Source organism: Homo sapiens, chromosome 18 (assembly GCF_000001405.40).
Source record: "Homo sapiens chromosome 18, GRCh38.p14 Primary Assembly".
Lineage (NCBI taxonomy): Eukaryota > Metazoa > Chordata > Mammalia > Primates > Hominidae > Homo > Homo sapiens.
The window spans coordinates 35,947,067-36,068,962 of record NC_000018.10 but is presented as its reverse complement, the minus strand read 5'-3'; the positions used below and the strand labels follow the sequence as shown (position 1 = coordinate 36,068,962).

General features: G+C 39.5%; 2 protein-coding genes and 1 long non-coding RNA gene across 11 annotated transcripts, besides 10 other annotated features; 2 read left to right on the top strand and 1 right to left on the bottom strand.

The window, feature by feature from the left end:
• Nucleotides 1,166-1,681: an enhancer, noted in NCBI's record as "H3K27ac hESC enhancer chr18:33647245-33647760 (GRCh37/hg19 assembly coordinates)". NCBI's record gives its function as "activates a minimal SCP1, AML or CMV promoter by ChIP-STARR-seq in naive H9 embryonic stem cells {active_cell/tissue: H9 hESC(naive)}" and the evidence as "EXISTENCE:reporter gene assay evidence [ECO:0000049][PMID:30033119]".
• Nucleotides 1,166-1,704: a biological region, named in NCBI's record as "H3K27ac hESC enhancer GRCh37_chr18:33647245-33647760".
• Nucleotides 1,225-1,454: an enhancer, noted in NCBI's record as "active region_13233". NCBI's record gives its function as "activates an Ori minimal core promoter by ATAC-STARR-seq in GM12878 lymphoblastoid cells {active_cell/tissue: GM12878}" and the evidence as "EXISTENCE:reporter gene assay evidence [ECO:0000049][PMID:35858748]".
• Nucleotides 1,404-79,139, top strand: RPRD1A (regulation of nuclear pre-mRNA domain containing 1A). Of its 4 annotated transcripts, NM_001303412.2 has the most exons (9): nt 1,404-1,709; nt 28,098-28,156; nt 35,126-35,255; nt 37,866-37,972; nt 38,058-38,155; nt 41,653-41,779; nt 41,888-42,063; nt 75,663-75,861; nt 78,368-79,139. In NM_001303412.2, exons 2-8 carry the CDS (start codon nt 28,114-28,116, stop codon nt 75,810-75,812), a joined length of 831 nt encoding a protein of 276 aa, NP_001290341.1. In that variant the 5' UTR covers nt 1,404-1,709; nt 28,098-28,113; the 3' UTR covers nt 75,813-75,861; nt 78,368-79,139. The 4 variants fall into 4 exon arrangements, with proteins under 4 accessions (NP_001290341.1, NP_001290340.1, NP_060640.2 ...); NM_001303411.2 differs by having other exon boundaries at nt 75,663-79,139; NM_018170.5 differs by lacking the exon at nt 28,098-28,156 and having other exon boundaries at nt 75,663-79,139.
• Nucleotides 1,565-1,704: an enhancer, noted in NCBI's record as "active region_13232". NCBI's record gives its function as "activates an Ori minimal core promoter by ATAC-STARR-seq in GM12878 lymphoblastoid cells {active_cell/tissue: GM12878}" and the evidence as "EXISTENCE:reporter gene assay evidence [ECO:0000049][PMID:35858748]".
• Nucleotides 43,623-43,917: a silencer, noted in NCBI's record as "tiled region #15530; HepG2 Repressive non-DNase unmatched - State 15:Elon". NCBI's record gives its function as "represses a minimal TATA promoter and a strong SV40 promoter by Sharpr-MPRA in HepG2 cells {active_cell/tissue: HepG2}" and the evidence as "EXISTENCE:reporter gene assay evidence [ECO:0000049][PMID:27701403]".
• Nucleotides 83,709-84,908: an enhancer, noted in NCBI's record as "CDK7 strongly-dependent group 2 enhancer chr18:33564018-33565217 (GRCh37/hg19 assembly coordinates)". NCBI's record gives its function as "activates an origin of replication core promoter dependent on BRD2, BRD4, P300/CBP, MED14 and CDK7 cofactors, with strong dependence on CDK7, by STARR-seq in HCT116 cells {active_cell/tissue: HCT116}" and the evidence as "EXISTENCE:reporter gene assay evidence [ECO:0000049][PMID:35650434]".
• Nucleotides 89,685-96,284, bottom strand: RMP24 (ribonuclease MRP subunit p24). Of its 5 annotated transcripts, none has more exons than XM_005258364.6 (5): nt 96,158-96,284; nt 96,056-96,096; nt 93,868-94,067; nt 91,363-91,553; nt 89,685-90,128 (listed from the first exon to the last, which is right to left on the bottom strand). In XM_005258364.6, exons 1-5 carry the CDS (start codon nt 96,232-96,234, stop codon nt 89,957-89,959), a joined length of 681 nt encoding a protein of 226 aa, XP_005258421.1. In that variant the 5' UTR covers nt 96,235-96,284; the 3' UTR covers nt 89,685-89,956. The 5 variants fall into 5 exon arrangements, with proteins under 5 accessions (XP_005258421.1, NP_113634.3, NP_001188404.1 ...); NM_031446.5 differs by having other exon boundaries at nt 96,056-96,078; NM_001201475.2 differs by having other exon boundaries at nt 96,056-96,284.
• Nucleotides 95,602-96,494: an enhancer, noted in NCBI's record as "H3K27ac-H3K4me1 hESC enhancer chr18:33552432-33553324 (GRCh37/hg19 assembly coordinates)". NCBI's record gives its function as "activates a minimal SCP1, AML or CMV promoter by ChIP-STARR-seq in naive H9 embryonic stem cells {active_cell/tissue: H9 hESC(naive)}" and the evidence as "EXISTENCE:reporter gene assay evidence [ECO:0000049][PMID:30033119]".
• Nucleotides 95,602-96,563: a biological region, named in NCBI's record as "H3K27ac-H3K4me1 hESC enhancer GRCh37_chr18:33552432-33553324".
• Nucleotides 96,414-96,563: a silencer, noted in NCBI's record as "silent region_9401". NCBI's record gives its function as "represses an Ori minimal core promoter by ATAC-STARR-seq in GM12878 lymphoblastoid cells {active_cell/tissue: GM12878}" and the evidence as "EXISTENCE:reporter gene assay evidence [ECO:0000049][PMID:35858748]".
• Nucleotides 96,503-96,797: a silencer, noted in NCBI's record as "tiled region #2053; K562 Repressive non-DNase unmatched - State 1:Tss". NCBI's record gives its function as "represses a minimal TATA promoter and a strong SV40 promoter by Sharpr-MPRA in K562 cells {active_cell/tissue: K562}" and the evidence as "EXISTENCE:reporter gene assay evidence [ECO:0000049][PMID:27701403]".
• LOC105372066 (uncharacterized) lies at nt 96,512-117,160 on the top strand. 2 transcript variants are annotated; one of them, NR_188032.1, is made up of 4 exons: nt 96,512-96,565; nt 102,852-103,218; nt 116,164-116,285; nt 116,926-117,160. It is a non-coding gene; the product is annotated as an uncharacterized LOC105372066 (long non-coding RNA). The 2 variants fall into 2 exon arrangements; NR_188031.1 differs by lacking the exon at nt 116,164-116,285.
• The last annotated feature ends 4,736 nt before the right edge of the window (nt 117,161-121,896 follow it).

Genomic DNA, 121,896 nt, shown 5'->3' with positions numbered 1-121,896 from the left:
ACCACATACTCCAGCCTGGGCAACAGAGTAAGACCCGGTCTCAAAAAAAATTTTAGAATATGATGGTGTATGCATTAGATTAACAATGAGATTTCTGTAATTAATTTTTAACTATATAAGTAATATATTCACGTATTCTTTTTGTAAAAATGAAAACAATATGGACACAATTTAAGGGCTCCAATTCTGATCCTCTCCCTGAGACCAGTATTCATGTGGTGTGTATTCCTCCAAACCTTTGCCATGAGTTTACGTACTTGTGAACCCATATGAACTACATACCTTTAAACAAGAAGTGGTATACTATACTTTTGCTTCTGTAATTAAAAAAAAATCCAGCTGGGCATGGTGGCTCACACCTGTAATCCCAGCATTTTGGGAGGCCAAGGTGGGAGGAATGCTTGAGCCCAGGAATTCGAGGTTGCAGTAAGCTGTGATCATGGCACTGAACTCCAGTCTGGGTGAGAGTGAGGCCCTCTCTCAAAAAGAACCTCATAAAAACCCACTCAAACCCTTCCAAATCCACCATATCTTGGATTAATCCATATTTTAAACTGCTGCATGTATTATGGAATATAGACGTATCTGTGTAGACTGCAACAGTGAATGTTCCAATTTTTCACTGTTACTGTGTTGGACTGAACACCTAGAATAAGCTTCCTGGTGCAAACATGCTGGTGTTTTTTCCAGCACTGACAGCAATTAGTGAAATTGCTAGGAAAGAGTATTCTTATAATTTTTAAATTTTTATTCATTTTTCATTTTTGTGGGTACATAGTAGGTGTATATATTTATGGAGTACATAAGATATTTTGGTACAGGCATGGCAATGCCTAATAATCGCATTATGCAAAGTTGGGTATCCATCCCTTTAAGCATTTATCCTTTGTGTTACAAACAATCCAATTATCCTTTTAGTTATTTTAAAATGTACAATTAAATTATTACTGACTCTAGTCCCCTGTCATGCTATCAAATACTAGGTCCTATTTATATTTAGTCCTTCTATTAGTCCTTCTATTTAGCCCTCCCCCACTACCCTTCCCAGCCTCTGGTCACCATCCTATACTCTATTTAGGAAGGTGTATTTTTAACCGTAATTGGTCATGCAAATAGTCTTTAAAGTGCCTGCCCCAATTTATACCAGTTTACATGCCTATGTAGAGATCTGTAATCACTGCTTCTTTGACAGAGTTTCCATTAAGGAGGGTTCAGGCCTGGCAAACTCCCACCATGCCTCTGAGAGTAACCCAGGCATCACGCCCCTGTCCGCCTCCCCTGCACTTGTTTCGACTCCGCCCCTTCCGCCTGGCGGTTCCACTTCTCGGCCGCGCGTTTTCCCAGGGCTTGCAGCGGGAGGGGCGGGGCGTGGGTCCCTGTGACGTCACTGCCGGCCGGACGCCATCTTGCTGGTTTGCGGCCGGTCTTGGATGAAGCGGCGGCCGTGGTGAGAGCGTGGGGAAGGGTGGGGTGAGGGGGCGAGGCCGCAGCTAGGGCGGCGAAACTCTCCTCCCCTCGGCCCCACCGCGTGGGACGGCGTGAACGTGGTGTCGGAGGGATGTCAGCCTTCTCTGAGGCGGCGCTGGAGAAGAAGCTGTCGGAGTTGAGCAACTCGCAGCAGAGCGTGCAGACCTTGTCCCTGTGGCTCATTCACCACCGTAAACACTCGCGTCCCATCGTCACCGTGTGGGAGCGGGAGCTGCGGAAAGGTGAGTCAACCGCTTATGTCGGCCGCTTCCCACCACCCGGCCGGCCTCCAGGCGCCCCCGGGAACCCCGTTTCTCCAGCGCCCCCGGCTTCCCGGCGTCGGGATGCCAGCGCGCGGTGGTCTGCGGGCTTGGAGGAGCTGCGTGCACCACGCTTCTGCAAAGTCTGGGCTTAGATATTTATTGAATAAAGGAATGAATAATTAAAAAAGAAAACTCCGGTTAGCTTAACACGGAAACAGTAGCAGGGGGTTGGGACTCCACACCCAATTAGGGCCAGAAATTCAGGTGGTCAGGTATTTTTTTCATTCTGTGAATGATAATGGAGGATAAGGGAGGGAGAAGGTAGGGGAGTGGAAAGAAAAAGATTGGTGTGGGTTTGGGAGTTACTTCCGTCATTTCTGTAACGCAGCAACTTATTCTTGTGAAATTAATAGAGGAATAGTTTTAGAAGTCTAATATAAGAAGATGGGTAATGCAGTGGAAAAGACTCTGAATTTGTAGATTTTAGAGGGTCTCAATTGGGCAAGTTTCTTATAACTTCTGCGTTGCAGATGCCTTACCTGAAAAGGAGAGATTTAGAGTAAGTCACCTAAAGTCCTTTCCTATTCTATGATTATATGCCCTAATGCAGTGTCTTTGTTTTGCAAAACATTTGATAGTGTTCCTGTAAATGAAGTAAACTTTTTTGAGATGTCTGTCACTAAAATATTCAGAATCAGTTCATGTATGCAGAGCAACTTTGTAAAAAATTATCCTAGTGCGACTGAAAATAAAAAATTTCATTTGCTTAGTCTGAGCTTGTACTTTAATTCTTAATTCATTGGGTAGAGTGGACACTCTTCATTATTGTTGCAAACATCCTGATGGATATGATGGTTTTTTATCAAGTGTTAAAGGTTTTAACCGTTATTAATCAAAATAGACGCTTGCTTACTGAACCTTGTGAAAGCTATATGATGTATGTACGTAACAGCCAAAATGTGAGCCAAAATGTTGGCTGTATATAATGGAGACAATCTGTCCTTGTATATTGTTTGTGGTTATGAAAACGTCACCCATCCTTGAGAAGAAATTGATTTACAGCCTTGTTTTTCAGTTTATGTGTAAGTATGTGTGTATTGGCCCTGAATGAGGAATTCATCTTCTGTGAGTGGACGGAAAGGTTTCAGAAACACTGATATAAAGGTCTGGAAAGTAGCTGTGAACTTTGAAAAGTCAGGAATTAGCTTTGCTTTTACATTTTACTAGATTTCAGAATCGGTAACAGGTTTATCTTGTTTTTTGTTTTTGCAGAGAGCATTTAGAAACACATGTAATCAGTATAGGGTTGATACCCAGACTCTCTTAATAACTATTACAAATCAGTAAAAAAAAAAAATGGCAGTACTGTTTATAGGCATTTCACGTGAGGAAACCTGAAAGGTCAATAAATGATACTTAATCTTACAAATCAGGAAAAAGTAAGCCAGTGAGGTACCACTTTATGTTCATCAATTTGGCAAAATAATATGACAATATGGATAATTGTTGCAGAGAAACAGGAACTCTTATACCACTTGGTGGGAATGTAAAAATATGTAACTATTTTGTAGATCAACTTAGTTGATGAAGTTGGAGGTATATATTAAATATATCCTTTGACCTAGCAGTTTTCTTTCTAGGAATATATTCTAGAAATAAGTATTGTTCTCAAGAATTGTTTATTGCAGCTTCATAATAACAAAATTGAAAACAAGTGAGACCCTGCCTGTGCAACATAGTGAAACCTTTTCTTTACAAAAAATAAGAAAACAAAAAAACCATTCCATTAGTTTGAGAATGGACAAATAAATTGTGATATTAATAAAATGTAATACTATCGAAAAGTTCTCACGAATGGACTAGAGCTGCATGAAACAACGTGACTGAATTGAAAAACAAACAAAATCTTGAGCTAAGAAAACAAGGTACAGACGAATAATGCTATGGGGGTAAAGTCTAAAAACATGCAAAACAGTACTTCTTTTGTTTATAGATACCTATATTAAAATATGCATAGTAGTGATTAACACCATATTCCAAGATAGTGGTTGTCATAGTGTGTCCAGAATTGGTGGGTTCTTGGTCTCGCTGACTTCAAGAATGAAGCTGTGGACCCTCGCGGTGTTATAGTTCTTAAAGATGGTGTGTCCGGAGTTTGTTCATTCTGATGTTCAGACATGTCTGGAGTTTCTTTCTTCTGATGGGTTTGTGGTCTCGCTGGCTTCAGGAGTGAAGCTGCAGACCTTCACTGTGAGTGTTACAGCTCTTAAAGGCAGTGCGTCTGGAGTTGTTCCTTCCATCCGGAGTTGTTGGTCCCTCTCGGTGGATTCGTGGTCTCGCTGGCTTCAGGAGTGAAGCTGCAGACCTTCGCGGTGAGTGTTACAGCTCATAAAGGCGGCAGGGACCCAAAGAGTGAGCAGCAGCAAGATTTATTGTGAAGAGTGAAAGAACAAATCTTCAACAGCAGGGAAGTGGACGCAAGCGGGTTGTTGCTGCTGGTTTGGGTGGCCTGCTTTTATTCTCTTATCTGGCCCCAGCCACGTCCTGCTGATTGGTCCATTTTACAGAGAGCTGATTGGTCCGTTTTGACAGAGTGCTGATTGGTGCGTTTTATGATCCTTTAGCGAGACACACAGCACTGATTGTTGCATTTACAAACTTTTAGCTAGACACAGAGTGCTGATTGGTGTGTTTACAAACCTCTAGCTAGGCACAGAGCACTGATTGGTGCGTTTACAAACCTTGAGCTAGACACAGAGTGGTGATTGGTGCGTTTACAATCCTTTAGCTAGACAGAAAAGTTTTCCAAGTCCCCACCTGACCCAGAAGCCCAGCTGGCTTCACCTCTCAATGGCACTCGCCGCGGGACTTTGCGGCACCTAGCTTGGGCACTCTAGCAGCCCAGAGGGAGCTCGTCCCCCATCAAGCCCAGCAGGCACCCACCCGGAACCGCGCGTAGCCCAGGCTCCTGCCGGCGCCTCTCTCTCTACACCTCCCTGAGAGCAGATGGAGCCGGCTCCGGCCTCTGCCAGCCGCAGAGAGGGGCTCCCACAGTGCAGCAGCGGGCTGAAGGGCTCCTTGAGCACGGCCAGAGCAGACGCCGAGGCCGAGGAGGCGCCGAGAGCGAGCAAGGGCTGCTAGGACGTTGTCACCTCTCAATAGGAGAAAGCTATCTAATATTTAATGTATTTAAGAAAATGGTGCAAATGTGGTAAAATTGTAAGATGTGCTTTTAGCAAGGTTTGTGATGTTTCCATATGTTTAAGTGTTTCATAAGTGGAAAACGTTAAAGCATATAAAAAGATGCTTTAGGAGGAGGGTGGTAGTGATGATAGTGTTGATAGTAACGGTGATGCTGATGAACATACCGCTGCCGCTTTAATCCTCATATTAGCCTGGGCTACTCTGCCAAGGGTTTCCTTTTCTTGACAGATGACTGCTTTTGCAGGGTGTAGCCTTTGTGTCCTTCCCCTTTCCTGCAGTTTTGCTCATCAACTTCAGGATTCTCATCTCCTGTAGTTTAATGATAATGGCAATCAGTTACTGAGTACCAGACATTCTTTTAGTTATTTTACCATATCTTGAATCACATTATTTCTGCAGAATAATTATGAAAGGAATCGATCAATCTTGAAAGTATATTACAACAAACTAAAGAAAATTAGTTGAACATTTTGTGTTAAGCTAGGCATTCTTTAGTTTCTCAAAGTGTGTAAAGACAAAAATGTGAGAGTGGGAGAAGCTACTGTTTAAAATAAAAGAATGAGCTGGGTACTGTGGCTCATGCCTGTAATCCCAGCACTTTAGGAGGCTGAGGGAAGTGGATTGCCAGAGCTCAGGTGTTCGAGACCAGCGTGGTCAACATGGCAAAACCCTGTCTCTACAGAAAATACCAAAATTAGCTGGGCATGATGGCGCAGGCCTAAGGAGGCTGAGGTTGGGGGGTCACTTGAGCCCAAGAGGTTTAGGCTGCAGTGAGCCAAGTGCGCCACTGCACTCCAACCTGGGCGACAGAGCAAGGCCCTGTCTCAGAAAACAAACAAACAAAAAAATATAAGAATGAATAAGTAAAATTATATATGTTAGATAATGGTAGCCATTCAGTTATGAAGGTTTCCCTTCTTTTCCTACCTTCCTTATCTTTGTCTCCTTTAAAGAAAGAGTTTCTGTTTGGAGGGATAAACTTCAAGGCCTTTGTGAAGACCAAAATGGCATACAATTTTCCTGATAAATGCAGTAAAGTGTAACCAAAAATGTAAGTGACCATTTTGTTACTTCTTTATTAAGATGTAATTCACATACCACACCTTTTATCCATTCAAAGTATACTATTCAGTGGTTTTTGATATGTTTATAGAATTGTAAAGCTACCACCAGTTTTAGAACATTTTTATTACCCAGAAAGAAACTCCATGCCATTTAGCTGTTGTCCCCAGTCCCCCATCTCTCCCAACCCTAGGCAACTGCTAATTTACTTTGCCTCTATAGATTGGACTATTTTTACCATTTCATATGAATAGAATTATATAGTATGTGGTCTTTTGTGTGTTTTCCATCCATGCTATAACATGGATGAGCCTGGAAAACATGTTAATTAAAAGAAGCCAGTTGCAAAAGACCACTTACTGTCCTTCAGTCTTTTCTATGGCCGAATAGAATATTGTATGAATTTAGCCATTCATCAGTTGATAGACGTTCGAGTTGTTTCCGCTTTTTGGCTATTATAAATAATGCTGCTGTGAGCACTCCTGTACAAGCTTTTTTTTTTTGTGGATATGTTTTCATCTTGGATACTTACTGAGGAGTGGAATTTCTGGGTCATATGGGAATCCTATGTTCAACCTTTTGAGGATCCACCAGGCTATTTTCCACAGTGGGTACATGTTTTTTTTTTTTTTTTTTTTTTTTTGAGACGGAGTCTCGCTCTGTCGCCCAGGCCGGACTGCGGACTGCAGTGGCGCAATCTCGGCTCACTGCAAGCTCCGCTTCCCGGGTTCACGCCATTCTCCTGCCTCAGCCTCCGGAGTAGCTGGGACTACAGGCGCCCGCCACCGCGCCCGGCTAATTTTTTGTATTTTTAGTAGAGACGGGGTTTCACCTTGTTAGCCAGGATGGTCTCGATCTCCTGACCTCATGATCCACCCGCCTCGGCCTCCCAAAGTGCTGGGATTACAGGCGTGAGCCACCGCGCCCGGCCATGTTTTTAAAATACATTCCTACAAGCAGTGTATGAGGGTCCAGTTTTTCTACATCCTTGCTAATATTTGTTATCTTTTTGATTACAGCTGTCCTAGTGGGTATGAAGTGGTATCTCATGATTTTGATATGCATTTCCCAGATGACTAATGACACTGAGCCTATTTTCATGTACTTATTGGCCATTTGGATGTTGTCTGGAGAAATGTCTATTCTGCCTATTTTAAAATTTGTCTTTTTATGATTGAGTTGTAAGTGTTCCCAATGTATTCTAGGTACAAGTATTGTATTAGATTCATACCACAAATATTTTCTTCCATTCAGTGGGTTGTCTTTTTACTTTCTTAATAGTGTCCTTTGAAGGTGACTGTTTTAAACTGTAAATGTCTCAGTCAATACTAGGCTAAATTTTAAAACTTAATATACATCATTAATTTATATTCATTTCTGTAGAAATATTGACCATGAACATACCTGAACTTAGAAACCAACACTAACATTTGGGCTCTTTTCTACACACACTCGCTGAAAGATCTCTATAAGAGCTGTACAAAACAAGATAGATAGGAGGAAATTCTTTGTAGTTGGTGAAGGTCACTGCCTTCCCTAGTCTAGTGATTGTATCCTTTGTACCAGCCTCTTTTATGTTATATTGGTGTCTTAACAAAACTGTAAGTGCCTCAACCCCTTAAAGTATGTTTACTCACCCTGTATTTATTGATTGTGTATTACAATGGTAAAGAAAACAAAGGGAAAACAGTTTATCCCTGCCCTCAGAATTTATAGTCTTGTGGTAAGGGCAACCAATAAACAAAAAATTTTAAATATAAATTTCGTGTTTAGTTCTTTGAAGGAGGAAATCTTTAGTTAGAGGGAAATCATCTCTGCAAGGTGACGTTTAATAAAAGACCTCTTTGAACAAGTTGCGGGGGTAGGGGGGCTTGGGCCTGCAGCCACTGGGAATATGTGAAAGTGCTGAGGTGATACATAGCTTTGGATGCAAAGAGCCAAACCTGGAAATGGTCAGCCTTTGAATGCCTGTTAACTTTGTTTCCTAAATTTTTTTTTTTTTATGAGACAGTGTCTCACTATGTTGCCGAGGCTGCTCTTGAACTCTTGGGCTCAGGTGATCTTCCTGCCTCAGCCTCCCGAGTAGCTGGGACTACAGGTGCACACTACCATGCTGGGCTTATTTTTTCTAGGGTTGGCAACAATTAAAATAATACATTATTTAAGGTTTAGATTTTCCTCCTATTTGTAATCATTTGTTGAAATCATCACTTTTTCAATAAGCTATGTTAGATATCTTTCAGGGAACTAATTACCATTTTATATTGTATTATAGGTTGGGGGGTTACATATTGGTTGTGAAGTAGATAGTGGGCTCCTTCAGGTTGTTTACCTATTTCAATTTTTAGCTCCCCAGCATACTGCGTTTGATGAAAGTTTTTAAATATTCGTTGAATTAACATTCGTATTCACTAATACGGCTTAAACTTGTAAGATGTGCTAAAATAAGTACTGTATATTCTTGGCTGTTCTTATTAATTTGGTTTTAGAAAAATGGAGAAGTGAAAGAACATTTTTCTTTTTTATTTTTTTTGAGACAGAGTCTCGCTTTGTTGCCCAGGCTGGAGTGCAGTGGCGCGATCTCGGTTCACTGCAACCTCCACCTTCCCGGGTTCATGCCATTCTCCTGTCTCAGCCTCCCAAGTAGCTGGGACTATAGGCGCCCGCCACCATGCCTGGCTAATTTTTTTGTATTTTTAGTAGAGATGGGGGTTTTACCGTGTTAGTCAGGATGGTCTCGATCTCCTGACCTCGTGATCCGCCCACCTTGGCCTCCCAAAGTGCTGGGATTACAAGCGCGAGCCACCACACCCGGCCAAAAGAACATTTTTCATTTGCTTTAAAAATATATAGCAATATAAATCCTAAAAATGAAGAGAGTCTGTTTTAAATTGACAGTTCAGTGGCTTTTATATTGTCTGATACTGTTACTTGTTTCTCTTTCAGAGTTAGAATTGAAAAAGTAAGTAGACAATGCTAGCACCTTCTAAGTTCTTATATTTAAAAGGATTAATGTTGTCAAACTGACATGGTGACTCCCATGTAGTCATCTTGCAGCTTCAATAGTTATAGTCTTTCTTAACACTTAAAAAAACTTAATTTCTTAAGATATCAAATATTGAGCCAGTATTTATTTCCGTGATCATTTCACTTTTTTAGAAGCCATTTGTTTGAATCAGGATCCAAGTAAAGTTCATTTATTGCAATTGATTACTATGTAAATAAAGTTCCTTTACATCTATGGGTGCCATCTGTCTTTTATTTTAAATGTATTCTTTGAAAAAATCAAATTGGTTGTTCCAAAGAAATTCTTATTCTAGACCAGGAATTTCTCCTACTTTCTGGTTTGAGGATCTCTTTACTCTTAAAAATTGAAGATTCTAAATCTTTTGTTTATGTGGGTTATATCTACCGCTAGTTACTACATTGGAAATTAAAACACTTAAAAATTTATTTAATAATTATTTGTTTTAAAACTATAATACTAAATCGATTCATGTTAAATAATATTTTAAAAATTTTTAATTAAGGCCAGGTATGGTGGTGCATGCCTGTAATCCCAGCACTTTGGGAGACTGAGGCAGGCAGATCACATGAGGTCAGGAGTTTGAGACCAGCCTGGGCAACATGGCAAAACCATGTCAGTACTAAAAATTTAAAAATTAGCCAGACGTGGTGGTGCACATCTGTAATCCCAGCTACTTGGGAGGCTGAGGCACAAGAATCACTTGAACCCGGGAAGCGGAGGTTGCAGTGAGCTGAGATTACTCCAAGCCTGGGTGACAGACTGTATCTCAAAAAAAAAAAGATTTTTAAAATTACAAATGGACACATTGTAATTGTATGTATTTATGGGATACAGTTTGATGTTTTGATAGATGTATATGTTGGTCTAATGATCAAATAAGGGTAGTTAGTATCCATTACCTCATGCAATTATCGTAACATAACATTTTTAATGAAAACCAATTATATTTGCTAAAAAATACCAGGGAAAGGAGTGATTATTTTACATTTTTCCAGATCTTTATAAGATCTCTCTTAATAGAAGCCTGCTGAATTCTCGTGTCTTTTTCTGCATTCAGTCTTGCTGTATCACATGACCTCTGCAAAACAACACTGTACGCTTGTGAGAGAATGAGAGTGAAAAAAGGCAAATAATAGATGAGCATTCTTGTGAAAGTAGTTCTGACTTAATTGACCCCATGAAAGTGTCTTGACCCCCTGGAATCCACAGACTGTTGGCTGAGAAGTGGACCATTTTCTGAATATTGATAATTAGATCAAGAGACTAGGATACATTGCTTTGCCTTAAGCAGACATATCCCTCTAAAATATTAATTCCCCAGAAAAGCAGAAACTGAATTTATAAAATTTCCCTTTGGCCCGTAACGTAATTTTATTTAGGTTCTCTTTCCTGTGACGTTAAGGTTTTTTAAAAAAAGTTGTTGATTTGATGTTTTTACATCTGATTCAACAAATTATCTCTACATTTCTTATAAAAATAAAAGTGTGTTCCTACATTAAACAAACAATCTGTAATTTTACAGGCTTTTTTTCTTGATAAAATAAATTTTTCATTCAAAATGTACAAGTAGAAGTTTCTTCTGTTGGTTTTCTGGCCGGGCGCAGTGGCTCATGCCTGTAATCCCAGCCAGCACTTTGGGAGGCTGAGGCGGGTGGATTGTTTGAGGCCAGGAGTTTGAGACCAGCCTGGGTAACGTGGCAAAACCCTGTCTCTACTAAAAATACAAAAATTAACAGGGTGTGGTGGTGCATGACTGTAGTCCCAGCTACCCAGGAGGCTGAGGTAGGAGGATTGCTTGAGTCTGGAGGCAGAGGTTGCAATGAGCCATGATCTGACCAGTGCAGTCTGGCCTGGGCAACAGAGTGAGACCCTGTCACAAAAAATACAAGAAGTTTCTTCTATTAGGTTTCTTTATTCAAGAAATACTTGTTGACCTCCTTACTGTCTTAGTGAACAAGGATGATTGAGCAGATAAAGGGACATACAGCTGTGTTCATGGAGCTTACATATCAGCCAGGCAAATGGACTTTGCCAAACTAGTAACTGCACAGTAATACAAAGGAGAAATGTAATTGGGAACCTATCCTAGTTTATGGAATCAGGGAAGGGTCCTTTGGTTTAAGATTTGAAGTATATGTAGAATTTACTAGGAGCTGTACCAAGAATATAGACATAGGTTTTAGCTGTTGTAATCATTTGAATGTGGTGTTATGTAGAACAGCATTATTTGACTTTTCAAATTGAACATTTCTGTTCATAAGTCCTTTCTGGAGGTAGACAGGATAATACACATTTAGATAAACTTTTATTTATTTATTTATTTTTTTGAGACAGGGTCTTACTCTCTCACCCAGGCTAGAGTGCAGTGGCATGATCTCAACTCACAGCAACCTCTGCCTCCTGGGCTTAAGCGATCCTCCCACTTCAGCCCCCTGAGTACTGGGACTATAGGTGCACACCACCATGCCTGGCTAATAATTTTTTTTGTATTTTTTGTAGAGACCGTGTTTGCCATATTGCCCAGGCTGGTCTCAAACTCCTGGGCTCAAGTGATCCTCCCGTTTTGGCCTCCCAAAGTGCTGGGATTACAGGCATGAGCCATGGAGCCTGGGCTAGATAAACGTTTAGTGTTTTATGTCTGAAAATAAGTGACTTAAGGTGTGTGTATGTGTGTGTGTGTGTGATATATATATATGTTTGTTGTTGTTGTTCTTGTTTTTTGAGAGACAGGGTTTGGCTCTGTTGCCCAGGCTGGAGTGTGGTGGCCAATCAAGGCCCACTGCAGCCCCAACCTCCCAGGCTCAATCAATCCTCCTGAGTAGCTAGGACCACAGGTGCATGCTACCATGACTGGCTGATTTTTTTTTTTTTTTTTTTTTTTTTTTTTGTAGAAACAGGGTCTAGCTGTGTTGCTGAGGCTGGTCTCGAACTCCTGGGCTCAGATGATCCTCCTGTCTTGGCCTCCCAACGTGCTGGGATTATAGATGTCAGCATCATGCCTCACCTTTTTTATTTATTTTTGTTTGTTAAAATGTATTAAGAGGATTATACAGAAAAAAGAAAAATAGAAGGACTATAATGATGAATTATTTATTTAGTCACCTTGCTGTCATCTGAGCTTTTTGGTCATTTTGGTTCTCTTGCATAACTTGTGGCTGTTCTAAGGTGCCTGTTCATCTTGTTCTCCTTTTTATAGCTTTTTCTTCTTTGTATCTGTAATAACTGGTAATTTTTTTTTAACAAAATGGTTTACCATACTTACGTTGAATGCTTGGATTTTCCAGGTGTATTTCTAAAAATACTTATTTAGTAGGTAATATGCAAATAATATGAAATTTAAAAGGCAAAAAAGGCTGGGCATGGTGGCTCACACCTGTAATCCCAGCACTTTGGGAGGCCGAAGTGGGCAGATCACTTGAGGTCAGGAGTTCAAGACCAGCCTAGCCAACATGGTGAAACTCTGTCTCTACTAAAAATACAAAATTTAGCTGGGTGTGGTGGCAGGCACCTGTAATCCCAGCTACTTGGGAGGCTGAGGCAGGAGAATCGCTTGAACCTGGGAGGTGGAGGTTGCAGTGAGCCGAGATTGTGCCACTGCATTCTAGCCTGGGAGACAAAGCAAGACTCCCATCTCAAAAAAAAAACACAAAAACCCAAAAGGCTGTAAAGAATGTTATATGGGTTCTTTCCATTCCTATTCCCTCCTTAACCATTTCTCTACCCAGAATCAGTCTGTTAACAGTTTAATGGCATTGCTTCATTTTAAAAAATGATTGCATTGTATTTCATTTTATGGATGTGCCAAAATTTACATAATTGTTATTCTGTTGATGAAAGTTTAGGATGTCAGTTTTTTCTATTAAAATTTTTCTATTAAAATTTATAAATTTATGTTTGTTAGTAAATATTCTAGTATTTTCTTAATGGTTTCAGGTGATGATTTAAGAGACCTTGATAGAAGTGCTAGGCATTAGTGTATCACACAATTTTGTGAAAAGTTCATTTTTACCTCTACCCATTTGAAATGCTACCTTAAGTTTTTCTGTGTATCTGGGTGTATTTTCATTCTCATTCTGTTGCATTGATCTGTCCACTCATGTTGCACTGTTATACTCTTTATTATGTTTTCATGTCTGATAGGACATCCACCCTCTCAGACATGCTTTTTTCCCTTCAGCAATTACTCTTCCCTGTTTCAGAGTTTTCTTGTGTATTCTTATTTTGTTTCTCTATATAAATTCTAGAATCAATTTGTTATTTATAAGAACAAATTTTTTGATATTTCTGGAATTATCACTTTAATTTGTTACGGTATCTGAAAGAATGTACGTCTTTATAATGGCAAATGTCAGGCTGAGAACTGTGCAGTCTTATTTTAAATGTGTATTTGTTTAAGTGATTTTCAGATGTCACTTCATGATGCTTTGTAAAAAATCTCTAAAGAGTATCATGAAATGCACATGTAAGTTTGAAATAATTGTCTAACTTTGTGCTAAATGTATCTTACTTGATTCTCGTACAGGCTAATAGAAGGAAGTATTGAAGGATTAAGTTGCATTATGAAAAAAGACTTAAAACTGAAAACATCAATTAGTTTTTCTCTAAGTTGGGAAATGATTTGTATTGATTGATTTTTGTGATGGCACACTTTGGTCCAGTTAAAGGAACATCATTTTGCTTCAGAGTATAGTTTAAAAATACCTTAGACATTTAATCTAGCAAATCATTTTTGTCAAGGACAGTATTTTTGCCAAACTATCAAAAAATTTCACTTTTCTTAGTTGAATATCATGAGGTATTATCTTGAACAGCATTTGTGATGGTTAATTTTCTGTGTCAACTTGACTGGGCAACAGGATGTCCAGACATTCAGCCAGCCATTTCTGGATATGTGTGTGGAGGTGTTTTCTGGATGAGATGAACATTTAAATCAGACTGAGAAAAACAGATGCCCTCCCTAGTGTAAGTATGCCTTATCCAGCCAGTTGAAGACATAAATAGAACGAAAAGGTTGATTCTTCAGTGAATAAGAGAGAACTTCTGCTGACTGCCTTTGAGCTGGGACTTTTTTTTTTTCTTTCTTTTTTTCTCCTGCCTTTGGACTCAAACTGAAGTATTGGCTGCTCTTCCAGGTCTCCAGTTTGCCAGCCTTCAGACTTGAACTACACCATTGGTAGTCCTGGTTCTAAGGCCTTTGGACTTGGACTGGAACTACTCCATTGGCTCCCCTGGGTCTCTAGGCTCTCCTGCAGTCTGAACTGCAGATCGTGGGACTTGTCAGCCTCCAGATTTCCCATGGCCAATTCCTTATTATCAGTCAATATTTCTCTCTCTCCCTCTCTCTCTGTCCTATTGGTTCTATTTCTTTGGAGATCCCCAAGTAAAAGTAATCTGAGCACTTCATCTAGATTTACTAACATTTTATTTATTTACTTACTTACTTATTTTGAGATGGAGTCTCGCTCTGTTGCCCAGGCTGGAGTGCAGTGGCATCACCTCTGCTCACTGCAACCTCTGCCTCCCTGGTTCGTGATTCTCCTGCCTCAGCCTCCCGAGTAGCTGGGATTACAGGCGCCCGCCACCACATCTGGCTAATTTTTTTCTATTTTTAGTAGAGATGGGGTTTCATCACGTTGGCCAGGTTGGTCTTGAACTCGTGACCTCAAGTGATCTGCCTGTCTTGGCCTCCCAAGGTGCTGGGATTACAGGCATGAGCCACCATGCCCAGCCAATAGATTTACTAGCATTTAATCGGTAAATCAATTAGTGTGGGTGTATAATTTGATGCTTTATATGGTGTTTTTACTTTCTGTCATAAATATGCTGATGACTTGATGATCTTTTTTTGTAGCCCCAGTCTCAGTGTCACTGAATGGCATTTCCTAAACATCCCAAACTCATTGTGCACATAAACCCTTTTTTGTCATCTTCCCCCATTCCCATTCCTCTTCCCTGTTGCTCTGCCTTTCCTATTTCAGTGAAAGGCATTACTAATCTTCTAGTTGCCTATGCTCAGAACTTCAAGATTGTTTCAACCCCTTCCTTCATAGTTTTCTCACCTTCAGCTTTTTTTGTTGTTGTTTTTGGCAGCATCTCCCTTTTCCTTTTTCACCCCACTGCCTAGGTTCTCATATTTACTAACATTCTTGTAGTAGCCTCCCAGCGGATCTCCTTGTGTCTAATCTCATTTACCTACTAGCTGTCCTCCTTACTCATGTTAACATAGAATTACTATATGACCCAGTAATTTCACTCCTAGGTATATGTTTACGAGACTTGAAAACAAATATTCAAACAAATACTTTATAAGAATTCTCATAATAGGACTGTTCATAGTGACCAAACGATTGAAACAACCTGCATGTTCATCAGCAGATGAATGGATAAATAAATATGGTATATCCACACGCTGGAATATTATATTCAGCTATAAAAAGGAATGAAGTACTGATACATTCTACAGTGTGGAGCAACCTCAGAAACATGCAAAGCAGAAGGCGGCAGACACAAAAAGTCACGTATTTTCATGTAATTCCATAATATATGAAATATCTAGAATAGGTAAATCCATAATACTCCGGGGGCTACAGTGAAGAGAGGAATGGGGAATAACTACTTAATGGGTGTGGGCTTGTCTTTGGAGGTGCTGAAAATATTTTGGAACTAGATGGAGGTAATGGTTACATAACCTTACAAATGCACTAAAAACCCCTGAATTGTATGCTTTAAAGTGGTTAAATTTATGGTATGTGAGATTCATTTCAGTTTTATAAATGATGTAAGTATCTTGTACTTTAATGTGTCTGTGTGCTTTTATATACTTTTTCTTTTCTCTATTTCTCCTCTATCCCCTAGTCTCCAGACTCTCATGACAACTCCTCTCTGCAGGTTTTTATAGTCTCTCCTGGGAAGAATTAATTGTTCACCCACCAATCATCCCTAGTTCTGTTTTTTGAGATGGGTTCTTTAAAACTTTTTTTTTAATTTAAACTTTAAAAATTTAAATTTATAATTTCAGTTAACCTCTTAAATTTGAATTGAGGTTGGGTGTGGTGGCTCACATCTGTAATCCCAGCACTTTGGGAGGCCGAGGCGGGTGGATCACGAGGTCAGGAGCTCAAGACCAGCCTGGCCAACATGGTAAGACCCAGTCTCTACTAAAGATACAAAAAATTAGCGAGGTGTGGTGGCACATGCCTGTAATCCCAGCTACTCAGGAGGCTGAGGAAGGAGAATCGCTTGAGCTCGGGAGGTGGAGGTTGCAGTGAGCTGAGATCGTGTGATTGCACTCCACCCTGGGTGACAGGGCAAGATTCCATCCCCCCCGCCCCCAACAAAAATGAATTGATACCAACTTATCTTCAATAGCATACAAAAACTCTGTTCTTCTATAGCCCTGTCCTCCTTTTATGTTATCACAAAGTACATCTTTATATGTTGTGTGCCATTTGATAAACATGTTTTATGCATTTGATTTTTAAATCACATAGGAAACAAAAAGAGAAGTGACAAACTAAAAATACAACAATATTGGCTTTTATATTTACTTAGGGAGTTACCTTTATTGATGTTCGTTATTTCTTATGGCTTCTAGTTACTATCTATCTAGTATCCTTTAATTTCATCCTGAAGGACTGTCTTTAGGATTTCTTGTAGGTCAGGTTTACTAGTAACAAACTCTGTCAGCTTTTGTTTAGCTTGAAATGTCTTAATTTCTCCTTTAGTTTTGAAGGATTGTTTTGCTAAGTATAAAATCTTGGTTGACAGTTTTTTTTTTTTTCTGTTAGGATGTTAAATACATTGTCTCACTGTTTTCTGGTCTCGTGGTTTCTGATGAGAAATTGGGTTTTAATCTTACTGAGACTCCTTGCTGCTTTCAAGATTCTCGTTGTCTTTGTTTTTGACTGATTATAATGTGTCTTAGTGTGGGTTTGAGTTTATCTTGCTTGAAGTTTGTTAAGCTTTTTGGATTTGTAGATTCACGTCTTCAAGTTTTGGAGTTTTCAGTCATTAGTTAATCATGTATCATTTCTTCATCCCTCTCTCTTGCTTTTCTTTTTGTAACTTCATAATGCATTTGTTAACTGGCAGATCCCTTAGGCTGTGTTCATTTTTCTTCATTCTTTTTCTTTCTGCTCCTCAGACTCAATAATTTTAATTGTCTTCAAATTCAGTAATTTTCCCTGCTTTTGACATTATCCATGGTGTCATGTACTTTTAACTGTTGTTATTATAGCATTTATCTATAATAATGTGTTGAATTTCTTATTATTGGAGGACTGAACTTACTTCTTTATTCCCTCAGAACCTAGCATACAATAGACACAATAACTATGTGTTGAATGAGTTACTGAATGAATGTTGGAAAGTGTGTAGAATCTGAGGGTTTTAGAATTGGAAGGGGTATTAGAGAATATTTGTTTTTTTCTTTTAGAACTAGTGTATGATTTAGGAACTTCTGGTATCTTGAGCCAAATAATGAACCCCCAGTTATATTTTCTTGGTTGAGAAAGACCTGAAAAATTTCCAGCCTTTTTAGTCTATTATATTGTTCCACCCTTTTCATACTTAACCCTTTTTAGAGCAGTAGTCTTTAAAATATGGTCAACAGACCCCTGTGGATCACCAAGACCCTTTTAGGGGGTTATATGGGTCCAAAAGGTCAAATGATTTTGATACTACTACTTAGGCTTTTTTGTCCTTACTTGCTATATTGACGCACGTCTTGATGATATAAAAGCATAGGTGGGTGAAAACCAGTAGCACCTAATCATTAATTAAGGCAAACTGTACTAGTAATCATTGTACAGTTTTCCATTGAACAACATAGGTCTGACCTTTGTGGGTCCATGTATACATGAATTTTCTTCCATACACAGCAAGACCACCAACTCCCTAAGTTTTGGGAGGGTCAAAAATTATATGCAGGTTTTTGATTGTGTGATGGGTTGGTGCCTGTAACACCTGTGTTATTCAAAAGTCAACTGTATTTTTAATGCCACACACCCACAGTTAAAAAAAAAAATCAGTTTTACCTAATGTGCACATTAAAAGCAGTAAAAAAAAAAAAGAAAAGAAAAGAAAAGAAAAATTGATTCTGGTGTGGTAGCTCACACCTGTAATCCCAACACTTTTGGAAGCTGAGGTGGTTGGATTGCTTGAGCCCAGGAGTTTGAGACCAGCCTGGGCAGCATGGTGAAACCCTGTCTCTACAAAAAAAAAAAAAATACAAAAATTAGCTGGTTGTGGTAGTGTGTGCCTGTAGTTTCAGCTACTCCCTAATGACTAATAATGGTGAGCATAGTTTCATGTACTTATTGACTATCTGTATATCTTTTTTGGATAAATGTCTATTCAAGCAGTTTGCCTGTTTTGAATTGAGTTGTTTTTTGTTGAAGTGTAGTTTTTTTTTTATGTATATTCTGGCTATTAGTCTCTGAGAAGTTTAATGATTTGCAATCCATATATGACACACATCTTGATGATACAAAAGCAAAGGCGGGTGAAAACCAGTAGCACCTAATCATTAATTAAGGCAAACTGTACTTGTAATCATTGCACAGTTTTCCATTGAACAACATACTCTGAGGTTGGAGGATCCCCAACTCAGGAGGTTGAGGCTGTGGTGAGCCATGACTGTGCCACTGCACTCCCGCCTGGGTGACAGAGTGAGACCCTGTTTTTTTTTTTTTATAAATATGTATAACAGAATTTACAATTTCAACCTTTTTTCTTGTACAGTTCGGTGGCGTTAAGTACATTCAGTTGTGTAGCACTCATCATTATCTCCAGAACTTTTTTCCATTTTCCCAAACTGAAACTTTGTATCCATTAAACATTAACTCCCCATTTTCTTCTCCCCCAACAACCCTTTTATTTTCTGTCTCTATGCACATCAAAAGCACAAGCAGAGACCACTTCATATCCATTAGAATGGCTATTATCAAAAAACAGAAAATAACAAATGTTAGTGAGGATGTCAAAACAAGAACCCTGGCACATTGCTGGTCAGAATATAAAATGGTGCAGCTGCTATAGAAAACTGTATGGCAGTTTCTAAAAAATTTAAACATACTATTACCGTGATTCAGTAATTCCACCTGAGTATAAACTCCTAAAGAATAAAGCCAGGACTCAAACAGATATATGCACACCCATAATTCCAATGTTCCACAGCAGCATTATTCACAACAGCCAAAAGGTGAAAGCAACCCAAGTGTCCAACAACAGATAAATGAATAAACATAATGTAGTGTATACATACAGCAGAATCATTCAGCCTTAAAAAGAAAGGATATTCTGACACATGCTACAACACAGATGTACCTCAAAAACATTATGCTAAGTGAATTAAACTAGTCACAAAAGAACAAATTGTATGATTCTACTTATATGAGACACCTAGAGTAGTCACATTGATAGGTCTGACCTTTGTGGGTCCATGTATACATGAATTTTCTTCCTTATGCAGCAAGACCACCAACTCCCTAAGTTTTTTGGTGGGGGGGGTCAAAAATTATATGCAGGTTTTTGATTGTGTGATGGGTTGGTGCCTGTAACACCTGTGTTATTCAGAAGTCAACTGTATTTTTAATGCCACACACAGTTTAAAAAAGAAATTAGTTTCTCCTAATGTGCACATTAAAAGTAGTAAAAATGGCCAATTTTGTTAAATCTTGATCCTTGAGTACATTTTTGTGTGTGTGCATTTTTTCCTTGTAAAAATAATCCATGGGAGGGCATGGTGGCTCATGCCTGTAATCCCAGCACTTTGGGAGGCCGAGGGAGGTGGGTGGATCACCTGAGGTCAGGAGTTTGAGACCAGCCTAGCCAACATGGTGGAACCCCGTCTCTACTAAAAATACAAAAATTAGCCGGCAGTGGTGGCGCATGCCTGTAATCACAGCTACTTGGGAGGCTGAGGCAGGAGAACAACTTGAACCTGGGAGGCGGAGGTTGCAGTGAGCTGAGATCATGCCACTGCACTCCAGCCTGTGCAATTCAGCTCTTGCTGAATGCACTTATTAGCTGTAAACGTTTTTTTTCATAAATTCCTTGGGGTTTGCTATGCAGATAATCATGTCATCTGCAAATAAGGACAGTTTTATTTCTTCATTTATAATTTTTTCTATTTTATTTCCTTTTCTTGCCCTATTGTACTTGCTAGAATTTCCAGCACCATGTGTAATAAGACTGATGAGAATAAACAGTTATTGCCTTGTTCCTGATCAACATTCGATCTTTCTCCATTAGATGTAATGTTAGCTGTAGGTTTTTTTTTTCTTTTTTTTTTTTAGGTGCTTTTTATCAAGTTGAGGAAATTCTCTATTCTTGATTTCTGAGGGATTTTATCATGAATGATTGTTGAATTTTGTCAGAAGCCTCTTCTGCATTAATTGATTTGACCATGCAGTTTTTCTTTTTAGTCTGTTAATGTGGTGCATCACATTGAGGTTCTAATCTTGAACTAGCTTTGCATTCCTGGAATAAATTACACTTATCTGTGTTGTAAAATTCTTTTTATATGTTGCTGAATTTTATTCACTAATATTTTGTTAAGAATGTTTACATTTGGCCGGGTGCGGTGGCTCACGCCTGTAATCCCAGCACTTTGGGAGGCTGAGATGGGTGGATCACCTGAGGTCGGGAGTTTGAGACCCACCTGACCAACACTGAGAAACCCCGTCTCTACTAAAAATACAAAATTAGCCAGGTGTGGTGGCGCATGCCTGTAATCCTAGCTACTTGGGAAGCTGAGGCAGGAGAATTGCTTGAACCTGGGAGGTGGAGGTTGCGGTGAGCCCAGGTGGCGCCATTGCACTCCAGCTTGGGCAACAAGAGCGAAACTGTCTCAAAAAAAAAAAAAAAAAAAAAAGGAATGGGTACATCTGTATTAATGAAGGTGGTTGGTCTATAGTTTTCCTTTTTTGGATGCTGTGTCTGGTTTTGATATCAGAGTACCATAGCACTAACTTCATAAAATGAATTGAGATGTGTTCCCTCTTGTAGAAGAGAGTGTGTAGAATTTTAAAGATTCTTTAAACATTTGGTAAAAATCTCTGGTGGAAACCATCTGGACCTGGAGATTTCTTTTTGGGGAATTTTAAGATTGCAAACTCAATTTCCTTAATTGTTATAGGGCTATTCAAATTATCTGTTTCATATTGAGTGAGTTGTGGTAGCTTGTATTATTTGAGGAAGTGGTCCATTTTATCTAAGTTGTCAAATTTATATGCCTAGAGTTGTTCATAGTATTTCCTTTTTATCCTTTGGATGCCTGTAGGGTCTGTAGTGATATCCTGTTTTATTCCTGATATTGATAATTCTTGCTTCCCTCTTGTTTCTTTGTCATTCTGGCTAGAGGCTTTTCAGTTGTATTGTTCTTTTCAAATAACCAGTTCTTTGCTTCATTTAATTTTTTCTGCATTTTTATGTTTTTGTTTTCATTGGTCTCTGCTCTAACCTTTATTATTTCATTCCTTTTACTTGCTTGGGTTAGTTTTCTTCTTCTTTTTCTAGGTTCTTGAGGTGGGAATTTACTACAGATTATTGATTTGAGACTGTGTCTTTTTTCATGTGTACCTTTGGTATTCAGAATTTCTCTCAGCACTGCTTTAGCTATGCCCCACAGATTTTTGTTATGTTGTATTTTCAACATATTTTATATGCTAGTTAAAGGATTTTTATGATGGCTCTTGCTTTATTTATTTATTTATTTATTTATTTATTTCGAGACAGGGTCTTGCTCTGTTGCCCAGGCTGGAGTATGGTGATGTGATCGCAGCTCACTGTAACCTCCAACCTCTGGGCTCAAGCGAGCCTCCTGAATAGCTGGGACTACAGGTATGAGCCACCATGCCTGTCTAATTTTTTAATTTTTATTTTTGTAGAGATGGGGTCTCACTATGTTGCCCAGCCTTGGTGGCTGCTTTAAAGTCTTTGTAAGATCATTTTAACATCTCTACTTTGTGTTGGGATCTGTTGATGGTTTTTTCCCCATTCTGTTTCAGATCTTCCTGGTTCTTGATATGGGGTGATTTTTTTTTTTTTTAGTGGATGCATGGATTTTGGGAGGTTATGTTATGAGACTCTAGGTTTTTTTTTTTCAGATGGGCTCTCACTGTCACCCAGGCTGAAGTGCGGTGGCACCATCGTGGCTCACTGCAGCCTTGATCTCTTAGGCTCAGCAGTCCTCCCACCTCAGCCTCCTGAATACCTGGGATTACAGGTGTGTGTCACCACGCCTGGCTGATTTTGTTTTTTTTTTTCTGTGAAGACGGGGTTTCACCATGTTGCCCCGGGCTGGCCTTGAACTCCTGACCTCAAGCAATCCACCCACCCCGGCCTCCGTATAGTGCTGAGATTACAGGCATGTGCCACTGTGCTTAGCCAAGATGGTAGATTTTACTTAATCTTAACTGGGTTTCTCTGACACTGCCCCATCAGGAGAAGGAGGTACTCTGGTACTGTTGTGTGCAAGTAGAAGTTCTGGCTTTCCAGTAGGTCTCCACTGACACCGTGGGGAGGGGAGAAGGAGTATATGGTCCCATTATTGCTGTACCATGGTGAAAGTCCTGTTGTTCCACTAGGCCTCCTGTGATACAGCCCAGTGGGGAGTGTTTCTTTATTGCTGAGTGGGATTGGAAGTCTAGGTTCCCTACTTTGCTTTCTCTGACACTGCTCTGGTAGGGATGTTGGGCTCATTACAGTACTGTGAGGGTGGAAGTCTAGGCTTACCGTTTTCTTTGCTGGTATGGGTGTGGCAGAAGATTTTTTCGATGGTGTTTGGCTGGAGCAGAGCTGTTTTTGTGTAAAATGTTTTCTGTTTTGCTGTTTTAGTAGAAAAATCATGACCTATATTAAAATTTTAATATAATCATAAAAGCTCTATCACACCTAAAAAAGTTAACTATGACTCTTGGTTATCTGAAGCCCAGTCCATGTTCAGTAGCCCAGATTTCCTCAAAAATGTCTGTATAGTTAGTCTTCAAAATAGAATCCAACAATGTCCACACATGACTTTTGATAAACAGGTCTCTTAAGTGCCCCCCCTTTTTTCCCATGCAGTTTATTTGTTGAGAAGACTGTGTCACATGGATTTTAGAATTTGTCTAATTTCATTTGGCTAATTCAGCCCTCATGATGTGATTCCCAAGGAATGTTTTATTGATTGTTGGTTGTGCATTTCTGTTGCATCACATTAGGAGACAAATAATGTCACATTATTCACTAATAATAGTTACTTAGACCCATCATTTCATCAGGTTGCAAAGTTGCGAATGTCTAATTCTTTCAGTCTTTCTGAATTTATTAGGTGTGATAGAGCTTTCAGTCTTTCTGGAAGAATTAGAAATTCTTCATTTACTATTTAGAATTCTCTAACAGTGGTTCTCAAAAGTATTGTTCCCAGGCTGCCAGCATCAGTATCACCTGAGAACTTACTGAAAATGCAAATTCATGAGTCCTTTCCCAGACAGAAACTATGTAAGCAGTGACCAGTACTCTGTTTTAACAAGCTTTCTTGGTGATTCCGAGGCACACTGGAATTTGAATACCTGTTCTACAAGAGCTTTCCTTCATCAGCCTTTGGTTATTCTGAAATACAGTACATATTAGGAAAAGCAGGGTAATTTTTTCCCTTTGTCAATTGAGTTAGTTTTTTTTGCGACCTCTATTTTTTAATATATATTTTTATTTTTGAGACGGAGTATTGCTCTGTCACCCAGGATGGAGTGCAGTGGTGCGATCTTGGCTCACTGCAACCTCCACCTCCCAGGTTCAAGTGATTCTCATGCCTCAGCCTCCCGAGTAGCAGGGATTACAGGCATGCACCACCACGTCTGGCTAATTTCTGTATTTTTAGTAGAGACAGGGTTTCTTCACGTTGCCCAGGCTCATCTTGAACTCCTGGCCTCAAGTGATCCACCCACTTTGGCCTCCCAAAGTGCTGTGATTATAGGCATGAGCCACCATGCCTGGCCTATTTTTTTTAAAAGTTATCATTTTGAACTCATGGATTTGTATATGTTTGTATTTCAGACTATTGTTTTTATTTTTGATGCCCTTTTGTCAGTGGCAGCCTCTTGGAAGATTGCTTGTGTCCTTTGGATACAATTGCAGTTTTTAAAATCACTTTTATCCTTTGTAGCGTGCCAAGATGTCCTTGGTACATTTTGTGCATTTCCTGCTTTTATTTGCCAGAGGACATGAGACTTGATCTGCTTTTATTTATTTTATTTTTTATATTTTTTGATACTGAGTCTCGCTCTGTCGTCCAGGCTGGAGTGCGGTGGTGTCATCTTGGCTCACTGTAACCTCCACCTCCTGGGTTCAAGTGATTCTTGTGCCTCAGCCTCCTGAGTAGCTGGGATTACAGGTGTGCACCACCATGCCTGGCTAATTTTTGTATTTTTAGTAGAGATGGGGTTTCACCATGTTGGCCAGGCTGGTCTCGAACTCATGTCCTCTGGTGATCCACCCGCCTCTGCCTCCCAAAATGCTGGGATTACAGGTGTGAGCTTCTGTGCCCAGCTTTGATCTGCTTTTATTAATGAAATGTTTTTTAGGGACCACAGTGTGGGGCTTGAGAGTGCTGATTGATTTCACTGTAATTTACATTTAATTACAGTTTCCCTTTGAACAATATGGGTTTGAACTGCCCAGGTCCACTTCTATGTGAATTTTTTTCAGTAAAAGTTACATGAGTGTGTCTGCCTTCCTTTCCACCTCCTTCACCCCTTCTGCCTTTGACACTCCTGAGACAGCAAGACCAACCGCTCCTCTTCCCCCTCTTCCTCCTTAGCCTATTCAACATTAAAATGACAAAGAGAAAACCTTTTTGATGAAAACACCTCCACTTAATAATAGATGTTTTCTTTCTATGATTTTCTTAACATTTTCTTTTCTCTAGCTTACTTTAGTGTCAGAATACAGTATATAGTTTATATAACATACAAAATATGTGTTATTTATGTTATCAGTAAAGTTTCTGCTCAGTGATAGTCTGTTAGTAGTTAAGTTTTTTGGGAGTCAGAAGTTATACATGGGTTTTTTACTGCACAGGGCGTTGGACCCCTTTACCCCCAATTGTTGAAGGGTCAACTGTACTTTAATAATTGTTTCATTGGTAAAATGAGGATAACTTACCTTGTAGGGTTGTTTTGAAGGTTAAATGAGATACATAATAAACTTAGAACAGTGCTCAGGTCATAAAAATTGTAGTCAATATTATTTCTTTCAATTTATTTGTAAAACAAAAAAGTTTTAGTCTCAATTTCATTCTAGAAGTGTAATGTGAATAAATGGGTATGGTGTATATTCTTCCATAACTGTTCCAGTTGACAGTGTATTTTATGGTGGTCTAATGGTCCAGGATGAAGTTTATTCTTCTCAGGACTTTTATAATTCATTTGTTGCATATACTGAAATTGAAGGTTTAAAAATTATTTTTTTCACAAAAATTTCTCAGGAATTTGCATTTCCTTTGGCCTTTTAGAATGGAAAAGATGTTCCTTTGCCTGGACCTGGGTGTTCTTTTGTTCTCCTTAACCAAGCATTGATACAGGAGAAGCCATGGATAAATGCACCTACAGGACAAAGTCAGTTGGTGGAGTACCAGGCCAGCACTATGCTGAAGCCTTTTTCAGCATGTAGGCTCAGATTAATCATGTAATATATAATTTGTATGTTTCTCTTTTATAACTTAATTCTTTGTTGGTAACTCCCCTTCTTCCCCCCCCCCCGATTCTTCTTGATCTTTCCCAAAGATATAGTTATTGTTTACTGTGTTTGTGTGTGTGTGTAACTTAATACTATGTCTTTGATATTTTTCCATATCAATACATCAATCGCTTTCATTTTTGAACAGCTGCAGAATATTGTGTAGATTGTATGGATGTGCCATGGTTTATTCAGTTCTTTCTCGATGCTGTCATGAATATCCTTAATGATTTCTTTGTGCATTTATGAGAAATATATCCATATCCATAGGATAAATTCTTAGAAGTAAAATTTGCAAGGTGAAGAAGGTATGTGCATTTATGTTTTCTGATAGATATTGCCAAGTCGTTTTTCTGAGAGGTTGTATTAATTTATGATTTAACCACCAGTGTCTGAAGGTATCTAAATTTGGTCATCTCACCCATACTTTTGTCAATTTTAGTTGGTGTCAGACTTTAGTCTTGGTCACTCTAGTAGGTTGAAAATGGTAGTTGGTTTTAATTCTTTAACATTTGTGTTTCTTTGTACTTCCTGTGCACATGTCTTGACTGTTTTTCTATAGGTTATTGCTTTGTAAGAACTGTAGAGTGAAGGAAGGAAAATGAAAATAGTTGAACTTCAATACATTTAAAAAACGTACGAATGAGTGCTAAGGAAGTTTGTCTTTCATAATCTGAATTAAAAATTGTTGAGGTTTCTGACAGCAGTGTAATTTTACATGTGTTCCCCTCTCTGCTGTGCTGGCTGAGGTTAATGATCAGAAACTAAGTTACTGGAACAAGTAATTAAAGCCACAGGTCTAGGCCAAAATGTATTCAGTAAATGTTGATCAAATTAGGAGCTAGCTGTTGGGTTTGATTCTGGTAGATTTGACAGTCATTGCTCTCAATGGAACTTAGTTTAGTTGTGAAGCACTACATGAAATAAAAATAATTATAGTTAGGGTAGATGTGCCATAGGAATAGTATGGAGTGCTATGAAAGCATCTCAGGGCTGCCTAACCTATGTGGGCTCGTTGGTCAGGGAAAACTGGAGGAACCCATTTAACTGAGGTCTAAAATATGGTAGGAGTTGGGGAACTTGGAGGATAGTGTTGGAAAAGAGTAGTGTAAATGGTGGAGACCTCTTTGTTTAAGGCCTTTGGTTCATATTAAGGATTTTAAAATGCTGTTTGGAAAACAATAGAAAATCTTCAAAGGCTTGTAAGCAAGAATTGACAGGATCCATCCCTACTGTGTAATTTGAAATGTGAACCTGAACTCTCCCAAGGAATAGGCTGCCAAATCTGAGACCTCCTGGCAGTAGTACAGGAGTACATCACCTCTACCCACTTTTCACCCACCTCTGCTGTGGAGAAGCAGCCAGCTGTGTCTGACTGAACTCTTTGTCCTGTCTGGGACAGATAGAATCCATTGAAGAATCATCTCTTGATATGCTTTCTGTGGCAAAGATGTTGACTAACTTAAAGCAGTTTTTGGCTGACAACCACCTATCCATCCATAGGAACACGTCTTCCCCACAATGCCACAGGCGGAAGGAAAAGTCTTGAAGTTGTTAGAATCTATAGGTTTTGGAAACAGGTTCAGAAAAACACTCTCAGGATACAAGTCTGCACAGCACAGACCTTTCATTTTTGCCTCAGAAAATGCTGATTTCCACAAGTGTGTGTTTTTAATTTGTTTGTTGCACTACATTTTAAAAATGAATGCTTAGGTATAAAATTATCTTAGGGTTAAGGAACTGAATTAGATCTATCTCCATGCTTTTCTGAACTAAAAGAAACAGGATTTAGTTGAGAGAGAATCTAGTAAGTTGGAGATAGGCCTGCTGTGGGGAGAGTGATTACTGCAATAGGACTTAAGATAGCATGAGGATACCAAAGAATTCGGAGAAAAGGGTTCTATAAGATGGAAGATAAGTTTAGGGCCTTTTAAAAGCCATACTTAAGAGGAAGTGCTACATAATTAACTCCTTGGTTTCAGGAGAGATACGTGGGGATTATTAATGAAAAATTTTTATGATTTTTAAAAATGTTTATAAATGGAGCCCGTGTAGGTGATAATTGAGAAAACCTGAAGATTATCCAGAAAGTTAGGAACAGGTTCCTTTTGATTAATTGTTCTAGTATATTTGAGACTATGCAGAAAACCTTTCTTCAATTCTCATTTGAATTTCACTCAACTTCAAGAATACTTAATGTAGTAGTATTCTGCATTAAACTCTAATGGGGAATTCTTTTTTTCCACCTGAAATTGAGCAGTGTTTGTAGTTCATTCTGAAAGACAATTACTGTAAAGAACTATTTAATTCTAGAAGGTGTAGTAAATATTTTCTTGTTAATTGCTTCCTTTTAGAGTGGAGGTGCAACAAATGAGAAATTCCAATTGGAGATTTTGTCAAACAGGAATTTACTGTAAGTGAATAAAAACACTTTTCTTCTATGTAAGTACCACTTGCCTAAAAAGCTTAGAAATTTTTAGGGATGATTAGATGTGGGTAAGGAGGTACTGCATAGAAAAATGAAAGGCAAAATTCCTGTGATCACAACTCTAGTTTTGAATTCTTTCTTCTTTCCTTGCCTATTGCAGTATTCTTAGTGTTCAGTGTTACCTACTTCTAGATTTCATGACGTACCTCAGGGTATCCCATTCACCCCTGCTCCCAAATTAAAACTTCAGTACTTCTCTTTTTGTTTATAAAATGAAGCTGAAACACTTGTTAGCTTGGTGTTTAGTTTAAGTCTTCCCTTCTTTGCAACTTTACACTTCATTATTCCCTCATATATAATGTACAGTGCATTCATTAGGTCATGAGGGGAGCTTCTTTCTGCCAAGAATATTCTTTTCACTAATGTTTCATAACACATTTACACATATGGCTTAAGTAGACTTTTATCAACTTGACCGTTGAGTCGTCTTTTATTCCTAGTAGCTAATGCGGTGTCTGTGAATGGTAGATACCAAGTAATTATTTGTTGACTGTATGAGTGGCATGAGATCTTAATCATTTATAATTATCCTTTAGTTAAATGCATTTATAGTTCCACCTAACTCAAACTTTAGGAAGATAATTAAATTACACTTAAAATTTGAGGATTTAATATGTGTATACTATATAAGCAGGATATATAGAATCTTTTTCTAGTCTATAGTCATTCATTTTACCAGGGAAATAAATGAGGATGTCTAGTAATTGTTAATAAATCTTTAATAGATTTTTGTTTCAAAATGACTTTTCTCCTGATTTTCTTGTACAAGACCTGTAGTAATGCTCATTCCTCCCATTGATATGTATGTGTATGTATATGTACATGTGCATATATTTCTGTTTGTGTGTGTGTATATGTGCATGTGTGCATGCGTGTGTGTGTGTTTCCTTATTCAATTTCCTGCTGCTGCTTTCCATGTAGAAGGTTTCCCTCGGAATGATGGTTCTTATGTTTATAGATAACAGGATTTTAGCTGTTTATTGTATTTATCAGCATTGCCATCTACTGTAGTTTTAAATTCAGTCTTCATAAACCATGGATGATTAATTTAGATTATGATATTTTGCAGCATATAAAAATGAGTATACATATGGTATGTACAATGTAAGAAAATAGGTAACATTTCTCCTACCACTTTCTACCATTATGAACAACTAAAACTATGAACTGATTATGAAGTAGTGGAACTAGAGATGACATTTTAATCCTTTCACTGAGTAAGTCTGTTTCATATTGTTTAATAGTCTGGACTCTGATTTCTTTTTGAAGCTTGTTAATTGATCTTTTAGATGAATTGTTTGTGGTAGGTTATATAACTGTCTCCTGGTTATATGATGAACTGAACATTTATTACCATGCCCCTTCTGGGGGATGTGCTCAACTTTTTAGGTAATTGTATTAGTCTCCTCTCACATTGCTATAAAGAACTGAGACTGGGTAATTTTTGAAGAAAAGAAATTTAATTGACTCACAGTTCTGCATTGCTGGGGAGGCCTCAGGAAACTTACAGTCATGGCACCCACCAGGCCCCTCCCCTGACATGTGGAGATTATAATTTGACATGAGATTTGGGTGGGGACACAGCCAAACCATATCATTCCACCCCGGCCCCTCCCAAATCTCATGTCCTTCTTACATTTCAAAACCAATCATGCTTTCCCAGTAGTCCTCCAGAGTCTTAACTCATTCTAGCATTAACTCAAAAGTCCAAGCCCAAAGTCTCACCTGAGATAAGGCAAGTCCCTCCCACCTATGAGCCTGTAAAATAAAAAACAAATTAGTTACTTCCAAGATACAACGGGGGTATCATAGGTATTTGGTAAATGCTCCTGTTCCAGAAGGGAGAAATTGGCCAAAACAAGAGGGGTATAGGCCCCATGCAAGTCCGAAACCCAGCAGGGCAGCCATTAAACCTTAAAGCTCCAAAATCACCTTTGACTCCCTGTCTCACATCCAGGGCACACTGATGCAAGGGGTGGGCTCCCACTGCCTTGGGCAGCTCCTTCATGGGATGATGTTGACTGCCTGTAACTTTTCCAGGCACGAATGCAAGTTGTCTGTGGATCTACCATTCTGAGGTCTGGAGGACAGTGGCCCTCTTCTTGAACTCCACTAGGCAGTGCCTCGTGGGGACCCCATGTGAGAGCTCCAATCCCACATTTCCCCTACGCACTGCCCCAGCAGAGATTCTCCATGAGGGCTCTGCCTCTGCAACAGACTTTTGCCTGGACATCCAGGTGTTTCCATATATCCTCTGAAATCTGGGTGGAGGTTCCCAAACCTTAAGTATTGCCTTCTGTGCATCCACAGGCCCACAATCACATGGAAGCCGCCAAGGCTTGGGGCTTGCACCCTCTGAAGCAATGGCCCAAGCTGTGCCCTGGCCCCTTTTAGCCATGGCTAGAGCTGGAGCAGCTGGGAGGTAGGGCACCAAATCCTGAGATTGCACAAAGCAACAAGGCCCTGGGCCTGGCTCAGGAAACCATTTTTTCCTCCTCGGCCTCTGGGCCTGTGATGGGAGAGGCTGCCATGAAGGTCTCTGACATGCCCTGGAGACGTTTTCCCCATTGTCTTGAGGATGAACATTTGGCCCCTTGTTACTTGCAAATTTCTGCAGCCCACCTGAATTTCTCTTCAGAAAATGGGTTTTCTTTTCTGTTGTATCCTCAGGCTGCAAATTTTTCGAACTTTTATGTTCCATTTCTCTTTTAAACATAAGTTCCAATTCCAAACCGTATCTTTGTGAATGCCTGGAACTGAATGCTTTTAAGAGGGCCCAAGTCACTTTAATGCTTTGCTGGCTAGAAATTTCTTCCACCAGATACCCTAAATCATCTCTTTTAACCTCAAAGTTCCACAGATCTCTAGGGCAGGGGCAAAATGCTGCCCGTCTTGTTGCTAAAGCATAGTGAGAGTCACCTTTATTCCAGTTTCCAACAGGTTCCTCATCTCCATCTGAGACCACTTCAGCCTGGACTTCATTGTCTACTTCACTATCAGCATTTTGGTCAAAGCCATTCAACAAGTCTCTAGGGAGTTCCAAACTTTCCCACATCTTTCTGTTTTCTTCAGAGCCCTCCAAACTGTTCCAACCTCTGCCTGTTACCCAGTTCCAAAGTGGCTTCCACATTTTCAGGTATCTTTACAGCAGTGCCCCACTACTTGGTACCAATTTACTGTATTAGTCTGTTCTCATGCTGTTACGAAGAAATACCTGAAACTGGGTAATTTATAAAGGAAAGAGATTTAATTGACTCACAGTTCTTCAGGGCTGGGGAGACCTCAGGAAACTTACAATCATGACAGAAGAGGAAGCAAACACGTCCTTATTCACATGGTGGCAGGAAGAAGTACAGAGTGAAGTGGGGGAAAGCTCTTTATGAAACCATCAGATCTCATGAGAACTCACTTACTAACATGAGAAAAACATGGAGGTAGCTGCCCCCATGATCAGTTATCTCCCACCTGGTTCCTCCTATGACATGGGATTATGGGAACCACAATTCAAGATTTGGGTGGGGACACAGCCAAACTGTATCACAAGTATATGTTATTTATGATTGTTTCTGTGTTGGTGTGATATATTCATGGGGAGAAGAAATAAGGAAAAAAAAAGTAACATTTTAGTGATGTGACCTATCATCTGCCAATTTGTATGGAACTTGCAAACTCCTGATTGAACAGGAAACGTTAATTTTAGTCTGTACTTAGCGTGGTCCCTGGTACATGGCAAACATTAAAATAATAAATGCTATTTAAATTGAATGGACGGTTTGGAAAACCGGTGTTTTTGGAAAGAACCCCATGAGCAACAGAAACATAGGAATTAACTAAGTCAGACCTGTCACTTAGTCTTACATTCTTTGTTGCCAACAGTGGCATTTCTTTGTGGAATTATGACATGGTTTGTTTTCCCTTTCTGTTAACTGTTTCTCTTTTAATAACAATTTATGGCTCTGTTATTTTTAAAAATATCAAAATTCATTTGGAAATTTTTTGTGTGATTTTCTTGGATTGCTTGCTGTGATTACCGCCATTAATTATTTGCTGTATGTATAGGGACACATAATTTTAAATGGAAGTAAATTTCTTTCCCTGAAAATTTAGGGAAGGGCATAAGTTGTGATGATTGCTGGGTATTTTTCATATTTTTGCTTGGTCCTACAAAGATAAAAGTGAAAATAGTATCTTGGTATTTGGACCCCATGCTCAATCACCTCATATGGAATTTGTCCTTTGGAAAACACTGGTAAATATATTTTTAAATCTTGTAAATTTTTATTTTAGTGTATATTGTAAAAGCAATTCTGAATTCTTTGAGAGATTGATATAACCCATGAATTTAAAAAACATTCTAGGGCCAGGCACAGTGGCTCACACCAGTAATCCCAGCACTTTGGGAGGCCTAGGTGGGAGGGTCACTTGAGCTCAGGAGTTCAAGACCAGCCTGGGCAACAAAGTAAGACCTTATCTCTACAAAAAATTTAAAAAATTAGCCAGGCATGGTGGCGTGTGCCTGTGGTTCCAGCTACTTGGAAGCTGAGGCAGGAGGATTGCTAGAGCCCAGGAGGTCGAGGCTGCAGTGAGCCTTTAGTCTGGGAGACAGAACTTGTCTCAAACAAAAAAAACAAAAACATTTTTTTTGTTTTTGTGGTAATAAATATTATTTACCATCTTCATTTTTTCCGTGTACAGTCCAGTAGTGTTAAGTACATTGTTGTGTAGCCAGTTTCCAGAACTGTTCATTTTGCAAAACTGAGACTCTGTACCCATGAATAATTTCCTATTCTCCTCCCATTCCCACAGCCTTTGGCAACTATCCTTCTACTCTTTTTTTCTATGAATTTGAGTACCTCCAATAAGTAGAATCATACAGTGGTTTGTCTTTTTTCATGACTCGATTATTTCACCTGGCATGATGTCCTGGAGATTCATCCATGTTGTAACATGCGTCAACATTTCCTTCTTCTATAAGGCTGAATAATACTTTATTGAATATATAATTCACATTTTGTTTATTCATTGATCAGTGGGTTAGGTTGCTCTTAACTCTTGGCTATTGTGAATAATGCTGCTAACATTGTAAAATATTTTTATTTCAGTTGCTACTTTTTGTTTTGCATTGTTTTATCTTTTTCTTCTTTTCAGTTGCTACTTTTGAGTCTCAAAGATTAACATGCCCTTTTAATTATGACAGGAAGCATGGTCTAGTTGTTAAGAGGGATTTGCTTGGCTGTTGGACTTTTTGGATTCCAATCCTGGCTTATCTCTTCCTCATTATTTCCCTGAGGGCAAATAATGTTTTTGGCTTTGTTTGTTCAGCTGCCAAATAGAGACATATTGTTAGGATTGAGATAATGTATGTAAAGTGCTTGGAATAGTGTGTAGCACATAGTAAAAGTGCAGTGAAAGGATTGTTTGTTCAGGTACCCATTCAAAAGTGATGCAGGCAATCTCCCAATTAGATAATACAAATTTGAGTTTCTAAACTCATTTGACACTGGGAAGGCAAAAATCTGGATTGAACAATACCAATCTATTTTGTGGGTGGGATTGAGAGGGCAAGGATGGGTACAAAAGAGACAGGACTGAATGTTAGGATAGGGTCCCGATATCTTAACCAGTTGTACACTGTGGTTTATCTAACCAGACAAGGAGCCTGAAAACCAGAAGCTGGTCTCTGTTATAGCCATCTCTTCTTATTTTTATTCCATGCCAGCAACTTGCAAAATCATGAAAAGTGGTAGACAGCAATTTAAACAGACAAACCAGGTTATACAGTGGCATGGCACAGGTTTGTAAAGTTTGATCAGTTGTGACTTAGTATATGAGAAGGTTGGGCTTCTGGTTGCTCCTCGAGAATGATGTGAACTCAGAGGTGACTTTTTAATATGTCAAATGCTTAAATTTGTAAATTGAATACTTAACATCTAGAGGACCACATGTAGCCTGATCAAGATTTTTGTCTTAAATCCAATAAGATAGCCCACATCAATAGGATACTGCATAATTGGTCCTGACCATAAGTTTCCTACACCACTGTACTATGGATGCCACAAGGTATGATGCTTCTGAATATAACTGTACTACATTGAGTGATTCAAATTTAATTCTAGTAAAATATAAGAATAGTATAAAATATTATGTTCAACACTGTTTTCCTTATGTATAATCTTATTTGAGTCATATTCAGTAGTAGTATGCTATTTAACATTGTAACCAGTAAAAATGTACTGTGGCCCACAACTGTTGAAATCTTGTCTATTTCCTTAGAGAAATGACTACACCCACAGAGCATAGTGAGTAGGGGAATATTTTTGTCATAATGAATTCAGTTTAAAATTTATGGCCATGTAATCTAAAGACAGAAACATCTAAACTTTTCCCATTTACTCTCCCTAGCAGTTAATCTATTAGCTTGGCAAATATTTATTGCATAAACAAAAAATAGTAATTGATTGAAGGGACATCTCTTTCAACCTGTTTTACATTTCATGCTCTTCTGTTGTTTCACAATAGCTTAATAATGATTTCGAATTAACATGTCTATTAAAACAATCCTAAATTCAATGTAGGATTTAGGGTGCCATCTTAATAACATGAGCAATCACCATCTTATTTTAAATGACTATATTTCATATAGTTTGTAATGGTTTTACTAAAATTTAATACAGGATAGAGTCACCGAGATGCATTTTTACATAGACATTAGTTCTGGCGATTTTAGCAGCAGTGACTGGTTAGTTTGGTAGTAAAATGAGAGACTAGGGTTGAAATGATACATAAAGGTTAGTAGGGTTATTTTAGTTCTCAAAATGCTTAATTTAGGTATTGAGAAAGTTTGTCCAAGTAAAGATGTTTTAAGTAGATTTTTAACTTTTTCTTATTTTTCAGCCAAACCAAACAGGAAGCTTACTTTTCTCTACCTAGCCAATGATGTCATACAGAACAGCAAGAGGAAGGGGCCAGAGTTTACAAAAGATTTTGCACCAGTTATAGTGGAGGCTTTTAAGCATGTTTCAAGGTATGATCATAGTTTTGGGTATTAGGTAATCTGTTTTAAATGTACCATATGTCCTTTTGCTAAAATTTGCCTTAAACTATTAAAATAAAAAGTAGGGAATATAGTTTTTTGATGCTTTTATTTGAAAAGACTTCCCTCTACATGGCATTTATAAATGTATTAAATGCCTTCTCTGAAGGAAAAATATTTTTTGAACTGTTGCTAAGGTGGGCCTTTGGAGTACTTGAATTACAGCTTTCCTTTAAGAGACCAGAACCAACTGCTATATTGGAATGAACTTCATTAAAAATGAATGAAGGTATTGAAGTAAAAATTTGTGTGTTTATAAAGCTATCAGTCTTGTAACAAATATTTCCATATACACTTAGTACTGTTTCTATTCTTTTTTTTTTTTTTTTTTTTTTTTTTGAGACAGAGTCTCACTCTCACCCAGGCTGGAGTACAGTGGTGCGATCTTGGCTCACTGCAACCTCTGCCGCTTGGGTTCAAGCGATTCTCCTACTTCAGCCTCGCAAGTAGCTGGAATTACAGGTGCCTGCCACCATGCCTGGCTAATTTTTGTGTTTTTAGTAGAGACAAGGTTTCACCATCTTGGCCAGGCTGGTCTTGAACTCCTGACCTCGTGATCCACCTGCCTCGGCCTCCCAAAGTGCTGGGATTACAAACGTGAGCCACCATGTCTGGCCTGTTTCCATTCTTTACTTGCCCTCTGGGTAATTTTGTACATCGCATGTATTTGGTTATTCTCCACACCGTAATGACTTACAGTTTTATGCTCCAGTCCAGATTTTTTTTTGTTCCAAACCTGTGTGCCCAATTGCCTTTTGACATTTTTACTTGTATGCGTCTCAAACATTTCAGACTCACTGTGTCTGATACAGAACTCATTATGTCCTTGCTTCCCACCGTACTTGTCCCTCCTGTAGGTTTTATACTCTGTGAATGGCAACTCGATCTATCCAGGTGCCTATGCAAGAAATTATGTTACCTTTAAACTCTTCTTTCTCCTTCAGTCCCCATATCTCACATAGTACACATTGACTCGGTTCTTTGGATTTCTTTCCCTTTTAGTTACCATAATGTATTTTCAGTATAATTTTAATGCCCTTTAGTATTGTTTAATTTCTTTAGAAAACTCGACAGAGTTGCAGAGCTGGTCATAATACTTCCTTGCCTTTGAGTGGTTCCCATTTGTTTTAGAGATGAAGTCTAAAGTCCTGAGCAAGACTTAAGGTGTTCCTTCGTGGCACTGCCTATCTCCCCAGACCTCTGTCTCGCATTTATTCCACACAGTCTATAGTCTACAGTTTAAGCTAAATTAACCTTTTTTAGTTCTTTCCGCCTTAAGTCTTCTATATATGTTGCCCCTCCCTAGAATTCAGTAAAATATTTATTGGCTGCATAAATATTTATTATATGCAAAACCCTGAGTAGTAGTGACCAAGACAGTTTTGTTCTACTGGAGCCTACATTTCATTGGATGACAAAGTTAATAAGTAGATAGACAAGTGAATGCATAATGTCAGATGACAAATGCTAGCAAGAAATACAAAGCAGGGAAGGAACTAGATAGTATGAGGGCGCTCAGTTATGTGATGAGATAAAGAACAACTATTTGGGGAAGGTGGCATTTGAACAAAGACTAAAGGAAGGGGTGAAATGAGCCATTTGACTAGGCAGAAAGGATTCTAGGTAGAGAGAATATGTGGCCGAAAAAATGAGATAGCTTATATGCTGGACATGTTTGAGGACCTTAGCAAGGAGATTTGTATGGTACTAGGTATTAGGGAGTGTGTACTGAGGGACTGCCAGAAAGCAGAGCATGTGGGCCTTATGGCCCAGAGTAAGGATTTTGGTTTTATTCTTGATGTGATTGGTAGCTCTTGGAGGATCAAGAGCTGTATAATCTGATTTACATTATTAGGATGCTTTGTACAGAATAGAGTAAAAGAGTAGAGGCTGGGAGAGCGTGAGAAGACTTTACAAAATTCTAAGCAAGAGATAGTAGTGTTTCTGTCTACAGTGATAGCAATGAAGGAGGTAGGAAACAGTTGGGAGTAGTCTGTTTTTCATTTCCCCATATGTCTAGTCTTAAGATCTCAAATTAAATATCATTTCCTTAAATACTCTTCCGGATATCTCTTAAACAGGGCCAGGTCTGTCTTAAGCACTTTGTTCTCTTTTGTGATACTTATAAATAACAACTGCCATAAGCTGCATTTGCATCTCCATGTCAAAGATAGTAACTGGATCAATAAGTATTTGTTGAATAAATTTAAAAAAATAACCTATGAGAAATCTTCCTTAGCCCCATGTCCAGGCCCCATTAGGATAGGAAATCCCTAGCAGCCAGTACTAAAACTTTTACAGTTTAAACTTTTTTTGGTTGTGTAATAATATGTTTATAAAATGTTTACTAGAAGCAAGCAGTGTGTCTAGATCACTTCACTTTTGAGCTGCTGGCCACATAGTGATGCTAAGTAGACATTTGGACAGTTTTTTCCAGGGAATGAATGTCTGATTATATTTAAAGTTACCGTTAACCTTTTCAATAACACTATGCATTGTTACTGTTAACATTTTTCTTTTTTTCTTTTTTTTTTTTTTTAGTGAAACTGATGAAAGTTGTAAGAAGCACCTTGGAAGAGTGTTATCTATTTGGGAAGAAAGGTCTGTTTATGAAAATGATGTATTAGAACAACTTAAACAAGCTCTGTGTAAGTGTAGAATCCTGATCTCTTACCTTGATCTCTTCATTAAAATGTATTCTTTCATTAATACTTAAATGTTCTTTCATTTCAGATGGTGATAAGAAGCCTAGGAAGCGAACTTATGAACAGATAAAGGTGGATGAAAATGAAAACTGTTCCTCTCTGGGATCTCCAAGTGAACCACCACAGGTAGAAATTTTACCCTGTTAAAAGAGTTACAAACTTTTACTTCATGTTGCCACCAAGCTTTATTAATTTCGTTTCACTTCTGTAAATTGATTTCTATTATACTTTTAGGTACAAGAAAGAAGCCACATGAATATCTCTTCCTCATTAACAAATTGCTTATGTTAAATGTAGTATGTTGTATATTGTATATTTTGCATAGAAATCATGTTTTGTATAGAAAGAGGATTTTTAATTGCCAAATATGGTTAGATGTGAGATGTTAGCTATTTAAACTTTTTAAAATAAAACAAAACATGCCTATTTTGTTATGTGATTTTTTTTTTTTGAGACGGAGTTTCACTCTGTCCCCAGGGCTGGAGTTCAGTGGCACTATCTTGGCTCACTGCAACCTCTGCCTCCTGGGTTCAAGCGATTCTCCTGCCTTAGCCTTCCAAATAGCTGAGACTACAGGCACGGGCCACCAAGCCCAGCTAATTTTTGTGTTTAATAGAGATGGGGTTTCACCATGTTGGCCAGGCTGGTCTTGAACTCCTGGCCTCAAGTGATCCTCCCACCTTGGCCTCCCAAAGTGCTGGGATTATAGGCATGAGCCACTGTGCCCGGCTCATGTATGATTTAAATACACTAAAATTTTCATTCTTGGACATAATCACTGCCCCTTTAAGTATTTTTGTTTTTAAATGTAAAAAGTAGTGTTAGAGTGGCCGGGCGCAGTGGCTCACGCCTGTAATCCCAGCACTTTGGGAGGCCAAGGTGGTCGGATCATGAGGTCAGGAGATCGAGACCATCCTGGCTAATATGGTGAAACCCCGTCTCTACTAAAAAATACAAAAAATTAGCTGGGCGTGGTGGCGGGCGCCTGTAGTCCCAGCTACTCGGGAGGCTGAGGCAGGAGAATGGCGTGAACCTGGGAGGCGGAGCTTGCAGTGAACCGAGATAGCACCACTGCACTCCATCCTGGGTGACAGAGCGAGACTCCGTCTCAAAAAAAAAAAAAGTAGTGTTAGAGTGATATATATGTGTTCATACATTTCTTTGTAACTATATAGAACTATGTAATTCTGTGGAAAAATAAGTTAGAATTATTATCTTAACACTCTGTGTCCTCCTACATGTTGGTATGGTATGGTATTCCTTAACCATCAGATTAATTCCAGAAAGACTTTTTTTTTTTTTTTTTTTTAAGTGGGCATTGAGTCTTTAAGCTTCCTCCTTCTATGTTTCAAACATGTAGGCGGGACAGATAAAGTGTAAAATGAGAAAATGAAGACATAACCATACTCTTAAAACAAGGCGAATGTATTTTCATGGGTTAGAAATTGTACACCTAACTTCATAGGTGAGACAAAACCTGGCTCCTGCTGAGCCCTGGTCCCGAAGCAGACATGGGGTTGCCAGAAATTAGTATCCTTTAAGGTCACAGGAACTCACAAGGGCAACAGGAACTCACAGTGCTCCGTGGGAGTTAGAGGACTGGTTCCAAATTCACTGAATAAAATCAGAGGCTGGGAGGAGCTCTTTCCCCCATGAAGGTGAAAGAAAAATACAATCAATTACTACCTGTAACTGTGGATTTATATTAGTCTCAGTACTGGAGAAGCAGAAGGAATCAGACCAAGGCCACGACCTGAGTCAGCCTACCTGTTTGTTCAGTGATAGGAATGCTGAAGCCCATTGGCCACTATGGACAAGAGCTTGAATAGAAAAGTGATAAGAATGTTACATTTGGAACAACCAAACACTAAGATTTATGTCTCTTCCTATTTGGTAATAACTCATGACAGAAAATCATTTTTGGCTAAGAGCCTCATGATTCTATGAACAGTGTTTTACCTAAGTTCTAGATAAAGGATCTGGTCTCCTTCCGCTCTCCCTGATGAAAGGGTAACCACAGTTGCATATCTTAGGAGTATTTTTAAGTAATCATCTGCCTCTCCTCTAGTACTTGTGTAAAATGCTGTTGCTCTTTGTTTTATAATGATCGTTTTTTAGATTAGTTGTGCTGCTTAATTATCAATGGTTCAGCTTTGTGGTCTTCATTTTTGTGTGTGTGTTATTCTTTATAAGAATGGCTAAAATCTCTTTGTAGGTTCCCGTTAAACTCATTTCATTCTCCTCTGGTAGGAAGTAGTAGGCTTAGTATTGTTTCAGACAACTTTGCTTTCTTATCTGATGCTTGATCAGGCATTGGGAACTTAGAATGTACTCATGTAGGACTGTGAAGGTGTGATGAGATCAGGTTGTAATTAAAGCATCAATGCATTGCCAAGACAATAAAGCCAGATTTCTTCTTAGAACTCCAGACAATTAGAATTTTCTAAGAATGATTTTAAAAATAATATATTAGTTGTGGCAAGATGAGAAACAAGCTTTCTGGTAATTGTTGTTACTCTTAAGCACACCTTAATTGTAGAGGGGATATATCTTACAACAAAATTATTTTTTAAAATACTGAAATTTTAAACACTTCTAATGAGTGAGCACACGTAGGATAGTATATTTCTTATTAGTTTCATTCATTCCTACCACATTTGATCATTTGTCATGTGCTACCCTTTTTTTCAAGGGAATAGTTTAAAAATCTTAATATATACACAGAATTACTAATATCCTATATTTTTTAAAGCATATGTGTAATTTCCTAGTGTTTCTGAATCTAGTATTAGAAATTAAGAAAGAAAGATGAAAAAGATGGGCTGGAGAATGGAAACTAGTAAAAATAAAATTTAATTGTTTTTCTTTGGAATAACTTTATAGACATTATGAGTTGTGAAATCACCAGCAAAGAGTTGCGCTTCCCTCCTAATTATAGCTTGTATGAAAACAGTGGAAGTAAAATATTTTAATGATAAAATAATTTCAGTACTGGTTAAGCAATATATATTAGTCATCAGATTATGGAATTTTGAAATATTTTAATCTTATTAACAAGCCATAGGATACTTGAAGATATCATATTTGAACATATTCTAGAACTACATTTCTCTTGGGCTTTAATTACAGCATTTAGAAATGAAATCTGGGAGACTCTTCTGTGTTGTAGTAGATGATTTGTAACCCTCTTTCCATAATATCCAATTTAATACTAAAAAAACTTCTAGTGTACAATGATAATGTAATGAATATATCATACATAAAACTTGTATTCTCTAGGTTGATGTTATAGCCTACCTTCTCTTTCACCACTGATGTATTTGCCATATAAATCCTCATTACCTCATTTTAGTACTCAAATAATTATTATTACTCTGTCTCCACCACTGGAGTAAGCTCTCTTCAAGGTCTAGGGCCTTGTCCTGTTTATATTTTCAACACCTAACATAGTATAGCCTCCTTTTTTCTTAACATATGAAAGAAATTGATTGTCTTCAAAAGCAGTTTATATTAGGAGCTTTGTACTAGTAAATAGCCCATAGGGATGAAAGAATATGAAATTAAAGTCTTTTGCACTTGTTTAAGCTCAATTTATTTTGGTTCTGAAGTTGTGTACTTTTTAGACTCTAGATCTCGTTAGAGCATTACAAGATCTGGAAAATGCAGCCTCAGGTGATGCAGCAGTTCATCAGAGGATAGCTTCTTTACCTGTTGAAGTCCAAGAAGTATCTCTATTAGATAAAATAACAGGTAAGAAAAGAAAATGTGATCCAGAACTTTTTTGGGAGTTGGGATGAGAGAACAGCATATGTCATTGTTTTTGTTGTATAATATTTTATTATCCCGTGCTTTTCTTAGATAAAGAATCTGGAGAAAGGCTTTCCAAAATGGTAGAGGATGCGTGTATGTTGCTGGCAGATTACAATGGCAGATTGGCGGCAGAAATAGATGATAGAAAGCAACTCACTCGAATGTTAGCAGATTTTCTTCGTTGTCAAAAGGAAGCCCTTGCAGAGAAAGAGCATAAATTGGAAGTGCGTAACCTTTTTCTTCTTTAGTGCTTATTTATTTAATTCTCTTTTTGTTAGGAATTTTAAAATATTTTAATCTATGTGCACATTTTGCATTTTTTAACATAGACCTTTTTAAGCAGTAGCCCAGGTAAGCTTCTCCTTGTATTAATGGTTTTTCTTCTACTTGAACCAAATTAATCTTGCAAGTAAACTTAGAAATTTGGAATTAGCAAAATTGATTGCATTTAAAAATTATTCTTGTGAAATTCCATGCAACTATAATTTATCTTACCAGTTTAACCCTAATGTATCACAGAAATAATAGGAAAATAGCAGGTGGCAGTCACTTGTAGTAGGATTTATTTAGTTTCTGTTTTGAGAAGATGTAGTCTTTTAGGTATACCATTAAGTCTTTAAATTACTCCCTTAATTCCACCCGCCAATTCTAATGCTTACATGTTCCAGCCCCACTCCCGGCTCACACTCTTAGGCAGAAATTCATTGCTCCTGTAAATTAAGTAATAATTAATACCGCTAATGAGAAATCTGGGAGTACAGGAGGTGATTTTAAAAAATGCTCGTATTTCCTTTGATTAGAGTAGCAATTGTTAGGGATACATGAGCCAGATTTGGTTTTATGTAAAAAAAATCTTTCAGTTGATGAGTTCTTGTTTAAATTGTATTGCTGTGGCAATTTCTTATTGTAATAATATGTAGGAGAATTTCTAATTTGAATCCCTTTATTTACAGAAAGCTCACTGTAAATTTGTAGGAATGTCATGGTACTACCCCATTAAGTTATTTTTATTAGTGTTTAGTTATTGATTCAGCAGTCTCTAATTGTGCCAAAAATGGTGCTTAGATTAGATTGCCATTGCTACCCATGGGAGCTGCTACTTAATTATTCCCACCTCAAATTCCCAGCTCTCAAGTTAGCACTACTCCTTTGCAATTTACTCCTTCTCTGCTCGTATAAATACCCTCAGATGATGATAGTTGGTGGCCACTATACCTTTGAAGAGGTTGCCCACTTCTACATGGAAAGGAAAAGATGGTTTTTTTTTTTAAAAGATGAATTTGATAATTAACTTGCCACTATTTCACCTTGTGATGAAACCTCAATTTTAAACATAGTGTTAATTGTTTTATTGTCCACAGAATTAAGGGTAAGTAATGTCATACAATTTTTGTCTTTAGTCTTTTAGTATGGTTTCTTTAACTTCTATTGAGCTTCTGTTGCAGATATTGGACATGGGCGTATCTTCTAACGATGTCGTCACCATTAGTATATTCTTCCTGCTAAAAATAAATATCAAACCCTGAAGCCTGTATTGTCTCATGTTTTTGAAAATTGAAGAGAAGACTGTAACTTTATTCTGCTTTATACTTTCTCACTTATGATGATGGTCATTTGTCACTGTTTACAAAAACAGAATTTATATTTGAAGTGTAACTGTAGAAAATAGATCAGATGCCACTCCCCACAACCCCCTTTTCCCCCAGTGCCTTCCAGCCACATTTCATAGTTGACAGTCATAGATTATGAGGCTGATGATAATAATAATGTTAACATTCATGTGTCAGGTACTATTCTAGGCACTTCACATAAGCAACTCATTTAATCTTACACAGCAGGATGTATTATCCACATTTGATAGATACAGAACTGAGGCACAGGAAGATTAAGTAACTTGCCTAAGGTCACAAAGAGCTAGTGAGTTGTTTGGAACGCAGAGAATCTGCCTCCAGAGCCAGTGCACTTCATCAAAAAGACACATTGCTTCCTGTTTTTACTTAAATCTAAGATTAAAGCAAATGCTAAAGTCCTATTTTTTCCAACTTTTTCTGCTCCCTCTCTTCTCAGAGGTAATCACTGTCTTGAAATAAAGCCTTCTAGGAACTTTTTTTGTTGTTCTTCTGCATAACTGGATTTTATATTATAAAGAAGAAATCACCTCAATTATGTTCAGCTGTTTTTTAACAAGTAAATACTCTTTACAAGTACAGAAATAAACTTGAAAGTTATTCCACAGAACTCTTTGTAAATTATCACTTAGAACTATGTTATTCCTTTGTAGAAGATGTGGAAATGATTTGAGATATTTAGACTTTTTTGTACCAAGTAGGTGGCATCACTTTGAAGTTGAGACTGAGAGGTGAAGATTTATGTTTTCTGAATCAGCTGTGATACTATCAAGTAATTTTCATCTATTGTGTATCTTTGAACATTAACAGTGGTTGACCAGATACTGATGTGTCATTTGTTGCTGCATTTTTGATAATGGAACATAAATTTAAAGTATCAGTTCGGGAATTGGCCATTTCATATTTCTTAAGGAAGCCATTATTAAAGCATGTGTAATGAATGAAAACATGAAGTGGTTTAAAATTTGTGTTTTAAGACAATCATTATTTTTGAAACTTCTGACTATAGTTGGTTACTAAGCAGAAGCAGATAACTGTTGGGCCGGGTGTGGTGGTTCACGCCTGTAATCTCAGCACTTTGGGAAGCTGAGCTGGGTGAATCACTTGAGGTCAGGAGTTCAAGACCAGCCTGGCTGACATGGTGAAACCCCATCTCTACTTAAAAAAAAAAAAAAAAAAAAATTAACCAGGTGTGGTGGTGGGTGCCTGTAGTCCCAGCTACTTGGGAGGCTGAGGCAGCAGGATCACTTGAACCTGGGAGGTGGAGGTTGCAGTGAGCTGAGATCACACCACTGCCCTCCAGACTGGGCGACAGACCGAGACTCCATCACGCGCGTGCGCGTGCACACACACACACGAGATAACTGTTAAAATAGACTATTAATAACTTTAGTTTACATTTATAATATTTAGGGATTGCTATAGGAATCATTTTACCATTATGAAGTTGAAAGTATTGCATAAACTGTTTTTCAGTTAGCTTATTATCTTGGAAGGCATACATGAATAGGAGAATTAAAATGACATTTTGACTTTGACATTGTTTCCTAGTACATACAAAAGTTATGTTTACAACTTTACTGTTGTCTAAGTATTACAATTACACTTTACTGTTGTCTAAGCATTAGGATTACATATAAAATTACATATAAAAAATGTACGTATCTTAGTTAAAAATGCTTCATTGCTAAAAAAGACTAATCATCTGAGCCTTCTGTTAGTCATAGTCTTTGCTGGTGGAGGGTCTTGCCTTGATATTGATGGCTGTTGACTGATTAGGGTGGTGATTGCTGAAGGATGTGGCTATGGCAGTTTATTAACACAGTGATAAAGTTTGCTGCATCAGTTGACTTCTTTCTTGAAAGATTTCTCTGTAGGATGCAGTACATTTGATAGCATTTTGCCTACAGCAGAACTGCTTTCAAAATTAGAAGCAATTTTCTCAAGCCCTGCTACTGCTTTATCAAGTAAATCCTTTGTTGTCATTTCATCTCCACTGGGAGTAGATTCCATCTCAGGAAACCACTTTATTTGCCCATCCATAAGAAGCAACTCCTCACCAACAAGTTTTATGAGATTGGAGCAGTTCAGTCACATCTTCAGGCTCCACTTCTGTGTCTCGTTCTCTTGCTATTTGCAGCAGATCTACAGTTATTTTCACCACTGAAGTCTTGAACCCCACAAAGTCAGCCATGAGAATTGGAGTAAACTTCTTCCAAACTCCTGTTAATGTTGATATTTTATCTCCTCCCATGAATCATGAATGTTTTTAATGCCATCTAGAATTGTGAATCATTTTCTGAAAGTTTTCAGTTACTTTGCCGATATTCATCACAGGAATGACTATGGCAGCTATATAGCCTTACGAAATGTATTTCTTAAATAGTGAGACTTGAATGTCAAAATTGCTCTTTTATCTATAAGTGGCAGAACACGTGTTAGCAGGCATGAACACTAGTCACATTGTACATCTTCATCAGAGCTCTTGGGTGACCAGGTATGTTGTCAATAGTAATTTTTTATTATTGTTATTTTGGAGACAGTCTCTTGTTCTGTCACCCAGGCTGGAGTAGTCATGCAATCACAGCTCACTGTAACCTCGAACTCATGAGTACAAGTTATCTTCCTGCTTCAGCTTCCAAAGTAGCTAGGACTGCAGGTGTGTGCCACCATGCCTGGCTAATTTTTAAATGTTTTGTAAAGAAGAGTTCTTGCTGTGTTGCCCAGGCTAGTCTTGAACTCTTGGGTCAAGCAGTCCTCCCACCTGGGCCTCCCAAAGTGCTGTGACTACAGGTGGGAATCACTACATCTGGCCAATAGTAATATTTTGCAGGTCTCAACAGTTGGCTTAAAATACTCAGTAAACTATGCTGTAAATAGATGTATTGTCATCTATACTTGTTTCTTTTATAGAGCACAGGCAGAGTAAATTTAGCATAATTCTTAAGGACTCTAGAATTATTCAGAATGGTAAATGAACATTGGCCTCTACTTAAAGTCGTCAGCTACTTTAGCTCCTAATGAGGGCCAGCTTGTTTGTTGAAGCTTTGAAGGCAGGCATTTATTTCTCTCTAGCTATGAAAGTCCCAGGTGGCATCTTCTTCCAGTACCAGGCTCTTTTTTCTACATGGAAAATCTGTTGTTTAGTGTAGCCACCGTCATCAACGACCTTAGCTAGAGCCTCTGGGTAACTTGCTGCAGTTCTTAGTTCAGCCCTTGCTGCTTCACTCTGCACTTCGAAGTTACGGAGACAGCTTCTTTCCATAAACCAACCTCTGCTACTTTCAAACTTTGCTTCTGTAGCTTCTTTACCTCCCTCAGGCTTCATAGAATTGAAGAGCGTTTGGGCCTTGCTGTGGATTAATTAGGCTTTAGTTTAAGGGAATGTGGCTGGTTTGATCTTCTATCCAGACTACTGAAACTTCCTACATATCACCAGTAAGGCTGTTTAGCTTTCTTCTTTGTGTGTACACTAGAGTAGCCCCCCACCTTTTTTTGAGATATTGTGTCACTCTTGTCCAGGCTTGAGTGCAGTGGCTTGATCACGGCTCACTGCAACTTCAACCTCCTGGGCTCTAGCAATCCTTCCACTTCAGCCTCCTGAGTAGCTGGAAGTAGAGGCATGTGATACCATGCCTGGCTAATTTTAAAATTTTTTTGTAGAGACAGGGTCTCACTATGTTGCCCAAGCTGGTCTTGACCTTCTGGACTCAAAACAGTCCTCCTGCCTCAGCCTCCCAAAGTGCTAAGATTACAGGCATGAGCCACCACACCAGGCCTGGAGTGGCGATTTTAGTTTCCTTCGAGAACTTTGCCTTTGCATTCACAGCTTGGCTAATTGGTGCAAGTGGCCTAACTTTTGGCCTGTTTTGGCTTTTGACATGCCTTCCTCACTAAACTTCATCACTTCTAGCTTTTGATTTAAAGTGAGAGACCTATGATTCTTTCTTTCACTTGAACATTTAGAGGCCATGGTAGGATTCTTAATTGGCCCAATTCCAATGTTGTGTCTCAGCAAATAGGGAGGGAGAGACAGGGACAGCCAGTCAGTGGAGCAGTGAGAACACAATGTGTGTGGATTAAGTTTGCTGTCTTAAATCACTGATCACAGATTACCATAATGCATAAGAATAGTGAAGTTTGAAATAGCACAAGAAATACCAAAATTTGACAGACACTTAAGTGAGCACATGCTGTTGGGAAAATGGTACCTCTAGACTTGTTTGGTGCCGGGTTGCCACAAACTCAGCTTATAAGAAAACACAGTATCTTGAAAGTGTATTAAAATGAAGCATGATAAAACGAGGTATGGCTGTATTTGATTTAAATTTAGAATTTGGTAAGATGCAGCTCTGTGGATGTTTCAAAGAAGCATGTGACTAGTTTCTTAATTTATATTTTTGAGGTCTAAATATTGTCCTAAAATATTTTATGTTTAACTGAGTTTTTTCAGGAATCGTGTAATCTTTTAGTTGTTGATAATACAAGTAATTATTTCCATCAAAGGGAAAAAGTTACTTAAGCAAAAGACTTAGCCCTGTTTATGGGCTCTGCATTTTCTGTCCTTTCTTTTTCATGTAATACATTATATGCATCTTACATGTCATTGTTTTCCTTTTAATATATGGATGTATGATAATTTATTTAACTGCTCTGTTCTCTGTTACTTTTTTTTTTTTAAATAGACAGGATCTCACTTTGTCATCCACACTGGAGTACAGTGGCAAGATCATAGCTCACTGTAACCTCACACACCTCCTGCCTCAGCCTCCCAAGTAGCTAGGACTACAAGTGTACCTCACAATGCCTGGCCAATTTTTTATTTTTTTGCAGAGATGAGGTTTTGCTGTGTTGCTCAGACTATTTATTTTTATTGCTTTTCTATTCTTAACAGAATTTCAGAGAACATCTCTTCAGTTAACTTTTCACTCACATATTGATCCGTTAATAATTCTGATAAATTTCTAAAGATGAAATTGCTGATTCATGTTAAAGACTTGATCCTGTTAACCAGTCTTATTGCCTTCTTTGATGATTTCTGAATATTATCTATAAGCCTTCTGTCCAAGGCCATTCATTTTCTCCAGAGGAAAACACACCAGATTTGCTGGTTAGATAACATAGGACATCTGTTTTTTGAACAGTGCTTTTACCTCTTAGCACTGTGATTTGGGTCCCTAGATGCGCACACTCTTTTGCTGAGCTTCTTATCTTCCATCTTTTAGTTATATGGGATAAGGGTTTTACCAGATTCGTGTAGAGTTTTAGTTGATCCTTCTTGTCAACCTTAAGACTTATCATTACATATTAAGGAGACTGGTACTGCAAAGTCCGGAACATATCCAGAATTCCTCAGGATGAATTACATTACTTTCGGTCATTATTTCCTGTTGCAGCTGTCCTCATCTTCCAACAGGTTCGTCCTTTCCATTCCTTTCCTTCCCCTTCCATTCTTTCAGATGGAGTCTCACTCTCTCACCCAGGCTGGACTGCAGTGGCGTGATCTCAGCTCGCTGCAACCTCTGCCTCCTGGGTTCAAGCAGTTCTCCTGCCTCAGCCTCCTGAGTAGCTGGGATTACAGGTGCGCGCCATCACGGCTGTCTAATTTTTGTGTTTTTAGTAGAGACAGGGTTTTGCCATGTTGGCCAGGCTTGTCTCAAACTCCTGACCTCAGGTGACCCGCTCACCTCGGTCCCCCAGAGTGCTGAGATTACAGGCGTGAGCCACCACACCCGGCCGTCCAACAGGTTCTTGACATTGGTATGCTGTGGTCCACTTTCCTCTGTGCTTGTGGATTTCTGCCTGTGTAAATTGCTTTATTATTTTAGTGACTTATTGGGAGGGAGCAGATAAACATGAGTTTGCTCTATCATATAAATGGAAGACTTTTTATGTCTTAATTAAGTAGAACTGTAACATACATGTTTCATAACTGCTGCCAAACCACCCCTGTCTAAGTGGTTGTCATGTACTACCTGGCTTATAAGATGATCTTCTGCTCCCTCTCATATCTCCCTACATCATTGCAACCATATGGATCTTTTAAGAAATCAGATCCCATCACACTCCTCTTTAGAAACTCATCAATGGGCCAGGCGCGGTGGCTCATGCCTGTAATCCCAGCACTTTGGGAGGCTGAGGCGGGTGGATGACGAGGTCAGGAGATCGAGACCATCCCAGCTAACACGGTGAAACCCCATCTCTACTAAAAATATAAAAAATTAGCCAGGCGTGGTGGTGGGCTCCTGTAGTCCCGGCTGCTCGGGAGACTGAGGCAGGAGAATGGCGTGAACCCGGGAGGTGGAGCTTGCAGTGAGCCAAGATCACGCCACTGCACTCCAGCCTGGGCGACAGAGCGAGACTCTGTCTCCAAAAAAAAAAAAAAAAAAAAAATCAATGGTCCCCATTACACTTTTGGATCTTATTTTGAACTCAGACACCATTTAACCTCATCTTGTATCATCTTGGCTTGCATTTTGTTTTTCAGGTATATCAAGCATGTTCTAAAATCAGAGCTTTTTGCTTTGCTGATTGTTAACAGAGAGGGACTGGAATGCTCTTGCCTCCTGCTCTTTCCTTAGCTGGTTCCTTTTCCACTCAGGTTTATATTCCTATGTCAAGTCTTCAGAGAGTCCTACATCCTTTTCTTTTGGTCCCATCTACTCATTCCTCTGGCCCCCTCTTCCCAACTGTATTACATTGTCATTTTGGTTTTTGTTTTTCTTCCATATTCTTTCTATTAATACTTTATATACTTAGTTTTCATGTGCACCTGCCACTAGGATGTGAGTTTCATGAGATGAACCTTGTTTTGTTTTTCATATTTATTACCATGCCCTCAATGCTTAGAGTAGTTTCTGTCTCCTGGTAGGCACTCAGGTGTTTGTGTTAAGTAAATGAATGCCATTAGAAATGTAACTTGGGGCTGGGAGCGGTGGCTCACGCCTGTAATCCTAGCACTTTGGGAGGCCGAGGCGGGTGGATCACGAGGTCAGGACATCGAGACCATCCTGGCTATCACGGTGAAACCCCGTCTCTACTAAAAATAGAAAAAATTAGTTGGGCGTGGTGGCGGGCGCCTGTAGTCCCAGCCACTCGGGAGTGTGAGGCAGGAGAATGGCGTGAACCCAGGAGGCAGAGCTTGCAGTGAGCCGAGATTGCGCCACTGCACTCCAGCCTGGGCGACAGAGCGAGACTCCTTCTTTAAAAAAAAAAAAAAAAAGTGTAACTTGGAAGAGGTATATATTTAAAATTGGTAACTTACTTGTAGCTAAATCAGAAAAGAATGATACTTTAATAAATAAAAATGATTGAAAGACACTTGAGGATTTTGAATAAAATTATATCCAACATAATTGGTTAAATCATTTTAGCAGAGTCCAGTACTTAAAAAGTCTTAAGTGGGCTGTGTGTTCAAGGCATGCAGTTTGTAGAGCTGCAGTTGAGCATTTTGAACAAAGGAGTAAATTATCGTCTTGAAATTGTAAAATTATTTTACCAGCTTGCATTTTTTCCCCTTCTGTAGGAGAATAACACTAACAATATGTGAGAATAACGTGAATAAGAAATGAACAGTAGTAATCCTTAGCATTGTATAAGTACTGAATTTGTAAAGAGTAATAGTGCCATCTAGTGGAAGAGCGGGAGCTACAGATGAAACCAGAGTCCTTAAGCCAGTGTTCATTCTTTTACGTTAAAGTATGTAACAGAGAGGAATTTACACTCTATTGCCCTTTGTGCCTGTTCACTCATTCATGGAATGGAAATGTAATATCAATACTAATGCTAATTACTGTCAAGAGAGGCATTCATAGAACTCTGATGGTTAAAACAATGATGCATATAGGCAGTTACGCTTTCTTGAGACGAAGTCCTTAATAAACTGCTAACAAAGATTACATTTTGTTGTTACTGTATCAGTTCTTAGAAGTGAGATGAGATTGAAAAGTAGTTTGGAGCCACATTGTGGAGGGCACTTGAATGTCAGGCCCAGTAGAGGTTGATAACAGGCCAAAGGGAAGAAAGGAGTGGTGGTGTTGGCAGTGTCTGAAAATGGTTATAGTTGTTGAGTGGATTAGATTGGAGAGAGATTAGCAGTAGGGAGACCAGATGCAACTTAATTAGAAAAATGTGCTCAGCAGTAAAAGCCTGAACTACAGTGGGTGGTAGCAGTGAAGTGTGTGTGTGTGTGTTTTGAGACAAGGTCTCACTCTGTTACCCAGGTTGGAGCTCAGTGGCACAATCATGACTGACTGCACCCTCGACCTCCCAGGGCTCAGGTGATCAGCCTCCCGAGTAGCTGGGACTACAGGCGAGTGCCACGACTCCCGACTAATTTTTGTGCTTTTTGTAGAGACAGTGTTTCACCGTGTTGCCCAGGCTGGTCTCGAACTGCTGGGCTCAGGTAGGTGATCCACCTGCCCTCGCCTCCCAGAGTGTTGGGATTACAGGTGTGAGCCACTGCACCTGGCAGTTTTTTTTTTTATTGCAAAAGTAGTACATGCTTATCATAGTTGAAAAACCATTGATAAGCACATGCAGATACCATCCAAAATTTTTATCACCCATTGAATACCTTTTGGCAAGATTTAGAAGGATAGAATCAGACTGTACATGTCATTTTATATAGTGTCTTTTTGCACATTTACTATAAAAATTTTCATGTGATTATAAATCTCATTTAATAGCTAAATTACATTGTTCTATGGAAGTAGTATTTGTTTAGCCAGCTAACTGTTTAGCGTTTATATTTCTTCCAGTTCCTTGCTATTGAAGAACAGTGCTTTAAATCACCTTTTGGCATTTATGTTACTTCCAGTTTGATACTGAAAACATTGCTCTGAATCACCCTTCAACTAAGTTTTGGCTTATCTGTGATAGTCTTCTCATAAATTCCTAGAAGTAAAATAATTTAAAAAAAGCAAAAGGAGATATGGTTTTCATGCTTGAGTTAGTTACAGTTTTAACAAAACAGGCCGGGCGCGGTGGCTCATGCCTGTAATCCCAGCACTATGGGAAGCCGAGGCGGGCGGATCATCTGAGGTCAGGAGTTCAAGACCAGCCTGACCAACATGGAGAAACCCTGTTTCTACTAAAAATACAAAAATTAGCTGGGTGTAGTGGCAGGCAACTGTAATCCTAGCTGCTCGGGAGGCTAAGACAGGAGAATCGCTTGAACCCAGTAGGTGGAGGTTGCGGTGAGCCAAGATTGTGCCATTGCACTCCAGCCTGGGCAACGAGAGTGAAACTCTGCCTCAAAAAAAAGAAAAAAGAAAAGATATTCTTTGTAATGACATGGGGTTGTGGAAATGGGAACTCTTAACATATTGTTGATGTAAATTCATTTGGTCCACTCTGTGGAGGACAGTTTGGTAATAAGTATCAGAAGCATTTATTTTACATAGTTTTTTTCTCTTTGCCTTTTATCAGATTACTTAAATGTATGTAGTGATTGAAAGTAACTAGTAGACCAAATTCTGGGTGCACAGGGATGGTATAGTTTTATTTTACTGTTTTAAAAAACTTCAGGTAAAATACACATAAAATTTGCCATATTAAGCATTTTTAAATGTATATAGGTCACTAGTGTTAACTATATTCACATGATTTTGCACCTTATTTCTAGAACTCTTCATATTGCAGAACTGAAACTCTGTACCTACCCATTCAACAATTTCTCATTTCCGCCTTCACCCAGCCACCAATTTTTCTTTCAGTCTCTGAATTTGGCTATTCCGGATACCTTATATAAGGGAAAGCATACAGTATTCTCTTTTTGTGACTGGCTTATTTCTTTAGCATAATGCCCTCTAGGTTCATCCAATTTGTAGTACATGTCAGAATTTCCTTCCTTTTTAAGGCCGAATAGTAATCCATTGAATGTATACACTGCATGTTTTCATTTGTCCATGGCTGTATACTTGGGTTGCTTCCACCTCTTGGCTATTGTGAATAATGCTGCTATGGACTGTTGGTGTACAAATAATATCTTTGAGGCCGGGCATGGTGGCTCACGCCTGTAATCCCAGTACTTTGTGGGTGGATTATTTTATGTCGGGAGTTTGAGACCAGCCTGGCCAACATGGTGAAACCCTGCTTCTACTAAAAATACAAAAATTAGCCGGACGTGGTGGCTGGCACCTGTAGTCCCAGCTATTTGAGAGGCTGAGGCAGGAGAATCACTTGAACCCGGGAGGCTGAGGTTGCAGTGAGCGGAGATCACGCCACTGCACTCTAGCCTGGGCGACAGAGTGGGACTCTGTCTCAAAAAAAAAAAAAAAAAGTATGTGAATGTGTGTGTGTGTGTGTGTGTGTGTGTGTGTATATATGTGTATATATGTGTGTGTGTGTGTGTGTGTGTGTGTATGTGAGACCCTACTTTCAACTTGTTGGGGGCATTTACTGAGAGGTTGAATTGCTAGATTATACATTAATTCTATTTTCAAATTTTCTTGAGAACTGACATACTGGTTTCCATAGTGCTACAACATTTTGCATTCCCACCAACAGAGCACGAGGGTTCCATTTTCTCCACATCCTCACCAACATTTGGTGTTTTCTGTCTTTGTTGATAGTAGCTATCCTAATGTATATTAGGTAGTATCTCATTGTGGTTTTGATTTGCGTTTCCCTAATAATTAATGATATTGAACACCTTTTTCATATGCTTATGGCCATTTGTTTAGCTTTGGAGAAATGTCTATTCAAGTCCTTTGCCTATTTTATTTTTATTTATTTATTTATTTATTTTCTTGAGACGGAGTCTCGCTTTGTTGCCCAGGCTGGAGTGCCGTGGCGCGATCTCGGCTCACTGCAAGCTCTGCCTCCCAGGTTCACGCCATTCTCCTGCCTCAGCCTCCCGAGTAGCTGGGACTATAGGCGCCCGCCACCACACCCGGCTAATTGTTTTTTGTATTTTTAGTAGAGACGGGGTTTCACCGTGTGTTAGCCAGGATGGTCTCGATCTCCTGACCTCGTGATCCGCCTGCCTTGGCCTTCCAAAGTGCTGGGATTACAGGCGTGAGCCATGGCGCCCAGCCTTGCCTATTTTAAAATCAGGTTGTTTTCTGTTGTAAGTGATGGTGTCATTTTAGGTTGATGATATTTGTTATAGTCGGGAACTAGAAAGAATTTGGAGACCATCTAACTGACTTTTTACTGGAAATGATTCTGGAATATTTCCTGAAAGATGAGATAGTTTAGCCAGCTTCCGCTTGGAAGTTTCTGGTGTAAAGGGAACATACTGTTTTGAGAGTAGTCTGTTCTATCTTCTGGACAATTGCTAGAAATTTATATGCTTTTTTATTTGTTTATTTTTAATATTTATGACACATGCTGGCAGTAATAGAAATTTATAAGCTTTTTAAAGAAATTAGCAAAAAATATTTGTCCAAATACATATATTCTTTTATATATGTATGTGTATGTAGGTGTGTGTATATTTATATACTCACACTGTGGAGAAAATGTGGAGTACCAAAAATCACAGGAAGATAATAAAAACCACAAATACTGAAAATGCATGACTTGAAACAATATCCCATTATCTGAGTTTCTCTCAGACTCCTTCCTTATGGTTTTTTATGGACCTGTTTTGTTTATAGGATTCTAGATAGATCATTTTGTTGGTGTTTAAGAAATTTTATTTTTGAAACGTTTTACTGTTTCATTATCGTTATTCATGCATTATTTCTCACATAAAATTTTACTTGATTCATGTGTCAGAAATGTAAAAAAACTTTTTTTTACTTGTAAAGATATTCCAGAAAAAAGAAAAATTACATTTTAATATTTTAAAATAAAGGATAAAAATAAAGATGTCATGAAGAGCAACAAAAATGGCGCAGGTCTTTGCATGTCTGAGAGTGGCTCTCCTTCCTGTTCACCCGTGGACAACAGCTTCACTGAATATCTTTTTGTCTTTTGGCCTAGATATTGTATTTTTTTCCTTTATCCTAAACTGACTAGCACCTATCTCGGATATTGGTCTTTCATTAATTTTGCTTGATATTTGATGTGCCCTTATATTGGGAAGACCCAAGTTGTCTTTTATTTTTGCTTCTCAGTTTATAGTTTTTTTCTTAAATCTTATTATAGGTATATTGAATGTTCTGAATCTTCACGCTGCTCATCTTTTGTTTTGCCTCACTTTTCTCATTTTCCTTCACTATTTCCTATGGTTTTGTTGTTGCCATTTTTTGTTATACTAATTCTTCCTTACTGCATGAGAACTCTGCTTGTCTAATGTTGGGAACTTAGATTTTTTTGTCAGATTTTTGTGGTCTCTGTTGAAGAAAGGGATTTATCATTGTGTTTGCTTGGCTAGTTCACAGATTGTACAACTCAGGTCAAGTCAAGAAGGAATCAGGAGTTGTAGATGTTAGTGCCAGAATTTGCTGAGTCAGCCCAGATCTGACTGGGACCTTGCCTCTATTTTTGCCAGCACACCAACCCCGCCATCCAATTATTCTGGTATTGTACTCCCTGAATCCTCCCTGTACCTCTGGAAACCACAGCAGTCACAGCTGTCCTTGTTAAAATGATTTGGAGTGATGACTAAAATATTCACACCTTCAGAGTTTGGCAAAGTCTTGTAGGAATGTTCGGACCTATATAATGTAAATGCAAAATACTGTTTAATTAGCCTACTAATAAACATTAATGAATTTTTACATCTTTAATTATTCTTTTGAATAGAGACTATTTAAACAAACTTCAGTAAATGCAGTAGTCCCCTGCTTATCCTCAGGGCATGTTTTCCAAGACCCATAGTGAATGCCTGAAACTTCTGGTGGTACTGAACCTTATACACTGTATATATTCATGTGTCACTTAACGATGGGATACATTCTGAGAAGTGCATAGTTAGGCATTTTTTCATTGTGTGAACATTGTAGCATGCACTTACACAAACCTAGATGGTATACCTACTACCCACTGAGGCTTTATGGTATAGCCTATTGCTTCTAGGCTACAAACCTCTATAGCATGTTACTGTTGTGAATACTGTAGGCAGTTGTAATACACTGGTAAGTATTTGTGTATCTAATAATGCCTTCTGGTATACCTCTTGAAGGCCCTGAGGCCATTTTACAGTTAACTTTTTTTTATAGAGTATATTCTAACAATAAAAAGTGTAGTAAATACATAAACCGGTAACGAAGTCATTTATTTTCATTATCAAATATTATATACTGTACATAATTGTACTGTACTTTTATACAACTGGTAGCATGGCTGTCACCACAAACACATGAGTAATGCATTGTGCTATGATGTTAGGATGGCTACACTAGGCAATAGGAATGGTCACTAGGTGATAGGAATTTTTCAGCTTCATTATAGTCTTACAGGACCACTGTTGTATATGCAGTCCATTGTTGGCCAAAATGTAATGCAGTGTATGACTGTACTCTTGTTTCTATACAGTCACATTGTATGGGGGTGGTAACATATACAACATGCTGGATTAAGGGATGATTTTTGTCCTGGGTGGAATGGACAAAAAGATGTAATTATGTAAGATGTAATTACGCTACTCAGAACAACATGCAATTTAAAACTTAGGAACTGTTTATTTCTAGAACTTTTCATGTAATAGTTTTGGACCAAGATTGATCTTAGGTAACTGAAATCATGGAAGGTGAAATTGTAGACAAGGGTGGACTCTTACAAAATCTTTACTGTGGCATAAATAGTTTATGACATTTATTTTTGCTGCATATAAGCTATTATTTTACTTATAGGCCCTGAGCTTTTTTGTTTGTGGAAGGTGCACATTTTTGGCATTGGCATTTTTTGCTTGTGTTAATTTTGGGACTATCTCAAACCTCTCTTTTTTAACATCTGCCATTGTTAATGTTGGAGATGTTCATCAGGTTCTTATATAATTAGTTTTTAAAATATATGTATCTTTTTTATCTTGCTGAATCAATGTTTTAGCTTGTCGAGTTTTTAAAAAACTTGACTTTTGTCATTTCTTATTTTGGCTCTGTTGGCTTTGTTTCTTCTGCTGATTTCTTAAGAATATATTTTAATTATAGAAAAAAATAAAATATTTTTACATGTTGAAGATATAAGGCCAGAAAAGAGGACAGTGGTTATTAACTTTTCCTGGTTGACTTTGGTCTTAAATTAGTTAACATTTGGATGGGCAGATTAGCTTTGTAGTGAAGAGTGGGGACTCTGGAGCAGTATTACCTAAGTTTCAGTCCTGCTTCACCACTTACTAGCTCTGTGACATTGGACAACACATTTGGCCTCTGTTTCCTTGTCTGTAAAATAGGGATAATAATTGTACCGACTTTATGTGGTTATTATGGGATTTAAGTGAGTTGGGTGCTTAAAACTGCCACACATACAGTAAATACCTCAGAGGTTTTAGCCCCCAACAAAAAAAACTTGGAGATTTTCTAGCTAGCATATCTCTAGCGTTTAACCAGTGAAATTATGTAGTTTTATGGGGATATTCTTGAGTTTTCAGATGTCTGTAGTATTTTTATGTCTATAGCGCAGTGGTCCTCCCAAAGAGGAAGTGTTTGTTTTGCTAGTTAAATCTTAGTATCTCAGTGATTGCAACTGGGTTCCCAAGTTTTAAACAATATGTTGAATCAGTTTTTTGAGATTCTGGCTTATCTGAGTCAAGCCTACTTGTCTGCTGTTTATGAAATCTATCTCCTTTCAACTGGAGGTAATAAAGTATTTGCTGTTTACCCTTTTGGCACTTCTTCATGATTTCTTGGAAGTAGTTGTTTCAGAAATCAAGTTGGTGCGAAGTGTTTTCTCCTCCCCATATTCCCCCACCTGCCAGTATTCTCAAATATGATTGATGAAGTTAGGACACTTGGATACAATTAAAGTGGTGTTTGTGCCATTTCCTTGCCTGATTTAGATTTTCACTCTCTTTTGTAGAGAAAACAAAAGACATTGATGTCCTACCCTTAACTTCTATTTTAAGGTGTTAGACTGAGTTGCAGCTTTTGTTTTGTTTTGTTTTTTTTGAGACAGGGTCTCATTCTGTTTGTTGCCCAGGCTGGAGTGCAGTGGCACGATCATAGCTCACTGAAATTTTGAGCTCCTGGGCTCAAGCAATCCTCCCACCTCAGCTTCCCAAGAAGCTAGAACTACAGGCACACACTACCACACCTGACTGATCTTTTTTTTATTTTTATTTTTATTTTTTATTTTTTTTATAGAGACAAGGTCTTGCTGTGTTGCCCAGGCCTGTCTTGAATTCCTGGGCTCAAGCGATCCACCTGCCTTGGCCTCACAAAGGTGCTGGCATTACAGGTGTGTGCCACCAGGTCTGACCATCTTCAGCTTTTCCTAGAATTTATAGAAAAGAGAATATATGTTAGAATATAATAAAGAATTACATAAAACAGTATATTCTGTCCTTATATTAAATAACTAACATATCATACCATATTATATAGTATACAAAATTCATATATTACAAAGATGTATGTAAATATATCTTACATACTACATTACATGTCTGTTGATGGCAAAGATAGATATAATGAAGGGAGAGAAATGAAATGGAGACGGGAATGAAATGGGGGAGAGACAGATGAAATGCAGGGGTTGAGAGGGTGCACTGTGGAGTTACAGAGCTGCACTGTTCACTAGGCAGCCACCAGCCACATGTGCTGTTTAACTTAATCAAAATTAAATAAGAATTAAAATCCAGTTTCTCAGTAGCAGTAGGCACATTTGAAGTGCTCACTAGCCACGTGTGGCTGTTAGCTACCATGTTGGGTAATGCAGATAAAGAACATTTCCATTGTCACAGTAAGTTCTATTCATAATGGTTGATAAAGATTGCCAAAAAGATAAGTATTGATGAAGTAAATAGAGACATAGGAAATGAAGAAATTGTATATGTAATATCTCTGCCCTAATAAGAGAAGAAATGCTGTGGGTGCCCCAGAATAGGCAGTATTCACAGAAGATGGAACAGTGACAGGATTGAGTTAAAGATTTCACATCCTAGCATGTACTGTTGTAAAGGTGGAAGCATTCACACAAACGTTCCATGTCAGAAGTGAGACACCTAGAAGCAGGAGGTTGGAACAACACACAGTGACTCCATTGCAGTGGAATGGCGGGTAAACCCCTCCATATCCTCCTTTCTTGGGCCAGGTAGCAATGTGAGGAGTCTGCCTGTGTTGGAGCTTGGAACGGGGGAAAAGGGCAGTATCTTCTCCAGGCTGATGAGGGCCAGGAGTGATTGAGATAATCAATATGGAAAACCAGTTGCTGGGATAATCCATGTTGAATCTTTTCCATCCTACTGACGGCCCAAGTAGGTTATTCATACAGTCTGTACTTTAAGTAAAGGTGGTTGAACCACTAAGCATTTTTGGAAAGACAATACATAAGAAAGAAAGCTCAAAGGGAAGAACTTCCCCTAGGAAATAGTTAATACAAAAAAAAAATTATAGTAATGTGAAATAACTGCTGAAAATGCCTGAATATCTAGAGTTTCCTCTCCCTACTCCCATACCCAGTTAGTGTCCATCAGAAAACAGGGTGTCCTTACAGCCGTGTGCTGAGAGTATCTTCACTTCTTATCAGCAAAGTAATGTTTGGGAATTCTAGGCAGGTAAGCAGGGAAACAACATAAGTAACAGAGTCAAAACCATAATGGCTGTGAAATGAGAGGAGAGTGGAACAAGTGAGATATTTTGTGAGATTTTGGAAAACTGAAATTGTGCTGATGTGGTTTAAACTTGATGTAGTAAGTGGTGCTCTACCATTGCACATAATGCATTCCTAAATATATATGAAAATGTCATACAAAATTTCAGCATCAAATGGGTATAAAAACATACAGAATTTCAGTATATCAAAATTGATATACCATGAGGGGCAGTTATTTTTTTCCTAGAGAGATTTTTAAAGATATATATATATACACACACAAGGTCTTGCTGTGTCGCCCAGGCTAGAGTGCGATGGTGCAATCATGGCTCACTGCAGCCTTGACATCCTAAGTTCAAGTGATCCTCACTACTCAGCCTCCTGAATAACTGGGACTACAGATGCATGCTACCATGCCTGGCTAATTTTTGTGCTTTCTGTAGAGGAGATCTTGTTGTGTTGCCCAGGCTGGTCTTGGACTCCTGGGCACAAGTGATCCTCTCACCTTGGCCTCCCAAAGTGCTAGGGTTACAGGTATAAGCTACTGCACACAGTCTAATTACAATTTTTAAAATTACAGTTATTGATGCTTTTTAAGCACCCAAGGAATAGTTTAAAATTAGTAAGATCTTAGGTAAATTATTAAAATACAGACAATGCCTTTTAAAAATGTAGCCTCTCCCAGCTAAATAGGAATAAGTAACTTTAGTAGTTAAGAGGAACTGGTCATCAAGTTGGGAAGTTTAGGTTATTTTTTGTTTTGATTTGTATTTTTCTAGAGATAGTCTTTCTATATTTCCCAGGCTGGTCTCAAACTCTTTGGACATAAGCAGTTGTGTCTCAGCCTCCTGGCTGAGACTATAAGCATGAGTCATGGCTCCTGGCAAATTTAGTTTTTATTTTTTATTTATTTTGAGATGGAGTCTCACTCTGTCGCCCAGGCTGTAGTGCAGTGGCGCGATCTCGGCTCACTGCAACCTCCACCTCCTGGGTTCAAGCGATTCTCCTGCCTCAGCCTCCCGAGTAGCTGGGACTACAGGTGCATGCCACCACGCCCGGCTAATTTTTGTATTTTTGGTAGAGATGGGGTTTCACCGTGTTGGCCAGGCTGGTCTTGATCTCTTGACCTCGTGATCCGCCCACCTCAGCCTCCCAAAGTGCTGGGATTTCAGGCATGAGCCACCGTGCCCGGCCAGAATTTAGTTTTTAGTAGATCGATCTGGAAATTATGATGTTGATTTTGGTGGTGATCTCATTTTTATCAACTTCCCTTAAATCTGTCAAGCAAAAATGTGTAACAGTTATATTCTTTTGCTTTTTTGTGAGATGTAAAGAAGCAGTGTCCTTCTCTGAATCCCTGCATTCCGATCACTGGAATCTTGATGCTAAATTCCAATTCTGAATCAGAAAATTCTCTTCTTTTCCTTTAGTATTGAACATACCGTGAGCCACCTGAATATTTGCCACTTAGCATGTCTGATATCTATCCTTGTTTCTTGTCACAAGTATCATCCACATTACAGACCCCGTTGTACAAAACTGAAATTCTGACTGTAACGCCATCATGGGATAGTTCTGACCTGCTTGCTAGTTGATATGTGAAAGCCTGAATTTTGCTTCAAAAAAGCCATTCAGGATTAACAGTGTATTGTGTAATAAAGTGGACTTTGTGTGAAAGTTGGAGATCCCTTGTAGATAATTCAGAACTACTGGAAGTTTCACAGTACACTTGTAAATGATGAAAGTGTTAAGAGTTTCCTTTGAGAGTAAAACACAGGGTGGCAAGGGAACAAAATCTGAAAGTAAAGAAAAGAAAAAAAAGACAGAAGAAAAACTAGGAAGAGTAAAGAAGACAGGAACACATAATACAGCTTTATTCATGCCTGCCAGAATGTTGTGTCCCCATCCAGAAGCAGGTGTCATATAGGCCAGATGACTCTTTTTCCTCGACTCTCTGTCTTAGAATGTATCATCTGTGGGAAGGAGGGGAGCATCTAGTTGTCTACTGCTAGTGAGCTAGGAGTTCTAGGATTGTCAGGTTCTAGGATTGTTAGGTTGGGCTTAGCCTGCTAGATTTTATTCTGTCTGTATTCCGGCATTGTTACCCCTTTCTGGCTAATCATCCAGCACCATTTCCCTCCATTTGAGGATTTATAGTCATAATTGGGCTGGGGGATGGGGGACTCCCTTTTTATCAGGTGATGCTGCCCTTGAAGCCTCCAATAGCTTATTAGTTTCAAGATTCTCAGAATTCTTAGGCCTCTCAAATTAAATTTTCCAGTACTACATAAAACATTTCTATACACTGCGGGGGTGAAAAACTACCACTCTCTATACCTAACTGAAACCTTGCTATGGCCAAGCACAGTGGCTCATGCCTGTAATGCCAACACTTTGGCATTCAGCCTTTGGGAGGCTGAAGTGGGAGGATAGCTTGAGCCCACGAGTTTGAGACCAGCCCTGGCAACATAGCGAGACCCTGTCTCTACATAATATTTTTTGAAAATTAGCTAGGCATGGTGGCACATGCCTGTAATCCCAGCTACTTGGGAGGCTGAGGTGGGAGGACTGCTTGAGCCTGGGAGGTTGGGAGTGCAGTGAGCCATGGTGACGCCACTGCACTCCAGATGGGCTGACCTGTCTCCAAAAAATAAAACCCTGCCATGGCACTTAAACTCCATTGTATGTGAGATGATACTCTAAAATTTAATCATAACATAATACTTATTTAGCATTAGCTCTGTGCCAAGACACTGTTCTAAGTACTTCTTCTATTTTCATTAATTCTGTGATTGTCATAGGTAGATGCTATTCTTACCTATTTTATAAATGAGAACAGTGAGGCACAGAAGTGTTAACATACTGTCTTTAAGGGAAATTTGAAAAAATACATTAAAACCATTTAAACAGCTCCTCACATTTTGATGTATTTCCTTTAGTCTTTAAAAAAAATCATAGATTAAAAATGTCATCGTAAACATAGTTGTAAAAAAAAGAAAAAAACACAGGTGTAGCCATGCTGTGTGTACAAAGTTAATTCCTGCTTGGATGTCTATCTTGGTTAGTCTCCAGTGAGTGATATATGGAGTAAAATCATGAACTGGTAATTGGGAGTTACGGGTTCTAGAAGTTACTCTATGAACTTGAATAAATTGTATACTATCAAGGCCATTTTTCATTTTCATGCTGTGGATTTCAAACTTAATGATTTATAAGACCTAGCTCTAAAATTCAGTGCCTTTAACTTTTTCCGTATTTCTGTCTCATAGTTGGATACTTCTGGGTACTTTAATTCAGCTTATAAAAGTGATATACAGAGTTTAAAATTTTCTTTCCTTGCCTCTTTTTCCTAAGAATTTTCCCATCATAAAACCAATACATAATTATTAGAGAAAATTTGGAAAATACTGAAAAATAGAAAAACTGCCCACAAATTTACAGCAATCAGTGAAAACCATTATTAAAATTTTCATATATTTTGTTTCATTATGTTTTCTTTTTTTGTTTTAAATAGTTGCAAATATGCAGTTTTTTTTTATTTTATTTTTTTTGAGACAGAGTCTCGCTCTGTTGCCCAGGCTGGAGTGCAGTGGCGCAATCTCAGCTCACTGCAAGCTCCACCTCCCGGGCTCACGCCATTCTCCTGCCTCAGGCTCTGGAGTAGCTGGGACTACAGGCGCCCGCCACCACGCCCAGAGAATTTTTTGTATTTTTAGCGGAGACGGGGTTTCACCGTGTTAGCCACAATGGTCTCGATCTCCTGACCTCGTGATCCACCCGCCTCGGCCTCCCAAAACGCTGGGATTACAGGCGTGAGCCACTGCGCCTGGCCATGCAGTTGTATTTTTTAAAAAGTCTCTGTGAAAGTGAGTTTCTTCAACTTAACATAGGTAGCCAGATTTATATTGTCTTCTATTTTTTAAATTTATTTTATTTCTTTACTTTTTTTGAGTCAGAGTCTCAATCTGTTGCCCAGGCTGAAGTGCAGTGGCAGGGTCTTGGCTCACTGCAACCTCTGCCTCCCAGGTTCAAGTGATTCTCCTGCCTCAGCCTCCTGAGTAGCTGGGATTACAAGTGTGTGCCACCGCGCCCAGCTAATTTCTGTATTTTTAGTAGAGACAGGGTTTCCCCATATTGGCCAGACTGGTATCTCTTTTCTTTCATTTCAAATAAGAGTGGAACTTTTTTTTTAAGGTCTGTTTATCTACATGGGGTTAAATAAGTTATACTTGTTGGACCTATTGAAAGAACTAGGCCTACATAACAAATGGAGCAGTGGGTTACCGAAAAGAATACTGAGGCTGGGCGCCGGCTCATGCCTGTAATCCCAGCACTTTGGGAAGCCGAGGTGGGAGGATTGCTTGAGACCAGGAGTTCAAAACCAGCCTGGGCAACATAGCAAGACCTTGTCTCTACAAGAAATACAAAAATTAGTTGGGTGTGGTGGTGTGCGCCTGTAGTCCTAGCTACTCGGGAGGCAGAGGTGGGAGGATCATTTGAGCGCAGGAGGCAGAGGTTGTAGTAAGCTGATACTGCACCACTGCATTTCAGCCAGGGTGACAGAGTGAGACCCCATCTTGGAAAAAAGAAAATAAGATTGGAAGTCTGTCAGTGTGCCATTGTAATTTATTGGTGGAGTGCTATCATTGGTAACAATATCATATAAATGTATTTAACCCCTCCTAGCTTTTGAAGTAAGATTCATGTTAGAGCTAGAATTTGTCTGGGTGCAGTGGCTCATGCCTGTAATCCCAGCACTTTGGGTGGATCACTTGAGCCCAGGAGTTCAAGAACAGCCTACGCAACATGGCGAAACCCAGTCTCTACAAAAAAAAAAAAAAAAAAAAAAAAGTCTGTGTCTGTCTGTCTGTCTCCCTCTCCCTCTCCAAGTGTGGTGTGGTGGTGCGCATCTGTAGTCACAGCTACTTGAGAGGCCAAGGTGGGAGGATCACTGGAGCCCAGGAGGTCGAGACTACAGTGGGCTGTGATTATGCTGCTGCACTCCAGCCTGGGCAACAGAGTGAGACTTTTTCTTAAAAAAACAAACAGAAACAAAACAAAACAAAAAAAACTTTAGACTTTATTGATAATTTTGATATCATTGCATTGAAGAAGTTTAACTAAAATACGAACCTCTTAATTATATCAAAGAGCAGAATATGGAAGTTTTAAATTTTTTTGAGTTGCCAACAGCTTTGAAAAATGCACATATGCACACGAATTTACTTAGAACTTCTGCTTCTGAAACTCACCCATCAGTAGCTAACTCACTTAAACCATGGTTAAGGTGCATTTTCTGTCGAGTAATATACTTGACAGGTCAGACCGTTGGTCTGTAACCAGTGCAAATTGAATGGAGATCACTGTGAAACACTGCATTTATTTCTTTATACCTTTCTTTGCCTAAACATTTCTAGTATAAATTCCCTTATTTTGATTTTCCAAAGTTAATTGCATCAGTATTGTCTGGACCTGGCTTGGCATTATTTAATGGGAGAAAGCACTGAACAAGTATAGCTATTAGCATGGTGACACAGCTAGTTTAGTGTTAAACTACACTAATAAACCAAGTGATCAGAATGTGGAAGATAAGTTCTGTTTCATCAGATGCTGGTTAAACCACAGCGGGATTTCTGTCTTCAACTCTGGATTCCATATTACCAAAATGAATTAACTTGCCACAGTGTATCCAGAGGCAGAGACAAGAACAAAGGGAAATGGAACTAACATTCCTTGGAGAACAGTTGAGGGAACTGGGGAGATCAGAGCTGGGGAGGGATATAAATTATGTGAATACCTATCTTCAGAACCTTTGAAAGCTATTAGAAAAGAGGATTTGGGTTTACTTCTGAGAGCAGAACTAGGACCATTGGATGTGTTACAGGTGACAAGACCACTCTGCCATTTAAAACTTCCTAATGTGTAAGGGCTATTTAATAAAGAGTGAGTCAGTCTCTGGCATCTACCTCTATAGCAGATCTTATACACAGTCTAACGCCTAACTAGATTAATAACACCTTAAACTATTGACTTGTTTACCTCACTATTACCTGATGTTTGGGTTTCAATAAGAAATTACAAGGCCTGCTAAAAGTCAAGAAACAGCCTGAAGAGAGAAAGCAAGTGTCAGAACCAGACTTACATATGGCACAAATTTTGAAGTGATGAGACTAAGAATTTAAAATAATTGAAATGTTAAGGGGTCTAACAGAAAAAGTAGGTACAATGCAAGAACAGATGGGTAATATAAGTAGAGAGGTGGAAATGCCCAGAAAAAATCCAAAGCAAATGCTAGGGGAAAAAAAATTACCGACACTGGGAGGCTTAGGTGGGAGGATCACTTGAGCCCAAGAGGTTAAGGCTGCAATGTGCTGTGATTGTGCCACTGCACTCCAGCCTGGGTGACAGAGTGAGACTGTAAAAAAAATAATAAGAATGTGTTTGATGGGCAGTTCAGCAGACTGGGCACTGCCAAGGAAGGAAGTGGTGAACTTGAAGACTAGGTCTATAGAAACTTCCCAAACTGAAATGCAAAGTGAAAACAGAATGGAAAAGAAGTCCCCACAAATAGAACAGCCAAGAATTTTGGTACCATTTGGAAAGGTATAATGTACATGGGCTTGGAATACTGGAAAGCAAGAGAATGAAGCCAAATAAATATTTGAGGTAAAAATAGCCAAGAATTTTAAAAATTAGTGACAGACACCCAACCACTGATCCAGGAAACTCAAGAGAACACCAAGCAGGATACCAAAATGCCTACAATCTCTACTTAGGCATGCCATATTCAAAGTACAGAAAATCAAAGTAAAACCTTGAAAGAAGCCAGAGGGGGAATCACCTTACCTTACCTGTAGCGTAACAAAGATAAATTATGGACTTCTCAGCAGAACCATGCAAGCAAGAAGATAAGTGTTGAAAGAAAAAACCCACCAACTTAGAATTATATATCCAATGAAATTATTCTTCAAAAGTGAAAGACAAACTAGTGAGTTTGCTAGTGCTGGAGGTGGTCAAAAAGAGGTCGAATAACAAGGACGAGAAATGTTGGGTTCAATGTTTGCCTAACTATATTCGGTACATAAGCTGTTAGCTCTGGAAGATGGTAGTATGTGTTCAGCAAAAATGTATTTCAGTGATTTTGAGGAATGTCGCAAACCAGATTGTACTTTTGGAACTTCACTCTGCTCAGATATGGAGGATCTGAGCAGGCCTGTAGCAAAGAACCCTATTTTTGCTTACAAACATAAGCCCAGAATCTCTGACTTTTGGCCTGCTTGTGAAAACCTTATGGAATGATGTTTCATGGAACACCCAATTTGGGAAACACCAGATTAGATGACATTTATGACAAATGAGAAATGGGATTCTTTATTAACTGGATAATATATGTACTAAGTGAGTGAGGCTAAAATGTTAGAAGATAAAGGTAACAGTATTAACTTCCTCATTTGAATTTGAGTACATGTGGAAAGACTGATTATGGAGGGTCATTTCTTTAAATTCCTTCTCTCTGCTTGATTTGAAATTTCAAAAACAGAAATAACCAAAGTTAAATGCTGCTTATCAGCTCCTGGCTTACTCTCTCTGCTCCATCCTTCCACCCTCAAGGTCAAAACATCATTATTAGGAGGTTCAGCTTTCCTGGCATTGGGCACCTTTTCTGGTTGAACTAGCCTGTTTCTGCCTTTTCCCTAGTATGTTTATGTTGCTGCTATTACTCTTGTTTAAGAAAATTTATCACGGGGCCTATATGCTGTTATTCATGGGAAAATGACAACTCTGCTTCACTAGTAGGAATGCCAGAGATGTTTTAAGGACAGAAGTAGACTACCTGATACAAGTCAGTGTTTCCTTATTGGATTTTGAGTTTTAGGAACATAACTAGTTGTCCTGTCACTGTTCTGAACCCTTAGTTGAACTTTCATTTGGATAACATCTTCAGAATACCCACCCCCAAAATAATTCCAGGATATGAGAGGGAGGTTAGCATAATGGTAAAGCATGAGGACTCTGAAGACAGATTATCTTAAGTTGGAGCCCCCTTTTGCCCCTGTCTGTTGACTTTGGGTGAAGTTTCTTAATGGTTAAATGTGGTTTAGTTTCATCATCTATAATACATGGTTAGTAATAATCTCTACCAGTGAAGATTAAATGGAGCACTTGGAACAATGTTTGGCATATAGTAAGCAGATGAGAAGTGTAGTAGCTATTTGGTTAGGGTCACAGTGTGGTATAATGAAATCTTGGAATACATAAAGTTTCTTTGTAACATCTACCCTAATAATTTAACATTACCGGTTTTTCAAAACCTAGTTGACAGGCATTGGGTTCCTTGCAGAAAACTTGATAAAATATCTTTTTCCACATGTTGTTAACAATCTGGAAGATTAATGAAACTCTGCAATAGTGGATTTCTTAAGAGAAGGAACTAAAGGAAGTGAGACAGTTCGTTAGATGATACTTACTTACATTAAAGTAATTCCCACCAAAAGGTAAAACTTCTGCAGTCAAGGGGGAAAAAATGACAGCTCCATCTGAGATGTATAGGATAACCTGTGAAAAGAAATGAGAAAGGATTGGCTATATTGGAGTTTATATTTTTAAAATTGTCAATTCCAGGATTAGATACCAAGCCAAATTTGAGCATTTGTTTCCCAGAAGGTGAGGGCAAACCACTGAGATCTTTATTTCCTTTGCAGTCTGTCCCCTGGGGATGGTAACAGACTTGACTAATCTGCAGTCTCAGAAACGCCCTGACATCATGGAATGTCTTGGCCTTATTAAAAAAAGAAAATGGGTGTGTGTGTGTTATATCTTGATTAATACTTCAGTTAATTTTTTCCTCTAATCTAGAAAAGGGCCCAATTCCAGGACATGAAAAATGAAGTAAAAGTAAATGGTGATGGATCCTAATAATGAGAACTGAAGCTTCTTAATAGTTCTATTGAAGGCAGTGGCTTAAGAAATACTTGTATGTTAACTTCTTAAAAGAGGCAAAGGACATTATACTACAGATAAATGAGGTCACCAGAGAAAACAAACTTTGCACCTTTTTTCTCTACAAATTCTGCTGTTTTTATCAAGAAATGGGTAGGAAGCCATAGGTCTGCAATACAGTAAGTATGATGCTTAGAATTGACCAAAGCCTTTAATTGACCACTAAAGATCCCCATATGGATGTGGTTGAAATTCTCTCTTTTTTTTTTGTCACAATTATGTAGGAAAGATAAAATGAATTATTAGCAGCATCTGCAAGAAAAAGGCAGCCATGTAAATATTTTAATTTCAGAAATATTATGTATTTAAAGCAACTAGAATTTTAGAACATAACAGGGTCAGCCCTAAAATGAACAAGAATTCCAAATTTCAGGAAATTTATTCTCTTAGATGTTCTTACTGCAAGGTGATTCTGATATCATCTCAGAATGATAACCACAATTATATAGCACTTCCTAATTTGAAAACTTCCACATAATTTGGCCACACAGCACTGTAAAATAGTACCCTTATTTTATGAAGGAGGCATCTGAGACTTAATTAGATAACCTTCAGGAGCCCTTGTCCAGGTTTACATAGGAAGTAGATTGAGGAAACAGTACTCCATCCAGATCTGACTTCATGGAGTGTTGACTGGGGCGTACTGTTAATACTCAGTCCCCTGCTGGACACTGCAAGTAATGTAGATATATAGAAAGTGTGTTTTCTAATTATGGGTATGAAATTAGAAAACAATCCAGTAGTAATTCAGAAATAACTTGTATAGTAGTATATCATAGGAAGTTAGCTTGAGGCCAGAGTCAGAAAAGATTCTATTGCAGTGTTTGGTCTTAATGTAGGACTTGAAAAATATATAAAATTTGGATCCTCAATATATACTTAGTATTAGCTGTAAAGAAATCTGTAATGGTGGTTCAGATTTCAAGAAGCTGTAGCCCACTTGCAGTGCACACAAGGCAAGTCACACCTCCTAGTTCACTAGTGTTGAAGTATTATAGCAGTGTAAAGAAGGCTTCTGCCCTTGGAAAGACAAGACAGACTTAACATGGATTACAACCAAACAGCGCAGAGATAGTTTCAGCTAGGAGCCTAGAGTAAGGATGCTAAGAACAGGGGAAGAGTTTTAGGCAAAGTGAAAATTTGCCTGGATTATGACAGATGGGCAAAATTTTGGAAGACTGGAGGGGCTTGGATATGATCAGTGGAATTGAGCCTTGGTATGAAGCTGGAACTGCAGAAACTGACATGAGGGTTGCTCATGACTGAGGTGATAACAAGCTTTAGGGTGGTAGTGGTGATACTTGTGGCAAGTAAAGGGTAAATTAAGGACAGAAAGGTGGGCCTTGTTGAATGAGGAAAACGGAGGAGAAGAAGTAAAGTGGCTTCGGTCAACAGAGTAAGAAGAATGAGGTAAAGCATTGGTTCCCAAATGCACCCATGCCATGGTGCCACCTGAGAACATTTATTTTAATAGTTACATTTTTTTTTTTAGTTTTTGAGACAGTTTCATTCTTGTTGCCCATGCTTGAGTGCAACGGTGCAATCTCAGCTCACTGTAACCTCTGTCCCAGGTTCAAGTTGTTCTCCTGCCTCAGCCTCCCAAGTAGCTGGGATTACAGGTGCCGCCACCACACCCAGCTAATTTTTGTATTTTTAGTAGAAACAGGGTTTCACCATGTTGGCCAGGCTGGTCTTGAACTCGTGACCTCAGGTGATCCGCCCGCCTTGGCCTCCCGAAGTGCTGGGATTACAGGCGTGAGCCACTGCGCCCAGCCCTAGTTACGTTTATTTTGATGTGTGAATCAAAACGAAAATGAGCACAACCAACCTGTGATTGCATGGATATTATTTCTTAGAATGAAGATGTTAAAAAATGAGTTGATTTAAATATTATGTAAATAACAGTGTAAGGGAGTCATGGTAAAGAACGTTATGAAGGATGGTAGTTAACTAATTGAAGTTTGGAAAATAGTGATTAAAAATTGGGAGAGGTGGTATGAGGAAAATTTCTGGGGTTCTGAAAAAGCCTATATCTTGATCTAGGTGTTGGTTACACGGATGGGTACACATACATACTAACTGAAGTATCTACTTAATAGTTATGAGTTTTATGTTGTGCCCCAATTTAAAAACTTTAAGTAGCTTTTGACTAAAGATGGGTAAGATGGAAAGAAGAGCAAAATTTGTAGTAGAGGAAAAAGGTGCAAAGTTGGTTTTCTTTGCTGATCTTATTTGTAGTAGAATAGATACTCAGTTACATTCATTTTATTTACATTCTCTGCTTTCCAAAAATAATTTTTAAAAGCGTGTAGCTAAATCAATATAAAGAAATTGCTTATGAATGTTGGGTGTTGAATGTTTTGCTTATGAATGTTGCATTTCTTAAGAGATACATATGTATATACACATGTGTGAAAGGTTTAACCATTCAAATGATAGAATTTTTTTCCCTCTTTTTTGACATTTCATTCATCAGTTTTTTTAAAAAGTGTATTCTATATATGTGATATGTGAATGGTCAATAGGATGTTAAAGCAATACATTGTTACATGGTCCGAAAATAGTAGTGAAAGTTGAGATATGAGAAAAGTCATTGGGGAATGTTCAATATAGTTTGGGATTTCAGCTGGCACTTGGAAGTATGGAAAGAAATTGGTATCCTGGACAGGTAAAGGAGGAAAAACTTGAACAAAATATTCTAAATAGGAATTTGTACTGTATTTGGCTTTAAGGGAATTTTGTTCATATTGGGCTTAATATCATAAAAATTCTATATAGTTTAAAATAACTTCAATATATTTGCTGTAGTGGCCATATATTATTTGTAATCTTAAATTACAGATAGTTCTTTTTTTTTTTTTTTTTTTTTTTTTTGAGACAGGGTCTCACTCTATTGCCTAGGCTGGAGTACAGTGGCACAATCATGGCTTATTGCAGCCTCGACCTCCTGGGCCCAGGTGACTCCCACTTTAGTCTCCTGTGTAGCTGGGACTACAGGTGCATGCCACCCATGTCTGGATAAGTTTTGTACTTTTTGTAGAGACAAAAAGTTTCACCTTATTGCCCAGGCTGGTCTCAAACTCCTGAGCTCAAAGCATTCCACCCACTTCGGCCTCAAAATGCTGGGATTATAGGTGTGATCCACTGTGCCTGGCCAGTATTTTTAACCAAGTTGCATCACAGTGTTGATAATACAACTGCTATTCTGGAAAACATCTCAAAATGTTTTTGGTTGTATCTTTTTGAATAGCAAATGTCGTATCATTTGACCAGAAATAACTAAGATCTATTAATTTATTCATCAATTTTGATGTATCAAAATCAATTATGTTACATGGTGCCTGGTGTTAATGAACCTTGAGCAGTTTATGTTCACTTTTTAGTAAAAGTTGAAAGATTTATATTACCTGAAGGGAAACCAGCGTGTTATCTTCAGTTTTTAAAGCCTCAGTTTTCTTATCTATGGAACGGGAATAATGATGCCTGTGTTTTAGCATTTTTGTGAAGATTAAGAATTATGCAAAACAGCTTTGATAATCTGGGAAAATGTTTAGTTTGTCCATCAGACTTTCTTTAAAAAAAAAAAGTTTTAATTTTAGAATAATTTTAGGTTTACCAAAAAACTATGAAGAGAGTATAGAAAATTCTCATACACTTCACATCCAGTTTCCCCTATTGTAACATCTTACATTAGTATGATACATTTGTCATAAGTAGTGAACCAATATTGACACATTGACTAAAGGCCACACTTTATTCAGATTTTCTTAATTTTTACCTAATGTCCTTTTTTCTGTTCCAGGATCCCATCCAGAATATCACATTAGATTTGGTTGTTCTGCTTCTCTTGGGTGTGACAGTTCCTCTGACTTTCCTTGTCTGATGACCTTGATAGTTTTCAGCACTACTGGTCACGTCCCTCATTTGGGATTTTCTGATGTTTTTCTCACAGCTAAAGTGGAGTCATATGTTTCAGGGAGGAAGACCATAGAGGGAGAATGCCATTTTCATCTCATGTCAAAGGAAATACTGTCAACCTGAGTGATAGTGTTGATAGGACCTTTATCACATGGCTTAGGTATTGTTTGTCAGGTTTCTTCTCTGTAAAGTTAATCTTTTTTCCCTCCTTTTCATACTGTACTCTTTGGAAGTCAGTCATCACATACAGCCCACACTTAAGAAGTGGGAAACTTTTCAGATATGAAATGCTGTAGGTGAACCTTTTTCAAATATCAAATTACAATGAATTTGTTATTGCATTCTTTTATAAGAACTTGGAGACAAGGCCGGGCACAGTGGCTCATGCCTGTAATCCCAGCACTTTGGGAGGCCAAGGCAGGTGGATCTCCTGAGGTCGGGAATTCGAGACCAGCCTGACCAATATGGAGAAACCCCATCTCTACTAAAAATACAAAAAAATTAGTGGGGTGTGGTGACACATGCCTGTAATCCCAGCTAAACTCAGGAGGCCGAGGCAGGAGAATCACTTGAACCCAGGAGGTGAAGGTTGTGGTGAGCTGAGATAGCGCCATTGCACTCCAGCCTGGGCAACAAAAGCGAAACTCCGTCTCAAAAAAAAAAAAAAAAAAACGAAAAAAAGCAAAAAAATTGGAGAGCAGATAGTCTTAGTTAAGGATAATTACTGAGTTATTCAGATAATGGATGTGAGTGGTATTGTTCAGCAAGCCAGTATTTTCATAAGAAAAAAGTGGGAAATTTTCCAAATACATGCTCACTTCTCTATCCTGGTATCTACTATTTTACTGCTCTTTTCATGATCCTTTTCAACATTGGTGACATTTCTGCATTTTGCTATTAGCTCACTTCTCTTCCTTCCTGTGTGTACTGTGATTCTTAACCAGGAGAGGGACGAGGGTCATGCCATCTTTTGGGTGGATACATTAGAATCATGGGGGGTAGTGTGGTATGATGGAAAAGATAGAAAATCAGATAGATTCATTATATGTATATTTTTACTAAAACCACAAAAAATAAAGTTTGATGAAATCTTGGCTCATGGTAGATGTGCAGAAGAGTAGAGAAGGGAGGGGCAAAATGATTGAGAAACGTTGTAGATTATTTATATAAACCTAAGTGGCTCATACTCTTCTCTTGGTTTTAGCTAGAATTTGTCAGTTATAAAGCCTAAATCTTTATTTGTAGCTCAGAATACTGTAATCACATTTCCAAGTGCCTACTAGAAATCCCATGGATAACTCACAGTTATCATGCTTAAAAATGAACTCTGTATCCTTCTCCAAAGGAGTTTGTGCCCCTCTCTGCTATCTCAGATAACAGCTCCGATATCCACCTGCTTATGAAGCCTGAACCCTCATTATTCCTCACAGCAGAACCACAACCAATTCCTGCTGATTTTTCTTTCTAAACATTTAGTCTTTGACATTAAGGTATTATTTACATATAATGTAGTTTTTAAAGGACATTGCTCTATCCTTACTACTGTTGGTTTGGTTCGGTTCAGGCCCTAGTCCTTTCTTTCCTGGAGAGTTGCAGTAAACTCCTAGCTGGGTTTCTTCCTTAGATGTTTCCTCATCTATGCACTCTCTAGGATGGTCCTCTCAGGACTTACCTGTGACCACATTTGGAAAGAGCGTGAATCTCCCTGCCTTGTGCCATGCACTGTGGTAATAGTGAATTGCCATGGACATATCTATTTTACTGCCTGCTACTTCCTTAGACCAAATCTTTGAGTCAGGACCCTGGAACTGAGATGGGTATAGTGGGAAGCTTTTCTCTGAGTGATACCCTGTTGTGGGTGCTGAGCTTTTGGAGAAAGGGAGGGGTGCAGCAGCCTGAGGTTGTCTTGGCTTGCCTCTTCTGCTGTGGAGCCACCTTCCTCATGAGTTGGGGGTGAGGCTTATCAGGGCCCAAGTATTCTCAGTCCTCCACGCATAAGAAGGAACTTCTTTTCCAGGAGTGGGGGCTGGACAGGAGGGAGTCCCCAGGCTCTTCCCTGCTCTATCTCAGGACTTAGCTTCAGCACCAGGTAGTTGGGGTAGGATGAGAGGCGCTCTTTCTGGGAATAAAACCCTCCCACTGGGAGTTGCAGGGAGAGTGATCCTGTATTCTTGGCTGCAGCAGTCTGGAGTGGACCCTCCTTGCTTAGATGGGAGGGCACAGGAAGGGAGCAGTCCTGCTTCAGACACCACAGACTCTGGCCATTCCTACTGAGTTTTCATAGATGTTCTTGCCAAATTTTAGTTAAGGTTTATGAAAATAAATATGTAATTTTTCTTGCCCAAACTCAAGAATACCTGAACATCTTATATGTCGAGGTTAAGCACATTAATGTTAGTCTTCTTTCTACTGGTGTGAAGCAACAGCTAAAGATTGTGGTTTTTCTTAATAATAATAGTTTACTAGTTATATATTTCCAAAGCTCATCTTTTGATGTGAAAACTCACACTGGAATAACCTTTTTAAATATGGCATTAACTGAGTATATATAGTACCTGGGTTTATGTAGGTCATTATTAGCTAGGAAGTTTTTTCAATCCCTGAATGCTAATGAAAGTGGTTTGATGTTACAGGAGTACAAGCGCAAGCTAGCCAGAGTTTCCCTGGTGCGCAAAGAACTCAGGTCCCGGATCCAGAGCCTGCCAGACTTATCTCGATTGCCCAATGTCACTGGCAGCCACATGCACCTGCCCTTTGCGGGAGACATCTACAGTGAAGATTGATGGACCAGCCTCTTTCCAGGTCCCAGGACTTTGCAAGAGATGGAGACAGGTTAGGTGGATAGTCCTGTAGTGTTATTTTTGTATATTGTTGAGAAAGAAACACTAACAAAAGGAACAACGAGTAATTTATAAAATTGTTTAAAATGTTGGTTTGTTTACTATTTTATTGGTAAATTAACATGACTTAATTTGAACAAAGTGATGATTTGTGTGTATTAATAAGCTCACAAATAGTGATTATTTTCAAAAGATCTTTTTGTAAATTTTTTTTTTGATCCAAGGCCTTGTGAGAAATCTCTTGTTTGTATTTCTTCAGGTATTTTCAATTGTTTTTCTTTATTTTCTTCAGCATTTAATCACTGTATACTATGTAATTCCTGAAGGGGAAGAACTAATTAGGAGTTGATTGAGACTTTATTATGGTATAGTTAGGACTTGATTGTAGAAGGGACTAAATGTTCCAACATAATCTTTACCCTTCTCCCCAAACAAAATATCAATTCTGTGTCTCTACATGCCTTTGATTCCTTAGAGGTCGGTAATTTAACATAAAACAGGGATGTCACTTTGAGGGGCAGATGAAAGTCTAGAGAACTGTTCCTTAATAGCATTGTAAAAGTTCCATTCCAACTGCCAGTGTAGATTTTAAAAGTGTTAAATAGTGACTCCCTTGATTAAACTGTTTGTAATTATTTGAGTAGATTAATAATGAAAATACTTTGGAAATAATATACATTTTGACATTCTACCAAGAGGACAACTTTGGTTCTGGAACTGGTTTCTATTTGTCAAATCAGTTTCCTTTTAACATAATTAATCCCTTTAACAAAAAGCCGTCTATGGGATTAAAAGACACGTGAAATGATACTTTTATTATTCCCTTGCTCATATAACTTTAAAAATAATACTTTTAGCTCTAATAGCTCAAGAACACAATATTCGTTAATGTTCAGTAAAGTAGCCTGAGACATTTTCAATGTTTCCTTAAGGTTTTTGAATGACTGTATATTTGGCAGTTAAGCAGTGCCACACTACAGGGTAGATATGGTAAATTTTATATTTGTATATTTACAGTTACAAAACAAATGTACTTTTACCTTTTATTTCTGACCCTGTGTGTTAGAGCAGTTGCATGCTCTCCTGCTGTTAAAAACACATTGTTAAGCTGTGGATTTGTACTCAATAATGACTTAGGATAAACATTTATTTTCATTCATTGCTTTACATACTAGACATTTTTCTTCTCTTTGTAAGTAGATTCAAATTAGATAGTCAATAAAACATCTTGAAAATCCCACAAGCCAATTATGTCTCTCTAGTCTGAATGGCTTCATTGTTTCTTTCTCAGTATTAGAAATTATAGTTACAATGAATTGCATATGAAGAAGGCAGACATTTATTTTTAATAGCCAAGTAGTTCTGCAAATAGTTCTTTTAACAATTTGACCTCTCTCCAAAACAGAGACACATATAAGTAGTGCTCATCCATGCACTACTAATAATACATGGCTTATTCCAAAGTTTTTAGTCAACTTTTGGGACTTGGGGTGCATTTTCTCACAGAAAGAATAGTAGTTAGGTTCCCTAACACTACCGCTGATAGCTCACCTGGGAACTGAATCCACCTAACCATGAATGTCCTTCACTTGTAACGTGGTTCACAGGTTACTAATCATAGATCCTGACCAGCATTTGTAACACTGCTCTAACTAGGACACAGCATGCAGCAGCCACACTCACACCCTGGGATGTCTGTGTACCTCTGTCCCTAGGTGTAGGAAATGGAAGAAAAAGATTCAGCCAAGTGGGGAGGTGACAGATGCACAATTATGAAACCTGGTTGTACATGTTATGAAAGTATACTAAGTAAGTTAGTTTTTATTATTAATGTGAAAGCAAAAACTTGTATGTTAACTTATTTTCAATATCTTGACCTTATTTATGATCTGCTAAAGTGGTGATTTATCCATTCAAAATATATATTTTTTTCCATTTAAAACTAATTTATAAACTATGTACTCCTGGGAAGATTTGAAATCTTTTAGAAGTTTGTTGAAATATTTTCACCATTTCAGACAGACTTCTGACTTAGATACTGATTTTAATGCCAGTATCTGCTCTAAATATTTATGATAAAAATGCATTATTTTTTTAAAGAGCTTGATGAGATTTGTGATAAGTGATAGTACTCAAAAACCTGAATCCCACCCCTCGACCAATCCTCCACAAACTTCAGTTGTTGGTTAACGTATTAACTGAACACAGACAATACAGTCTGATTTAGAAGTCATCTTTTCAGCCGTGTGATAATTAACATGGTAAGCCTTAGCAGCAAACATTCTTCCTAAAAGGAAGACTTCATTTTCTCAAGAAATGGGATTAGTTGGGGGTATTATAATACCAAATTGTAAATCATGAGCGTTTTCTCCACTGTGCACCTGAGGCAGATCATGCATCTTTGAGTGCAGTTTGGTCTGACCCCTCAAGAGAAAAGCATGGTGCCGTAGGGCTGCTATGGTTTGAATGGATGCCATCACTCTTTTCTCCACATACAGTGCAGAGAGCTGTCTGGAGTCACAATCTGAACAGATTCTCGGGCGCTCCTTCTCTCCTTCCATCACTACAGTAAGTAAAAGGACCATAGAGGGGAACCAGGAATCTGAGAATCAGCTGTGCTCAATAGCCAACCTCCCTGTCCAGATGCAGCTATTTTGGTATCTCCTATCACATGCACTCTGAATCAGGGTTTTTCTATAAGAAATCTTTCAGAATCAGCAAAAGTGGGGATGACCCAGGCATCTTGATTTGCAAAATCACAAAACTAAGTTGTCAGTTATCACTGTAGATGAGCAACTCATCTTTTTAAAGTATAGTTACTGAACTGATTCTGAGAAATCTTTAGAGAGAAAAAACTCAACAGTACAAATTAACTAATTGGGAAAGTTAGAATGTCCTTTCTGAATTTTTCATTAAAAAAATTACATTATCTGAAATAACATAAAGCTACTAAACTGCTTTGTATTCTATTAAGAAATAGCTCCTAAGGATGTAGTCTTGTTTCATAGTTGTTGCACTATATCAAAACTTAAAATGTAAGCCCAGTTCTTCTCTGTATAGAAAGGAAACATTGTGTTACTTAATGAATTATTTATACAGAGCATTTGTTGCCAACTGTTGTTCCAGCCATCCACACAGGAGTCTGTTCTGAGGTGGCAATAGCACATGGGAAGATGAACTTTCCCTGTTTGTTTACCCGTTCTTCTTTGGCTGTATCTGATGACAGTATAAGATGTTCTTAATAAAGTTTTATGTTCTTTTTGAAATGTGTAGGTTGTTTTGTGAATCTGATTCATTGGATATGGGGTGGGAAGGGGAAAGATTAATGGACTGGGAGGGAAGCAAAGTACTGGAAATAATTCTGATGTTATGGTAGAGAGACTGCTGAAGGAGGAGATTTACTTGGCCAGTAGTTCCCAAACTTGAGCGAGCATCAGAATTACCTAGAGCCAGTTTGTCCAACCTGTGAGCTGCACGTGACCCAGGACGGCTTTGAGTGTGGTGCAACACAAATTTGTAAACTAAAACATTATGAGATTTTTTTTTTAGCTCATTAGCTATCATTAGTGTATTTTATGTGCAGCCCAAGACAATTCTTCTTCAGGGTGGCCCAGGGAAGTCAGAAGATTGGACATCCCTGACCTAGAGGATTTATAAACTACAGATAGTTGGGCCCCACTCCCAGAGCTTCTGATTCAGTAGGTCTGGGGTAAGGCCTGATGGTTTACAGTTCAAACAACTTGATGCTGATGCCACTGGGGTTAGGGACCACATTCTGACAACCACTGCTCTAAACAAATTCCAGGTAATAAGATAATAAAGTATGGTTTTTATAATTATATAGCAAGTTCCTTATGGGAAAAGAACAAGATCACATATTCTTTTGTGGTCCACTGCTTAGTAGTGCTTTATTAAGTGCTTTTGAGTGAACAGATTCAATTGGTACTGTCAACCTCCTGGAGCCCATGCCCTTTTACCACTCCTTGAATTTAAAGCAAAACTGAAGATACTAGAAATCTGTGAGAATCTCCAGGGCAGTGTGTGCCATACTTTTTGGTAAACTCAATTGGAGCATTTACAAAAAGGATACATACCTACTGAGAAAATTTTCTGTGATTCTTACCATCATCTAAAAAGTTGGGGAAATGTAGTCCTCTGGCCACAGCACCCCTGGTTCTCTATTCCTGGGTGGCATCTGGTCACTTTATCTGAATTCAGATACTTCCCATTCCCATCCACTTTTTTGCTTCTGCAATAGGTTTTATACAGTGGAACCCATACCCAGAGATTCTGTTTCAGAAGATTTGGGATAGATGCAGAAATCTGCATTTTAAACAAGCTACTCAGATGATTCTAATGCAGGTAATTCATAGACTGCACTTTGAGAAACATGCCCTACAAAGCAATATATGGTCTATAACAGATGATAATGGTAGCTCACATATATGGTACTTACTGTGCACCAGGAACTGTTCCAAGCACCTCGCTTATCCTTTGTGGTAAATACTCTAATTATTCCACTTTTATATCTGGGCAATGAAAATAATGTAAGGTCTGTGTGACTCTGAACGAGTCAGATGGTGAAGATGAGATTCAAACCTGGCTCCAAGTTTGACTCCAAGCTGGTGCTCCTTAACCACTATATGATGCTTCCTCTTACACTGATATGTTCTGTTGCAGCTCCACCATCACCAAGTCTACATTTTGCATAACATTTCATGTGATAGTAAAATTAACGTTATCCAAGTATTCAAGCTAAAAAGCAAGATGTCAGCTAAACGCACTATTGAAGGATGGGGGCTTGTGAGAGGATGTTACACTTTTTTTTTTTTTTTTTTAGTTAAAATGTACATAGCAGGCTTGGGTGCGGTGGCTCACGCCTGTAATCCCAGCACTTTGGGAGGCTGAGGGTGGGTGGATCAGCTGAGGTCAGGAGTTCAGGACCAGCCTGACCAACATGGAGAAACCCCATCTCTACTAAAAATACAGAATTAGCCGGGTGTGGTGGCACATGCCTGTAATTCCAGCTACTTGGGAGGCTGAGGCAGGAGAATTGCTTGAACCCGGGAGGCGGAGGTTGCGGTGAGCCAAGATTGTGCCATTGCACTCCAGCCTGGGCAACAAGAGCGAAACTCGGTCTCAAAAAAAAAAAAAGTACATAGCAGTATATACATATGGTAAGTTGTAACCATTTTTAAATGTACTCTGGCATTAAGTACATTGACATTGTGCAATCATCACCACCATCCATGTCTCAAAATTCTTCATCTTCCCCAGCTGAAACTCTGGACCCTGTAAACAATAACTCCTCACACCACCCTCCTCCCCACCAGCCCCTGGCAACAACTGCTCTCCTTCCTGTCTCTATGAATTTGACTTCTAGAGGTACCTCACATAAATGGAGTTATAAAATATTTGTTCTTTTTAGGACTGACTTATTATACTTAATGTCTTCAAGTTTCTTCCATTTTGTACCAAATGTCAGAATTTCCTTCCCTTTTAATGCTGAATAATATTCCATTGTGTGTGTGTGTACACCATGTTTTGTTCACTCATCCATTGATGGACACTTGGGTTTGCTTCCACCTTATGGCTGTTTATGAATAAAGCTACAATGAATGTCACTGTACAAATATCTGTTTGAATCCCTACTTTCATCTCCAATTGTTTTTTTCAAAGCAATTATTTGTATTCACATCAATAAAGCAGAGTTACAGTGAACTATTGCTAGGGATATTCTAGACAACATATTTCTTCCAAGCCAGCAGGTTCGTTAGGCCAGTAGGATTAGCCTCAGATGGGAACTTGTTAGACATGCAAATTCTTGGGCCCCCAGACTTACGGAATCAGAAAATCTGAGGCTGGGGACCAGCAATATATCTTTTTAACTAGCCCTCTAGGTAATTATGATGACCACTTAAGTTCCAGGTCTGTTTTGGGAACCACTGTTCTAGGCATCCAACATGTTACCTCAAATATTCTTCTCACATATGGCAAACCTTTAGAGGGTGTAAAAGGACTTTTTGTTCCAATAAAAGCAATTGTAATAGCAGGCCTTCATGACAAGCCAAAGAAGTGCTTTTCATCTGCCTTATTTTTAAGTTGATGCGTGCAGAATGTGCAAGTTTGTTACATGGGTAAACATATACCATGGTGGTTTGGTGCACCTATCAACCATCACCCTGCATGCATTAGCTATTCTTCCTGATGCTCTCCCTTGTCATCTACTTTATTTTAAACTTAAGAACCCCATTCTCCACCTGGGCAAATTCCTCTATATTTTCTTATTTCATTTCTCTGTCTAGCACAGTTCTTTTAATTCTTCTGAGGATGGCAGAGTGAAAGAGAAACAAATGCAGTTTGGGGTCTGACCATCATCTGCCTTACCATAAAAGACTCAGTAGCCCTTGGTATGATTATACCACCACAGGTTTTTTGGATGACATAAAAAAATGGAAACTATATTTTAATGTCTCTTAATTCCAATAATTTGGAATTATTTCAGAGAAAGTGATTGATTGATTGATTTTTCCTGAGACAGAGTCTCACTCTGTTGCCCAGGCTGGAGTGCAGTGGCCCAGTCTCGGCTCACTGCAACCTCTGCCTCCTGGGTTCAAGCGATTCTCATGCCTCAGCCTCCAGAGTAGCTGGAATTAATGGGCACGCACCACCATGTCCAACTAATTTTTGTAATTTTAGTAGAGATGGGGTTTCACCATGTTGGCCAGGCTGATCTCAAACTCCTGACCTCAGGTGATCCGCCCACCTCAGCCTCCCAAAATGCTGGGATTACAGGCATGAACCACCATGCCCAGCCGAAAATCATTTATATACATCTTGTACTTCCGACTCTGCATTGAGTCATTACAGGAAGACCCAACAGAGGCTGAAAGGACCTCTTGTATGTAATTTTGGAGATTGGATCATTTGGGTTTTCTACATTTCATGAAGTGAATTCACGGATCAGGGTTTCTTTAACTTCAGTACCTACATGCCACTTCAAGAAACGATCATAAGTGAAAGTAGCTACCAAAGTAAGTCTGTCTTAGAACACCAACCTGCCTTCAATTGAACATAAACAACTAAAGATGTATCAGAAAAGTGTTGATATTGTTAAAGAAAAAAATCACTGACACGTTAAAATGGTAGGGAAAATTCTATTCAGGACTACAGCTATAGGTGTCAAGACTATCACAGTAAGGGAGAGAGATTGGGTTAAACTCAATATAGCAAAGACAGCTGGGGCTTTGTAGCCAGTGAGCAGAGTGAGGGGGTCAGTGGATGGAAAACTACCAAGGAGACATCATGGGTAGGGAGATTCTTGCTAAACTGACTTTGACAGGATTCTTGCTGAAGGCAGGCCAGAGTGGTCAGATATCAAGGGTGGAGAATTCTCACTAAACTGATTTAGCAGGATTCTTGCTAAAACTGGGCTAGGCAAGCCAAAGACAGAGCCCAAGGATGAGGCCTAGTTGAAAAGAGGGCTCAGAGAAGCCTGTCTAAAGAAGAGTCTGTCAGAATAATCACAACCAAAAAATTTTTACAAATACCCCAAAACAATTTGCCTGTATTATTAGTGGGATGTATTCAAAGGAGAACCAGTGTAGGGTGGGTGCTAAAATCTTGTTGGTCACCAGTGGTTTTATTGTTAGTATTGATATTAATACTTAATAGATACATTGATCAATATTCCATCTGCTCTTCTAGGTGTTTTTCATGCACCATCTCACTGAGACCTCAACAAAGTTTTTATGAGGTAGGTACTGTTAATATCTTCATTTTACATATAAAGAAACACTCAAATTGAGAATTTGTTGAAGATTACACAGTTAATAAATGGCACAGCCAGGTACTGTACCAGGGCAGGACTACAAAGACTACAAGCTTAAGCAGTAGGCTATACTACCTCTCGAGTAATTCTTAGTCATAATTAAGATTTTTTTTTTTTTGAGACAGTCTCCAAAACAACCGGAAGCTGTTGCCCAGGGTGGAGTGCAGTTGTGCAATCTCGCTTCACTGCAACCTCTGCCTCCCAGATTCAAGCGATTCTCATGCCTCAGCTTCCCTAGTGGCTGGGATTACAGGTGTGTGCCACCATGCCTAATTTTTGTATTTTTAGTAGAGATGGGGTTTCACCATGTTGGCCAGGTGGGTCTTTTACCGCTGGCCTCAAGTGATATGCCCACCTTGGCCTCTCAAAGTGCTGGGATTACAGGCGTGAGCCACCGTGCCTGGCCACGAATTTTCATTAAAGGGGTAATTGTATGATTTATCAAGTTAGAAAAGATACTATTATTTGGTTGAAGGGTTAAAACATTCAAGTAATGTTAAGTGATAAGATATGCAAACTTACGATTTTTTAAAGGAATTTATCTCTTCCAGTTCTGTCTCTGGCGTGGTCTAATGTAGCAGCACCATTACTGTTCCTGAGTAAAAGCATCCCGATCTTGGGTTTTTGGTATCAGTGTGAATTTCTGCTCAAAAGTAGCAAGATCTCTTGGACAGTGGCTGCTTCCATGTCAGGGGCTGAAGGAGTGAAGATGGTCCTGGAACTTTTCTTTGCAGAGAAGCAAGCAGGGGATGCCTTCAAAGTTCTGATGGAGCTGAACAAAGAAGCCAGCTTACAGCTTACTGGCCAAGGTTTAACAACTTGAGCATCAAAATGGAAAATACAAATTGTAATTAATTAAAACAAGTAGACTGTGAAAAACTGTTTCTATCATAACGTTTTTAAAAGAAAAATTGAGATATTCTTTTCAAATAACTAATATATACAAATTTATTTTTATTCTGAAAACTATTTCATTTTAAGTTTAACATCAGGACACAGAGAAGTGTATTGCACATATTCTAGTTGAGTTACTTATACCCTGGGGTTACGGCCCTCACAGAGCTCATACTGGGAGGCACACAGGCAGGAGACTTTCAGCAAACTCCTGTGTGAGAGCTGTGCTGGGGCGAGTACGGTGCTCCTCAGAAGTCCATTCTTCAAGAGGCATCTGACTCAGATTTGTGATCAGAGCTATGAGTATTTCTCTGTGTTACACAGCAATAGTTTACTAAGAGGAAAAAAAGTGCTAAGAGGATGGATCCTGTACAGCGAGAGGCTGAAGATGAGAAGGCAGGGCGATTCCATATACCATGGTCCTGAATCAGAGGGATGGAATCCCCTGGTGAATAAGAGGAAGACTGCCTATTATAACTGAACAGGAATGAGAAAATGAGAGGACACAACTTTAAAGCAGTGTCTGAAATGTGCAATTGTATTTTGAGACCCAGTTAATTCACTGGTACTACTCCTCGTGAATATGATCCATTTGGGAACATTACTTGGGAGTTCTAAAATCTGAGTAGGGACCAAATTAGAAGTCACCATTGTGTAAAAGGCCCAAAGGGCTGTGCTGAGGGGGAGAATAGTGCATACTTTAGAACTAGGGTATGTTGAAGATGATTTTGGCCTCGATTGTCATCAACTCCGTCATCCCAGAGTTTTTTGTGTCACCAAGGCACACCAATTTTTGTCCCCTCCTGCTGTTTTCCCAGTCATTCCTGTTGGCTTTTCTCTCTAATAGGGTTCTGCTTACCCCATACATCCCCTTCTGGCTGGTGAGGGTCTCCTTTTCATCCTCATGATGGCTGCCTTTAACTTAGGCTTGCTGGTCCACAGGGTCAGTGGTATTCTGGTCACATGTTCCAGGTTCCACAGCCCATGACTAGAAAAGTAGCCCATGGCTATACTGAGCTGTCTTCAGGATGCACTGCTGCAGCCAGTAGGATGCATAAGCATGTGACAGGCCCTATGGCAATATGGTGGAGGCCCAGGAAAGCCATGAAATTAGAGCTGCTTAAAGTCTGAGCCTATGTTGCATCTCTGCTGCTTCTCTTTACAGGATTTAAAACTTAAATGTCTACATTAAATTTAAGGTAATGTTTATTTTTTTAAGGATAGATAATTCACATAAAATTTACCTTTCCAATGTGTAGAATTGTGTTTTTAGTATACTCAGAGTTGTACAACCATGGTTACTATCTAATTCCAGAATATTTTCATCACCCTAAAAAGAAACCCCATACTCATTAGAAGTTGCTCCCCATTCTCCCTATCCCTCTGGCAACCACTTGTCTATTTCTATTTATTTTCCTATTCTGAACATTCCATATAAATGGAGTCACACAATATGTGGTCTTTGGTGTCTGGCTTCTTGCAATTAATACAGTGTTTTCAAGGGTCATTCATGTTCTAGCATATATCAGTAATTTTTTATGACAACATTACTATTCCACTGTATGGAAAAACCACATTTTTTTTATTCAACAGTGGCTGGACATTCAAAAAACACTCTTTTAGCTATGTTGAAATTTCTGTCTTATGCATATTATAAACACTACTGCCATGAACATTCATATATAGGTTTTTGTGTGGACATCTGTTTTCAGTTATCTCGGGTATATGCCTGAATGGAATTGTTGGGTCATATAGTAACTCTGTTTAAATTTTTGAGGAACTGCCAAACTTCCAAAGTGACTCCACCATTTTACAATCCTAGGAGCAATGTGTGATGGTTCCAATTTCTTTACATCTTCACCACTTGTACTGTGTCTGTGAGTCAGCCTAGTAGGTATGAAATATCTTTTCGTGTATTCAGTAGCCATGTTGGAGAACTGTGTTCAGATTCTGACCATCATCTTCTGTCTTTTTATTATTGAATTTTAAGAGTTCTTCATAATTCTGGATGTAGGTCCCTTATCATCAGATACAAATGCTTCTCAATTTAGGATGGGTTATGTCCTGGTAAACCCATCATAATGTTAAAAAAAATCTCAAGTTGGGGCCGGGCACGGTGTGGCTCATGCCTATAATCCCAGGACTTTAGGAGGCCGATTCGGGCAGATCATGAGGTCAAGAAATCGAGGTCATCCTGGCCAACATGGGGAAACCCCGTTTCTACTAAAAATATAAAAATTAGCTGGGTGTGGTGGCATGAACCTGTAGTCCCAGCTATTCGGGAGGCTGAGGCAGGAGAATCACTTGAACCCAGTGATTCAAGTGAGGTTGCAGTGAGCTGAGATTGCACCACTGCACTCCAGCCTGGCGACAGAGCAAGACTCTGTCTCAAAAAACAAAAAACAAAAACAAAAAAAACTCAGGTTGAACCATCATAAGTTGGAGGTCATTTGTGTATGATTTGCAAATATTTCCTCCCATTCGGGGGCTGACTTTTCACTTTCTTGATGGTGTCCTTTGAAGAGAGCACACAAGTCTTTAATTTTGATGAAGTCCAGTTTATCTGTTTATTTTTCTTGTTGTTGCTTGTGCTTTTGGTGTCATATCTAAGAAACCACTGCATAATCCAGGGTTATGAAGATTTACTCCTGTATCTTCTTCTAAAGGTTTTATAGTTTTATCTCCACACTTCAATTTTCAAATATTCTTTAGAAATGCCCAAAGACCTTTCTGCGAAACAGAAAAGTCAAGAATCCACAGTGTCCCTCACTTGCAAATGAAGTAATGTGGACAACTTCCCACCTGAGAGTTTCTATCTTTACTACTTTTTATCTACTTTCCAATCATGTGCTCAGAAAGGACCTTAGTTCTTAGTGTGGAAGAAGTAGAACTTATTAAATGTAGTAAGTCTTGGAATCTGCAGTTTGTGCTATGTGCTGGGCAACAAACTAGGTGTTGGGGGTACAAGTGAGACCACTCAGGTCTGCAAAGAGCTCACAGGCAGTTGGTAATGATCAGAAACAAGAAACTACAGGGTCACCAGAACTGTGAAAAAAAGTGGCCCCTCATAATGCAGTGGGGTTGGGGTGGAGGGCAGTCTCCAAAGTGAGACCTAAAGGAAAAAGCACATGCAGAGGCCCGAAGCTGCCAAGTACATGGTATGCATTGAGAACTGCAAAGAGCTCGCTATGACCAGGTGATCAGGAGCAAGACGAGTTCAAGAGAAACAGATGTTCTAGAGAGAAGTTAGTCAGAAAGGTAAAGCAGCTACCATGACCATTGTGTTGTGCCAAATGTTGTGGACACAAAGTGAATACCTGGCCTTTTGGTGCTGGCACCAGTTAGCACAATTTCATTTCATGCAACTATAAGAACAAGTTGTTAATCTTGGCCTTTGAGTATTTTTAATTGATAAATAATAATTGTAGGCCAGGCGTGGTGGCTCACACCTATAATCCCAGCACTTTGGACGGCCGAGACGGGCGAATCACTAGGTCAGGAGTTCGAGACCAGCCTGGCCAACACGGTGAAACCCCATCTCTACTAAAAATACAAAAAATTAGCTGGGCGTAGTGGCGGGCACCTGTAATCCCAGCTACTCAGGAGGCTGAGGCAGGAGAATTGCTTGAACCCAGGAGGTGGAGGCTGCAGTGAGACAAGATTGCACCACTGCACTCCAGCCCAGGTGACAGAGTGAGACTCCGTCTCAAAAAAAAAAAAAAAAAGACAAATAATAATTGTATATATTTATGGGACACAATGTGATGTTTCATTACATGTATACACTGGTGTAATCCAATCAGGCTAATTAATAGATCCATCACCTCAAACATTTATCATTTCTTTGTGGCGAGAACATTAAAAAACCCTCTTTTGGCTGGGCACTGTGGCTCACACCTGTAATCGTAGCACTTTGGGAGGTTGAGTTAGGAGGATTGCTTGAAGCCAGGAATTCAAGACAAGCCTGGGCAACAAAGTAAGATCCTGCCTCTACAAAAAATAAAAAAAATTATGGCTTCTTATAGTGGGAAATGAAAAAAATTAAAATAAAATATTAGCCAGGTGCAGTGGTGTGTGTCTGTAGTTCCAGCTATTCTGGAGGCTGAGGCAACAGGATCACTTGAGCCCAGGAGTTCAAGGCTACAGTGATCTATAATCATGCTATAGCACTCCAGCCCAGATGACAGAGCAAGACTCTGTCTCTTAAAAAAAAAAAAAAAAAAAAAAAAAAGGCCAAAAATCCTCTTTCAGCTATTTTGAAATATACATTAACTAGAGTCATCATGCTGTACAAGAGATCATAGAACTTATTCCTCTTAATTGAAATTTCCCCTCCCCCAACCACAGCCTCCAGTAATCACTATTATATCCTCTACTTCTATGAGCTCTACTTTTTTAGATCCCATGTAAATAATACAGTATTTGTCTCTCTGTGTCTGGCTTATTTCACTTAGCATAATGTCCGCTAGGTTCATCCATGTTATCATAACTGACAGAATTTCTTGCTTTTTAAAGGCTGAATAGTATTCCATTGTGTATATACACATTTACAAAAATCCATCCTTTGACAAGCATTTCTGTTGTTTTCATATCTTGGTTATTGTGAATAATCCTACAATGAAACACTGTAGGGCAGACATCTCTTTGACATACTGATTTCAATTCCTTTGGATATATATGCAGATATGGGATCATATGGTAATTCTACCTTTAGTTTTTTGAGGAACCTCCATACTGTTTTCCAAAGTTGCTGTACTAATTTATAGTATCACCAACAGTATGTTTCCTTTTCTAAGAAAGAAAATTTTAGTTTCCTATTGAGTGATCTATAATCAGGAATGTTCCAGATATTTACTTTTGCAATCAAAATAGGAATAAGGTTCAGGTTTTACTAAGATAGTTATGCAGATAATTGTGAGAAAATAAGGACCCACTTGATCCTATTCCTGAATTATCAACAATGCTATAGACACATGGAAGAAACCCTTGAGTGAATAGACCCTCTCATAAAGATCTCAATTTCCTTTTGAAAGACAATAACATAAATAAAAACTGCTGACTAAAGGAAGAAAAAACAGTAATGCCACTACTCAATGTATATATCTATCTTTATATACATACACATATATATCTATAGATATGTATCTACAAGGAACTTTCATATATTTTTTGATCCTCACAGCTGTCCTATGAGGTAGGCAGGTTTCAGGTATTCACACTAATGAGGTATTTTCCCCATAAACACTGAAGGATGCCAAGAAAAGTTTGCATTCAGATCTAGTTTCCATGTATTCAAAAAATGAATAAGAGTTTAAAAAGTTGTTTTACCAACTTTAGTTTCAGAATTGACATCAGGCATTTCTTATTTTAAAAGTCCACCCTTCAGAGAAGATAAGAAATTTCTGAAGTCCACCTTTGGAATCTTTTGGGATTCATTCTGACTAAGTAACATTTTTAGTTGAGAGAAGTGTTTCTTTGTTTTGCTGGTGTTCTTTGAGGAGCAAGTAGATACTGACTGTCCAGATGTAGGTGTTCTGAAAAGAAACAAAACCACACTTAGTTATACCAACAAATGACAATCATTTTCTACTCTTTTGTATTATGGCCATATACATGCACTGGCTATCCTCGGTGTATTATCATTTGACAAATCCCTGTTCAGTTAGATTTCCTCAGGAATTTCTGACAGAGAAAAGGGCAAGAACAAATGTTTAGGGCAAGAAAGTGTATTATGAATGGTTCAGTATTTTTTTTTTTGGAGACGGAGTCTCGCTCTGTCGCCCAGGCTGGAGTGCAGTGGCGCCATCTCAGCTCACTGCAACCTCTGCCTCCCAGGTTCAAGCAGTTCTCCCGCCTCAGCCTCCCAAATAGCTGGGACTACAGGCGCACGCCGCTACGCCTGGCTAATCTTTTGTATTTTAGTAGAGATGGGATTTCACCGTGTTGCACAGGCTGGTCTTGAACTCCTGAGCCGCCCACCTCAGCCTCCCAAAGTGCTGGGATTACAGGTGTGAGCCACCATGCCCGGCCGTGAATGGTTCAGTTTTGTTGGCACATAGGATGATTTAAGGCAAAGAAAGACAGGCAGACAGACTGGTGCCAGATAGGGCTGGAAAGCCATGCTAGAGCATTTATCCATATGCTACACAGTGATGCTTCTAATCAGAGCTATGCTCCAGAAAGATGATCACACTAAAAGAGTTTGATCCTAGAAGCAGGGAGACCCATGAGGAAAATCACTGCAGTAGTCCTGACAAATGGTGCATAAGGACCTGAACCAGAATATAGCAGCACTATGGAGAAAAAGGAGCAAAAAGATGAAAACAGGGAAGTAGGATATATAGAAATCGGTGACAAGGACCAAGGGAATAGGGATTTTTGAATGTACCTGTCATTTTAGGTCAAAATGTCCAGAAAGGTGTGTTCATTCACAGAATAAGGAACTCAGGAGGATGGACAGGTTTGAGTGGTTAGCTGTGGGGCAATGATGAACTAAGTTTTGAACATGTAGGGGACTGAAGTGGTTATATTTAGCAGGCAGCTGGAAATAGGCACAGGAGATGTTGGAAGTAGAGTAACATACCTAGAAGTCAAATGCATTGAAATGAGCATTGAAGATATGGGAGTATGTGACATTAGAAAAGGGTATGGAGGAAAAATGGCCAAGTCCTGAAATGCATGGCATATTTAGGGAGTATATATTAAACACAGGAAATTAGAAGAAAACACTTAACACTGGCAATTCAAAAACTTCATGGATTAAGATACCTGAAAACCGATGCTGGGCTCTTGCCTTTCGAGCCAGACATGTCATGATTTGGGTTTGCAGTCCTTCTCTCTGGTGTCTTCAGGCTGAGTTTACTTGTAGGAGTGGCAGGATTGCTCTTCAATGTTGACACAAAGCTTCTACTTTTACCATGATGTTTCACTGTTCTGTTGCATGTTTTACAAGTGATCAACTACCATAAAAATAAGAAATATCAGTCCCGTCATTTATCTTATAATTTAACCCCATAAACCACAGGTTCATTGAATTCTTAAATGTCAGGGACTACACCAGATACTATAGGGGTAAGTAAAATAGAGGCTGTCCTTGGGGAACTTGCAATCTAGTAGCGAGAATCAGACAAGACATTTTTTTTTTTTTGAGACGGAGTCTTGCTCTGTCCCCAGGCTGGAGTGCAGTGGCGTGATCTCAGCTCACTGCAACCTCTGCCTCCTGGGTTCAAGTGATCCTCCTGCCTCAGCCTCCCATGTAGCTGAGACCAGGCGCCTTCCACTGTGCCTGGCTAATTCTGTATTTTTAGTAGGCAGGGTTTCGCCATGTTGGCCAGCCTGGTCTTGAACTCCTGACCTCAGGCGATCCACCCGCCTCGGCCTCCCAAAATGCTGGGATTACAGGCTTGAGTCACTGTGCCCAGCCGACAAATTTTAAATGAGAAAATGTTCAATAAAAATGAATGGCTAAACATTTGTATTTAATTTAAAATAGGTTTTCAAAGATAATGAACTCTACTTTTTAAATATAAAACCATGTTTGGTGGGAATTTGGGAAGAGATGGGAGATAATACTCTTTAACATCTGGAGGAATGTTCTTTGTAACAGCAGTAAGCATTTAATATTTTTTTGCAGATGAACTTCAAGCCTCTTCCCAAAAACAACATGGCACAGTATCACTGGAAATTTAAGTAGCCCCTTCAAATCCTTAGCAATTTTGTAAACATAGGTCTAAAGTAACTTATACAACCAAATGAGTTGTTATACTCTCACACCTCTCCACTCCCATCATTAGCTCTAGAGGTTGTCTTTCTTTTCAAGATTCATTTCTCAAGAAATGGTCCATTTTCTAGCTAATTTCCTTTCTTCTACATATCTAATTGACTGTGCACAGGACTCAGCCCATGCCTCGGCAAATTAATACAAACTAGTTTAAGTGAGAAGTAGTTTGATGTTCATGAGCAGATGAAAATGCCAATGGAAGATCTGCATCTATCAAAGGTCTATGTTGCTTTACACTTTTTGGAAGGAGGCTGTATACAGGTTAAAATAAATCAGCCGGGCGTGGTGGTGGGCACCTGTAGTCCCAGCTACTCAGGAGGCTGAGGCAGGAGAATGGCGTGAACCCAGGAGGTGGGGCTTGCAGTGAACCGAGATCACGCCACTACACTCCAGCCTGGGCGACAGAGGGAGACTCCGTCTCAAAAAAAAAAAAAAAAAAAAAAAAAAAAATCAGAAAAACAAATACCTCTAGCACCTTTCTAGCTGACTTCTGATTAAAATACATTAGAATGTAAGCTTCATGAGGGCAAAACACTGCAAGATAGTGAGGCAGCATTTGCTGTCTTCCCATTTAAGAACATTTTCCAAATATGTGGCAGTAATGATTTTTGAAAAATACAATTCTCCAAGAACTAAGAAACCGAATTCCATACTCACTTCAATATTCTATCTCTTCTTTCTTTCCCTTTAACCATTCAATTTTATGACAAAGCAAAATGCACCTACCTGACCAACACTGGTAAACTCCTAAATATGACAATTTTCAATCCAAGTAATTGCTAATTATAGTCTTAGGCCAGACATAAGCTGTCATAATGTCCAGTGCCCGGCACAGTGATAGACAATAAGCAGGCACTTGAACAGTTGATAAATGTTAACATAAAATATGCAGGGATATAAAGTGTATTTGCTACTGGCCTCCATATAGTAAACCGTACGTAATCTGATTTTGGTTGTTTTATTCCATCTTATATCCCCAATATTAAATGTTGCTTGGCATATGATAGACCCTCAATAAAATGTTGAAAGAACAAAAGATGCATTCACCTTTGTTGGGCATACCTGTAAATCCACTCTGACATGGAGTGGGAGGACAGCTGAAGAAGTGACATGATACCTACATACATAACATAGTACTATCTGAAGCAAAGGAGCATTAACTGAAAAAATAATGTAGTGGTAACTGCAATTTAGGTGGAGCCATAACGGTCAGTTCAAGAAATCCGCACATTTGTGAAAAATAATGCTCAACAATGGGATCTCAAAACAATTGAGAGCTCACCATGTTTGGTTTAGGTAATCATGAAAAATAAAAGTAAGCTGTCCTTATAATGAAACACTAATCATTAGAGAAGTGTTTATGTATATATTTTGATAATCCAAATATACTACTATAAATCTCTGAGTTATACTGAGGCTGATTCTTAAACTGATTTTAAGTGAAAGAAAAGAAAATTCTAGTTTACTCATACATACTGGAACTGAAATCTTACCAATACACTTTTGGAGTCTTTGAACTTTTTCACCATTTTTGCTTCTTTAAAACTGAGTGTATAGTTTCTCGCTTCTCGATTAAGAAGTTTCTGTATTTTGGGTGTCAACCTGGCTTTGGGTTTGAGACGCACTCGAGAGTTATCCAGAACCAACAGCTGGAAACAGTATGGACACGTTTCTTCAAAAGTGCTCTTATCATCTAAAATTATACAAATGAAACTCACAATTCAGCAAATCAGAATATTTTGTTACCTCAAACTGTCAACATTTATAAAAAGTATATTGAAATTTAATATAAGCAGATACACATTAAGTAAACTCAAAATATGAAAATTTACAAAAAGATAAATTGGCAGTAATTTACCTTGCAAAATACTACAATTCCATCCATTCACTCCTTTCAGCAACAGATAGGCAAATCTCCAACCTATGCTAGCAAATCCTGTAGGCTTTAAAATATATCCTAAATCTAGCCACTTCTCATTACTTGCTACTAAGTTTTAAAAGGCTGTTATGTTTCACCAATTTTACCAATGCATTTACCACAAAATAACAAATTGCACTGCGATTTTGTTTCTTTTTTTAAATAATTAGCACAATGAATAGTATCTACTGTTGAGCACTGTGCTAAGTGCCAGGGATGCAACAGCACTTATAAAGCTAAAGACCACACTTAAACTTAGCTCTGCCAAATGTGAAACTCATTCATATTCACTAAGTGACAATTAAGAATGCCAGGCACTGTTCTAAGTGCTGGAGACACAGCAGTGAACAAAGGACAATTCACCGAGGCATACAATAAATATAACAACGTCAAATGTTAAGTGCTGGGAATAAAAAAGTAAGATAGGAGGGGGGAATAGAAGTATTGATGGAGTTACTGTAATTTTAAATAGGTGGCTAGGGAAAGCTTCATTGAGTGATATTATAGAGACCAGAGGGAAATGGAGGATTCACATGAAAGCAGATATGTGAGGCAAGAATCCCAGGCAGAGTGAAGAGTACCTGCAAAGGCCCTGAAACAGAAAAGCAAGGAGACCTAGTGTGACTGGAGTTGCGTGAAGGAAAGAGTACGTCAGAGAGGTATGCAGGTCTATGACACAGGGCCTTACAATCCTTTTAAAGGACTTTCACTTTTATTAATCCAGGAGAGAGCTGGTGATGGCCTGGAGCAGGGTAGTAGCAATGGATGTGGTGAGGAGTGGAGTGCAATGGCGCCATCTCCGCTCACTGCAACCTCCACCTCCCGGGTTCAAGAGATTCTCATGCCTCACCCTCTCGAGTAGCTGGGATTACAGGCGTGCACCACCATGCCAGGTAATTTTTTTGTATTTTTAGTAGAGACAGCGTTTCGCCATGTTGGCCAGGTTGGTCTCGAACTCCTGGCCTCAAATGATCCGCCCGCCTCTGCATCTCAAAGTGCTGGGATTACAGGGGTGAGCCACCGCTCCTGGCTGATTTTGGCTACATTTTAAAGCCAACAGGATTTGCTCGCATACTGGCCTGGGGGAGGAGAGAGAGTTAGGGAGTCAAGAATAGCTCCAAGGTTTTTGGGCTCAATAACTGTAAGGGAAGAATGGAATTATTTACTGAAATGAGAAAAACTGGAGGATCTTGTTGGGGGTTAAAGCTCAGGTTTTGGACATATTAGCTAAGTTTGAATTACTAGACATTGAAAAGAATTTGTCAAGAAGACATTCGGATATATGAGTCTAGAATTCAGAGGAGAGGTCTGCGCTGAGTATATACATTTGTAAGTCCTCAGTATATGGTATTTAAAAGCCATGAGATTGGATGAAAAACTGTCACCAAGGAAGCGAGTGTGCCTAGAAAAGAGGTCCAAGGGCTGAGTACTGGGCCACGACAATACTTAAAGCTTGGGGAGATTAGGAGGAACCAGCAAAGCAAATCGAGAAGTAATAAATGAAGAGGTGAACTACGTAATGACCTAGAAGCCAAGGGAGGAAACTATTTCAAGACTGATCAATGTGTCAAATGCCGCTAACAAAGCAAGACAAGGCACATTAAAGAATTTGGATTTTTCACGAAACCGAGACACATGCGGGCTTTGTTGTTGTTGTTTTTATGGAGGGAAGTGAGTCCATCGGCCTTATTTGAGCGTTGTGCGGAACAGAGGAAAGCGGGGCGACAAGAGCCCAAAGCACAAGAGACAGGCGTTCTTCTTACCGTGCGACGAAGTGTAGGCCCAGCTGTAAAAGAGAAAGAGACTTGTGAGGAGCAAAGGAACACCTACCCGCTCGCCTCCCGCTTCCCCTCCAGTCCTCTTACAGGAGGTAGCGGGCTTGGCCCGGGCAGCTGTCGTGCAGTCCCCGCGCTGCAGCCTCAAGGTAGTGCTTCTGTCTCATCGCCGCCGCCGCTGCCGCTGGCTCGCCGCGGGAACCAGGTGAGAAAATAGGGCGCCGGAAGTCGGCTTCCCAGCGTCCCCGTCGTTGGTGTCCGGACTCAAGCTGCTTCCGGAAACAGGCACCGTAGGCAGACAGGTTCCGGTTTCCTTCGCGTCCAGTCTGGCTTGGAGGCGTGCCCAGCCGGGAGGCGGCCCCACCCGCCCGCCGCGTCCCCGCCCCCTCAGTTCCACCCCTTGGCCTGCCGGGTCCTCTCAGGCACCCAGCGGAGTTTCGAGTCAGACTTGAGCTCGGGCGTAGCGGCTAGACCGGGCTGTGGCGATAGAGTCCAAAGGTGAGGCTCCCACCCGCCTCTCCATCTTCCTCCCGCCTCGCCTCCTCTCTGACAGCCCTTTTGTGATTGCCCTGCCGCAGCTTCGCCCTCCACATTCGCCGGGCGCGGTACTGACTGGTGCGCCGGCGGGCGGAAGCGCTGCCAGCAACGAGGCGGCCGGGAGGAGCGTCCCCAGTCCAGCCTGCCCTCCGCCTGCGTAAACGCTAGCGTTTCTCTTTTTGTAATTAAAGTGAAATTCACATAACGTAATATTGACCATTTTAAGGTGAACAATTCAGTGGCGTTTAGTAAATTTACAATGTTGTGCAAGCACCATTCTGCTATTTCCAAAATATTTCGCCGAAGGACAGCCAACTCCATGAAGCACTTACGGCCAATCCTCCTCTCCCTCCCAGGCCTTGGCAACCACCAGTCCGCTTTCTGTCTCTATGGATTTACCTATTCTGGGCATTTCATGTAAATGGAATCATACACACGACCTTTTGTGTCTGGCTTCCTTCACCTAGCATAATGTATCAGGTTCATCCACCTTGCAGCACGTATCAGTACTTCATTCGTTGTTATGGCTGAATAATATTCCATTGTATGGCGGTATCACAATGGTTTATCCATTCATCAGTTGAACGTTTGAATTGTTTCTACTTTTTGGCTGTTATGAATGAATGCCGCTGTGAACATGTGTGTACATGCATTTGTTTGAGTGCCTTTTTTCTGTTCTTCGGGGTATAATACCTAAGAGTAGATCTGCTGGGTTATGTAGTAATTCTGTGCTTAATGAGGGTTCCAGTTTCTCCGTATCCTCACCAACATTTGCTTTTCTTTTTCTTTTTTTTTTAAATCTAGCCTTCCTAGTGAGTATGATGTAGCATCTCATTGTGGTTTTGATTAACATTTCCCTGACTACTGATGCTTTTGAGCAGCTTTTCATGTGCTTGTTGGCAATTTATGTATCTTTGGCTGTTTAAGTTCTTTGCTCATTTTTTATTGGAGTTGTCTTTTTGTTGATAAGTTGTAAGGTTCTTTTAATGTGTATGTTCTGGATAGTGGACCCTTATTTAGCCTGCTTTATTTATTTATCTGAGATGGGATCTCACTCTGTTGCTCAGGCTGGAGTGCAGTCGTGTGATCACAGTTCACTGCATTCTTGAATTCCTGGGCTGGGTTAAAGGGTTCTCTTGCCTCAGCCTCCCTAGTAGCTGGGAACCAGGCACACTACCATGCGTAGGTATTGTTGTTGTTGTTGTTGTTGTTGTTATTATTATTATTATTTTGGTAGAGATGGGCGTCTCACTATATTGCCCAGGCTGGTCTTGAACTCCTGGGCTCAAGTGATCCTCCCACCTCAGCCTCCCATAGTGTTAGGATCACAGGTATGAGACACTATGCCCAGCCCATTTTTAATTTTAAAAGGGAGCTAAATTGGCTAGGCGCAGTGGCTCACGCCTGTAATTCCAGCACTTGGGGAGGGCAAAGCGGGTGGATTGCCTGATCTCAGGAGTCGGCGACCAGCCTGGGCAACACGGTGAAACCCTGTCTCTACTAAAATACAAAAATTTAGCCAGGTGTGGCGGCATGCGCCTGTAGTTCCAGCTACTTGGGAGGCTGAGGCACAGGAATCGCTTGAACCCAGGAGGCGGAGGTTGCAGTGAACCGAGATCACAGCCACTGCACTCCAGCCTGGGCGACAGAGCGAGACTCCGTCTAAAAAAAAAAAAAAAAAAAAAAAAGGCGGGAGGCGGGGGGCTAAATTATATAAAGATTTGTAAAGAGAAAGTATATATTTACATCTCTATAGGCATTTTAACTTTTTCCGAAGAAAAGTTATTTTCCCTGCTCTTCCCACCTTTCCATCCCACTTCTCTGAGGCGATCAACATGAATAATTGGGTGTCTCCTCTACCTATGTCCTTATACACTTAAGTACGTGTATAAATATGCTACCCCCCACCACTTACCACGACCACAACAAAAAGAAACAAACCAAACACACACACAAAACCAAAACCAAAAGTAAAATGTTAGTTCCTTACTGTATAACTTGTCTTTTTTCCTTAACAGCAGGCCACAGACATCTTTTCAAGTTAGTACATGCTTTTAAATAGCTGAACATATTACAAAATGTAATGAAACATAATTTAATTTATTTAATAAATAACCATATTTTATTTTCCTATTGATGTTCATTTGGAAAAAAATTCGTGCTTTGCTAGTTAATACAGTACTGGTGGTTTTATTTCTTTTGTCTGAATTCCTAAAAGATAAATTACTGGGTAGAATAATATGCACATTTTTTATATGCCAGATCATCCAGAAAAGGTTGTAGCAATTCATATTCCCAGCATCAATGACTAAGAAGGCTGGGTCAAATTAGATAGGTGAAAGGCAAATCCTCTTTTCATTTATCCCTTGATGGTTTGCATTTTCTCTTATGAAGAGAAATCTCTTGTTGGATTATCAGTTTTTAGAAGATCTTTTATTTTGGTGAAATTCACTTTCTGCTTGTCATATGTGATGCAATATTTTCTTCTTCCTTATCTTTGGCATAATTTATAACTTTTTAACATTACAAAATTTTGTATGTGATCAAACAAGTCACTCTTTTCATTATTGGATCTGGGTTTTCTGTGTGGTCTAAAAAGTCCTGCTTTGTCAAAGTTAGGCAACTAACTATTCAATTAGATTTTTTTGTTTGTTTGTTTGAGACAGAGTCTCACTCTGTTGCCAGGCTGGAGTGCAGTGGTGCGATCTTGGTTCCCTGCAACCTCCGACTCCCTGGTTCAAGCGATTCTCCTGCCTCAGCCTCCCGAGTAGCTGGGATAACAGGCATGCACCACCATGCCTAGCTAATTTTTGTATTTTTAGTAGAGACAGGGTTTCATCATGTTGGCTGGGATGGTCTCTATCTCCTGACCACATGATCCACCTGCCTTGGCCTCCCAAAGTGCTGGGATTATAGGTGTGAGCCACTGCACCTGGCTAATCAGATGTTTTTCTCATACTTTTCTAGTATGATTTCTTCCATGCACATATTTAATTGATATGAAATGTATTTTCACTTAAATGTAAGAGCATCTGACATTTTTTCAAAATGGATAGTAAGTTATACAAAAGCCCCATGCTAGGTAAACTAGTCTTTTTCCATTTGAATTGAAATAAAAATAATATGCAATGAGCACTGTATATGTGCCAGGCACTTTTCTAAGCATCTTAACGTGTATTAATTTATTTAATCCTCACAACACCACCATGGCATAGGAGAAATGCCACTACACCATATAGAAGTTCTGTTTTGTTTTGTTTTTTACATAGTTGTATCTGTTTCTAGGTCACTAATAAAGCAGAAAGAGGGAAAATGTGAAAATGAAATCCAATATGTGTGCATGTGCTGAGACCCCAGTGGCGCTAGAGGAATTAAAGACACACGCACAGAAATATAGAGGTGTGAAGTGGGAAATCAGGGGTCTCACAGCCTTCAGAGCTGAGAGCCCTGAACAGAGATTTACCCACATATTTATTAACAGCAAACCAGTCATTAGCATTGTTTCTATAGATATTAAATTAACTAAAAGTCCCCTATGGGAAAGGAAGGGATGGGCTGAATTAATTGCAGCAGGAACATGCCCTTAAGACACAGATCGCTCATGCTTTTGTTTGTGTCTTAAGAATTCCTTTAAGCGGTTTTCCGCCCTGGGCGGGCCAGGTGTTGCTTGCCCTCATTCCTGTAAACCCACAACCTTCCAGCTTGGGCGTTGGGGCCATTATGGACATGTTACAGTGCTGCTTCTTCCTTCCCACGGCTTGCAGCTGGTCTGTCCTCAGGTCCTGCTGGCTCTTCATCAGAAGTAAATCATGACTGCCCGCTTCTCTGCACCACCACAGCCACCCTCTTCTCTTGCCTGCACCCCTGCTATGGCCCTCTGCATTCGTTTCCTGCTTCCTCTTTTATCTCTCCCAGTCCAATTGAAACTGCCTTTGCAAAAATTAACAGTGAAATGATTAGCGTGAAAGAGATCTGACCTAACCAACTCCATCTTGCTTCTAACCTCTAAGCTGTCCTTGTTCATTCCCAGGAATTGGCTGAACTAATTTTGGGAGGAACTTAGTTTATAGTTTAACTTTGTAACAGCCCTTTATAGTTTGACTTTGAAATAAAGATGATATCAGCTCTTTCCCAAAACAAAACCCGTTCTTGCCTGGGGACCAGGCTGCCTTTGTAGGACTAACAAATTAGCTACAAGATTAGAAATTATGGTTTAGGAGCCATGCAGCTGGAGGCTGCAAGATTCTGATCCTCCTCAAATTGCTCCTGGGGATAATAACATCACTGTTGTAAAATCTAAGATCAGTGCTTCGTAATCTGGCTCAACCAGTTCTGTGATCCTCCACTGGAACAGAAGACAGCAAGAAAAACCCACTTTAACCCCCTATGATTTTTTTTTTTTTAAGCTCTGTTGTCCAGGCTAGAGTGCAGTGGCGTGATCTCTGCTCACTGCAACCTCCGCCTCCCAGGTTCAAGTGATTCTCCTGCCTCAGCCTCCCGAGTAGTTGGGACTACAGGCATGCACCACCATGCCCGGCTAATTTTTTAAAATTTTTGGTAGAGACGGGGTTTTGCTATGTTGGTCAGGCTGGTCTCGAACTCCTGATCTTAAATGATCTGCCCCCCTTGACCTCCCAAAGTGCTGGGATTACAGTTGTGAGCTACTGTGCCTGGCCATTAGGCCCCTGTGATTTCATCTTTGACCCAACCAAACAGCTTTCCCCACTTCCTAACCGCCTACCCACCAAATTATCCTTAAAAATCCCAATTCTTGCATTTTGGGGGATACTGACTTGAGTAATAATAAAACTCCAGCCAGCTCTGTGTGAATTAAACACTTTCTCTATTACAATTCCCCTGTCTTGATAAATTGGCTGTGTTTAGGCACAGGCAAGGAGAACCCGTTGAGCAGTTACACATTTTCCACATGGCAGACAGTGTGGCCTTCTTAAAATGTCAGTCATTGGCCAGGTGTGGTCACTCACAACTGTAAGCCCAGCACTTTGGGAGGGCAAGGTGGGTGGATCACTTGAGCCCAGGAGTTCGACACCAGCTTGAGCAACATAGGGAGACCCCGTCTCTACAAAAAATACAAAAGTTCGTTGGTCGTGGTGGCCCGCACATGTAAGTCCCAGCTATTCAAGAGGCTGAGTTGGGAGGATCACTTGATCCTGAAACACAGAGGTTGCAGTGAACCGAGATTGCTCCACTGCACTCCAGCCTGGGCAATAGAGTGAGACCCTGTCTCTATAAAAAATAATAAAATGTTAATTACTTTTTGAACATGGAATGTTCCTGCTCGGAGCCTCTCAGGGCTCCTTATTGCGCTTGGAACACCAGTGCCTCACCATGCTCTCCAGAGCCCTGTCTGGGCAGGTTGCTGTCCCCACCTCAGACTCACTTTGTCTCACCTGGCCACCGTCTCACTGCTCTTGCCACATTGGTCTTCTGTCTCCCAAACATGCCCTGCTCAGACCCACCCCAGTGCTCTTGCTGCTCTTTGCTTTGAATGAGGGTCCTTCCCATGGCTGCGTTTCCTCATCATTCCAAGGCGAGGCCTTCGTTGACTACTCCAATAAATAATTCCTCCCTGACCCCACCCAACAAGTCATTCTTTGTCCTTACTGGCTTGTATTGTTGTCACAGTAAACTTATATCTGAGATTACGTTATTTACTCATTGTTTACCTGTTCCCCTCCAGAATGAACCCCTGGCAGCTGGACTGTGTCTGTCCTGTTTGCTGTTCCATATGTGATTCCTAGCCCAGGGCCTGGACTCTATAAGGATTTGCTGAATGCATGAGTTCTTACAATGAGAGAGAGGCCCTGGGAGGCAGGCACTGTTGTCATCCCCACTTCACATGCACAGAGACTGAGGCTCAGAGAGATGGAGTCACTAGGCCAAAGCCATGCAGGTGGTGTGGGACCTGATCCAGCTCCCTCTGGCTCAGAACCCCATGCTCTTCCTACTGGTCCTCTCCTTGCCTCGTTTACCTGCTATAGACTTTCCAGCACTTCACAAGCCCTCAAGGGAAGGATGTGTTTCTGAGTCCCGGTTTCCCCAACACATTAATTTTCTCTGCATTATTTCCCTGTTCTAAAACTGGCACTAGGCGTCCATGTAAACTCCTCTGCCTAAAATATCAAGCTTTCCTGTAATTTCTTTTTAGCACCACTTCTCCTTTCTCTAGAAACCCTGTGCTTTATCTATTCCCTACCCAGGAATTATTATTTTTTTGGTTCAACAGGAAGGCAGGATGACTTCAAAGATCTGCTAGTGCACCTGGATTCTGGTTTTCTTACTATTCAGCTTCATGACCTTGAACAAACTTTACTCAGCTTGGCTGTGCCTCAGTTTAGTCATCTGGAAAGGAAGGGGATAGGACTATAACTAAATATAATTCTAGATCATTTTAAGTATCATCTGTGCACTCACGCAATATGTGCATGGAACGTGGAGGCGAGAGTACAAAAGGCATGGTGCTTGCCTATCGACATGAGGCCCCTACAACCCAGGGAAGGCCCGGTGGTCCAGGATCCAGTGCTGCTCCCCATGTGCCCATCTCACATGCTGCTCGGCACCAGCAGCCATCACCACTCCACTTCTCTCAAGAGGTAAGAAGAAGTTCTTAGAATCATTAAGACAAATTGATGCATATTTGACAAGCTAATTTTGATTTAAAAATAACTTATACCAGAGGGTCTGTTTATTTTCATTTATTTCCTTCAGAGACAGAGTCTCACTATGTTGCCCAGGCTGGTCTCAAACTGCTGGGCTCAAGTGATACTCCCTAGTAGGTGGGACTACAGGAGAGTGCACCATGCCTGGCTCCCAGTTGAGAGTCTCTTTAGAAGAATGGATTGTTGGCCGGGCGCAGTGGTGCATGCCTGTAATCCTAGCACTTTGGGAGGCCAAGGCAGGTGGATCACTTGAAGCCAGGAGTTTGAGACCAGCCTGGCCAACATGGAGAAAGCCTGTCTCTACAAAAAATACAAAAATTAGCTGGACTTGATGGGGTGCACCTGTAGTCTCAGCTACTCAGGAGGCTGAGGCAGAGAATCACTTGAACCTGGGAGGTGGAGGTTGCAGTGAGCCGAGATCATGCCACTGCACTCCAGTCTGGGCAACAGAGCAAGACTCCATCTCAAAAAAAAAAAAGAAGAAGAGGAAGAGGAGGAGGAGGAGGAAGAGGAAGAAGAAGAAGAAGAAGGAGAAGGAGAAAAAAGAAGGGAAGAAGAAAACAAAGAAGAAGGAGGAGGAGGAGGAGGAGGGAGCGTTAAACACATAAGCATGAGCATGTCAGTAATTCTGAAACAGTTGGGAATTCCTGTCACAAATATTGATGATGAAGGGGAAGAAAGAAAAGCCTGGGGAGATGTAGAAATGAACTATTCATCAATGATTTTATGATTTGGAGAAACATCAGTACTTTCTTGAGTGTCTACTCCAGCATCTGAAAGTCATCACAGCTTTTGCTCTATGTGGATGAATTTTGTCATCACACTGACTTAAATTCATCTTTGTCTGGTGTGCATGTTAGGAACTCTTTCAGTTCCACATAACTTTCACCAACTTGAGTTGGCCAAAGTCAGTCAAAAGACAACACTGCCGCTCTGTGGGTCAGGCCCGAATCCAGGCCCTAGAGCAGGCATTGTCCAGCTGAGTATAGTGGATTTTGGGTGAGAGGCAGAGGAAGCACTTGGAGTCCTGAGCAGAGCCAGGGATGAGGAAGGCCACCCCTGTGCCAGTACAGACTCAGAAGTGGGGATCAGTGCCCAGACACTTGCTCTACAGCCACCAGCCTTGTAGACTTGCTCTACTGTTGGCTGCCTGTTTTGGCTTCTGAAAGGTTTTTCTTTGTGAGATGTATACTTATGAATCATGCACTGCCTGTAGTAGTTAGGAGTTTAGTTTTCAATTTCATTCATTTTGCTCCTTAAAAATATCTTTTCATCATGGAAAATTTCAGAGGTACAAAAGTAGTAAAAACAGTGGAATGAATCCATCACCCACCCTCCATAAGTAATAAATAAATGGCCAGTCTTGTTTTGTCTGTACCTCCATCTACTCTTCCACCCACCTTCTGCCCCACTGTCTGTCTGGTTTTTTTTTTGTTTTTTTTGTTTTTTGTTTTTGTTTTTTTGAAGCAAATATGTATAGAGGTTTTTTTTGTTTGTTTTGTTTTTTGTTTTGTTTTGTTTTGTTTTGTTTTTTGAGATGGAGTCTCGCACTGTCACCCAGGCTGGAGTGCAGTGGCGTGATCTCGGCTCACTGCCAGCTCTGCCTCCCGGGTTCACGCCATTCTCCTGCTACAGCCTCCCAAGTAGCTGGGACTACAGGCACCCGCCACCACGGCCGGCCAATTTTTTTTTTTTTTGTATTTTTAGGAGAGACTGGGGTTTCACCGTGTTAGCCAGGATGGTCTCGATCTCCTGACCTCGTGATCTGCCCACCTCGGCCTCCCAAAGGGCTGGGATTACAGGCGTGAGCCACCGTGCCCGGCCCCTGTATAGAGTTTTTAGGGTAAACAAACTGAATGAGTTGTAGAAACAAACTAGAATGCTGTTGGAAAAAGGCACAGCCAAATAAAGGGTTGCCAATTTCAAATGTCCTTGGTCATATCACCCATTCCCCTAAAGCCATTTCGGTTCTTCCCCATGCCCTTATCATCCTATATCTCACCCACTGCTTCACAGAAAAACTAGAGTCCATCACAGGTATGTCATTTAGGAAGGGTCAGCAAACTACCAGAAGGGGCTCCAATCAGAGATCCGAGAAGTGGCCAGGCACGGTGGTTCACGCCTGTAATCCCAGCACTTTGGGAGGCCGAGGCAGGTGGATCAGCTGAGGTCAGGAGTTTGAGACCAGCCTGACCAACATGGAGAAACCCCATCTCTACTAAAAATTCAAAATTAGCTGGGCATGGTGGCACATGCCTATAATCCAAGCTACTCAGTAAGGCTGAGGCAGGAGAATCGCTTGAACTTGGGAGGCGGAGGTTGCGGTGAGCCAAGATCAGGCCATTGCACTCCAGCCCGGGCAACGAAAGCAAAACTCCATTTAAAAAAAAAAAAAAGAAAGAAGGAGAGAAGAGAGAGAGAGAGATAAAGAGAGAGAGATAAAGAAGAGAGAAAGAGAGAGAGAAAGAAAGGAGAAAAAGAAAAGAAAGAAAGAGAAAGGAAGGAAGGAAAGAAAGAATTCCGAGAAGTCTGTGGAGGGGGCAATCGAGACCTGGGCTGAGGGAGGTCACCAGAGACATAGGCTCCTTCAGTCTTCCTGCTCCAACATCCTTAGCATGTGGTCCCATCCTTGTGGTTGCAAGATGGCTGCTGAACCTCCAGGCATGGCATCTTTCTTCCAGGTGGAAATAAGGAAGTCCAGAAGCCTTTGCTCTTTTTCCTTTTTTCTTTTTTTTTTTTTTAGGAAGGGAAGCCTCTGATTCTTTCCCCAAATCTGAGTCACATGGCTACCTATAGCAGCAAGGGGTTCCTTGAAGGGGAGGATTTTTGCTTTTTAAGCCCCTGTTGCCTTGGTGCCTCTGTTTCTCCCTCCTGTGTCTCCATCCATGTACTGCAGTTTTGCTTCTTGCCCTGCACCTGTGTCAGCAGATGGAATAGATCTCATCCTCTATCTTACTTGGCCCTGGCAATATCAGCCATCCGTCCATCAGTTTCTGCTTGTATCTCCCTGTGCCTCTCCATCTCTGTGCTCCTGGTAATCTCTGTACAAATCCCCATCTGGTCTCTAAGTCATCATTTACATGTCTCTGCCTTTCTATGTAACTTTTTGTTTATTTTGGTTTCTTTGTCTCCTCCCTTTCTCTTTCTTTTCCCCTGCTGCCCTTTAGACTCTACTGTTAATAACTGACTGTCATACTAACCTATCTCAAAAGAAGAGGCAAGCGGGCATGCATGTGCCTCCTGATGGAAGAACACACTACCAACCATGAAGTAGTCTTGCCATTAAAATCAAACCTAAACCTGATCAAGCCTCTGAATCTAACTACCAAATGACAAAAAATGCAGAGGACAGAGGAACCTGTTAAATCAGTGGTCCCCAACATTTTTGGCACCAGGGACTGGTTTTATGGAAGACAGTTTTTCCACAGATGGGGGGCAAGGGGGTGGGTGGGAGGGGATGGTTTCAGGATGAAATTGTTCCATCTCAGATCATCAGGCATTAGATTCTCATAAGCAGCACGCAACCTAGATCCCTTGCATGTGCAGTTCACAATAGGGTTCGTGGTTTTACAAGAATCTAATGCCATGCTGATCTGACAGGAGGCAGAGCTCAGGTGATAATACTCGCCCGCTGCTCACCTCCTGCTTTGCAGCCCCTTTCCTAACAGGGCACTGACTGGTCCTGGTCAGTGGCCTGGGGATTGGGGACCCCTATGTTAAACCACACCAAAGGGATACAGTTTAGGAAAATCCAGACTGTGTGAAACTCCACATAAAAATAACTGCTTTTCTTCAACAAATAAATTGCAAAGCTTATTCTTGAAAAAAATATACAAGAATGGATAAGTACTCTCACCACAAAATGTTAACTATGTGAGGTGATGCATATGTTAATTAGCTAGATTTAGTCATTCTTCAATGTTACAATGTATATATACTTCAACGTGTGTATATATGTATATATATATATATCATGTGAATGATAAATACATATAATTTTATCTGTCAATTTAAGAAATAAATAAACATCCCTAAAAAATTGTAAAGCCAAAGAGAGAGAGAGAAACAATAAAAAGGGCTTAAAAGATCTATGACCACCCAGGCATGGTGGCTCATGCTTGTAATCTTAGCACTTTGGGAGGCTGAGGCAGGAAGATCGCTTGAGTCCAGGAGTGTGAGACCAGTTTCAGCAATATATTGAGACCCCATGTCTACAAAAAAAAAAAAAAAAAAAAAATTAGCCAGGTGTGGTGGCATGCACCTGTAGTCCCAGCTACTTGGGAGGCTGAAGTGGGAAGATTGCTTGAGCCAGGGAAGTTGAGGCTGTACTCAGCTGTGATTGCACCACTGTGCTTCAGCCTGGATGACAGAGCAAGACCCTGTTTCAAACAACAACAATAGCCCTAAAACACATAAAACATCTATCACCCATTTGCAATGTGTGGACCTTACTTGGATTCTGATTTAGACAAACTATAAAAACCATCATTTATGCTATTTATGAGACTGATGGGTAGTTGATAATACTAAGGAACCATTTTTAACTTTTTAGAGTTATCATGGTGTTTTGGCTATTTTTTATTTTATTTTATTTTATTTGTGTATTTACTTATTTTTTAGAGACATTGTCTTGCTCTGTTTCCCAGGCTGGAATCCAGCAGAATAATCATAATTCACTGCAGCCTGCAATTTCTGGGTTCAAGCAATCCCCCTGCCTCAGCCTCCCAAGTAGCTTGGACCACAGGAATGCTGCCACACCTGGCTAATTTTTAAATTTTTGTGTAGAGACAGGGTCTCGCTATGTTGCATTGGCTGGTCTCAAAGGCCTGGCCATAAGCAATCCTCTGGTCTTAGCCTCCCAAAGTGCTGGGATTATAGGCATGAGCCACCATGCCCAGCCTACGGTTATTTTTTGAAACTTGTATTTTAAAGATGTACACTGAATGTTTACAGTTGAAATAAGTTTCTGGGATGTGCTGCAAAATCATTTTGGAAGGAAAGAAAGCTGAGGGGATGAAAATAAAACTAGACTGGTATGAATTGACAATTGTTGGCAGTGAATTTGTTATATTTATTCATGTTTTATTTTAAAAACTTTATTCTGGAAAATTTCAAACATATACAAAACAAACACAATGTTATGATAAACCCTCATATATCCAACTGCCAACTTCAATAACTATCAGCATCTTGGCATTGGTTTCATCTGTACCTCTCCCTACTCCCCATTCAATTATTATAATTATTTTAGAAAGTTTTAGGTAAAATGTACCTATATTGAAATGTACATATCTTAACCGTACAAATTAAAAAATGAAAACACCCCTGTAAAGATATAGAATATTTCCATCACCCCAGAAGATAAACCACATTCTATCAAGATTTCTTTCACCTTGGAAGTTTCGCTAATATTCTTTCCTTTTGAACATCCCTTGAAGAAGCCACCACTGCCCCCTCTCTCTTTATCTCTTAACATATATTAGTTTTATCTTTCTAGAACTTCAAAAGTGGAGTAATATAGTACATACTCTTTCACATAGATTAGTTACAACTTTCTAGAACTTTACACTAATGGAAGAAAATAGTATGTACATCTTTTACCGTGAGTTTCATCCATCTTGTGTGCATCAGTAGTTTGTTCCTTTTTATTGCTGAGTAGTATTCCATTTTGTAAACATACCACATGCTGTTTATTCATTAACCTGTTGATGGACATTGGACTGTTTCCAGTTTTTGGCTATTATAAATAAAGCTGTGATAAACATTCTTATACAAGTCTTTTTGTAACCTATTTTTTCTTGGTTAAGTAACTAGGAATGGAATTTCTTAGTCAGAGGGTAGTAGCATGTTTATCTTCATTAGAAATGGCTAAATGGTTTTTCACAGAATTTGAACCATTTTGCATTCCCATCAAGAATGTATAAGAGTTCCAGTTGCTCCAAATCCTTCCCAACATTTGGTGTTGTCTGTCTTAACTTTTTTTTGTTTTTTGTTTTTTGAGACAGGGTCTCACTCAGTCATGCAGGCTGGAGTGCAGTGGGGTGATCTTGGCTCACTGCAACCTCTGCCTCCCAGGCTCAAGCTATCCTCCCACTTCAGCCTCCTGAGTAGCTGGGACTGTAGGCATGCACCACCACGCACAGCTAAATTGTCATTCTTAAATTTTAACCATTTTAGTAAGTATGGAGTAACATGTCATTGTGATTTCAATACTCATTCACCTGATAACCAATGATATTGGGCAATTTTCATGTGTTTATTGGCCATTTGTTTGACTTCTCTGTGAAGTCTTCATTCTTTTGTACATTTTTAAAAAATTGTGTTGCTTTTATGATCTAATTGTAAGTGTTCATTTTATATTCTTCATAAAAGTCTGTAGTTTGACTATCCATTTTCTTAATGGTGTCTTTTGATGAGGAGAAGTTTTTGTTTTGATGAAATCTAACTTATTACTTTTTTCTCTTATGGTTATTACTTGTCTATCCCCAGATCACAAAATATTCTCCTAGGTTTTCTTCTAAAAGCTTGAGTGTTTAAGTGTTTATATTTAGATTTATGAGCCATCTCAAATTAATTTTTGTATGGTATGAGTTATGGGAGCCCAGAACCATTATTTAAAAACCTACTTTTCCCTGTTAAATTTCTCTAGCACCTTTGTCAATAATCAACTGACCATTTAACTGCAAATTTATTTCTGGATATCCTATTCTGTTGTCTTGATCTATTTGCCTATCCTTATGTATACACCACAATGTCTTTTTTTTTTTTTTTTTGAGACAGAGTCTCACTCTGTCGCCCAGGCTGGAGTGCAGTGGTGCGATCTCTGCTCACTGCAAGCTCTGCCTCCCAGGTTCACGCCATTCTCCTGCCTCAGTCTCCCAAGTAGCTGGGACTACAGGTGCCTGCCACTGCGCCCGGCTAATTTTTTGTATTTTTAGTAGAGATGGGGTTTCACCGTGGTCTCGATCTCCTAACCGCGTGATCTGCCCGCCTCGGTCTCCCAAAGTGCCGGGATTACAGGCGTGAGCCACTACAATGTCTTAATTACTATAACTTCGTGGTAAACCTTGAAGTCAGGTAATATAAGTTCCCAGCTGACTTTATTCTACTTTTTCAAGATTGTTTTAGATATTCTAGATCTTTTGCACATCCATATGTATTTTAGAATCATCTTGTCAATTTCTAAGAAAAACCTATCGACATTGAGTTGAAACTGTAGATCAGTATGGGGAGGCATCTTAACAATATTGAATCTTTCAATCTATGAAAACGATATATTTCCATTTATTTAGGTTTTGTTTAACTTATCTCAATGATATTTTGTTATTTTCAATGTACAGGGCTTGCATATCTTTTATTGAATGTATTCAAACTTTTTCTTATGTTTTTGATGGTATGATAAATGAGATTATTTTTTAAATTCCATTTTTCCAGTTTTTTCTTTCTTTTTTTGTAGATATGTCTTAGAAGTCAACACTTTTCCAGTGTTTTCTACTAGTATATAGACATACTATTGATTTTTGTACATTGAGTTAGTTAAACTGATGTATTAGTTGGTAGGAGGAACCTAGTTTAACTGCTGTATTTGATCTAGAAGGTTTTTGTTGTTGATTCTTTAGGATTTTCTATGCCAATGATCATACCATTTTCAAATAGGAATGTATTTATTGCTTCTTTTTCAACTCCTTCCTTCCTTCCTTTCTCTCTCTCTTTCTCTCTCTCTCTTCCTCCCTCCCTCTCTCTCTTTCTTCCGTTCTTTCTTTCTCTCTTTCTTTTTTTTCTTTTTCCCTCCCTCCTTTCTCTCTTTCTTTCTCTTTTTTTCTTTCTTTCTTTCTTTCTTTCTTTCTTTCTTTCTTTCTTTCTTTCTTTCTCTTTCTTTCTTTCTTCCCTCCCTCCCTTCCTTCCTTTTTCTTTTTCCCTCCCTCCCTTCCTTTGTTCTTTTCCTGCCTTCCTGCCTTCCTGCTTCTTTCTTTTTTTTTCTTTCCTTCTTTCTTTCTTTCTTTCTTTCTTTCTTTCTTTCTTTCTTTCTCTCTTTCTTTCTTTCTTCCCTCCCTCCCTTCCTTCCTTTTTCTTTTTCCCTCCCTCCCTTCCTTTGTTCTTTTCCTGCCTTCCTGCCTTCCTGCTTCTTTCTTTTTTTTTTTTCTTTCTTTCTTTCTTTCTTTCTTTCTTTCTTTCTTTCTTTCTTTCTTTCTTTCTCTTTCTTTCTTTTTCTTTTTCCTTATTGAACTATCCAGGATGTCCAGTACAGTAGAAGCTGTAAGAATAGAGAACTTTGCCTTCTTTCCAATATTAGGGGAAAATGTTTAGCAATCAGTAGGAATTATCAGTTGTAGTTTTTTCTTTGTAGGTGCCTGCAATTAAATTAAACAAGTTGTCTTTTTTTCCTAGTTTGCTGAGAGTGAAAAACATTTTTTCATCATTAATGGGTATTGAATTTTGTCCAATGCCTTTTCTGTATCAATTGATATATTATTTTTTCCCTTTATTACGTTAATATAATGGGCTACAGATGTTGGAATTATCTGACAAAGACTTAAAGCAGGTATTATACAAATGTTCCAAGAGGCAGTCATGCACATTCTTGACATGAGTGGAAAGATAGAAAGCATCAGCAAAGAAACAGAAGATATAAAAGAGAAATAAAAGGACATTTCAGACCAGAAAAATGAAATAACTGAAGTAAAAAACTTGTTGGATGGACTTAAGAGTGGAATAGAGATGACTGAGGAGTTGGCAAACTTGAGACAGGATCAATAGAAATCATCCAGTCTGAACAACAAAGAGAATAAAGTGAAAAACAATGAACATACTTTTAGGGACCTGTACGAAAATATCAAAAGGTGAATATTCATGCCATCGGAGTAACAGAAATGGAGGAGAAAGATTGTTTGTTCTCAAAAAATATTTGGAGAGGCTGGGTGCAGTGGTTCATGCCTGTAATCCCAGCATTTTGGGAGGCCAAGGTGAGTGGTCACCTGAGTTCAGGAGTTCAAGACAAGCCTGGCCAAAATGGTGAAACCCCATCTCTACTAAAAATACAAAATTATCCTGGTGTGGTAGTGCATGCCTGTAGTCCCAGCTACTTGGGAGGGTGACGCAGAATTGCTTGAACCTAGGAGGTGGAGTTTGCAGTGAGCCAAGATTGCACCAGTGCACTCCAGCCTGGGCAACAGAGCAAGACTCCATCTCAAAATAATAATATAATAATAATAATTTCCAGAGTTTGGTGAAAGACATAAACCTACAGATTCAAGAACCTTAGCGAGCCCCAAAAGGATAAACAAAAGAAATTTGTGCCCAGAAACATCATAATCCAATTACTAGAAACTACAGACAAAGAACAATTTTGAAGGCAGCCCGAGGAAGCCTATGCATTACCTGTAAGGGGGATGAAGATTTAAATGACTGTGTTTGTTATCAGAAACCATGGAGGCAAGAAAGAAGTGACACATTTTTAAAGTGCTAAAAGAAAAGAACTGTCAATGCAGAATTCTATGTCCAGTGAAAATATATTTTGTGAATGAAGATGACATGGAGACATTCTCAGATAAAAGAAAATTATTTTTGGTGAATGTGTCATGTGCAGTTAGTTGCCAGTAAACCTGTTCAATTAATAAAGGAAGTTTTTCAGATAGAAAGGAAATGATACCAGAAAGAAACTTGGAATATCAGGAATGAAGGAAGAGTAACAGATGATAAAATTCTGGTAATATAATAACTATTCTTCTCCTGAGATGTTTAAAGTATATTTGACAGTTGAAAGCACAAATTATAGCATTACCTTATAAGATTTTAATGCATATAGATGTAATATGTAGATACCATAACATAAAAGGGGAGGGTGAATGAGTTAACATAGTGGTAAGATTTCCACCTTCCAGTTGGAGTGGTAAAATATTGATTCCAGATAGATTGTGACACTGTTCTGTATACTGTAATCCCTAGAGAAGGCATTTAAAAACCTATACCAAGAGATATAGTCAAAATCACAGTAGAAAATTAAAATGAAATTAAATAAAATTAAATAAATTATATATGTATAATTTATAAATAATAAAATAAAATGAAAATGAAAATGAAATACTAAAAAATGCTCACTTAACTAAAAACAATGCTGGAAAGGGAAAATTAGGGATAAAAAGCAAAAGGAACAGACAGGAAACAAATAATAACATGATATACCTAATTCCTGTTATTGGTAAATTTTGTTTTGTATCTTTTCTTCTTGATTAGTCTTGTGTGAAACTTCAATTTTATTAATCTTTTAAAAGACTTGCTTTTTGCTTTGTTAATTTTCTCTATTGTTTTTCTATTTTCAATTTTATCAATTTCTACATGGATCTTTATTCTTTCTTTCCTTCTACTTACTTTGTGTTTAGTTTGCTCTGCTTTTCCTGGGCTCTTAAAGTGGAATTTGGCTCATTGATTTTAAGACTCTCTCCCTTTCTAATATAATTTTTAAAGCTGCACATTGACCTCTAAACACTGGTATAGTTGCAGCACCTAAACTTTAGTCTGCTACTTTTTATTATCATTCAGTTTGAAATATTTTCTAACCCAGATATCTTATTTGACCCATATATTACTTAGAAGTGTGTAGTTTAATTTCTAAATATCTGTGGCTTTTCTAGATATATTTATTGATCTCTATTTTAATTCCTTTATGGTTAAAGAACATACACTGTAAGATTTCAATCTTTTGAAGTATACTGAGAGATATTTTATGGCCAATTTTGGTCTCTTTTAGTGAACGTACCATGTGCAATTGGAAAGAATGTATATTCTGCTATCATTGGGTATAGTGTTCTATAAATGTCAATTATGTTTAGATGGCCTATAGTAGAGTTTAGCAAACTCTTCCCATGAAGGGCCAGATAATAGACAGTTCAAGCTTTGTGAGCCATATGATCTCTTTTGCATCTCAATTCTGCAAAAGCTGCTATAAACAACCATAGACAATACATAAATGAATAGGGGTGGCTGTTTTCTAATTTTTTTTTTGAGACGGAGTCTTGCTGTCTTGCCCAGGCTGGAGTGCAGTGACACGATCTTGGCTCACTGCAACCTCCGCCTCCTGGGTTCAAGCAATTCTCCTGCCTCAGCCTCCTGAGTAGCTGGGATTACAGGTGCGTGCCACCACACCCAGCTAATTTTTGTATTTTTAGTAGAGACAGCATTTCACCATGTTGTTCAGGCTGGTCTCAAACTCCTGACCTCATGATCCACCTGCCTTGGCCTCCCAAAGTGCTGAGATTACAGGTGTGAGCCACCACGCCCAGCCTAAAATTTTATTTTTGAGATTTGTCTCATATACCATAATTCAACAATCCCTGATCTATAGTGCTTTTAAAAGATATTGTATATATTTACTGGGTTTTTTTTTTTGGTCTAGTTATTCTATCACTTTTCAAGAGCAGGGTATCAAAATCTTTCATTACGAGTATGGATTTGTTTATTTCTCTCTTTAGTTCTGCTAATTTTGCTTGTTATTTTTAAACTCTGATTTTAGTTGCATAAACATATAGTCACTTCAGATTTCTTTTATTATTAAAAACACATAACACTACTCACAAAGATTAAGAATAAAAAATTGTATTTTAAAAATACATAACATTAAATTTATTATACTAACCATTTTTAGCTGTATAGTTCAGTAGTGTTAAGTTTATTCACATTGTTGTCCAACAGTTCTCTAATACTTTTTCATCTTGCAAAAATGAAACTCAACACCTGTTAAACACTAATTCCTCCTCTCCTCCCCCCAGCCTTTGGCAACCACCTTTCTACTTTCTGTTTCTATGATTTTTGACCACTTTAGATACTTCAAATGAGTGGAATCATACAGTATTTGTCCTTTAGTGACTGGCTTATTTCACTTAGCATAATATTCTCAAGTTTCGTCCATAGTGTAGTGACAACAGGATTTTCTACTATTTTTTTTTTTTTTTGAGACAGAGTCTCACTCTATCACCCATGCTGGAGTGGAGTTGCGATTCTCCTGCCTCAGCCTCCCGAGTTGCTGGGACTACAGGTGCACGCCACCGCGCCCAGCTAATTTTTTTTTTGTATTTTTTGTGGAGATGAGGTTTCGCCGTGTTGACCAGGCTGCTCTCAAACTCCTGACCTCAGGCCATCCACCTGCCTTGGCCTCCCAAAGTGCTGGGATTACAGGCATGAGTCACCGTGCCCGGCTGGATTTTTTACTTTTTAAAGGCTACATAACATTCCACTGTATGTGTACCACATTTTCTTTAGCCATTGATCTGTTGATGGACATTTGGGTTGCTTCCACCTCTTGCATATTTTGAATAATGCTGCAATGGACAAATGGATATGTAAATATCACTTTGAGATCCTGCTTTGACGTTTTTTGGATACATACCCAGAAGTGGGGTTTGCTGGGTCATGTGGTAATTCTATTTTCAATTTTTGGAGAAACCTCTATACTGTTTTCCGTAATGGCTGCAGCATTTTACATTCCCACCAGCAGTGCACAAGGGTTCCAATTTTTCCACACCCTTGCCAACACTTGTTATTTTCTGTTCTTTTGATGATGGCGCTTCTTGTGGGTATGCAGTGATATCTCATTGTGATTTTGACTTGCATTTCTTTTATGATTAGTGATGTTGATTATCTTTTTGTATGCTTGTTGGCCACCTCAGGTTTCTTATTCTTTCTTTTTACACAGTGTATCCTTTTCTATTCTTTTACTTTCAACCTATTTATGTTTTTGCAGTTAAGAGTCATCTTTTGTGGATAATATACAACCAGGTCTTGTTTTTGGTTTGTTTTAAATCCAGTCTGACAATCTCTGTCTTTTTATTAGCATGTTTAGTGTATTTATGTTTAATATAGTCCTTTTATTTATTTATTTTGAAGACAGAGTCTTGCTCTATCCCCCAGGTGGGAGTGCAGTGGCATGATCTTGGCTCACTGCAACCTCCCCCTCCTGGGTTCAAGTGGTTCTCCTGCCTCAGCCTCTCGAGCATCTGGGATTACAGGTGTGTGCCACCACGCCCGGCTACTTTTTGTATTTTTAGTGGAGATGATGTTTCACCATGTTGGCCAGGCTGGTCTCGAACTCCTGGCCTCAAGTGATCCACGTGCCTTGGCCTCCCAAAGTGTTAGGATTACAGGCATGAGCCACTGTGCCTGGCCTAATTTTTTGTATTTTTGGTAGAGACGGGTTTTCACCATGTTGGCCAGGCTGGTTTTGAACTCCTGAGCTCAATCGATCCACCCACCCCGGCCTCCCAAAGTGCTGGGATTACAGGTCACCACACCTGGCTATATTTAATATAGTTATTGATGTTAAGCTGCGACATATTTGAGGGATCAGAGGGTAGATTCTGGTAGGCAGCTTAATGGCTACCTGAGGATGTCCACGTCCTATTCCCTGGCACCTATGAATACGTTACCTTACATGGCAAAAGAGATTTTGCAGATGTGATTAAGGTTACTGACTTAAAATGGGGAAGATTATCCTATCCTGGATAATCTAGGTGGGCCCAATCTAATCACACAAATCCTTAAAAGGGGAGAACTTTTCCAGGCTGGGTCAGAGAGATGAGATGGGAGGAAGAGGACAGATTTGAAGTGTGAGAGGAACTTGACTGATAGTTCCCGGCTTTGGTTTTGAAGATGGAGGAAGGAGGTCCCAAGCCAAGGAATGCAGCATGGGCCTCTAGAAGCTGGAATGACCCTCACCTCACGGCCAGCAAGAAATCAGGGAACTCAGTCTTACCCGAGTGAGCAGGAAATCGATTCTCCTCTGCAGCCTCTATAGAGAACACAGCCTGTCAACACCCTGATTTTGGCCCAATGAGCCCTGTACCTCCAGAAGTGTAACGTAATAAATTTGTGTTGTTTTAAGCTATTAAGCTGTGGTTAATTTGTTATGGCGCCAAGAGAAAACTAACATGACACATACTTCTCTATATATTCTTCCCTTCTAGAATTACCTCTTCCCAATTTTCCTTTTTTTTTTTTTTTTTTTTAGACAAGGTCTCCCTCTGTCACCCAGGCTGGAGTGCAGTGGCACTATCTTGGCTCACTGCAGCCTCCACCTCCTGGGTTCCAGCAATTCTCATGCCTCAGCCTCCCGAGTAGCTGGGATTACAGGTATCTGCCACCATGCCCAGCTAATTTTTTGTGTTTTTAGTAGACAGGATTTCGCCATGTTGGCCAGGCTGGTCTCGAACTCCCGGCCTCAGGTGATCTGCCCACCTCGGCCTCCCAAAGTGCTGGGATTACAAGTGTGAGCCACCACTCCTGGCCCCAATTTTCCAATTCTACTAGTCTCAAACTCTGTTTTCTGTCCACTTCAAGTCAATCAAGCGATGGCTCTCTGCAGCTGGAGCTGCTCACTGATTGGGGGTTGCCCTCATGTCAAAAGCCATAAACTCACAAATCCCAACAATTTTCATTCATTTTTCAAGGGTGGTTTTCCTACAGTTTCTGCCTTCTTTTGATCAATCTCTAATACCTTCACACATTATTTTAAAAATGCTTTGCTCAGATTGTATAATTTTTATTTTATTTTATTTATTTTTTTTGAGACAGAGTCTTACTCTGTCGCCCAGGTGGTGCACCACCTCGCCCACCTAATTTTTTTCTCTTGTTTGGTATTTCTAGTAGAGACGGGGTTTCACCATGTTGACCAGACTAGTCTCAAACTCTTGACCTTAAGTGATTCGCCTGCCTTGGCCTTCCTAAGTGCTGGGATTACAGGAGTAAGCCACGGAGCCCAGCCAGATTGTATAACTTTTATCTGCAAGAAGATTAGTCCACCGTTACCAAAAGCTGGAACCTCATTATACTCTTCTGCCTACTTTCACGTTTGCAATTTTCCATAATTTAAAAAGAGAAAAAAAATTTTAAACGCTCTAGTGGGATGTTTTAATTTTACTTATTCTCATTAATCTGAAGCCTAAAAATGAGTTGCTATCTCTTAATGTGACAGTTGAAATAAAAGAAACGGAATAAAAGGGGGAGTTTTCGAAGCCTTTGATGGGGGAGGAAAGACCCCAAGCTTCTCTCCTTAGAGGGAAGGAATCCTTACTTACAGGTTAGTTCCACCACGTGCAGTTCCTCACAGTGACCAGCAGGGGGAAAAAGTAGTTTTGCGTTTCCGATGGATCCCTGCGCCCCGCTGCCAATTCCCCAAGCAAAGGGAAGCGAGGGGAGAGCGCGGAGCCCCCGATTAGCGTTCGGAGGAACTGGCCTAGAGGGGCCACTCGGAGCGCAAAGGCCCCGCGAAATAGAATATCTATACGCCCAGCAACCCTCCCTTTCGAGGCGCACGGAATAAGTTGGCTGGAACTCTCCGCTGACCGCTCCGCCTGGGACTCAGGGTTGCAGCCGCACAGAGCTTCCTCCGGGGCGCCCAGGGCGGCGCGAGCAGGAGGGGGACCCAGTGTGGCCGCGCCCGGGAACTCGGGGGACCAGGTGAGGCTGCGCCCGGGTCCCAGTGGGATCCAGATGAGCGTACGCCCAAGCCCGCGGGGGACCAGGTGAGCCCGCGCCCGGGTCTGAGTGGGATCCAGGTGAGCCAGCGTCCAGCGTCTCCAGGGTCTGGGGCAGGGTCGTCGGGCTTAGGACTCAAGCAGTCAGCGGGCAGAATGGGTTGGCGTGGAGAGCCAGACGCGCTCAGGATCCAGGCGATGGGCCTGGGCATAGCCGTGTCTGCAAGGGCTGTCGTCAGGGGATCGTCGAGAGGACCTGCTTCTACCTAGTGGATTCACAGTACTACCCATAAAAATAAACCCTGCTAATGAGACGGTGTGTGGGAAGGGGGTGGGAGCATGGTCATTTTATTAGAGCTGAGCATTAATAATTTCCTTGAGGACCTTGGGCAAACTCTTTGTTTTGAAGCCAGTGGAGGCCTGGGTCAGTGTCCCTGAGTTCTGAGTTAACTGCGTGGACAAATGATGAGAAACAGCCATCACTTTAGGGATGTTTTAAGAGAAAGTCGGTGTGTGCTGAAACAGTGAGTTAGAGAGACTGGGAACAGAAAGCAAAGACCAGAAAGACAAGAAGCAAACATATGGGAAGTCAAAAAAGGAAATTGCCTGGAAATAAAGCCAGATGGGTCTGGCAGGAGTGCTGTCTTGGTTGACATCTGTGGGACATGACCCTGGACAGATCACTGGAGTCAGAGGAGGTCATTAATTAAGAATCCGCTGGTTATCCTTGGTGTTTTAAGGTTACCACGGTAGAAATAGAAACGTGTGCAGCACATAGTCAACAAGTTTTGGCAAATGACCAAATAAGATACAAACATTTAATTGGATTAGGAGATCAGTTGCAAAGTGTTGTGTTTCTATGCCATGATGAACATTCAGAGTGGAATCTCTAGAAAAATGCTTTGTGTAAATGATTAGACTGTAGGGCTAAGGTGTTGCAAAACAGTACAGTAAGTTATTTACTCTTTTTTTTTTTTGAGACGGAGCCTCACTCTGTTGCCCAGGCTGGAGGGTAGTGGCTTGATCTCGGCTCACTGCAACCTCCGCCTCCCGGGTTCAAGCAGTAAATTATTTACTTTTAGTCTCAATAATACTGTGTGTATCAGTAATAATCTAATTACATTTATTTCAAGAAGGTGTCCATTTGTTTTAGACAGGTAATTACTAGTTTAAAATAGATGGGAATATAAAACATTCCGATAATTTGAAATATAGGCTAAAGTCAAGTAAAACATTTGCAAAACCATACATGAAAATGGTAAAATAAGAGCAGACCAAGTTCAGCTAGTTTTCAAAAAAATATAGAATGCCACTCTTTCCCCTGTTCTTGTACTTGAGGGTTGAGGAGCTGTTTGTTGTTGCAGGCTCACACCTGTGTGTCCGAGTCAGGCCTGCAAAACCTGTGTGTCCCACTTCTCAATTTACCCAGTTCTGGGGTCCTTCTCTGCACACCTGTGAAAAGACATCTTATTCTTGTGGTTTAAAACTTGCCGGCCGGGCGCGGTGGCTTATGCCTGTAATCCCAGCGCTTTGGGAGCCCGAGGCGGGTGGATCACGAGGTCAAGAGATTGAGACCATCCTGGCCAACATGGTGAAACCCCGTCTCTACTAAAAATACAAAAATTAACTGGGCGTGGTGGCACATACCTGTAATCCCATCTACTTGGGAGGCTGAGGTAGGAGAATCACTTGAACCCGGGAGGCAGAGGTTGCAGTGAGTCGAGATCGTGCAGTTGCACTCCAGCCTGGGTGACAAGAGCCAAACTCCGTCTCAAAAAAAACCCAACCAACCAGCCAAACAAACAAAAACTTGCCTATACTGCTTGGTGTTTTAAAAAATTTGGAAGGGGGAGGAAAAGACAGGTTATTCTTCCATGAATCAGACACAGCAACTGAACCTCAATTGTTGGGGAGGGATTGATTGCTGAATGAAAAAACTAGGTGGGAGGCAGGAGGGGGTGGATATGATGACCTCATTTGAACTTTGCATGCTATTTCTTCTTAAACGGTGAGGAGTTTAGAAAAAGTACTCAAGCTTAGTTTTGGCGGAAAGGCATTAATAGTATTTTCTCAAGCAGTGTTTGTACAGAATTATTAAGGAGCCCCCTAACATTTTCTCATAAGCCCCCAGGAACGGATTCCTTGTACCTCAGAGGCAAGGTACTTGCCAATAAGCCTTTAGCTTGAGGCTTGCTGTAATATATTTTATAAGACTGTAATGGAACTTAGCAATTTAATCAGAGTATGTGCTTCTCGTTATATTCTTAAAAAATACAACGCATCAGCAAATGTTGCATTATGGGCTATGAAATTCCTTCTGTTAGTTGTTCACATTTTAGCCTGTGCCCACTGTGTTTTGTATGATGGACAAACCAAATAATCATTATGTAAGTAAGGTAGAGCTTTATATTTTTTCCAATGTGTAAACACTCTGTAAATAGGCAGTCCTTGGTGGGTGTGGCAGCTCCCCTAGCTCATCAGGAACCTGGACTCCTCTCTTTCTTCTCTGCTATCCTCAGTGTGTAGTTCTCATCTTTCAGGCTGCCTGGTGGTTGCAAGATGACTGCTGAAGTTCTAGTCATGACACTCATGTTCTAGGCAGGAAGTAGGAAGAAAGGGAGAAGGTAGCTGAATACAATTTAACAACTTCCATTTAAATTTTGTGGTAGAATGTCTGCAAAGATGGCTGCCAATAATTTTTGTAGGCTTAAGTCATTTTTTCCTGTCAAGAGGTATAGTCTGTTTCTCTTCTCCTTTAGTCAGGGCTGGCCCTATGACTTGCTTTGACCAATAGAATGTATTGGAAGGCCTTGCTAGGCTTTGCTGCTTCTGTTTACCCTCTTGGGATCCAGCTGCCATGTAAAGAAGCTTAGACTAGAATATATATATATATATATCTGGAATACAATGGTGTGAACACAGCTTACTGCAGCCTCAACCTCCCAGGCTCAGGTGATCCTCCCACCTCAGCTTCGATAGTAGCTGGGACTACAGGTGCACTTTACCATACTCAGCTAATTTTTTGTAGAGACAGGGTTTCGCCATTTTGCCCAGGTTGGTCTTGAACTCCTTGGCTCAAGTGATCCACCCACCTCGGCCTCCCAAAGTGCTGGGATTACAGGTGTGAGCCACCACAGCTGGCCCAGAG

Bases quoted from the DNA above. Each gene is read 5' to 3' on its own strand.
- RPRD1A (NM_018170.5), top strand. From the start codon at position 1,559: ATGTCAGCCTTCTCTGAGGCGGCGCTGGAGAAGAAGCTGTCGGAGTTG. The intron at 35,256-37,865 runs GTATGATCATAG...TTTTTTTTTTAG, and splicing joins GCTTTTAAGCATGTTTCAAG to TGAAACTGATGAAAGTTGTA. The intron at 38,156-41,652 runs GTAGAAATTTTA...TGTACTTTTTAG, and splicing joins CTCCAAGTGAACCACCACAG to ACTCTAGATCTCGTTAGAGC.
- RMP24 (XM_005258364.6), bottom strand. From the start codon at position 96,234: ATGAGACAGAAGCACTACCTTGAGGCTGCAGCGCGGGGACTGCACGAC. The intron at 94,068-96,055 runs GTAAGAAGAACG...GTATAATTTTAG, and splicing joins GGCCTACACTTCGTCGCACG to ATGATAAGAGCACTTTTGAA. The intron at 91,554-93,867 runs GTAAGATTTCAG...TTTTTATGGTAG, and splicing joins AAGACTCCAAAAGTGTATTG to TTGATCACTTGTAAAACATG.